At 37.0% G+C, this 144,179-nt stretch overlaps 3 protein-coding genes, 1 long non-coding RNA gene and 4 other non-coding genes across 10 annotated transcripts; 6 read left to right on the top strand and 2 right to left on the bottom strand.

Moving 5' to 3' along the window:
* The first annotated feature begins 17,620 nt into the window (after positions 1-17,620).
* On the top strand, positions 17,621-17,724 carry LOC148579899 (small nucleolar RNA R71). Its single transcript, XR_015899419.1, has one exon. It is a non-coding gene; the product is annotated as a small nucleolar RNA R71 (small nucleolar RNA).
* Positions 17,725-31,813: 14,089 nt separating this feature from the next.
* Positions 31,814-31,921, bottom strand: LOC148579898 (small nucleolar RNA R71). Its single transcript, XR_015895388.1, has one exon. It is a non-coding gene; the product is annotated as a small nucleolar RNA R71 (small nucleolar RNA).
* A 29,514-nt stretch (positions 31,922-61,435) lies between these two features.
* On the top strand, positions 61,436-63,603 carry LOC148579897 (uncharacterized). Its single transcript, XM_088508162.1, has 2 exons — positions 61,436-61,976; positions 63,076-63,603. Exons 1-2 carry the CDS (start codon positions 61,436-61,438, stop codon positions 63,396-63,398), a joined length of 864 nt encoding a protein of 287 aa, XP_088364288.1. The 3' UTR covers positions 63,399-63,603.
* A 1,084-nt stretch (positions 63,604-64,687) lies between these two features.
* Positions 64,688-67,285, top strand: LOC107623266 (uncharacterized). 3 transcript variants are annotated; one of them, XM_016325462.3, is made up of 5 exons: positions 64,688-64,956; positions 65,613-65,693; positions 65,790-65,949; positions 66,066-66,251; positions 66,527-67,285. In XM_016325462.3, the coding sequence occupies exons 3-5, from the start codon at positions 65,848-65,850 to the stop codon at positions 66,893-66,895; spliced, it is 657 nt and encodes a 218-aa protein (XP_016180948.1). In that variant the 5' UTR covers positions 64,688-64,956; positions 65,613-65,693; positions 65,790-65,847; the 3' UTR covers positions 66,896-67,285. The 3 variants fall into 3 exon arrangements, with proteins under 3 accessions (XP_016180948.1, XP_016180947.1, XP_020969952.1); XM_016325461.3 differs by having other exon boundaries at positions 64,701-64,956; positions 65,825-65,949; XM_021114293.2 differs by having other exon boundaries at positions 64,809-64,956; positions 65,807-65,949.
* A 653-nt stretch (positions 67,286-67,938) lies between these two features.
* On the top strand, positions 67,939-69,759 carry LOC148579896 (uncharacterized). The gene is made up of 2 exons (XR_015907214.1): positions 67,939-69,338; positions 69,473-69,759. It is a non-coding gene; the product is annotated as an uncharacterized LOC148579896 (long non-coding RNA).
* A 17,524-nt stretch (positions 69,760-87,283) lies between these two features.
* LOC148579895 (small nucleolar RNA R71) lies at positions 87,284-87,391 on the bottom strand. The gene has a single exon (XR_015896410.1). It is a non-coding gene; the product is annotated as a small nucleolar RNA R71 (small nucleolar RNA).
* A 5,949-nt stretch (positions 87,392-93,340) lies between these two features.
* Positions 93,341-93,444, top strand: LOC148579894 (small nucleolar RNA R71). The gene has a single exon (XR_015899214.1). It is a non-coding gene; the product is annotated as a small nucleolar RNA R71 (small nucleolar RNA).
* Positions 93,445-136,158: 42,714 nt separating this feature from the next.
* On the top strand, positions 136,159-138,122 carry LOC148579893 (protein FAR-RED IMPAIRED RESPONSE 1-like). Its single transcript, XM_088491341.1, has 2 exons — positions 136,159-136,536; positions 138,069-138,122. The coding sequence occupies exons 1-2, from the start codon at positions 136,159-136,161 to the stop codon at positions 138,120-138,122; spliced, it is 432 nt and encodes a 143-aa protein (XP_088347467.1).
* Positions 138,123-144,179: the final 6,057 nt, after the last annotated feature.

Here is a 144,179-nt window from a genome sequence, read left to right as displayed (position 1 = left end):
TCTTGATTCTCATCTCTGGAAAGTTCTGCTGACGTGCCACGCCCAGGTCTGGCATGTCACGCCCTTGATACAGCATGAGTAAGCCCTTCTGGTTTAGTAGACTGGCGTGCCATGCACAGTGTTCAAGTGGCACGCTCCTGGTGCGAGCAGGGCTGGCGTGCAACGCCCAGGTATCAAGTGGCACGCCCATTATCATTGTGCTTTGGCACGCCACGCCTAAAATCCAAAGTGGCACGCCCATTGATCTTCTTCTTTGGAAGCTTGTGCTGGCGTGCCACGCATTCAATCTCAAGTGGAACGCCCTTGTTGTGGCTGCATTCTTCCTCTCTGGACTAATAAACTGGCGTGCCACGCCTTCGATCTCAAGTGGCATGCCCCTTTATGGTGTTGTGCCTCTTCAAGCTTGGCGTGCCACGCCTAGAACTCAAGTGGCACGCCCAAAATATGAACAAGATTGGCGTGCCATGCCCCAAACATCAAGTGGCACGCCCATTGTGTTGAACCTTTCACTCCCACCTACCTACTTGAACGGGCGTGACACGCCTTCGATCTGGCGTGCCACGCCCCTTGTAGATGGTGGGGTTGGTGTGCCACGCCCAGCCTGGCGTGCCACGCCCCTTGTGGGTCTTCAAGAATGCTTCTCTTGAATTTATAGTTGGCATGCCACGCCTGGCCTTGGCATGCCACACCCATAGTAAAGCTCCAACAATGCTTCTCTGGAATTTATAGTTGGCATGCCACGCCCATACTAAAGCTCCATGGGTTCTCTTCTAGAATTGTTAACTGACGTGCCACGCCCAATTGCTTGCGTGCCGCGCCCATTCAGTTTGTTGGCATTTGCATCAAGTGGCACGCCCAACTCACACGCCCAGCTCTTCTTCCTTGTTTTCTTCTTCTTTTGTTGCTCTTTTCACCTGAAATTCAAACAAAACTCATTCAAAGCAATGTACCATAAAATTCATCATTTAGTTCATTAAATTGCATTAATTGAATAAGATTTTACTATTTTTATGGTCCTTTTAGATAAGAGAAAGAGGTAGATGACTGTGCATCATGTTATATTTTTCTATATTTTTTCATATCAAAATTTAATTCATTATGCTTAATTATTGAGTATTTTTGTGCTTAAGTTGTATATTGCTTTGATTTCTTTGATTTGATGAATTTTGTAGAAAATGGTGAAAAAAGAAGCATAAAGCACAAAACAAGCTCAAAAGAAGAAAAGATGAAGTTTTGGACGTGCCACTTGGTGCCTGGGCGTGGCACACCAGGCTTGAGTTCCAGAGAAGTAATTTTGATCCAGCACTATGGGCGTGGCACGCCAATCATTAGCGTGGCACGCCAGGCTAATGAAACAGAAAGGGTGCTCAATACTACACAATGGGCGTGGCACGCCAAGCATGGGCATTGCATGCCAGTTATATTTTTCAAAGAAGGGAGGAAGTTGCATCATTATGGGTGTGGCACGCCAAGCTTGTGAAGCCCACTCTCATCAATGGGCGTGCCACTTGGTGCTCTAGGCGTGGCACGCCAAACTTGTGAAGTCAAGATCTCAAAGTGGGTATGCCACTTGGTGTTTTGGGCGTGGTATGCCAAGCCAACATTCTAGCAAAGGAGATTGAAGAGTTCTACATGGGCGTGGAACGCCAGTTTTGGGCGTGGCACGCCAGTTTTGGGCGTGGCATGGCGGGGTACATGCTAGCCTGACCTCCTCTCATTCAAATGAACATATCTTGAGCTACACAACTCCAAATGAGGTGATTTTAGTTTCATTAGAAATTAGACATCCAGAGATTTCCAACCATATATAACACTTTATAATGGACACTGGAATTGAGGAAGATATTGACCCCGAAAGCACAAGGAGCACAACATGTCGCTGCAGAGTTACCAGCCTGACCTCTTCATCTTCAAAGGAACATAACTTGAGTTATTGATGAGTCCATATTTTACGATATCTTTTGATTTGATTTGAGTGGACTTTATCACATAAACCCACATTTATTCATCTAAATAGCATGCTTTTGAGATTTCTTCCTAAATTGTGCTTGAGAGTGAAAACATACTCTTTTGTGCTTAATTTAGTCAATTTTAATTCACTTTAATCCCATGTGGTGCCTTGATGTATTTTTTAAGTGATTTTTAGGTTTCCAAGGCAAGTATGGGTTGACGAAGTGAAGAAAGAGCATCCAAAAGGGGAGAAATCATGAAGAAAATGAGATTTGGAAAGCTGCCAGCCCTGACCTCTCTGTATTAAATTGGTCATAACTTGAGCTACAGAGGTCCAAATGAGGCAGTTCTAGCGGCATTAGAAAGCTAACGTCCGGGGCTTCAAAATGATGTACAATTTGCTATAGTGAACATAAGTCTACCTGTGCGTACGCATAGGTACCTGTGCGTCTGCACAGGTCAATTTCCAGCATGTGTGCAGACGCACGCGTCTGTGCGTCTGCACAAGTCCCTGCACGTGAGCTCATTAATGTAAATCACTGGGGCAAATTCTGGGCCTCCAAAACCCAATCCAACTCATTTTCTAAAGCTATTTAAGGCTAAAGTGAAGAGGAATGAAGGGGGGCAATTAGGTTTAGTTTTTATTATGTTTCCTCTTAGTTTCTAGAGAGAGAAGCTCCCCCCTTTCTCTAGAATTAGGGTTTCTTAGTTTATTTTCTTGTAATTTCTATGTTTAATTCTTGTTTCTATTTACTTTTCCTTGTTATTTATTGTTATTGCTTCTTTACTCTTCTTCATTTCTCTTGTTATTTCTTTTATTTTGTCATTTTCATGCTTATGGATACTCTTTGTTACTTTAATTTTAATTAATGCAAATTTATGTTTCCATGTCATTTATTGCTTTCTCTAGTTGTTATTGTCACTTTCTTGATTTGGGAGTTTTAGAATTTATTTTATTACAATTTAATATTATTTTATTCTCATGCACACCAAGTGTTTGATAAAATGCTTGGCTTAGTTTTTACATAGCTTTTCTTCACTCTTGGCTTGGAATTGTTGACTTTGGTGATCCTTAAGTCATTGATGTCCATTCTTGTTTGATATATTAGGGTAGTTAGTTGATTTGGTTTCCCTTGACTCTATGTGACCCCTAGTGTTGACATAGGACTTAGGGATTGAAATTAACTATGCCTATTTGACTTATCTTTGATATAAGGTTGACTAAGTAGGATTAACTCTTCATAATCATCATATGTTTGTGGTCATTGACTAGGATAGGTAGCCTTAGCCTTCAATTACTTGCCAAGAGATTTCTTGCATTTAAAGTTTCCTTTCCTTGTCTTTGATTGCGTTGACTTTTATTTGCTTTGATGTTTAATTTCTTGCATGTTTAATTTTCACACTCTTGGTTGAGAAATGGGATGTTTGGGTGGAATTGAGTTGTGGATGCCCATTTCGCATTGTGTGAGAATAGTTAATTGGTTTGGTCTCCATTGACGCTAGTCATTCACTAAGTTAATTAGTGAGTTGACTAGGACTTATGGATTGAGATCAATTATGGCTTGTTGACTAATTCTCAAGGAGAATTGACTAGTTTGTTTTGCTTCTACACAATTGCCATGTTTGTGGTCCACAACTAGGATAGGAAGCCTAGATTATCCAATTCTTGCCAAGAGTTGCCATTTACATTCCTTGCATGTTCATTTACTTTCTTGGTATTTAATTTCTTGCATGCTAAGTTACCTTCTTGCACTTAAATTTCTTGCTATTTACATTTCTTGCTCTCTCTTGCATTCACAATTCCCCATGTTCTCTCAGAGCCAATAACTATACATTTCATTGCAACTCCTAAGGAAGACGACTCGGGAGTTAAATACTCTCGGTTTATATTTTGTATTGTGACATTTATTATTTGATTGTGAGGATTCATTGTTGGTTTGGACTATGCTACCAACGAATTAATTCTTGTTTTGATTGATTCCGAACCATACAATAATTCTCATTTATCAAATTTGGCATCGTTGCCGGGGAGTTGCAATTGTGTAAAGTTAGTGGCTATTGTAAATATGTTAATATCTAAATAGCTTGCTTTTTGATTGTCTTTGTTTTTGTCACTGGTTAGGATTGGGATCCTAGAGGACATTGGACATTCAAACAATTGGTGGGAAAGTCAAGCACAAGCCACCATAGCAAGGGCTCTCCCAATTGTCTAACTTAAAGACATTAAATAAAAGTGTTTGGTAACATTGTTCTAACTCTTCTTTTTTTGTATATATTTTGGCTTAATTGCATGTTTGTTTGATTGGTTAGTTTAGAATTAGTTTAATTTTGAGATTTGTAAGTTAATTTTGGTTTGGATCATGAATTTATGGGTTCTTGCATGTTTTGGTGTTTGGTTTTGATTGAACTAAGGCTTGGTACCTTAGAATTTTGAAGAAAAATTTTTGGAAAACAGGGCATCTGTGCGGATGCACATACTTGTGCGTGCGCACAAAACGTTCATTTTCTGCTTCCTGTGCGTGCGCACCGACCCATGCGCACGCACACGCATGATTTTGCCCTCTGGTCACAGTGTCAGCACGCCTTGTGCGCACACGTTCCCCTGCTTTCTGCGACCTGTGCGTGCGCACCCACGCGTGCGTAAGCACACATACCCTTTTTCGCACCCTCTGTGCGGCCGCACAGACGTGTGTGTCCGCACACCAACTTGCAACCACTCTGGTGGGAGCGTTGGCACAGCCTGTGCGCGTGAACCCCTGCCCCTTACACTCTTGTGCGCGCGCACAGACCTGTGTGCGCGTGCACACATGATCCTTTCTTTAAAAAAAGGTCTTCTGTGCGTGCGCACTCACCTGTGTGCACGCACGCGTCTTAATTCCTCTTCTGTTCGCAGCGCCCGCACCCTTCTGTGTGCACGCATAACCCCCTTTTCAGCCTTGTGTGCGTACGCACACTACCCTATGCGTGCGCACACCCTTGTTTTCTCACACTTTACTTCTTTTCTTCCCTTCTCTTTACTTCTTCCCTTCTCTTCCCCTCCACCCCTCTTTTCCCTTGCTTTTACCTTGCTTTTCTACTTAGTTTTTATTGCATCTCATTTTCCTTTTGGTAATTATATTAATTTTAGTTTGCTTGTTTATTAATTAAATAAGTTGCAAGTGTTTGCTTAATGTTGATTGTTGGGTTGCTTCTTGCTTGAATTTGGTTTCGAGTTTAATGAATATGTGCACTATGTATCAAGTCTTTGTTTGATTGCCTAGATGAATTGCAAGTTTAATGCATGTGTTGTAGCTACCATATGTATTGAACTATATCTTTGTTTGGCATCTTAATCATGAATTGTGCACTTGTACTTTAGTGAATTGAGTTGAACTACTTAGTCATCATGGTTCTTAAGTGAATATAATCACATAACAAGATATTTGTTCCTTGTTAATGCTTTGCATTTTTTTTAGTTGACTTTACTTGATTCTTATTAAGACTTATCACTTTTTGTAACAAGCACCTTATACATGTGATTATTTCATTAATCCTAAGGGTGAATAAGTAGTCTCTTTTCATCATTGAATTGGTTATTGTTAATTGTGCCATGTTCTATTAATTTTGCGCTTTCACTTACACAATTTCAATATCCAATATCTCATATACTCAATTCACTTTAGTTGTGGTTACCTAGGGTTATTTGTGCATTCACTCTTGTTTATGCTTTACTTGAAACCTAGGCCACTTGATTGAGGAACATGCTATTTATTTTCCTTATGTGGTTGACCTTTTCACCAGATCAATGTGTGGATTCTAAACTGTGCGCATTTAGAATACACACACATTGTCTTTTATCATATCACCCCACATATCTTATTTTTCCTCAATTCTTGTTTTCTATAGCAACCCGGAGCCCCGATGCCCACCAGCTGAAGGTGGAGCCTTGTAGAGCGTATCTTCACCCCCGGATTGAGTGCATGCACGGAGGACCGTGCAACGTTTAAGTGTGGGAGAGGATCTGCAACTTTTGGGGCGTAAATTTCTCTTTCTCAACACTTTGCATTATTTTCTAGTTTTTATTAGTTATATTTTTGTGAATATTTGTTAGTATTTTATTGCATTATATTTTGCTTAGATTGCTTGTATATATCTTAGCTTGCTTATAGTTTTATTTGCATGTTGCATGATTAGATTGAATAAGTTTTGGTAAAACAACAAAGAATTTTTAAGAAACCCCTTTTTAGAGCATTCCATTGATTAGATTTGAAACTTGTTTTTGAACTTGCTTGAAGTATCTTTTTATGGGACATAGAAAAGAGCTTGAACAAATACCAAGTGAGATTTGAGCTTTAATTGTGTGGTTGCACATTTTCAACTACAATTTTTTGTTCTTGTGTGATAAACTCCTTTTATGATTGTGATCTTAGATTTGCTTTAGTCTATATGTCCTATATTTGTTATTTTGTATTGTATTTAGTATGATTAAGGCCATCTTTGTATAGCTCACTAACCCATATGGCCAACCCTTGCATCTATCTTTGTAAACCACTTTTTGAGCCTTTAATTCCCCTTTGTTCTCATTATAAGCACATCATTCACCCTAAGTGAAAAACCATTATGTCCATTGATTGTATCTTTGATTAGCTTGGGTTTGAGTGTGTGTGTTAATCAAGTGTGGGGGGAAATTTGTGGGAAACATTGGTAGTTAGTTAGTTTTGGGTGTTCATTGAAAATATGGCAAAATGGGTAACTACTCATGCATCTATTGGTTAAAACATATGCATCTCTTTTTGTTGATAATAAGAAAAAAAAGAAGAAAAAAAGAAAAAAGAAAAAGAGAAAAAGAAAAGAAAGAGAAAAGTTAATAAGAATGAAAATAAGAGATGCATATGTGGTTGAATTGAAAAGAAGCATGCATGAGTGAATGTGAGAAAGGGATAAATGGGTAGCTAGGATTGTTTTGTTATGTATATAGGATGATATATAGGATTAGGTGGGATGCTTGAGCTAATCAAAGATCCAATCTAATATCCCACTTAACCATATTAATCCTACCCTTACCTAAGCCCCATTACAACCCACAAAAGTCCTCATGATATTTGCATTCATTCATCAAATATTAGTTGATTGTTAGACAACTTGCAAATCTTTGAGGAACATGATTAAAGGAGGATTGAGTGATTAAACCCTACACACTGAGCGATTAGAGTGTAAACATATCCGGTGAGGGTTTCAATTGCTCAGTTCTATGTTTTCATTGCTTATTTTGTATCTTCTTGCAAGTTGTTGAACTTAATTTTGAAAATTTCAAATCAAATCTTTGGACACTGATTATATTACTATATTTTCTTGTCTTGGCCCTAACGTTCTACTATGTATTGATTAAGATTCTTTTGTTTGCTTTTACCAAACTCAATAAGAATCATAGTGTAGATATATAGATAGCATTTAGTATAGTTACATGCATGTAGGTAGTTGCATTAATAATTACCCCTTTATTCATCTCCTTTGGTTGGTTTAGCATGAGGACATGTGATAAACCACTATTTTATGGTTTACATTGTGTTTAATTGAATGGTTTCATCAAGTCTTCACCCACTTATTCATACTAATTGCATGATTTTATAATTCCTTCCTAGTATTATTCTATGGTTAAAAACTTGCTTCCTAGAGATCTTTAATTAGTATATTTTAATTCTCCTTTATACCATTCGATGCCGTGATCCGTGTGTTAAGTGTTTCAGGCTTCATAGGGCAGGAATGGCTTAGAGAATGGAGAGGAAGCTTGCAAAAATGAAAGGAACACAAGAAACTAAGGAGATGACCAGCGAACACTGACGCACACGCATGGCTCATGCGAGCGCACAAAATGGAGAAAATCGCAGCGACGCGAGCGCGTGCCTAACGCGTACGCGCGGATTGGAGTCTGCACGAATGACGCAAACACGTGACAAGAAAAATTGCTGAATGACGCGAACGTGTGGACAACGCGTACGCGTGACTTGCACGATCTGCAGAAATAATAGAAAACGCTGGGGGCGATTTCGGGCCGCGTTTTGACCCAGTTTTCGGCCCAGAAACACAAAATAATGCCAGGGAACATGCAGGGACTCAACACACACATCTTAGACATAATAAACATACATTTTTAGATACATTAGGATAGTTTTAGGTTTCTAGATCTGAATTTAGATAGGATTACTTTTCCTCTAGGTTCACTTTACATTCATTGTTTCATGCTGTTGGATATTGAAGAGTCATTACCTCCGTTGAAGACATTATTCTAGTTTGTTTACTTTGTCCCTTATTCTTCCATATCCTTATTTATTTTATTTAGAGTTCTAATTGGATTATTTTCATAGATTGTTGATAAAGAGAATTACTTTTACTTCAATTAATTTTTAGTCTCTATTTTATTTTATTTAATTCATTATGTCTTCTTCTTATATTTTTCTGAGTATTATATTTATGTCAATGGAGTAGATTTCCCAAACTTGACATGGGGGTTGATTAAGAGGAGACACTTGAGTTGGAAGGCTTAAGTGTTGGTTAAATTGGAAGTTGTTGGCTTGTTCTGTATTTACTAACGCTAGACCTTCCCAAGGGAGAGGACTAGGATTTGCGAATAAGGATTAGCTCAATTACTTGACTTTCCTTTATTTAGTAAGGTTAACTAAGTGAAAACAAAAACCTTTTTGATACTACACTCAAGAGATCCCAACAAGGATAGAACTTCCAATTAATCATTCCTCCAGTCAAAGCTTTTTATTAAAATATTAATAATCATTCTTAGTTTTATTGCTTTAATTTATAATTATTTAAATTGCTCGTTATCCAAACTTAAACTCTTTTGAAAATTCCTGATTAATAAGTTAGCACCCTTTCTTGCAACTCATTGGGAGATGACTTGGGACTCATACTCCCAGTATTCTTAATTCTAAATTTTGTGACAACTTTTCTAAATTGACAAGGCGGATCTTAGCTGGTTAAGAACTATACTCTCAACGCATTCTCTATATTGATTTTCCTAATTCCTCATCAAATGACGAGATGCTTCGTTCTCTTGCACAAGGACAACAAGACATGCAGACACAACTAAACTCTACTTTAAATGGTCTAAATGCCACTTTACAAGCTCTCGCCTCCAGGATAGATTCATTACCTAATTCCACTAACCAACCTTTAAGTTCCAGTGGAATTCCTTCTCAACCCTTACCTAACCCCAAGGGTTTCATCAATGCCATCACCTTGAGGTCCGGAACCATATTGCAAGAGAGGAACCAAGAGGAGCCAAGCCCACAAGTACACGTCCCAGCTGAGGATGTGATAGAAGTGGAAGATGCAAAAGAAGAAAAGGACGTAAAAGACATAGTTGAAGAAGAAGCAGTTCAACCAAGGAATGGAGAACCAAAGGAAGCTGAAGCTGTACAAGACGCCATCCCTATCCCATTTCCACACCTTGCAAAGAAATCCAGAAAGAAGATGGAACTTGATCCCAAAATGGTAGAAATATTCAAAAAGGTTGAGGTAACTGTTCCCCTTTTTTATGTCATTCAGCAGGTACCTAAATACGCAAAGTTTCTAAAGGATTTATGCATTCATAAAGATAAAATTAATGAGTTAGAAACTATTCCTTTAGGTAGTTCTATATCTGCTTTAATGGGAGGTATACCTGAAAAATGTAGTGATCCAGGTCCATGCATGGTTAACTGTACCATTGGAGGTGTAATATTTTCTGATTGCATGTGTGACTTAGGAGCGTGTGTTAGTATAATGCCATTGTCTATATATGATACTTTGAGGCTCCCTCCCTTAAAAAGGTCGGCAGCTCATTTTGTGTTAGCAGATAAAAGCATTATTACAGTAGTTGGAATGGCTGAATATGTATTGATGCGCATAAATGTGTTATGCTACGATTTAGGAAATTGCACGATCGGCAAAATTCCTTCCGGCAAGTGCACCGGTTATCGTCGTCAAGTAAAAACTCACAATAGAGTGAGGTCGAATCCCACAAGGATTGGTTGAGTGAGCAATTCGGATTAGAAGTGTGTTCTAGTTGAGCGGAATCAAGATTTGAGATGATAATTGCGGAATGTAAAATTGGCGGGAAAAGTAAATGACAAGAAAATTAAATGGCTGAATCTTAAATTGCATGAATTAAAGAGCAGAATGTAAATTGCTGAAATTAAAAGGGAATGGGGATGATTGCAAGAATTGAATTGCAGAATGTAAAGAGAAAGTGGAAATCAGAAATGGGGAATTCATTGGGTTTAGGAGATATTGAAATCTCCGAATCAAAACATGTAAATCTCTTCCTCAACCAATGCATTCATTGAATTTTGCTTGGCAATCTTATATGATTGGATCCCAATTCCTTGGCTCACCAATGCTCTCTAAAAACAAACAAATTCCCAATCCCTTGGTTTAAATGTTCATAAGAAGAGATGATGCTTGATCACTGATTATACCACACAATTTCATGAACCACAATTTGGTAGGATTACATGTCACAATATCCATCCAAACCCCAATCCAATCCACTGTGAGAAAGCTTCTCTAGCATGAATCCTCCATTCCTTTCCCAAGGCTCCGAAGGATTCCAAGTATGAGTAGTCTCTTTCCCAAGACAACTACTCAATGGAATTAGATCGAGAAGCTTTCTAACAAAATTCAAGAGAAAAGATTGAAGAAGAAGATAAACTATTATTGATTCATTGAATTACAATAGAGCTCCCTAACCCAATGAAAGGGGGTTTAATGAATCATAGCTCTGAATTCAATTACAAAGAAAAGGAAACTAGCTAAAAGTGAAAGTAAAAGTCCTCTCTAACTTAACTTCTATCCTATTTATACACTTTCTATATTGAGCTTCAGTTGTGCTTCTTGGGCTTTGAGGCCTCTCCTTGCTTTCCTTTTGCCTTGGGTTTATGATCCATAATCTTGATGAGGTTGTTGATCCAGATCCTGTAACATTTATTGAGCCAACTTAGTGATAATCAAATAATGACACATGACTCAATAAATTGAGATTTCAAACTCATCAATCCTTCAGGCCCAATCCCATAAACCATGATATTCAATTGGGTTTCATACCAAAGTAAGTTTAAGTTAATACTTGTGCTCAAAGACTAACTTAAATCACAATATTTTTGGCCCAGAAACCCTTTTCAAGAGTGGCGTTTAAGTTGTAGTTTAAGCTTAAACTGCAACTTAAACGCCAGACACTTCCAGTGAGGCCATTTGTAGAAGCACGTTTAAGCTTCAGTTAAGGTTAAACTGAAGCTTAAACGTGGAAATGGAAGAAGGTAGCCCTGGAGAGTAATGTAGTCGAACACGTTTAACCTCCAGTTTAAGGTTAAACTGGAGGTTAAACGTGGAAAAGGAATGAGACATCCTGGAGGTCGAACACGTTTAACCTCCAGTTTGAGGTCAAACTGGAGGTTAAACGTGGAAAGGGGTGTAGGCATACTGGAGGTCGAACACGTTTAACCTCCAGTTTGAGGTCAAACTAGAGGTTAAACGTGGAAGCTTGGAATGGTGGCCCTGGAGGTGTCGAACACGTTTAACCTCCAGTTTGGGGTCAAACTGGAGGTTAAACGTGGAGATGGAGAGAGCAACCCTGGAGTGAAAAAACTATCGAACACGTTTAAGCTCCAGTTTGAGTCAAACTGGAGCTTAAACGTGGAATGGCCCCTGGTACTCTTCCTGGTTCTGGCGTTTAACCTCCAGTTTGAGGTCAAACTGGAGGTTAAACGTGGAACTCCTCCCTGGTTGGCATACTCATTCTGGCGTTTAACCTCCAGTTTGAGGTCAAACTGGAGGTTAAACGTGGAATGCTCCTTAAGTGAGGCTTTTCATTCTGGCGTTTAACCTCCAGTTTGAGGTCAAACTGGAGGTTAAACTTCAATCCCAGCATTTCTTATCCTTCATGATTTTGGCGTTTAAGCTCCAGTTTAGGCTTAAACTGGAACTTAAACTCCACATGTGATATACAAGCTTCCTTTATTGATTTTGTTGCTTCCTTGCTTAGCCTCTTCTTCCCTGAAATCATCCAAACAATTGCATCAAAGTCTTGCAAAATTTCATGAGAAATCTTTCATTCATAGCATTTAAGTAATATAACTAAAACTCATGGAATTTGCATCAAAATCATATTGTTTGGATGGTTCATTACTTTGTTCTTCATTTAACCATTTTTGGTTACTTTAAGCTCAAGAAAATGCATAAAACAACTAAAACTAACAGAAAAATGCTAGTGAAACTAGCCTATGATGCCTTGGCATCACAACACCAAACTTAATACTTGCTTGTCCCTAAGCAAGTCCTGAGTTATTTGAGAAGAAAGTATGAACAGAAAGTAATTACATTGGCTATATTAGCAAGCAATTGAAGTTCATCAGAAGGGTTCTATGCAGAAAGTTGCAGCATCACTTTTTCATACTTATCAGGTAGGATTATCACTTTTTCATTGCATCCGTCAAAAATTGCTATGGCCTCCTGTTATTCTTATGTCTTTGGCACTTCTCTTTTGTTTTTCTTTTCTTTTTCTTAGAGCTTCTTTTGCTCCTTGCTTGCTTAGTGTCATGTGTTGCACAAGCCTTTGGCATTTTCTTTTTCTTATCAGTGCACTACACATATCCACTTTAGGCATTTTAGTTCACATTTCTTCTTGAGACATTGGTGCCCAGCACCTCTTTGTGTGACTAAATGTTTTGTATTGAGGTTGCTCTTGATAATGGACTTTTGGTTGATAATCCCGGGTTAGTTAACCCAAGTTACCAAGTGTTGAAACACTCCTCAGAACCTATTCATCCAAGCATATCCTTAATACATAAACACCACAGGCATTTGTCTCAGGAGTTCAAACCATTGGTGCCTAGCTTATTTTCTCAATTTTTTTGCTTTTTGGTTGCCTTTTTCCGTGGCTTTTTCTTTTCCTTTTTCTTTCTTTTTCATGGCCAAAGACATTTATTCATCAAGATCCATAGACAATTTTTACTTCTACATAAAAAATGATAATTCTACACTCAAATTTTAGTGATGTGACTAAACAATCAAGCATGCATACCACCACTTAATTCTACTTGATTTGTCACTAATTTAGCCGGTTACTTTTGTTCAAACTTTTCTTTTATTTTTGGAAACAGAACAAGCATGGCACGCACTTGTTTAAGAAGGTGAAGTTGTATCCAAACATCTAGGCACTCACTTTATTCAAAGCACTTAACAAACACACATACTAAAAAAAAAACGACTCATAAAAAAAAACTCCACCTAACACTTAAATGACTGATGATGAAAACACGTTCATAAAGACAATTCACCAATTATCATTTGATTATTAAGGAACGAGACCACCTCTTATTTATTGCTTGGTTCTTCTTAATTCTTGGGATCCTGCTTCTTCTTGCTTCCTGCCTCTTTTTGACCACTTGTGCTTCCTTTGTCTTTTCTTATGAGCTTTTTCCAGAATCCAGCCTTTTTCATCGTTTCTTCCACTCCTTTTTCAAGGATCATTGCCTTGTTTATTTCTCCTTCTTTCCTCCCTTTGAAATACTCATCATAAGCTGGGAATGCTGGGTCCATCTTGTGTAGATGTTCCCCTATGTAGTTAAGCTTGATTTGCGAACTGATGTTGTAGTCAGCTTGGACTGAGTATCTTGCATTCTGTAAAGTGGTGGCTTCCTTGATTGCCAAGACATTGGCATCTTGGTGTTGGCATATGTGGCTGAAGGATTCCTGTAAGTGTAGATTTTGTTCCCTTTGCAGATCAAAGAATCTTGATTCAAAGTTCCTTTGCATATCCATCATTTTTAGATGAAAGTCTTCTTGTCTTTCCTGAGACCTCATGTATTGTTGAGACATTCCTTCCATGATTTCCTGCATTCTGCTCATATCCATGGGGTCTCTGGGAATTTGTTGTCTTCTTTCAGGAGTTGCTTGCTCTTCTTGCTCTTCTTCTCTGTCTTCTCCTTCCTGTCTTTCTTGTTCTGCTTCTTGCTCGGCTTCCACTTGTTGCCCTTCTTCATTTCTTCTTCTTGTATGTCTTGGAGGAGTTGGGCCAAGAGTCATTCTGTGTGCAGTTATGGCCAGCCCAGGATATAACCAATTAGGTCTTTCATCCTCAAGTGGTACTTGGGCATCAATGCATAGTCTAATGATGGTGCTAGGGAAATGAAGCCAGGATTCAGGGTCACTTTTCTCACTAAACTCTTGTATCTGTTCAGCAATGAGTTTATGAACTTTGATCTCTCCTCCAACCATAATGCAATGTAGCAAGATGGCTCTTTTAGGGACTATATCTGAAGAGTTTGCAGTGGGTAGGATGGATCTCCTAACTATTGCATACCACCCTTTAGCTTCAGGTGTTAGGTCTCCTCTTCTCAAGACTCTTGGAGCCCCTCTTGTTTTTCTCACCCATTCAGCTCTAATGGCACAAAGGTCTTCAGCAATAGTTGTATAGTCAGGTTCTCCTCTCATCCTTTCGTCATAACTTGCTTGGCTGAAATGTATGTTTTTCAGGCCAAGAGTTTTCATGATTGCTTTGGGACTGAAGTCAACTTCCACCCCTCTCACATAGCTTTTGTATGTGGGGTTCTTGGTTTGATCCTCCCTTACTGCATTTGCATAAAACTCCTTCACCAAGTTGATGTTGATTCTAGTGATTGGCTTAGTTAGGAGCTCCCACTTCCTCTTTTTGATCTTTTCCCAAACACCTGGGAACTCATCCTTTTCAAGTTCAAAGGGGACCTCAGCTAGTACCGTTTTAGGTCTCATCCATTCGGCTTGAATCTCATGGAACACTGATCTGTATCTCCATGCATCGAATCCCCTGTTTTCCTCCATTGGCTGCTTGTCTTTTCTTCTTTTGTGGCTAGATGAAGCTGCCATTTTGGTAAGTGACAACTAAAGTTGACACGGTGAAGCAAGAAGTGTTGTTGGAGGTGTGGTGAGATTGTTTTCGGCAAGAGATGGTTATGCTATGATGAAGGAAAAAGTGTATGAAGGAGGATTGATGGTGTGGGACTCGTTCCCCAAGTGGTTCTTTATAGTGCCCATGAGTGAAAAATGAACGGCTAGGGTGGTTTGTGAAGGGTGGCTTGATGGTAAATATATGAATTGTAGATAAGGACGATTGGCTTTTCATTTTCTTGGAAGTATTCTGGATGCATTAGGTTGTACATGTAGCTTTCTTTTCTTGCAGAACTTCCTTTTCCCATGTGTTAGTTTCAAAGAATTATGAATTTTCTTTTTGACCAAGCACGTACCTCCCTTTGTCTTTTTCCTCCATTTTTGTCTTTTCTTTTGTACCTTGAATGAAAGATGGAATTCAATTTGAGTAAGATTTGGGAGTGCCATCAGGCACACCAAACTTAGAGACCAATTGTAATTTACATGCACGGTTTAGTGCACTTAATCAATAGTTGTCCTGAGGATTCAAGTTCATGCATAAGAAACCATACTTTATTAGATGTAAAGCAAAGCACTAAAGATTAAGGATACTAAAAACATGGGTTGCCTCCCATGAAGCGCTTCTTTAACGTCACTAGCTTGACGGTTGTCCCTTGTTAGGGTGGATTGTAGTGCTTGACGTCCTCTCCTCTCACTATGAAAACGTCCCCTCTTGATTCATTCATGACCTCTAAATGTTCCAAAGAAAGAAATTTCTTGATTGTGAACACTTGAGGGAGCTGAGAAGGAATGGTCTTGAGGCCAGGTGGGATTGGCAGATAATGACTTGAGATCACTTTATCTCCTGGAGAAAAACCTTCAGTGGGAATTTTCTTGTTTCTCCATCCTCTTGGCAATCTCCCTATCACTCTTCCCTTTCTCTTGAGGATTTCTTCATTGACCTTTATGTCAGGAGGATCCTTCTGATCTGTTTCCACTGATTCTTGTGGCTCTAACTCTTGCAACTCTTGTTTGCCTTCCAATGACTGTTTTAGAGTCTCAGCTGCTGGATTACTTTCCTCCAAACATGGATGGCTACTATCATCTTTGGGCTTTTCAGATTCTGGTTCAGGCTCAGATGCAGGTTTGAAGACTTTGAAAATGAGCTGTTCATCATGTATTCTCAGAATTAGTTCTCCTTGTTCTACATCTATGAGCGCTCTAGTAGTGGCTAGAAATGGTCTGCCCAGAATGATAGGGTGTAAATAGCTTTCCTCCATGTCCACAATGACAAAGTCTGTGGGGAAATAATAATCTCCTACTTTCACCAGCACATTTTCAACTACCCCTTCAGCTTGCTTCTGAGTTTTGTCAGCCAGTTGTATGATTACATCAGTGGATCTCACCTCGTTCAGTTGTAGCCTCTTCATAAGAGTTAGAGGCATCACATTTATGCTAGCTCCTAGATCACAGAATCCTCTGTCAATTTTTGTTTCCCCTACGATGCAAGGGATATGAAAACTTCCTGGGTCCATTTTCTTAGAGAGTGTGTCTTTCTTGATGAGAGCACTGCATTCTTTGTTCATTGTTACCGTTTGTCCTCCCTTCAAAACTCTTTTCTTGCTTAACAATTCCTTTAAATACTTGATGTGTGTGGGCATTTGATGAAGAATCTCAAGAAAGGGAATATTGACATGCAGAGAATTAAATGTCTCTAGAAACCTTGAATAGGTTTTCCTTTTTTCACCTCCTCCTAACCTTTCAGGAAATGGTGCTTTTGGTTGGTATACCTCCATCATGCCTTTTTGCAGATCCTTGGCTTGCTCAGTTCCACTTTCCTGCTTAACTTCTTCCACATCTTCTTTCAAGATTTCTGGTTCCTGCTGTGAGGACCTGATTCCTTCTTCTTCTGAGGCTTCCTTCAATATGGTGATGGCCTTGCACTCTTCCCATCTTACTCTCTTTTGTTCCCCCTTAGGATTTTTTTTCTGTGTCACTAGGGAACACTGCAGTTGATTTGGGTGCCTGTTGAGATAGCTCTCCTACTTGAGATTCCAACCTTTTGAGTTTTTCACCATGGTTTCTTAAGGTAGTTCTCACATCATCCCTGAAGCTCTTCAATTCAATTATGTCTTGGCTCATGGTTGCCATCATTCCTTCCATCCGGTTTAATTGATCTTGAAATTGTTGGTTCGGATTAGGTTGGATATGTTGATTATTTTGGCCATGATATGATGATTGGGGGTAAGTGTTTTGTGTGGCTTGGTATGATTTTTGGTTGGAGTTTTGGTATGTGGAGTTGTTTTGTTGGTTGTGGTTGTAAGGTTTGTGGTTTTGTGGTTGGGTTTGTTGGTTTCCCCACCCAAAGTTTGGGTGGTTTCTCCAGCCTGGGTTGTAAGTGTTGGAGTGTGGATCATATGATTGCCTTTGTTGGTTTCCCACATAGTTAACCTCATCCCAATCACCTCCTTCAATGCCTACTTCCTCTTGATCTTGTGTGTGTATTGCAGCCACTTGCTTTGTTTCTAATTGCCTGGTAAGCTCTGCTAGTTGCTTGGCAAACACCTTGTTTTGGGCTAGAATTGTATCAACATGGTTCAGCTCCATGACTCCCTTAGTGTTGTGCCTTTCTGATGCATAGTAGTACTCATTCTCAGCCACTGTCTCGATCACTTCAATGGCTTCTTCCACGGTCTTTTTCTTGTTCAATGAACCTCCTGATGAATGGTCTACAGCCTTCCTTGATTCATAAGAGAGCCCATCATAGAAGATGTGCAGTTGCACCCAATCATGGAACATGTTTGGTGGGCATTTCCTTGTCAAGTCCTTGAATCTCTCCCATGCCTCGTAGAGAGTTTCACCATCTTGTTGTCTAAAAGTCTGGACCTCAGATCGAAGCCTATTGACCTTTTGTGGAGGGTAGAAACGTGCCAGAAACTTGCCTTCCACCTCATCCCATGTGGTTAGACTCCCCCTTGGGAATGATTCCAGCCACTTAGCTGCCTTGTCCCTAAGTGAAAATGGGAACAAAAGCAGTTTATAGGCATCTTCCTGGACTCCATTGGACTTCACAGTGTCACAAATTCTCAGGAATTTTGTGAGATGTTGGTTTGGGTCTTCATTAGCACTTCCTCCAAAGGAACAATGATTTTCCACCAATGATATTAGCTGTGGCTTGAGCTCAAAATTGTTGGCCTGAATGGGTGGTTTCTGGATGCTACTACCACAATTCCCAGAGGTTGGGTTTATGTATGAACTAAGAACCCTCCTCTCAGGAATGGCATTGTTTCCATCAGCTCTCTCATGGTTGTGAACTTCTCTATCCATGTTGAGATCTAGAGCTTCCTCAAAATTGTCCTCAGATTCTCCTTCAGATTCCTCTTCTCCCACTACTCTCTTCCCTCTTGCTTCCCTTCTAAGTCTATGAAGGGTCCTTTCCGGTTCGGTATATGGAGGAGTTGATGTCTCTCCTCTCCTACCTGTCATACAAGAACACAGCTCAAACACAAACAAGTGAAATACTCTTGGTTAATGGAAGAGTATGGTTAGATCAATTGAGGAATTAAATCAAACAGTTAGTGAGTCAGTGAGTTAGTTGCATGGATTTAAAGGCATAAAGAAGGAAAGCATGTTACCAAGTGCAGAAATTAAAATTCAACAAGTATCTAGAACAGAATTAATCAAAGCAAGAGAAAATTGCTCAATCTAGTTAGCTTCCAATTTGAGAATTGTCAATCAAAAACCAATCCCCGGCAACGGCGCCATAAACTTGATGCGCATAAATGTGTTATGCTACGATTTAGGAAATTGCACGATCGGCAAAATTCCTTCCGGCAAGTGCACCGGTTATCGTCGTCAAGTAAAAACTCACAATAGAGTGAGGTCGAATCCCACAAGGATTGGTTGAGTGAGCAATTCGGATTAGAAGTGTGTTCTAGTTGAGCGGAATCAAGATTTGAGATGATAATTGCGGAATGTAAAATTGGCGGGAAAAGTAAATGACAAGAAAATTAAATGGCTGAATCTTAAATTGCATGAATTAAAGAGCAGAATGTAAATTGCTGAAATTAAAAGGGAATGGGGATGATTGCAAGAATTGAATTGCAGAATGTAAAGAGAAAGTGGAAATCAGAAATGGGGAATTCATTGGGTTTAGGAGATATTGAAATCTCCGAATCAAAACATGTAAATCTCTTCCTCAACCAATGCATTCATTGAATTTTGCTTGGCAATCTTATATGATTGGATCCCAATTCCTTGGCTCACCAATGCTCTCTAAAAACAAACAAATTCCCAATCCCTTGGTTTAAATGTTCATAAGAAGAGATGATGCTTGATCACTGATTATACCACACAATTTCATGAACCACAATTTGGTAGGATTACATGTCACAATATCCATCCAAACCCCAATCCAATCCACTGTGAGAAAGCTTCTCTAGCATGAATCCTCCATTCCTTTCCCAAGGCTCCGAAGGATTCCAAGTATGAGTAGTCTCTTTCCCAAGACAACTACTCAATGGAATTAGATCGAGAAGCTTTCTAACAAAATTCAAGAGAAAAGATTGAAGAAGAAGATAAACTATTATTGATTCATTGAATTACAATAGAGCTCCCTAACCCAATGAAAGGGGGTTTAGTGAATCATAGCTCTGAATTCAATTACAAAGAAAAGGAAACTAGCTAAAAGTGAAAGTAAAAGTCCACTCTAACTTAACTTCTATCCTATTTATACACTTTCTATATTGAGCTTCAGTTGTGCTTCTTGGGCTTTGAGGCCTCTCCTTGCTTTCCTTTTGCCTTGGGTTTATGATCCATAATCTTGATGAGGTTGTTGATCCAGATCCTGTAACATTTATTGAGCCAACTTAGTGATAATCAAATAATGACACATGACTCAATAAATTGAGATTTCAAACTCATCAATCCTTCAGGCCCAATCCCATAAACCATGATATTCAATTGGGTTTCATACCAAAGTAAGTTTAAGTTAATACTTGTGCTCAAAGACTAACTTAAATCACAATATTTTTGGCCCAGAAACCCTTTTCAAGAGTGGCGTTTAAGTTGTAGTTTAAGCTTAAACTGCAACTTAAACGCCAGACACTTCCAGTGAGGCCATTTGTAGAAGCACGTTTAAGCTTCAGTTAAGGTTAAACTGAAGCTTAAACGTGGAAATGGAAGAAGGTAGCCCTGGAGAGTAATGTAGTCGAACACGTTTAACCTCCAGTTTAAGGTTAAACTGGAGGTTAAACGTGGAAAAGGAATGAGGCATCCTGGAGGTCGAACACGTTTAACCTCCAGTTTGAGGTCAAACTGGAGGTTAAACGTGGAAAGGGGTGTAGGCATACTGGAGGTCGAACACGTTTAACCTCCAGTTTGAGGTCAAACTGGAGGTTAAACGTGGAAGCTTGGAATGGTGGCCCTGGAGGTGTCGAACACGTTTAACCTCCAGTTTGGGGTCAAACTGGAGGTTAAACGTGGAGATGGAGAGAGCAACCCTGGAGTGAAAAAACTATCGAACACGTTTAAGCTCCAGTTTGAGTCAAACTGGAGCTTAAACGTGGAATGGCCCCTGGTACTCTTCCTGGTTCTGGCGTTTAACCTCCAGTTTGAGGTCAAACTGGAGGTTAAACGTGGAACTCCTCCCTGGTTGGCATACTCATTCTGGCGTTTAACCTCCAGTTTGAGGTCAAACTGGACGTTAAACGTGGAATGCTCCTTAAGTGAGGCTTTTCATTCTGGCGTTTAACCTCCAGTTTGAGGTCAAACTGGAGGTTAAACTTCAATCCCAACATTTCTTATCCTTCATGATTTTGGCGTTTAAGCTCCAGTTTAGGCTTAAACTGGAACTTAAACTCCACATGTGATATACAAGCTTCCTTTATTGATTTTGTTGCTTCCTTGCTTAGCCTCTTCTTCCCTGAAATCATCCAAACAATTGCATCAAAGTCTTGCAAAATTTCATGAGAAATCTTTCATTCATAGCATTTAAGTAATATAACTAAAACTCATGGAATTTGCATCAAAATCATATTGTTTGGATGGTTCATTACTTTGTTCTTCATTTAACCATTTTTGGTTACTTTAAGCTCAAGAAAATGCATAAAACAACTAAAACTAACAGAAAAATGCTAGTGAAACTAGCCTATGATGCCTTGGCATCATGTATTAGTGAGCATTAAGGGGCTCACATTTCCTATTGACTTCTATATCCTGGAAATGCCACCTAATGATTCAGGAAGACCATCATCAATCCTGCTTGGAAGACCATCCTGAAGACTTCAAAGTTCAAGCTGGATGCATTCTCAAGAACTTACTCCTTTGAGATAGATGGCAGAACAAGGAGTTTTAGTTTAAATGAAACTATGAAGCACCCTCCAGAAGATCATTCTATCTTCCAGTGCGACATCATTGATGAAACTGTAGCTGAAGTTCACCAAGAAGAAATAGAAGAGAAGCACATGGAGCAAGGTCCAAGTGTGGGGACACCCTCTGAACACAATGCGGACACTTTGCCATTATCACTAGCCCTGAATGATCCAGAGCCTAGCCATGAGCAGAAATTGGAATTAAAGCCCCTTCCTCCACACCTCAAGTATGCTTACCTTGAGGATAATCAGAAGTTTCCAGTTATCATTGCAAGGGAACTCACTTCTCAACAAGAAGAGCAACTGCTCAGTGTGCTGAGAAAACATAAGAAAGCAATTGGATGGAGCTTGGCAGATATAGTAGGCATCAGTCCTCAAGTTTGTGAGCACAGAATATATTTAGAAGAGGAATCAAAACCTGTCTGTCAGCCTCAAAGAAGATTGAATCTCACCATCTTAGAAGTTGTCAAGAAAGAAGTAACCAGGCTACTTGAAGCAGATATCATTTACCCCATCTCAGACAATGAATGGGTTAGTCCAGTACAAGAGGTGTCCAAGAAGCCTGGAGCCACAACAGTAAAGAATGAGTATGGAGAGCTCCTGACAACTAGAGTGCATAATTCATGTTGCATTGACTATAGGCATCTCAACCAAGCCACTCGCAAGGATCATTACCCCTTGCCATTCATTGATCAGATGCTTGATCGCCTGTTAGGTAAATCCCATTACTGCTTTTTAGATGGTTATACAGGGTACTTTCAAATTCATATAGCTCCTGAAAATCAGGAGAAGACTACTTTTACATGTCCCTTTGGAACGTATGCATACAAAAGGATGCCCTTTGGCTTATGTAATGCACTGGCTACTTTCTAAAGATGCATGATGAGTATCTTTTCAGATCTTATTGAGAACTGTATAGAAGTTTTTATGGATGATTTTAGTGTATATGGTGATTCATTTAGCCTTTGCTTGGATAGTTTGTCTAGAGTATTAGACAGGTGTGTTAGTACAAACCTTGTATTGAATTTTGAAAAATGTCATTTTATGGTAAAACAAGGAATTGTACTAGGACATGTGTCTAATACTGGTATTTCTGTAGATCCAACAAAGGTAGATGTCATTTCTAGTTTACCTTACCCCTCCTCTGTGAGGAAAGTTCGTTTGTTCCTTGGCCATGCAGGTTTTTACAGGAGATTCATTAAGAACTTCAGTAAGGTAGCATTACCTTTATCCAGATTGCTGCAGAAAGATATTGAGTTCGAGTTCGGTGAGGATTGCATGCAAGTGTTTGATAAGCTGAAGATCGCCCTGACTCAAGCCCCGATTCTGAGAGGACCAGACTGGAGCCAGCAATTTGAAATTATGTGTGATGCCTCCAATCATGCAGTAGGAGCGGCGCTGGCTCAGCGCGAAGGTAAAGACCCTTTTGTAATTGCTTATGCATCTAAGACTTTAGATGCTGCTCAGTCTAATTACACTACTACTGAAAAAGAGCTTCTAGCTATTGGTTTTGCTCTGGATAAATTTTGAGCCTATTTACTTGGTACTAAGGTAGTAGTATACTCAGACCATGTAGCTTTAAAATATTTATTAGCTAAAAAAGAGTCCAAACCAAGGCTAATACGTTGGATACTGTTGCTGCAAGAATTTGATTTAGAAATTAAGGATAAGAGTGGTAACCAGAATTTAGTGGCAGACCACTTGAGTCACCTTGAGCACATTAAGCATGACTCCACCCCTATCAATGATACTTTCCCATTTGATAGTTTGCAAGCAGTATCTGAAGTAGTTCCTTGGTATGCACCTGTAGCTAATTATCTAGTTAGCCATACTTTTCTTCCCAATTTTACTAAGCATCAAAGGGACAAGCTGAAAAGTGAATCTAAATATTTTATATTGGATGACCCATATCTATGGAGGTGTGGTGCTGACCAGGTAATTAGAAGATGTGTACCACAAGTAGAATTCCAGTCCATTTTAGAGGCCTGCCACTCTTCTGAGAGTGGGGGACATTTTGGCCCTCAAAGAACAGCTAGAAAAATCTTGGACTATGGATTCTGGTGGCCTACTCTTTTTAAAGATGCTGCTGAATTTTGCAAATCTTGTTCCCCATGCCAAAGGTTTGGTAATATATCCAAGAGGGATGAGATGCCTCAACAGATTATGCTTTTCTGTTAAATGTTTTATGTTTGGGGCATTGACTTCATGGGTCCATTTCCAAACTCCAATGGTTACCCTTATATATTGTTAGCTGTAGATTACATTTCTAAATGGGTGGAAGCAATTTCTACCCGTACTGATGACGCTAACACTGTTGTTTCCTTTGTTAGAAACCATATTATTTGTCGCTTTGGATCACCACGAGCAATCGTGAGTGATCAAGTCACTCACTTTTGTAACAGGAGACTGACAGGATTACTAAAAAAGCATGGGATTGTTCATAAAGTAGCAACAGCTTATCATCCCCAAACCAATGGACAAGCAGAAGTATCTAACAGGGAGATTAAACGTATTCTAGAGAAGATAGTAAAACCTCATAGGAAAGACTGGAGTGCCAGGCTGCAAGATGCACTCTGGGCATATAGAACACCGTACAAGACACCCATTGGGATGAGCCCCTTCCGCTTGGTATACGAAAAGGCTTGCCACCTTCCAGTGGAGGTGGAACACAAGGCTTTCTGGGCTGTGAGGGAGTGCAATATGAATTTTGAAGAATCTGGTACTGAAAGAAAGCTGCAACTAGCAGAATTGGAGAATCTTCGCCTATAAGCATATGACAATTCCAGGCGATACAAAGAGAAGATGAAGGCTGTCCATGACAAGCACATAAAAAGGAGAGAATTCAGACCAGGGGAGTTAGTTCTTCTATATAACTCCAGGCTGAGGCTCATGCCAGGTAAATTGAGATCAAGATGGAAAGGTCCCTACAGGGTAGAAAAGGTAGAGCCATACGGAGTTTTCCACCTGCGTCACCCTTCTAGTTCCAAATTCATAAAGGTCAATGGACATCGCCTGAAGCTTTATCATGGAGAGAAGATGAAGGATCACAAAGAACTAGAGGTTTTCCTCTTGGAAGACCCACCAACAAAAGCAGAATGAGTCTAAAGAACGACCAACTTAAGGACGTAAAAGCAAAGTGCTAGGTGGGAGACAACCCACCATGGTATGATCGTTCAATTTTAGTCTTAGTTTTATTTTACTTTATTCTATTTTTATTTTTGTTAATGACTCTTCTCATAATCTCTGCATATAGCTGCATATATCCTGCATTTGCATTCGCATACTGAAAAAAAAAAAAAAAGAGGCACGCGATGCGTAAGCGTTGCTGATGCGTCTGCGTCATATGTGCCTTAGACACGAGAAGAAAGGAAGCAGAGAGTCACGCAAATGCGTGGCTAGAGGTGTGCCTTAGCCACAAGCATGCCACGTGACCACGTCACCCACGCAACCACGTCATTCTGAAAAAGAGCCTCCCACGCGACCGCGTCACCCACGCGAACGCGTGGCCCTGCAAAATCGACGTAAAGAGGTGTATGGCAGAGAGTTATGATGGAACTGGGCTGGAATGGTGCTAGAAGCACAAGCCCTATCACGCAAACGCGTACCCTACCCGTCCGCGTCGTTTTTCATAAAATGGCTATTCACGCAACCACGTCACCCACGTGCACGCGTCAACCAGATTTTTTGCAAAATGCATTTAAAACAGAGAGTTGTGCGTACGCGAGGCTGCACTCGCGCTAATAGCACAAATCAGGCCACGCGATCGCGTGACCCACGCGTCCGCGTCACCTGAAAATTATCACACACCACGCGATCGCGTGACCCACGCGTCCGCGTCACATGCGAAGCACAACTTATCTAGATCAGCGCCTGATATCTTATCTTTTCTTCCCCAAATCCAAATCTTTTCTTTCCCTTCTTATTTCTTTCTTCTTTCTTCTTCCCTCTTTATTCTTTCTCACTCTTCACTTTTTTTCTTTTCCCTATTTTTCACATCCATTATCAAGGTTCTTTTCTTTCTTTCCTTACTTTTTCCTTTTCCTTTATTATTTTTTTATGTTTCCTTCTTCTTTTTCTTTTCACTTTCATTATCTATATTTTGTTTTTCTTTCTTTTTCTTTTCTTTTTATTCCTTTAAATGGTGTTAAAAATTTAATTGGGTGATTGTTTTCTTTTATATTTTACTTGTGGATTATTGTGGAATTGTTTGACAATTAAACATTACTTTTTAAAGGGTTGCTTGCATGTTTAATTTAATACTTTCAATAACATATTCACCATGCATGCTAAGTGTTTGTGAAAAAGCCCGTATGGCATCATGCATTACTTTTATGTCACTCTACTACTCTAATGCATGCTTTTCACAAAACCCCTTTTATATTTTATTGATTAAATATAATTGTCAATACAAACAGGTTGTTATTTTGAAAGAGTTGATAATCTAACTTGGAAATTTAATGCTTGATCTATGCTACTCATGCCTTTGCCAGTATGCCAATAAACATCTTGCATTTAATTGTCATCACCTGCACTTGCTATATTTCCAGTGATGAACTTCTCACATGTAGTCATGACCATATGTTAACAACATCCCTCTTTACCGTGCATTGATTATCACTTATACCATCCCCTTCCTTGCTCTAACCCTTGAAGTTTTAAAAGTACTTACCTTTTCCCTTTCAGGATGGCCACTGGTGCACGAAATTGTGATTCACACTCTTCACAACTCCGCATAACTAACCAGCAAATGCATTGGGTCGTCCAAGTAATACCTTACGTGAGTAAGGGTCGATCCCACGGAGATTGTCGGCTTGAAGCAAGCTATGGTCATCCTTGTAAATCTCAGTCAGGTGGATTCAAATGGTTATGAGGTTTTGATAATTAAAATATAAATAAAATATAAAAAAAAAAAAGATAAAGTTACTTATGTAATTCATTGGTGGGAATTTCAGATAAGCGTCTGGAGATGCTTTGTTGCTTCTGAACTTCTACTTTCCTATTGCCTTCTTCCAAATATGCGTTACCTCCTTCCATGGCAAGCTGTATGATCCTCTCGGATGAAAACAAATCCATATGCGCTGTCACCGCATGGCTAATCATCTGTCGATTCCCGCTAGTGTTAGAATAAGACCATTGTCCTTTTGCATACTGTCACTGTGCCCAACATTCGCAAGTTTGAAACTCTTTACAGTCATCCCTTCCCGGATCCTACTTGGAATACCACAGACAAGGTTTAGACTTTCTGGATCCCAAGAATGCTGACAATGGTTCTAGCCTATACCACGAAGGTTCTAATTTCAGATTCAGATGCTCTGTTGTCAGGAGAGACAATGTGAATCGTTGATTGGGAACCCAAGAGAATATACTCCGACTGTCGTCCAATGACTACGTTGAACATCATGTAGACCGCTTTGTGGTTGTTAGGCACGCGATCTTGGCTAAGCGAGTAACGAAGATTGGGTGATTGTCACGGGTCGCCCCTTCATTCTGACTTAACTGAATTAAGTACGAGAGTATATCTTGGAGAAGAAGTAGGCGTGAATTGAATAGAAAACAGTAGTAATTTCATTAATTCATGAAGAACAGCAGAGCTCCACACCTTAATCTATGGGGTGTAGAAACTCCACCGTAGAAAATACATAAGTGAAAAGAGGTCTAGGCATGGCCGTGAGGCCAGCCTCCAAACGTAACATCAGATGGTCAAAAGACTGATCGAAGATATAAAATAAATCTCTAAAAGTAGTTTTTATACTAAACTAGTAACTAGGGTTTACAGAAAATGAGTAACTAAGTGCAGATAATGCATAAATCCACTTCCAGAGCCCACTTGGTGTGTGCTTGGGCTGAGCATTGAAGCTTTTTTGTGCTTAGGCTATTTCTGGAGTTAAACGCCAGCTTTGGTGCCAGTTTGGGCGTTTAACTCTAATTCTGGTGCCAGTTTGGGGCATCAAATCTCGGGCAAAGTATGGATTATTATATATTTCTGGAAAGCCCAGAATGTCTACTTTCCAACGCAATTGAGAGTGCACAAATTGAGCTTCTGTAGCTCCAGAAAATCCACTTCGAGTGCAGGGAGGTCAGAATCCAATAGCATCTGCAGTCCTTTTTCAGCCTCTGAATTAGATTTTTGCTCAGGTCCCTCAATTTTAGCCAGAAAATACCTAAAATCACAGAAAAAGACACAAACTCATAGTAAAGTCCAGAAATATGATTTTTGAATAAAAACTAATAAAAATATAATAAAAAGTAGCTAAAATATACTAAAAACTATGTAAAAACAATGCCAAAAAGGGTATAAATTATCCGCTCATCAGCCACCAAGAAAGGTAAAGAGAAAGCTACTCCCAAACCACCAACAAGGAAAGGCACGAAAAAAGAACTAATGGCAGAGCCATCTTCGATAGTGATGAGCAGATAATTTATACGCTTTTTGGCATTATTTTTAGTATGTTTTTAGTAGGATCTAGTTACTTTTAGGGATGTTTTCATTAGTTTTTATGTTAAATTCATATTTCTGGACTTTACTATGAGTTTGTGTGTTTTTCTGTGATTTCAGGTATTTTCTGGCTGAAATTGAGGGACTTGAGCAGAAATCAGATTCAGAGGTTGAAAAAGGACTGCTGATGCTGTTGGATTCTGACCTCCCTGCACTCAAAGTAGATTTTCTAGAGCTACAGAACTCGAAATGGCGCGCTTCCAATTTCGTTGGAAAGTAGACATCCAGGGCTTTCCAGCAATATATAATAGTCCATACTTTGGCCAAGAATTGACGATGTAAACTGGCGTTCAACGCCAGCCTTCTGCCCAAATCTGGCGTCCAGCGCCAGAAAAGGATCCAAAACTAGAGTTGAACGCCCAAACTGGCACAAATACTGGCGTTCAACTCCACAAATGGCCTCTGCACGTGCAACACTTAAGCTCAGCCCAAACACACACCAAGTGGGCCCCGGAAGTGGATTTATGCATCAATTACTTACTCATGTAAACCCTAGTGACTAGTTTATTATAAATAGGACCTTTTACTAGTCTTTTTGACCATCTTTGGTCTCAGTTTTAATCCATTGTTCATCTTAGGAGACTATTGATCTTGTTTAGGGGGCTGGCCATCTCGGCCATGCCTGGACCTTCACTTATGTATTTTCATACGGTAGAGTTTCTACACTCCATAGATTAAGGTGTAGAGCTCTGCTGTTCCTCAAAGATTAATGCAAAGTACTTCTGTTTTCTATTCAATTCTTCTTATTTCGCTTCTAAGATATCCATTCGCACCCAAGAACGTGATGAAGGTGATGATTATGTGTGACGCTCATCATCCTTCCCCCTTATGAACGCGTGCCTGACAAACATTTATGTTCTACATGAAATAAGCTAGAATGAATATCCCTTAGATCTCCTAACCAGAATCTTCGTGGCGTAAGCTAGAATGATGGCGGCATTCAAGAGAATCCGGAAAGTCTAAACCTTGTCTGTGGTATTCCGAGTAGGATTCAATGATTGAATGACTGTGACGAGCTCCGAACTCGCGATTGCAGGGCGTTAGTGACAGACGCAAAAGGATAGTAAATCCTATTCCAGCATGATCGAGAACCGACAGATGAATAGCCGTGCCGTGACAGGGTGCGTGAGCATATTATTCATTGAGAGGATAAGATGAAGCCATTGACAAAGGTGATGCCTCCAGACGATTAGCCGTGCCGTGACAGGGCATTGGATCATTTTCCCGAGAGATGACCGAAAGTAGCCATTGACAGTGGTGATGTATCACATAAAGCCAGCCATGGAAAGGAGTAAGACTGATTGGATGAAGATAGCAGGAAAGCAGAGGTTCAGAGGAACGAAAAGCATCTCCATTCGCTTATCTGAAATCCCTGCCAATGAATCTACATAAGTATCTCTATCCCTTTTATTGTTTATTTTAATCTAATAAAGTATCATGTTTAAATCCGCCTGACTGAGATTTGCAAGGTGACCATAGCTTGCTTCATACCAACAATCTCCGTGGGATTCGACCCTTACTCACGTAAGGTATTACTTGGACGATCCAGTGCACTTGCTGGTTAGTTGTATCGAAGTTGTGACAATTATGAATTAAGATCAAAGCACCAAGCTTTGGAGCCATTACCAGGGATTGTTCGAGCCTGGAGATCACAATTTCGTGCACCAAGTTTTTGGCGCCGTTGCCGGGGATTGTTTGAGTTTGGACAACTGACGGCTCATCTTGTTGCTCAGATTAGGTAATTTTCTTTTTTATTTTATTTTCAAAAATATTTTCAAAAATCTCTCATCTGTTTTCGAAAAAAAATGTTTTCAAAAATATATTTTTCTTCAGAATTTTTAAGAATGAATTCTAGTGTTTCATGATGATTTGTTGAATCCTGGCTGGCTGTAAGCCATGTCTAATTTTTGGATTGGGGTTTCAACTTACCATCACAAATGAAGAGATTCTCACACACTTAGTTATTCTATACATGAAAAGTATCCATATCTGCTGAAGCTTGGCTGGCCATTGGCCATGTCTAGTGTTTTGGACTGGAGCTTTCATTGAAAGCTTGGCTGGCTAGTGAGCCATGTCTAATTCCTGGACTGAAGCTTTAGACTAACATGGCAAGATTCCTGGAATTCATATTAAAAATTTTGGAATCCTTATTTTTTCTTTTTTATATTATTTTCGAAAAAAAATCCAAAAAAATTAGAAAATCATAAAAATCAAAAATATTTTTTGTGTTCTTGTTTGAGTCTTGAGTCATGTTATAAGTTTGGTGTCAATTGCATATGCATCTTGCATTTTTTCGAAAATTCATGCATTCATAGTGTTCTTCATGATCTTCAAGTTGTTCTTGGTAAGTCTTCTTGTTTGATCTTGATGAATTTTTTGTTTTGTGTCTTTTATTGTTTTTCATATGCATTTTTCGTTTCTTAGAGTCTAAACATGAAATATTTCTAAGTTTGGTGTCTTGCATGTTTTCTTTGCATTAAAAATTTTTCAAAAATATGTTCTTGATATTCATCATGACATTCATAGTGTTCTTGGTGTTCATCTTGACATTCATAGCATCCTTGCATGCATTCATTGTTTTGATCTAAAAATTTCATGCATTGCATATTTTTCATGTTTTTCATAAAAATTTCAAAAATCAAAAAAAAAATATCTTTCCCTTTTTCTCTCATCAAATTCGAAAATTTGGATTGACTTTTTCAAAAAATTTTAAAAAATCAAGTTGTTGCCAATGAGTCAAATCAAATTTTCAATTTGAAAATCTTATCTTTTTCAAAATCTTTTTCAAAAAATCAAATCTTTTTCAAAATTCTTAGTTATTTTCGAAAATTTCAAAAATATTTTTCAAAAATCTTTTTCTTATTTTTATACCAAATTTTCGAAAATAACTTAATCAATTAATGTTTTGATTCAAAAATTTGAAGTTTGTTACTTGCTTGTTAAGAAAGATTCAAACTTTAAGTTCTAGAATCATATCTTGTGATTTCTTATGAATCAAGTCATTAATTGAGATTTTAAAAATCAAATCTTTTTCAAAACTAATTTCTATCATATCTTTTCAAAATATCTTCTTATCTTATCTTTTTCAAAAATATCTTTTCAAAATATCTTTTCTAACTTCCTAACTTCCTATCTTTTCAAAGTTTGTTTCAACTAACTAACTAACTTTTTGTTTGTTTCTTAACTTTTTCAAAATCACCTAACTAATTCTCCCTTTCTAATTTTCGAAAATATCTCCCCCTTTTTCAAAAATTTTTTAATTAACTAATTATTTTTATTTTTATTTTTGATTTCAAAAATTTTCGAAAAAAAAATATACTAACAATTTTCAAAAACCATTTTCAAAAATCACTAACTCTTTTTCAAAATAATTTTCGAAAAAATTTCCCTCCCCCATCTTACTTTATTTATTCATTCATATCCTAACATCTCATCTCACATCTCTAGCCTCCTCACAGTTGTGTTTCTTCCATTATATTACATTCTTTGTCTCCCCCTCTTCTTCCACTCACACAGGGATCCCTATACTGTGGTATAAAGGATCTCTATTATTATTATTATTATTTTTCTGTGCCTTCTTCTTTGTTATATGAGCAGGAGCAAGGATAAGAGCATTCTTGTGGAAGCAGATCCAGAACCTGAAAGGACTCTGAAGAGAAAATTAAGAGAAGCTAAAATACAACAATCCAGAGATAACCTTTCAGAAATTTTCGAACAGGCAGAGGAGATGGCAGCCGAAAATAATAATAATGCAAGGAGGATGCTTGGTGACTTTACTGCACCTAATTCCAAGTTACATGGAAGAAGCATCTCCATTCCTGCCATTGGAGCAAACAACTTTGAGCTGAAACCTCAATTAGTTTCTCTGATGCAGCAGAACTGCAAGTTTCATGGACTTCCATCTGAAGATCCTTTTCAGTTCTTAACTGAGTTCTTGCAGATATGTGATACTGTTAAGACTAATGGAATAGATCCTGAAGTCTACAGGCTCATGCTTTTCCCTTTTACTGTAAGAGACAGAGCTAGATTATGGTTGGATTCTCAACCCAAAGACAGCCTGAACTCTTGGGATAAGCTGGTCACGGCTTTCTTAGCCAAGTACTTTCCTCCTCAAAAGCTGAGCAAGCTTAGAGCTGATGTTCAAACCTTCAAACAGAAAGAAGGTGAATCCCTCTATGAAGCTTGGGAAAGATACAAACAGTTGACCAAAAAGTGTCCTTCTGACATGCTTTCAGAATGGACCATCCTGGATATATTCTATGATGGTTTATCTGAGCTATCAAAGATGTCACTGGACACTTCTGCAGGTGGATCCATTCACCTAAAGAAAACGCCTGCAGAAGCTCAAGAACTCATTGACATGGTTGCTAATAACCAGTTCATGTACACCTCTGAAAGGAATCCTGTGAGTAATGGGACGCCTATGAAGAAGGGAGTTCTTGAGGTTGATACTCTGAATGCCATATTGGCTCAGAATAAAATATTAACTCAGCAAGTCAATATGATCTCTCAGAGTCTGCATGGAATGCAAGCTGCATCCAACAGTACTCAAGAGGCATCTTCTGAAGAAGAAGCCTATGATCCTGAGAACCCTGCAATAGCAGAGGTAAATTACTTAGGTGAACCTTATGGAAACACCTATAACTCAACATGGAGAAATCATCCAAATTTCTCATGGAAGGATCAAAAGCCCCAACAAGGCTTTAATAATGGTGGAAGAAACAGGTTTAGCAATAGCAAGCCTTTTCCATCATCAACTCAGCAACAGACAGAGAACTCTGAACAAAATGCTTCTAATTTAGCAAATCTAGTCTCTGATCTATCTAAGGCCACTGTAAGTTTCATGACTGAAACAAGGTCTTCCATTAGAAATCTAGAAGCACAAGTGGGCCAGCTGAGTAAAAGGATCACTGAAATCCCTCCTAGTACTCTCCCAAGCAATACAGAAGAGAACCCAAAAGGAGAGTGCAAGGCCATTGACATAAGCGCCATGGCCGAACCTGTGAGGAGAGGAGAGGACGTGAATCCCAAGGAGGAAGACCTCCTGGGACGTCCAGTGATCAATAAGAAGCTTCCCTCTGGGAAATCAAAGGACTCTGAGGTTCATCTAGAGACCATAGAGATCCCATTGAACCTCTTTATGCCCTTCATGAGCTCTGATGAGTATTCCTCTTCTGAAGAGAATGAGGATGTTACTGAAGAGCAAACTGCCAAGTTTCTTGGTGTAATCATGAAGCTGAATGCCAAATTGTTTGGCATTGATGCTTGGGAAGTTGAACCTCCCTTGTTCATCAATGAACTAAGTGATCTGGATCAACTGACATTGCCTCAGAAGAGACAGGATCCCAGAAAGTTCATAATACCCTGTACCATAGGCACCATGATCTTTAAGGCTCTGTGTGACCTTGGTTCAGGTATAAACCTCATGCCCCTCTCTGTAATAGAGAAACTGGGAATCTATGGGGTGCAAGCTGCTAAAATCTCACTAGAGATGGCAGACAGCTCAAGAAAACAGGCTTATGGACAAGTAGAAGATGTATTAGTAAAGGTTGAAGGCCTTTACATACCTACTGATTTCATAGTCCTGGATACTGGAAAGGAAGAGGATGAATCTATCATCCTAGGAAGACCTTTCCTGGCCACAGCAAGAGCTGTGATTGATGTTGACAGAGGTGAAATATTCCTTCAATGGAATGAGAACTCCCTTGTATTCAAAACTCAAGGATCTCCCTCTGCAACCATGGGGAGGAAGCAGGAAAAGCTTCTCTCCAAGCAGAGTCAACCAGAGCCCCCACAGTCAAACTCTAAGTTTGGTGTTGGGAGGCCACAACCAAACTCTAAGTTTGGTGTTGAACTCCCATACCCAAACTCTAAGTTTGGTGTTGGAGAGTCTCAACAAAGCTCTACACATCTGTGAGGCTCCATGAGAGCCCACTGTCAAGCTATTGACATTAAAGAAGCGCTTGTTGGGAGGCAACCCAATGTTTATCTAACTCTTATTGTTATTGTTTTTCATGTTTTCTTAGGTTAATGATCATGTGGAGTCACAAAATAAATATAAAAATTGGAAACGGAATCAAAAACAGCAGAAGAAAAATCACACCCTGGAGGAGCATCTGTCTGGCGTTCAGCGCCAGAACAGAGCATGGTTCTGGCGCTGAACGCCCAAAATGGGCAGTTTCTGGGCGCTGAACGCCAGAACAGGCATGGTTCTGGCGTTCAACGCCAGAAATGGCACACAAATGGGCGTTGAACACCCAAAATGGCCACCAACCTGGCGCTGAACGCCCAGAGTTGGGTACAAAGGCATTTTTACATGCCTAATGGTGCAGGGATGTAAATGCCTTGACACCTCAGGATCTGTGGACCCCACAGGATCTACTCAGGATCTATGGACCCCACAGGATCCCCACCTACCTCCACTCACTTCTTCTCACCACTCTCTTTCATACAACCCCATAAACACTCTTCCCTAAAAACCCCTCACCAATCACATCAATCTCTCTCCCCCACTAAACCTTCACCACTCACATCCACCCACTCTTCCCAATAAACCTACCTCATAAACTCCACCTACCTTCAAAATTCAAAACCAATTTCCCACCCAAACCCACCCATATGGCCGAAACCTCCCCCCCCCCCTTCCCTTCCCTATATAAAGCCCCCCATTCTTCATCAAATTCACACAACACAACCCCTCTATACCCTTCTTGGCCGAACCACATCACCCTCTCCCTCTCCTCCATTTCTTCTTCTTCTTCATCTATCCTTTTGTTTATTGCTCGAGGGCGAGCAATATTCTAAGTTTGGTGTGGTAAAAGCATAGCTTTTTTGTTTTTCCATTACCATTGATGGCATCTAAGACCGGAGAATCCTCTAGAAGAGGGAAAGGGAAGACAAAAGCTTCCACATCCGAGTCATGGGAGATGGAAAAGTTCATCTCCAAAGCCCATCAAGACCACTTCTATGATGTTGTGGCCAAGAAAAAGGTGATAATTGAGGTCCCTTTTAAACTCAAAAGAAATGAGTATCCGGAGATCCGACATGAAATTCAAAGAAGAGGTTGGGAAGTTCTAACAAAACCCATCCAACAAGTCGGCATCTTAATGGTTCAAGAGTTCTATGCCAATGCATGGATCACCAAGAACCATGATCAAAGTAAGAACCCGGATCCAAAGAACTATGTTACAATGGTTCGGGGGAAATACTTAGATTTTAGTCCGGAGAATGTGAGGTTGGCGTTCAACTTGCCATACATGGAAGAGAACGCACGCCCCTACACAAGGAGAGTCAACTTTGATCAAAGGTTGGACCAAGTCCTTATGGACATATGTGTAGAAGGAGCTCAATGGAAGATTGACTCCAAAGGCAAGCCGGTTCAACTAAGAAGATTGGACCTCAAGCCTATAGCTAGAGGATGGTTGGAGTTTATTCAATGCTCAATCATTCCCACTAGCAACCGGTCTGAAGTTACTATAGACCGGGCCATCATGATCCATAGCATCATGATTGGAGAAGAGGTGGAAGTTCATGAGATTATACCTCAAGAACTCTACAAGGTGGCTGACAAGTCCTCCACCATGGCAAGGTTAGCCTTTCCCCACCTCATTTGCCACCTATGCAATTCAGCTGGGATTGACATAGAGGGAGATATCCTCATCAAAGAGGACAAGCCCATCACTAAGAAAAAGATGGAGCAAGCAAGAGAGCCCAGTCATGGAGCTCAAGAGGCGCAAGAAGCTCATCACCATGAGATTCCGGAAATGCCTCAAATGCACTTTCCTCCACAAAACTATTGGGAGCACATCAACACCTCCCTAGAAGAATTGAGTTCCAATATGGGACAACTAAGGGTGGAACATCAAGAGCACTCCATCATGCTTCATGAAATAAGAGAAGATCAAAAAGCAATGAGGGAAGAGCAACAAAGACAAGGAAGAGACATAGAAGAGCTCAAGGACATCATTGGTTCCTCAAGAAGGAAACGCCACCATCACTAAGGTGGATTCATTCCTTGTTCTTCTTTCTTCTGTTTTTCGTTTTTTATGTTATGTGCCTATCTATGTTTGTGTCTTCACTACATGATCATTAGCAGTTAGTAACTTTGTCTTAAAGATATGAATGTCCTATGAATCCATCACCTCTCTTAAATGAAAAATGTTTTAATTCAAAAGAACAAGAAGTACATGAGTTTCGAATTTATCCTTGAACTTAGTTTAATTATATTGATGTGGTGATAATGCTTCTTGTTTTCTGAATGTATGCTTGAACAGTGCATATGTCTTTTGAAGTTGTTGTTTAAGAATGTTAAATATGTTGGCTCTTGAAAGAATGATGACTAGGAGACATGTTATTCGATAATCTGAAAAATCATAAAAATGATTCTTGAAGCAAGAAAAAGAAGCAAAGAAAAAAGCTTGCAGAAAAAAAAAAGTAGGCGAAAAAAGAATAGAAAAAAAAATATAGAAAGAAAAAGAAAAAGCAAGCAGAAAAAGCCAATAACCCTTAAAACCAAAAGGTAAGGGCAAATAAAAAGGATCCCAAGGCTTTGAGCATCAGTGGATAGGAGGACCTAAAGGAATAAAATCCTGGTCTAAGCGGCTAAACCAAGCTGTCCCTAACCATGTGCTTGTGGCGTGTAGGTGTCAAGTGAAAACTTGAGACTGAGCGGTTAAAGTCAAGGTCCAAAGCAAAAGAAGAGTGTGCTTAAGAACCCTGGACACCTCTAATTGGGGACTCTAGCAAAGCTGAGTCACAATCTGAAAAGGTTCACCCAATTATGTGTCTGTGGCATTTATGTATCCGGTGGTAATACCGGAAAACAAAGTGCTTAGGGCCACGGCCAAGACTCATAAAGAAGCTGTGTTCAAGAATCATCATACTGAACTAGGAGAGTCAATAACACTATTCGAAATCTGAAGTTCCTATAGATGCCAATCATTCTAAACTTCAATGGATAAAGTGAGATGCCAAAACTATTCAAGAGGCAAAAAGCTATAAGTCCCGCTCATATGATTGCAGCTATGTTTCATTGATAGTTTGGAATTTATAGTATATTCTCTTCTTTTTATCCTATTTGATTTTTAGTTGCTTGGGGACAAGCAACAATTTAAGTTTGGTGTTGTGATGAGCAGATAATTTATACGCTTTTTGGCATTGTTTTTAGTATGTTTTTAGTAGGATCTAGTTACTTTTAGGGATGTTTTCATTAGTTTTTATGTTAAATTCACATTTCTGGACTTTACTATGAGTTTGTGTGTTTTTCTGTGATTTCAGGTATTTTCTGGCTGAAATTGTGGGACTTGAGCAGAAATCAGATTCAGAGGTTGAAAAAGGACTGCTGATGCTGTTGGATTCTGACCTCCCTGCACTCAAAGTGGATTTTCTGGAGCTACAGAACTCGAAATGGCGCGCTTCCAATTTCGTTGGAAAGTAGACATCCAGGGCTTTCCAGAAATATATAATAGTCCATACTTTGGCCAAGAATTGACGACGTAAACTGGCGTTCAACGCCAGCCTTCTGCCCAAATCTGGCGTCCAGCGCCAGAAAAGGATCCAAAACCAGAGTTGAACGCCCAAACTGGCACAAATACTGGCATTCAACTCCACAAATGGCCTCTGCACGTGCAACACTTAAGCTCAGCCCAAACACACACCAAGTGGGCCCCGGAAGTGGATTTATGCATCAATTACTTACTCATGTAAACCCTAGTGACTAGTTTATTATAAATAGGACCTTTTACTAGTCTTTTTGACCATCTTTGGTCTCAGTTTTAATCCATTGTTCATCTTAGGAGACTATTGATCTCGTTTAGGGGGCTGGCCATCTCGGCCATGCCTGGACCTTCACTTATGTATTTTCATACGGTAGAGTTTCTACACTCCATAGATTAAGGTGTGGAGCTCTGCTGTTCCTCAAAGATTAATGCAAAGTACTTCTGTTTTCTATTCAATTCTTCTTATTTCGCTTCTAAGATATCCATTCGCACCCAAGAACGTGATGAAGGTGATGATTATGTGTGACGCTCATCATCCTTCCCCCTTATGAACGCGTGCCTGACAAACACTTCTGTTCTACATGAAATAAGCTAGAATGAATATCCCTTAGATCTCCTAACCAGAATCTTCGTGGCGTAAGCTAGAATGATGGCGGCATTCAAGAGAATCCGGAAAGTCTAAACCTTGTCTGTGGTATTCCGAGTAGGATTCAATGATTGAATGACTGTGACAAGCTCCGAACTCGCGATTGCAGGGCGTTAGTGACAGACGCAAAAGGATAGTAAATCCTATTCCAGCATGATCAAGAACCGACAGATGAATAGCCGTGCCGTGACAGGGTGCGTGAGCATATTATTCACTGAGAGGATAAGATGAAGCCATTGACAAAGGTGATGCCTCCAAACGATTAGCCGTGCCGTGACAGGGCATTGGATCATTTTCCCGAGAGATGACCGAAAGTAGCCATTGACAGTGGTGATGTATCACATAAAGCCAGCCATGGAAAGGAGTAAGACTGATTGGATGAAGATAGCAGGAAAGCAGAGGTTCAGAGGAACGAAAAGCATCTCCATTCGCTTATCTGAAATCCCTGCCAATGAATCTACATAAGTATCTCTATCCCTTTTATTGTTTATTTTAATCTAATAAAGTATCATGTTTAAATCCGCCTGACTGAGATTTGCAAGGTGACCATAGCTTGCTTCATACCAACAATCTCCGTGGGATTCGACCCTTACTCACGTAAGGTATTACTTGGACGACCCAGTGCACTTGCTGGTTAGTTGTATCGAAGTTGTGACAATTATGAATTAAGATCAAAGCACCAAGCTTTGGAGCCATTACCAGGGATTGTTCGAGCCTGGAGATCACAATTTCGTGCACCAGATAGCCGTAAAGCCCTCAACAAAACGAATCAAGAGGATCATCAAGGTCGATGAAAAAGAGAAAGCCTTTCTAGCAAAGGACACTGTGCGGTTCACTAACCGCTACTATGAGCAGATGTTCCCCATCCTGGCTGAGAGGAATTATAACAATGAGTATCTTCTTATCCTCCCAACCAACATTGTTGAATTTGTTGAGCCCCGCATTGAGCAAAGACATTGGGGATTCCTATGGAGACAGCCACGGTAGGTTAATCTATCATGGGTAGTAGAATTCTACTCCAATTTTCACATGCCAACCATACAGTCTGTCTATGTCCGTCAGAAGCAAATCCCTATAACTGAAGAGGCCATTTAACGAGCTCTAAATCTTCCCCCTGCTCCAGAAGGATTGGACGCACTCCAAGAAGCCTCACTCAAGCGCCAGACATACCAATTTGACTGGGACGCCGTTCTCAGAGTTATAGCACAACCTGGCAGCATATGGATCTACGGATACCATCAGTCCCGACCTAAGGGCATATTGGCTTCAGCACTCACCTTGGAAGCTCGAGTATGGGCACAGATGTCCCATTACGTCTTTCCGAGCACTCACGAGTCCTCCTTCACTGCAAACATGGCTGTTTTACTCTGGTGTATCCTTACAAACCAGCACCTCAATCTACCAAGACACATTCGACATGCTATAGGACACGTACAGATTGCGGGTAACATACCTTTTCCCGCCTTGGTTTCAGATCTAGTCTCAGCAGCCGGAGTCGCCTACAGAGCTGAAGACACCAAAGCCATGATTTCACGGGATGATCAGTACGTCCCTAATGGGAAATACATCAAACCTCCAGCAGCCACTATCAACTGGAGCACAAAACCAGCCGAAGATATTCCTTCTCCTTCCACATCACAAGCACCTTCAACAAATTAGCTACTCCTACAAATAATTCAAAAGTTAGACCGGCTTGAGCAGAAAGGAAAGCAAAGGGAGCGCCGTAACAAGCGCCGATTTACATACCTCAAGGAGCTGATTATTGGTAACCACCCACCTGAAGAAGAACTAGACACTCCGGACCCCACACTCACTACAAGAAAAAGCAATATTTGTAACAAATAAAATTGTTACAAAAAATCAAAATTTTGAAACAAAAGAATTTTGTAACAAAAAAAGAGGTCGTTGCAGTATGTCCCGTTACAAAAAATTTTTGTAACAAAAAACGGAACTGTTACAATTCAAAGTGATATTTTGTTACAAATTTTTCTGATACAAAAAATCAGAAGTCATTACAAAAGTGATAACAAATTTTGATCTTCAAGGTATTTTTTGTGACAATGCATTTTTTCCTATCATAAAATTTTGTTACAAAATGTAACTTGATTTTGTAACATTTTTTTTCTTTAGTTACAAAACACTATTTATTTTGTAATAATTTTTTTTAATACAAATTACACACATAATTTATCAAATTATATTATTTTTTTAATTAATTAATATATTAACTAATATTGTTTTATAAATCTTCAACATATAAACTTTAAAGTACAAACTAACAAGACACATTGAAGAATCCTAATGAACTAGATAGATACATAGAACAAGAAAAATAAGGAATTATAAATCTCCAAAATGTAAACTACAAATTACAAACTCCATCATGTTCATACAGCTCATTTCTCATTTCTCATGGAGAAGTTCTAATAAGTGCCACACACCTGAAAAGACCACCAAACAAAAAATACTAGCTTAAGAAACAAGATTTGTTTTTCCTTTAAAAATGCACAAAAAAAAAACAAAAAACTATACTCGTATTATTCAACAATGAATACAAACTCTAAAATTCTTACCATGAATAACCTTTGGAGAGAAGTACAATAAAATAGGACATGTTGATACAATAATCATGACTCAGATCTAAACATGCATTTTAGTTTAAGAAATTTATTAAATATCATAAAAGTATAAAACAATGGAACAATAATCAAGATGTTTAGGAACATCTTTGCTTTTTACCTGTATTTATTACCTTATAGAAGTTAGTAAAGCCAGGACTACCAGTAAAGTAATACATAGGAGTAGTATTCTAGCAGACAATCAAGTAGTTCAAGGAATAGCTGCAAGAGGAAAAAAAGAGGGTAACAGTGAAATACCTTCTATTATAAGATAATTGAATATGGTAATAAAAAGATAGTTAGTATAAAATTGTTGTTAATATGATATTTACACAACATTGAATGATATTCAAATGAGTGATGATCATGTAACATTTTCTTTTGCCTCGGAAAGCTGAGAAGCCATTGCCACAAGTGATATTCAGAAACAAAACATATAAATTTTATTCATAATGATATCAAAATCTAATACTTAAATACTCAAACCAGAAAACTAATTATTGAATAATTAATAGATCCTATGTCATAGATAATTAGAGAATTAAATAAAAGCTCATGAATAAGAACCATCTAATAAAAGTGTATATCAGTTGAATAATAGCTCTTAACAATATGATAACTTTCTCTTTGTGATAAAATCTCATGAATAAAAGCTCATCTTCCAAACCCATGCTTGACAATGTTCTGAAATGATAGCAAGTTAATCTCTTAGTAGTAAATTCAAGAGAAGGAAGCAACTAAGTGTGAAATCTCGTATTCCTAGGGAGGTTTTCGGTAAAGATCCAAAATCTATGTTGAAAGCTTGGTTTAGTGGAAGGCCGTGTGAAATGAAAATTGAAGCTGTAGAGCAACGATATCCAGAAATTCAAATGAAAATGTAATAACAAAGCCAAAGTCCAGGTTCAAAATCAGCAACAATATCAACCCAGCCAAAGCATTCCAAATTTTAAATAATCACAAACAAACCAACAAATCATGAAAACAAAAACTATAGATATTCAATTGGAGCAACCAAATCTGGAGGCAACAATCCTCAACAATTTGATCAAGACAGTCACAATCTAATCACAATTAAGCCACAAAAGCATAAAGAATAATAGGACAGCAGCACATTTACCATGAATAATCACAAACAGCATTAAGATTGAATGAATTATTGTCTACTGCATTACTGAAAAGATTTTTGTCAATCCAATGACTCAGATTATGAACTGATCCTCCATTACTAATAAGTACTAAGTCTCTGATGAATTAGTGATGCCCATTTACCTTATAATAAGAGAAACTATCTAGAAGTCTCTTAGATATGAAAGTCACAAATGTAGAAAAAATCTAAATAACTAAAATACATAGTAACTAGCCACCACATGTGAAGTATGTTAGTAGAAGTTAGAATTCTAGGAGTAGCTATAGCCAACTAGCTTTCATATTTGTTACATCTCTCACAACTGTAACCAAACTTCACATTACAACCTATATTTGTTACATTTCAAAATTGAATCCCAATAACAACTTTTATCATAGTTTACTCAACATTTACTCTCATATCATTTCGATCATTATTGAATAACTGATTCACTTCCAAAGTTGCCTTTTAATTTCAAAAATCAAATTTTCAGCAATTAGCTCAACATTTCAAGATTCAGTCTTCTAATTATTCCTTAAACCCAATTTCAATTAATCACTAACTAAGTCCGTTACAGTAAACCAGCTCAACAGCAACACTTTCAATTTGATCCATCAAAGTACAGAAATCACAATAATCTCTCATCAAGCAATTCATAATTTTAAAAAATTCAAAGTCTTATATTTAGTATGTTGAAACAAAATTTTTTATTAGTTACAAAAAATCTTTGAATTTTGTGACAAATAAATAACTTGTTACAAAAATATTGTATTTTGTGACAAATTAATTTTTGTTACAAAATATTTAGAACTTTTGAAACAAATAGATATTTTGTTACAAAATATTTTGAATTTTTGCAACAATATAATCTTTTGTTACAAAACATTATAACATTTTGTAACAAAACAACAATTCGATACGAAAGCCAACATAATTTGTAACAAAAGAAATCAAGTTGTTACAAAATATTGAAATGTTTTGTAACAAATTTTCTTATTGTTACAAAAAAACTATAATTTGTAACAATTTTAAATTTGATACAAATTTTTTGTTACAAATATTCTATTTTCTTGTAGTGACTTCATTTACCAGCACAGGGAGCCATGACGGTCTCGATGGTGGAGATGCTGCTACCAGCCCCCCTTTGTTCCTGACTGATGGCACCGAGGACGGTACAAAGCTTTAAGTGTGGGGAGGTCAGTCAGTACCTGACTTCCGGAGGTAATTTCTCTCTCTTAACACCAATAGACTAGGATATTTAGTTAATTTTTCTTTTATTAGGATAGGATAAATTGCATAGTAATAGGTTAATTGCATGCATGTTCTATTTGGTTAGAAAATAATAAGTTTCTTTTTAAGACCCTATTTTTGAAAAATTTTACTAATTTAAACCAAAATTTTTGTGTTAAACTTGTTTAGAAGTTGTATTTGGAACATAGTTTAAAAAGCTAAGAACACATAACCTGAGAGACTTGAGCCTAATTACATGGTTACATTATTTAACCATAAATATTATTCTTGTGTGTTTGCTTCTCTATGATTGTAATCTTTATTTTGTTCCATCCTATATGTCCAATATTTAATGTGTTATATGCATGCATATGATTGAGGCCATTAATCATTTTAGCTCACTTATCCCAAAATAGCTACCCTTCCAATTACCTTTGTTAGCCACTTTGAGCCTTTAAATCCCATTTGTTCTATAATTTACCACATTACTAGCCTTAAGCAGAAAAATAATTAAATATCCCAATTGAATCTTTGGTTAGATTAAGATAGAAATTGTGTGTCAATTGAGTTTGGGAAGATTGTGGTAACATGGGTTAATAAGGGAATGTGTCATGATAAAATAATGGGAATTTGGGTACCTACTCATGTGAAACTAGAAAAATTGAAAATCCATGTGCATTGATAATGTTATGTTTATTTTTATGCTAAAAAAAATCTAAAAATATTCAAGTAATTAAGTAATTAAATAAGGGGACAAAATTACCCCAATACTAAGTTAAGTTAATGAAAAGATCAATGCATGTGTAATAAAAATTAAAAAAAAAAAAGTTGATGCATGAGTATGTAATGCAAAAGTGAGAATTTTGGGTAGCTAGGCATGAATTTAAAGTATATAGAATGTGTATATAGGTAAGAGCTTAGGTTAATCAAGGATTCAATTTATAGCTCACTTAGCCATATATATACCCTCACCTTTACCTTAGCCCCATTACAACCTTGAAAAGACCTCATGATGTTTGCATTGGTACATTAAATATTTGTTGATTATTGGTTAGGTGAAGAACAAGGTTTAGAAAGCATGATTAGAGAAGAGTAGAGTGATTACCCTATACACTAGAGAGACTAGAGTGCATATACACCACCAGTGAGGGTTCAATGCTTAATTCTATGTTTCCTGCTTTCATGAGCTGTCTTCTTACAAGTTTACTTGTCTTTACTGTATAGTTTGAATTAGTGAAGTTTGAGTTATTTTTGTCTTGAAGACCTTATTTATTTTAACTAAGTAGACAGGGTCATATAGTTGCATTCATATATATAATTTGTATTGCATTGCATGAGTCTTACTTTTTCCTACTCATTTACTTTATCTCCTTAAGCTAAGCATGAGGACATGCTAATGTTTAAGTGTGGGGAGGTTGATAAACCACTATTTTATGGTTTACATTATGTTTAATTGAATGGTTTCATCAAGTCTTCACCCACTTATTCATACTAATTGCATGATTTTATAATTCCTTCCTAGTATTATTCTATGGTTAAAAACTTGCTTCCTAGAGATCTTTAATTAGTATATTTTTATTCTCCTTTATACCATTCGATGCCGTGAACCGTGTGTTAAGTGTTTCAGGCTTCATAGGGCAGGAATGAGGAAGCTTGCAAAAATAAAAGGAACACAAGAAACTAAGGAGATGACCAGCGAACACTGACATGCGCGCATGGCTCACGCGAGCGTGCAGAATGGAGAAAATCGCAGCGACGCAAGCGCGTGCCTGATGCATACGCGCGGATTGGAGTCTGCACGAATGACGCGAACGCGTGGACGAAGCGTACGCGTGACAAGGAAAATTGCTGAATGACGCGAACGCGTGGACGACGCGTACACGTGACTTGCGCGATCTGCAGAAATAACAGAAAATGCTGGGGATGATTTTGGGCCAAGTTTTGACCCAGTTTTCGGCCTAGAAACACAGAATAAAGCCAGGAAACATGTAGAGACTCAACACACATCTTAGACATAATAGACATATAATTTTAGATACATGAGGATAGTTTTAGGTTTCTAGATCTGAATTTAGAGAGGATTACTTTCCCTCTAGGTTCACTTTACATTCATTGTTTCATGCTGTTAGATATTGAAGAGTCATTACCTCCATTGAAGACATTATTCTAGTTTGTTTACTTTGTCCCTTATTCTTCCATATCCTTATTTATTTTATTTAGAGTTCTAATTGGATTATTTTCATGGATTGTTGATAAAGAGGATTACTTTTATTTTCAATTAATTTTTAGTCTCTATTTTATTTTATTTAATTCATTTTGTCTTCTTCTTATATTTTTCTGAGTATTATATTCATGTCAATGGAGTAGATTTTCCAAACTTGACATGGGGGTTGATTAAGAGGAGACACTTGAGTTGGAAGGCTTAAGTGTTGGTTAAATTGGAAGTTGTTAGCTAGTTCTGTATTTACTAACGCTAGACCTTCCCAAGGGAGAGGACTAGGATTTGCAAATAAGGATTAGCTCAATCACTTGACTTTCCTTTATTTAGTAAGGATTAACTAAGTGCAAACAACAACCTTTTTGATACTACACTCAAGAGATCCCAACAAGGATAGAACTTCCAATTAATCATTCCCCCAGTCAAGGCTTTTTATTAAAATATTAATAATCATTCTTAGTTTTATTGCTTTAATTTATAATTATTTAAATTGCTCGTTATCCAAACTTAAACTCTTTCGAAAATTCCTGATTAATAAGTTAGCACCCTTTCCTGCAACTCGTTGGGAGACGACCTGCGACTCATACTCCCAGTATTTTTAATTCTAAATTTCCTGACAACTTTTCTAAATTGACAAGGCAGATCTTAGCTGGTTAAGAACTATACTCTCAACGCATTCTCTATATTGATTTCTTACTTAGCTGACTTCTGCCTTCACGTCAACATGCTTGGTTTAAGTGTGGGAGAATTGATGAGTCCATATTTTACGATATCTTTTGGTTTGATTTGAGTGGATTTCATCATATAAACCCACATTTATTCATCTAAATAGCATGCTTTTGAGATTTCTTCCTAAATTGTGCTTGAGAGTGAAAACATGCTCTTTTGTGCTTAATTTAGCCAATTTTAATTCACTTTAATCCCATGTGGTGCCTTGATGTATTTGTAAAGTGATTTTTAGGTTTCCAAGGCAAGTATGGGTTGACGAAGTGAAGAAATAGCATCCAAAAGGGGAGAAATCATGAAGAAAATGAGATTTGGAAAGCTGCCAACCCTGATCTCTCTGTACTAAATTGGTCATAACTTGAGCTACAAAGGTCTAAATGAGGCGATTTCAGCGGCATTGGAAAGCTAACGTCTGGGGCTTCAAAATGATATGTAATTTTCTATAGTGGACATAAGTCTACCTGTGTGTATGCACAGATACTTGTGCGTCCGCACAGGTCAATTTTCAGCATGTGTGCGGAGGCACGCGTCTGTGCGTCCGCACAGGTCCCTGCACGTGAGCTCATTAATGCAAATCGCTGGGGTGAATTCTGGGCCTCCAAAACCCAATCCAACTCATTTTCTGAAACTATTTAAGGCTAAAGTGAAGAGGAATGAAGGGGGCAATTAGGTTTAGTTTTTATTATGTTTCCTCTTAGTTTCTAGAGAGAGAAGCTCCCCCCTCTCTCTAGAATTAGGGTTTCTTAGTTTATTTTCATGTAATTTCTATATTTAATTCTTGTTTCTATTTACTTTTCCTTGTCATTTATTGTTATTGCTTCTTTACTCTTCTTCATTTCTCTTGTTATTTCTTTTATTTTGTCATTTTTATGCTTATGGATACTCTTTGTTACTTTAATTTTAATTAATGTAAATTTATGTTTCCATGTCATTTATTGCTTTCTCTAGTTGTTATTGTCACTTTCTTGCTTTGATAGTTTTAGAATTTATTTTATTTCAATTTAATATTATTTTATTCTTATGCACACCAAGTGTTTGATAAAATGCTTGGCTTAGTTTTTACATAGCTTTTCTTCACTCTTGGCTTGGAATTGTTGACTTTGGTGTTCCTTGAGTCATTGATGTCCATTCTTGTTTGATATATTAGAGTAGTTAGTTGATTTGATTTCCCTTGACTCTATGTGACCCCTAGTGTTGACATAGGACTTAGGGATTGAAATTAACTATGCCTATTTGACTTATCTTCGATGTAAGGTTGACTAAGTAGGATTAACTCTTCATAATCATCATATGTTTGTGGTCATTGACTAGGATAGGTAGCCTTAGACTTCAATTACTTGCCAAGAGGTTTTTTGCATTTAAAGTTTCCTTTCCTTGTCTTTGATTGCGTTGACTTTTATTTGCTTTGATGTTTAATTTCTTGCATGTTTAATTTTCACACTCTTGGTTGAGAAATGCGATGTTTGGGTGGAATTGAATTTTGGATGTCCATTCTGTATTGTGTGAGAATAGTTAATTGGTTTGGTTTCCATTGACGCTAGTCGTTCACTAAGTTAATTAGTGAGTTGACTAGGACTTATGGATTGAGATCAATTATGGCTTGTTGACTAATTCTCAAGGAGGATTGACTAGTTTGTTTTGCTTCCACACAATTGCCATGTTTGTGGTCCACAACTAGGATAGGAAGCCTAGATTATCCAATTTTTGTCAAGAGTTGCCATTTATATTCCTTGCATGTTCATTTACTTTCTTGCTATTTACTTTCTTGCATGCTAAGTTACCTTCTTGCACTTAAATTTCTTGCTATTTACATTTCTTGCTCTCTCTTGCATTCACAATTCCCCATGTTCTCTCATAGCCAATAACTATACATTTCATTGCAACTCCTAGGGAAGACGACTCGGGAGTTAAATACTCTCAGTTTATATTTTGTATTGTGACATTTATTATTTGATTGTGAGGATTCATTGTTAGTTCGGACTGTGCTACCAACGAATTGATTCTTATTTTGATCAATTCCGAACCATACAATAATTCTCATTTATTAGTTGTAGAGGTCCAAATGATGTTATTTTGGTGGCATTGAAAAGCTGACATCGAGAGCTTTTCAATGATATATAACACTCTATAGTGGACGTTAAATATGCAGGTGAAAAAGACCATTATTTTAGCGTTGCAAACCTGGGTGTGGCACGCCAGCTCGAGGGCGTGGCACGCCAGTTCTAATGGCCAGAGAGGAAGATTTAGTGTATCATTGAAGGCGTGGCATGCCAAGAATGGGCGTGGCAGTGTGGCACGCCAGTTTCACAACACACGGGGCGTCGCACGCCGGGGTATTTGACAGATGGATCTCTTCACCTTCAAATGAGCATAACTTGAGCTACAGAGGTCCAAATGAGTTGATTTTAGTGGCTTTAGAAAGATGACATCCAGGGCTTTCTAACAATATATGATAATTCATAGTGGACATTCAATTTGAGGCTCAAACAACTCCATCTATTCAGCGTTACAAAGTGGGTCATACTCCAATGTGAAATTTCTATTGGGCGTGGCACTTGAAACCACACGCCAACTTCTCCTTGCAGCCCCCAACCTTCAACCAAGCCCACTCCAACTCTCATTCAAGCCACAATTGTCAACCAATCAAGGCTACAAGAAGCATCTAAAATAGTTCAATTTTCATTTCATTGTAATTTGCTTTTAATTTCATTTAAGTTTATAATTTAGGAGAGCCTGTATAAAGGCCTTAGTTTCATAGAATTTAGGGGATATCATTTTTCTGGACATAATTAGGGGAGTGGGTCTTCGGACCCCTCCCTTCCAATACTTCTCTTCTCCTCCATGTTCTTTCATATCACTTTGTAAATATTTTAGTTACTAACTCTTTCCATTGGGAAAGAGAGCTCTATTGCAATTTAATGAATTAATTTGTTTTTTCTTCTTATTCTTCTCTTCATCTCTCTTTGATTTGCTAGAAGGAATTTCGTTCTTCAAGTTTAGCATTCAATCATCTTGGAGAAGAGGTTGATGCAAATTGGGTTTCATGGGAACCTTGGAAGAGGAAACATGAAAACATGCTTGAAATCCCTTCTCACACTTGAGTAGATTTGGGTTTTGGGTTGGATATTGTGACATTTAATCTATCCATTATTTAGATCTATGAGAATATGTGGTATAATAAGGGACCAAGCTATATCTCTCTCCATGAACAACTAGACCAAGGAATTGGCTATTGATCAAGAATTGAGAGATTGAATCACCAAGGAATTGGGGTTCAATCACTCATGATTATCAAGAGGTCAATGAGTTGCATGATTGAAGATGATATGAGAATATGATGGTCCGGAGAATGCAATACCTCTTGATCCCAATGCCCCTTTTCCTTTTTAGCTCTAACTATTTACTTTCTTGCACTTTACTTTCTTGTGCTTTACATTCTTGCCATTTACTTTCTTGCACTTTATTGCTTTCCTTTACTTTCATGTCATTTACATTTTCTTATTGCTTATCATCCAATTTATGCTTGTCTAACTAGGATAATCAATTAACTATTGCTTGCTTAATCCGTTAATCTCTGTGGGATTCGACCTCACTCTTGTGAGTTATTACTTGACGATAATTTGGTATACTTGCCAAAGGAATTTTTGTAGTGATACATAAATTCCATGATCAAGTTTTGGTTTAGAGCTGCTAATTGCTGAGACTTGATTCTTCTCTATTTGCTTGGTTAGAGCTGCTAATTGGGCTGCAATCACCTTATTTTGAGCTAGCAGAGCATCCATGTGATTTAGCTCCATCACTCTCCTTCTTGAGTTTCTATCAGAAGCATAGAAATACTCATTGTTGGCCACAATTTCTATGATGTCTATGGCCTCTTCAATTATCTTCTTCTTGTTGAGAGAACTTCCTAAAGAGTTATCTAAGGACTTCTTTGATTCTTGTGACAAACCTTCATAGAATATGTTCAGCTGGACTCATTTATTGAACATGTCCAGAGGGCATTTTCTTGTCAACTCTTTGTATCTCTCCCAAGCTTTATAGAGAGTCTCCCCATCTTGTTGTCTAAAGGTTCGCATCTCAGCTCTCAACATGTTAACTCTTTGGGGAGGGTAGAATCTTGCCAAGAACTTATTTACTACTTCTTCCCAAGTTGTCAAACTCTCTTTTGGAAAGAATTCCAACCACTTAGCTGCTTTATCCCTGAGAAAAAAGGGGAATAGAAGCAGTTTATAGGTATCCGGATGAATACCATTAGCCTTCACTGTGTCACAGATTCTCAAGAATGTGGTTAGATGTTGATTTGGATCTTCTTGAGTATTTCTTCCAAATGAACAATTATTCTGAACAAGAGTGATTAGCTGTGGTTTGAGCTCAAAATTGTTAGCATATATGGTGGGTTTCAAGATGCTACTCCCACAATTCCCAAGATTGGGATTGATGTAAGAGCCTAGCACTCTCCTTTCTTGTAGGGGGCATGATTTCCCACTACTTCATCTAATGATTATGGCCTTCACCTTCCATATCTTGAGCTGGATTTTATTCTTCTTCCTCTTCACCAACTACTCTTTTGCCTCTAGCCACTACTTCTCTTCTCAATCTTAAGAATGTCCTTTCTAGTTCAGAATCATAAGAGGTTGCAACTCCTCTTCTCCCTATCATACACAGCACAAACACAATCTAAAACAAGAGTTATCACCCTCTTTGGAAGAAGGGTGGGTAAGTCAAATTTGATTTATGCAAAGTGTCAAACAGTTAGTGTGCTTCTTGTTATAATGGATATATGTACAATGAACAACTAGAAACTCAAGGGCTAAAAGAAAAGAAGAAAATGAGAGACTGAAATTAAAGGCATTAACAAAGTAATTAAAAATGCTTAATCTAAATACTCATCAACTTAATCATTGTCAATTCAAAATCAATCCCCGGCAATGGAGCCATAAAACTTGATGACCGGATATTGCTCACTATATCAATATATATAATGAATCCGTTCTTTGGCAAGCGCACCAAATTATCGTCAACTAATAACTCACTATGAGTGAGGTCGAATTCCAAAGAGATTGATTGATTGAGCAACTTTAGTTAATAAGAAATTTTAGTCAAGCTAATCAATAGAGATTGTTGAGTACAGAATTCTAAATAGCAGAAATGTAAATGACTTAAAGGTAAAGGAAAGCAATAAAGTGCAGAAAAGTAAATAACAAGAATGTAAAGTGCTGGAACATAAATAACTGAATTGTAAATGGAGAATGGGTAATGGTATGAATTAAAGAAAGCTATAAAGAATGGGGAAGATAAGAATAGGGGAAATTCATTGGGATTAGGAGATGTTGCTCTCTTTGGATTAAATCTAGATCATCTCATCTTCATGCAACTTATTGATCTCTTGGCAATCATGATTGATTGAACCCCAATTCCTTGGTGATTCAATCTATCAAATCTTGATAATCAGCCAGTTCCTTGGTCTAATTGCTCATAAAGAGAGATAAGCTTGATCCCTAATTATACCACGCATCCTCATAAATCTAAAAAGTGGGTGGATTTCATGTCACCATATCCAAATCCCGAAACCCAGATCTACTCAAGTGTGAAAAGGGATTTCAAGCATGGTTTCATGTTTCCCTTTCCAAGGTTCTCATGAAACCCATTTTGCATTCAACCTCTTTTCCAAGATGATTGAACACTAAACATGAACAACAAAATTTCTTTTAGCAAATCAAAGAGAGATGAAAAGAAGAAGAAATTCACTATCATTAATCCATCAAGTATAACAGAGCTCCCTCTTCCAATGAGAGGGAGTTTAGCTACTCATAGCTTAGAGAAAAGTACAAGGGATGGAAGAAGATGAAGTGAAGTGTAAAGGTAAAACTAACCAACCAATTCCCAACCCCTTTTCAGTACTTTTAGGGGGTATTTATACTACTCCTATCACTAGAAAATAAAAATTACAAAAAGGAAAAGAAAATTACATTTGAAAAGAAAAGGAAAACTCATTAAAATGAACCATGTGCCTGGCGTGTGAGTGGCGTGTGAGCGGCGTGTCACGCCCAGCTCCTCAGCTTGGCTTAGCGTGCCACGCCTGGCTTCCAAGTGGCACGCCCCCTTTGTTCAGCTAACCTGGCGTGCCACGCCTTCGAGCTCAAGTGGCACGCCATTGTGGCTTCTCTCTTCCTCCTCCCTGGAAAATACACCTGGCGTGCCACGCTCATGTCAAGTTCTTCATCTTCCTTCTCTGGTAAATTGAACTGGCGTGCCACGCCCTTAATAAACACTTCATCCTCTTCTTTGGAAATTTGTGCTGGCATGCCACGCCCAGGTCTGGCATGCCACGCCCTTGATAAAGCATGAGTAAGCCCTTCTGGTTTAGTAGACTGGCGTGCCATTCCCAGTGTTCAAGTGGCACGCCCATTATCATTGTGCTTTGGCGTGTTACACCTAAAATCCAAAGTGGCACGCCCATTGATCTTCTTCTTTGGAAGCTTGTGCTGGCGTGCCACGCCTTCGATCTCAAGTGGCACGTCCTTGTTGTGGCTGCATTCTTCCTCTCTGGACCAATGAACTGGCGTGCCATGCCTTCGATCTCAAGTGGCACGCCCCTTATGGTGTTGAGCCTCTTCAAGCTTGGCATGCCACGCCTAGAACTCAAGTGGCACGCCCAGAATATGAACAAGGTTGGCGTGCCACGTACCAAGCATCAAGTGGCATGCCCATTGTGTTGAACCTTTCACTCCCCTCTGCTTACTTGAACAGGCGTGCCATGCCTTCGATCTGCGTGCCACGCCCCTTGTAGATGGTGGGGTTGGCGTGCCACGCCCAGCCTGGCGTACCACGCTCCTTATGGGTCTTCAAGAATGCTTCTCTGGAATTTATAGTTGGCGTGCCACGCTTGGCCTTGGCGTGCCACACCCATAGTAAAGCTCCATGGGTTCTCTTCTGGAATTGTTAACTGGCGTGCCACGCCCAATTGCTGGCGTGCCACACCCATTCAGTTTGTTGGCATTTGCATCAAGTGGCACGCCCAGCTCACATGCGTAGCTCTTCTTCCTTGTTTTCTTCTTCTTTTGTTGCTCTTTTCACCTAAAATTTAAACACAACTCATTTCAAAGCAATGTACCATAAAATTCATCATTTGGTTCATTAAATTGCATTAATTGAATGAGATTTCACTATTTCTATGGTCCTTTTAGATAAGAGAAAGAGGTAGATGATGCAAGTCATCACAATGTAATTTTTGGATGGGAATATTGGTGTCACAATTATAGCAGTTGGAATGTCATTTTTTAGCCTCAATGAGATTATATCCACAGTGAATTTCTTGTATAGTTTAGGGATGCTGTTGGAATTTTGCATCATTTCTTTGGCTTAGGAGAAAATTTCTATCATTGAAGAGGCCTTTTGAAGTGCCATTGGGAATGAAGGGTTTGATCCTAATGCGTCTTATACCTTCTTTGCTTTTGGTGTATGTGATAAGTGTTGCCACCTAAAGTTTAGAAAAGTAATTACTATTTATAATGGAAGATTGGAAGGGATTTCATTATTTACAAATGTTACTTGTATTACTTAGAAAGAAAAAAAATAATTTTTAGATTAAAAAAATTAATTTAAAAAAAAGGTAAAAATTTGGGTTTTTGTATGTGAAAAAATTAACTTTTGTGTAAAGAATGGTTTTTAGGTGTAAAAATCAATTTTTTGGTATAAAAATTAGTTTTTTGGTGTAAAAATCGGTTTTTTGGTATAAAAACCAATTTTATAATGTAAAAACAATTTGGTTAATAACCAACACTATATTTTTGGTTAACAAAAAAATTGGTTTGGTTTTTGGATTAACCAAACCAGGAATGCCCCTAGCTCAAAGTTTAGGAGCAAGGATTGGTGTACCACTCAATTGATCCTCTAGGAAGGTGTTTGGATGCTTGTATTCAAATTGTTCAACCTTGTAACCCAAATGGAAGCATGAAGATCAAGAAGAAATGGTGTTAACAAACAAGGTTTGCGACCCCAGAATTCACTTCAACAATCAACAACTTTGGGGTCTTCTCACTTGTCTAATTTTTCTTGGAAGCTTTATGCACGTAGTTTGGGATCCTGGTGGACATTGGATATGCAAGCATTGGTGGAAATTCAAAAAAGAATTCAAGCACAAGCCCCCTTGACAAGAACCCCATCAATTGTCTAACTTAAGGATAATAAATAAAAGTGCTAGGTGGGAGACACCCCACCATAGTAAACTCTTTCCATTCTCTTGTACATAAATAATTGATGAATGAATTGAGTTGCCATTGTTAGGTAATTTCTTGCTTTGATAGTACTTTTGTACATATTGCCTTATGTGTTAGTTTGTTTTGTTAGATTTATGCTTTAACTTGTAGGTTAGTTATTTTGAATTGCATCTTATTTTGAATTGTATTTTTGGTTTGAATTGCTTAGTTGCATGTTTGCATAGTTTTTAGAAGTTAGGAATTTTGTTAATTTTGAATTTTGGTTGGTGTTAGACATGTATATAGTGGTTGGGATAGTTTTGCTCTGTTTTTATGTTAAAAAAAAAATAAAAGTCCCCTCACGCTTAAGCTTGACCCATGCGTACGCGTGACCCTAAAATATGACCGTGCTAGGATCGTGCGTGGATTGTGCCATCGCACGGTCAAAACAGAGAGTTGTGCGCGTGGTGTGTGGGAACTGTGCGTCTAACACAATTTCTTCCCACGCGTACGCGTCACCTTCTATTTCCCCATTCTCACGCCTACGCGTGCCAGACACGTACGCGTGACCCCCTGCCCTGTTTCACCAAATCTTCTTTTCTTCTCTTCTCTCCATTTCTTTTCTTCTTTTCTCTTCTCTTCTCCTCTTTCCTTCTTCCATCCCTCATCCACCACCATCATTCACCACCCACCATCACCTTCTTTAGTTAGTTAGTTTAATTTTCTGTTTTTGGTAATAAGTGTTGGATTATTAATTTGATTTGCTAATTGTGTTGAGATATTGCTATTGATTACTAACATGAGGCTATTTTAGTATCATTGTTGTTGATATTCATCGTTAGATTTCTTTGTTGAGGTTTAAATTTGTTGCTTGGTATTGAATTTTTCATGCTTAACATTTATGAATACCAAGTACTTATGACATTGCCTTCAAAGCTTTTTAAATCTTTTGAATTGCATGATTTAGCAACCATGTGATTTGAATTCTTTACTTTGACTAGGCAATTTTTTATGATTGGATGATGTGCATTTATCTTAATGCATTGTGTTACTTGATCATATGCATCCATATGTTATGCTTATGCCTTAATGACATGTTAATCCTTAATTGTCTAGCTATGTGCTCTACACATACTTGAAACTAGTCATTTTTGGCATAATGTTTCATTTGTGAAATTGGATTATAATCTCACCTAAGGACATCTTTTTGAATTTCTCAAGCTATATGGACCATGCTTACTATGTGATTAATTTTACCTTATATCTCTCTTTTTCTAAGTTACATAGCAAACATGTGTCCCACTTTATGTCAATTAGGTGATGCGAAATCAAATTCAAAATGTGTCATTGATTGATGTGTGAGTTCCATACTTTCTTTAGTCTGTTAGATTCTCTTGCACATCAACCAATGCCCATTCAATATCCATTTCACAATTTCTTGATTCTTGCTTGATGGCTTTCTTGCGTCTTTATTACTTGTTTGTTTGTCTTAACTAACAAGTTTCCTTAAAGCATTTCAAGCACACTAGAATGAGTGAAGTGCATACTTCTTTTGTGTAATTGTGACATAGCCTTTCATGCTAGTGTGTGTGTTCTAAACCGTCCGCAAACTTAGAATTCACACACTTATATCACTCATGTCACAAACCGATTCATTCACTTTATTTTAGTAATCATCACCTCATTCAAACAATCTATGCTTTCTTACTTTTGCATTTACTTGTCTTACTATCCTGTTTTGTATCTTTCAGGATGATTTACTATAAGAAAAAAGGGAAGCGGAAGAAAGAACATGCAGCAGCCAGTTGATCCACCAGCTGAAGCTGGCAATCTGTGAAGTCGCTGTACCCCCCTACTCATCTTTGGATGCACCGAGGACGGTGCAAATTTTTAAGTGTGGGGAGGTCGTCTGACCAATCGGCCGAATTTTGGGTGAAAATTTTCTAATCCCAACACTTTCACATTTCAATTTTTCTGTTATTTCTAGGTCTTTTAGGATTTTTAGTTGCATTTTCTTGGTTTTCATATATATAATAAGTTTAGTTAAAATAATGACATTTAGCAAGGAATTTATCTATAGGGCCCTCCAAAATTGATTTGAGTTAAAATATCTTTCATTGAAACTTGCTTAAACTATATTGTGGAACATGTTTTGAGCTAAGAACACATAAGCTTGTGAGTTTTTGAGCCTAATTATGTGGTTGCATCATATAACCACTATTTTCATTCTTGTGTGTATTATTCTCTTTCTATGATTGTAATCTTTAATTTGTTTGATTCTTTATGTCCATTATTTTGTGTATGAATGCGTTTATATGATTGAGTCCTTTATTTCATTTGAGCTCACTTACCCAAATGGCCTTACCCTTTTATCTACCATTGTTAACCAATTTTGAGCCTATTTTAACCTCTTTTGTTCTTAATTTTAGCATGTCACCACCTCTAAGTGAAAAATAATAAATGTCCTCAATTTGGATCTTTGATTAGCTTAGACCAGTGAGAGTGTATATCATTTTAAGTATGGAAAGTTTGGATTAATTAGAGTTTTTTTTATAAACTCAAAATATGAAATTCAGATTTTTGGGTAATTAACTAATGATTTTTTGAAAAAGTTTGGGTTTTTTGAGGACTAACCTTTGGTTTTCAAAAAAGATTCATAAGACAAATGATGATCACTACAATTGAAAAATAGTTTTCTTTTAAATACCCTCTTGTGAAAATTCTTAAAACCCTTATATTAAGAACTAGCGAAGACAATATTCTCACCTCCTACAGATTTTTCTTTTCAGGACGGACAAAGAGTTTAAGGAGTTTCTTTCGAGCATTTGATTGTATTCTATATATTGTATACACAGTTAGGTAGTGTTTGTTTTGAGGTACTGAGACAGAGACTAGAAGACTGAGACTCAGTATCATGTTTGTTGGTTCAGAGACTGGTATTAAAATTTCTATCTCTGTCCCCAAAATTTCAATATTTCAGTACCTCCAAAAAGTGGGGACACAGGGGACTAAAATTTTTAGAGATGGAGACTGAAACTTTAATGGATTTGGATCCTCTAAATTTTGAATTTCACTTTAGAGTCTAAAGTGTGATCTCTCACCATTTATTTCATAGGTGGGACCAAGAGTAAATATGAGAGAGAAACTATTCAAGGGTAGAAGATCACACTTTACCTTCTAAAGTACAAATTCAAAATTTAGAGGATCCAAATTCAACTTTAATAACATTTTATACCTAAAATACCTTCATTTTAATTAATTAATTCTAATTTTACCCTTTGTACAAATTAAATTAGAATTTCATTCTTGTTTCAATTTCTGTCTCCCACTTTGCACCAAACAGAATACTGAAATTTATTTCAATCTCTATTTCTTAGTCTCTGTCTCTCAGTCTCAATCTTTCCGTCTCTATCTCTCCACCAAATGCTACCTTATAGTTTTTTCTCGCCTTTATTATTATATTTATAAGAGGGATAGAAATTGTAATGATATGTATATATATATATATATATATATATATATATATATATATATATATATGATGATTTTGATTTTAATTGGGTTATATATGCATGTTTGATTGAAATAAAAAGTATTTCCGGTTTTCAAAGAAAACGATGATACGATTTCGAGTTCAAGGCTCATATCTTATTATTATATATATGAGAGTTGTCGTAATATTCTCGACATTAGAGTAGCGCAGTCGGAAGCATGACATTCTAATAGTGAGGGTGTTACATTATGATATCAGAGCAGTCTTTCCTGTAAAGCCTGAGGAATGGATTGACTATGCTTCAATTGCATACTCTGAGTGTCTGTCATATTGTAGGTCTTGTCTTGATGATGAGAGTTAGAGCTTATGCACATGATGGTCTATTGATTAATACCGTTAATCTATTATTGCATACTTCATGGTATTAAGTTTGGCCAGCTTAACACTAATGACTTATGTATATGAGAGCACTGACGGGTTATCATAGAAGAAATAGGAGTAATAGGTAACGCTTATCACGGGGTTTGGGAAACATTAGAGGTTGCTTCTCGAGGTTACTCAGTTACGTATCTTGTTCTTTTATGATTTACCTTGAAGCCCTTGTTTGAGATTTCTTTCTTGAAAAGTAAACTGATTATTCTCCAACCCTATTCTTTTGTTCATATGAATTCTCGTTGATTTTAACCGCATATGTCCGCTTAAATTTCTTGGATATCTGTCTTGTGTTGTTCAAACTCCTCCTTTCGACTCATGTATTCTCTTATGTAATTTTAGATTTATTTGATGTACGAAAGTGAATCGTTGAAATCTTTGTGAATCTTGTCCTTGTTGCTTGTCCTTTCTCTGAGATATGGTATCTTTTTGAGTGATTCGAGATTTGTTTTGGTGTCATGCACGACCTTTAAGCATAGCAAGCGATGTGTTAGTTCTTTAGTACACCTTTTGTGGATGCGGAATGTGAAACTTATAAGTGTGCGACGTCACAGGAGGTTATGGAGTTTGGATTCTCGCAATAGAGTTTGTGATATTGGACTTATAACCAATAGTAAGGTTTGCAAAGTGTTTAACGGGGTTGAGAACCGTCGGATAAGCTGTTTGATGAAGTACGGTTGAGAATAGTGGAGATAAGTTTATATTGAATTTTGAATAGTTGAATCTCTGAAGTTGGTGTGAGATCTGTGTGCGAACGTTAATCACGTTGGTTTAACGCCAATCTGTTTTGTAATCTTTTGCTTCAAGCCTATCTTGTAGCTTCTGTTTCACATCATACTTATACCTTTATATTTTTATGCCATATGAAAATTCTGGTATTTGAAAATGTATGTATATATGCTAAGATCATTTTGCTTTTCCTATAGGTGGGTTTTAACATGCACGAGTCCAAATGAGCCGCGTAGCACGCCTCGTACTTTATGTGATGTTGGTAGGCAGAGTGCGTGACAAATGTATCAATGTGTCAGGTTCACATGTTAATTGTGACCTTTGATTTGTTCGAACTAGTGAATATGTAATTTTAAATTTGCCACTGATTTTAAAAAACAATATCAATATGCACGGTATGTTGGGCAAATTTTTAAATTCTCGCTTCGTTTAAAATGGGTCGTCAATCTGGCCTTTGGAATTGTTCTTGCAAAAATTTTTGTTTTTGTTCAAAAGTTGAATGCTAAAAAATTTTTCTGTTCGCTAGCGATGTTGGATTTGCACAAAAAAAAAAAGGATACACAAATTTTATGGTAGTTTTCTAAAAAATTGATATTGTATATGATTTTCTAAGTGTAATTTAAGAAAATAAATATTTATTATATAGACAAACAAAAATGCATCGCTATTTAAAATTAACCAAAATAAATATAACTAAAATTAAATAATTTTTAAAAATCATATACAATTTTTCTTTTTCATAACAAGAATCTTTTTATTAAATATTAAAATATAAAAAAGGTATATAAAATATACAATTATACAACTAATGTTAACGTAAGAGATACTAATATTATTATAGACAATTGACAAGTCAATTAATTTTTTATCTTACATGTGGTTCAAAATGCATTAGTGAAATTAAGGACATGTTAATTAATATAGAAAATGTAACTAGTAATTATCCACTTTGTTAAATAGTTTTTAGAAAGATTATATTAACTTACATTTATCACATATGTTAAATTTAATTTAAAAATATTTATATTTATTTAAATAAAGACTATATTTAATTAAACAATATTTATATTTATGTAAAAAAAAATTTATGAAATAATATATTGACAATGTGAAAACATTTATCACATCTTAAAATTATAAAATGAAATTTTTTTATTAAATACATAAAAATTTTATGTTTTTAATATATATTTTATATTTATTAAATAAAAATATTTAAAATTTTTACTAATAATAAATTTACAAACATGTTAACTAAACCCATTTATAAATACCTAACATAAATAATAAATTTAATTTTAATATACTGTTAGTATAAAATAATTTTATGCGTATATCTAATTATATTAGTAAAAAAATAAATGTAATTATATAAATGTGTAAAATTAAACTCATAAATAATATATCAGTAATTAAATTAATAATTATAAAATGCACAACATAAATAAAATTTTAATTTTGATGTCATAAAAAATAATTATTTATGTAATTAATATAAAAAATAATTATTTTTTAAATGTAATATTACATAGTTAAATATATTTATAAAATTATTCTACAACATAAAAATTAAATTCTATAAATAATGCATATACATAGATAATTAATTTAGCGGACAATTTTGTGGGATATATAACATTTTTTTAATGTCACTGTTTTCGTGTTGATTACACAAAACAAAGGAAACAAAATTGAAAATTGGAAGACTGGAATTAGGGGTGGCAACATACATTCTATTAGGTATTTATGGGTCGGGTGAAATTGGGTTTGATATGATCCAGATCCGGTCCAAAATATATACCGAACTTATTTGTTAGATCTGAAAAAACCTACACACTTTCGAACCACGATTATATCGGGTAAAAATCGAGTAAAAACTGGACCGTTAACATTACCTGATATCTCATTGTAAGCTAGCATATGAAAATATTCAAATTTTCAAGATTCTAACCATTATTTAACATGGTAAAATTCACTTAGAAAAATATAACAAGAACCAACCCTTTCCTAAAATTAAAGCACAACCACAATCAATACTAATATTGTCTAATAACACCAAATATTTAAATCAATACAAATAACATAATATTATGCATTAGTCTAAAGTTTTATACACTTTAAACACAAAACATTAACTTATAGTCTTATAATGACTAATAACACAAAATATTAATTGTGTATAATGACTGGGCTACCGGGTCAAGTTCGGGTGACCTGAGCTATGGCTCGGGCCGGGCCGGGTCTTTGGACCGAGTCGGACCATGAACACCCCTACATTCTACCTGTGAGTACTCAATTCGATTCTACTCGGTTGGGTAGGGTTGTCAACTCATCTGTAGGATATGGTAGGGTGTGGGTAGGATTTTCGTGCGGATCGGGTAGGGTATAGATTGAGTCTCAATCCTATCTGATCAACCCGCACCCTATAAATGTATATGTTATATACTTATATAAAAATATATTTTAAGTGGATGTGAAACAAAAAATCTCGTACTAAATACAAAAGATCATTAACTATTAAAAAAAAGTCATTAATTAATAATTTAATATTTTTTTTACATAATCATCAGTTTTATTTTAAATTATCATCAAGTTATATAATAATATTGCATCTTTTTTGTAACCCGTAGATAAGGTTGGATACTCGTGAATTAAGAAAGATAAAGTTAGGGTTGAGATATTCTCAACCCTCAAATAGAATAAAATTGAATTTATATAAAAATCTCAATTCGCATCAACGAGTAGAGTTGACTCCAAACTCTACCCTATCCTACCCTACCCCGCTCTACTCTATTCATTACCATTATTGTTTGGTTGATACTTTTTTGTGACATGAGTCGCGTGGCATTAGCGATTTCCTTCGACGGCTACAAGAAAGGAGGGTGCACCGTCAATAAGAGGGTTCACTATAATAAAAGATTTTCTTCGAAAACCTATTCAACCGGTTTGCCTGAAACGACGCCTTTTGCCCAGCCCCTCCTCACCTCACATGTTCCTTTCCTTCAGAGACTTCTCTCTTCTTCAAGCTGTGTCGCCGCCGCCGTCCCAGCGCCGCCATCAAATCTGCTCCAGTCGCCGTCCCCACTTCCCCATCGCCGTTGCAACTCGTCTCTGCCATCGCAACTCGTCGAATCGTCTCATTGCCACTCCTCCGCAGCGCGTCTCCTACGATCTCTTCCGCGTCTCCGCGCCGCCTGTGGCTCCTCCTCCGCGCCGCCTCTCAGTCCCACATCCTCTTCGCTCCTTCCAGCCTCCAAGCCGCGCACTAGACGACCCACCCCCGTGCCTCCTCTGAATCGGAATCGAGCCTCGTCCGCGCCGCTCCTGGTCCCGAAACGCGCCACCTCCACCAGATTCTCCCTTCATAGCATCGGTACAGTTCTTGCCCCTATCCCAGCCTTTTTTTTTTTTTTTGAATGATTTGATATGTTTAATCTCTGGCTAATTTTGGATGTGTCATGAGAATAGACAAAGAAGAAGTTCTTTTGTTTTTCAGTTATATATTTTTGGTTTTGGATGTATTTGTGTTTTTAATTTTTTTTATATTTCTTTATTTGATTTGTGGTTTGAGAGATCAATATAGTTTGGATGTGTGATGAAAATAGACAAAGTGATTTTGTTTTACCTCGAAATAATTTTGGATGTGTCTTGACAATAGATGAAGAGGATTTTCTCGACTGTTTAGTTATTTCTTCTCAATTTGGATGTGTTTGTGGTGTTCAACTATGTTCATTTTCAGATGTGTTTAGAAAGTATTATGTTTGTTTGTTATTTTGGATGTGTAGCTATTATATTATCTTAAATGTGTTGTAAAGTTTTGAAGTTGTATATATTATTCAGCTTTTGAGTTTTGATTTTATCAGTTTGCAATGCAGAGGATGAATGCTTGTATGCAGGCAATGTATGTTGTGTTTAGAGCAGGGATTTTTATTTTTGGATGAGCTTGTACAAGTATTGGATGTATTTAGATAGTATTTTATTTGCTACAATGTTATTCTGGATGTGTTTTGAGATTATATATTATATTAAGCTTTTGATTTTATCAATTTTTATATATTAGTTTGTGTTCAACAATGAAACCACAACTTCTTGAGTTCTTTGATTCTTTGAGCATACACGTATCAAGTTATTGTTTTCAGCAATGGTGATTCTTAGATATTTCTCACTTTGTTGCTGTGTTTTAATTGTTCCTATTAGTGTCTTTGCTGCGTTTTAATTGTTCTTGTAGTTATTGTGATTTTTAGTTCATGTTCATGTTCTCGTGTTATTATAATTTGCTATAACTTTTTAATTGTTTCTATCTTATAATTTGGTATAATTTGTTAATCTGTTAACTGGTTGGGTTCCTTAGTTATAAATTCAATGATATAAATTAATGATAAAGGATAATCCAAGCCAAAAATTGAAAACAGAGGCAGGGATTCTGAACTTCGATAATCCACTCTCCCTGTATCCCATTTTTTCCTATCCAGCCACTAAGTGGAAGAATCTTCCTGACACACTCAAGTCTCACACGGCATCCATCATTCACAACGCCTCAAGCTCCTGCTCCGCCGTCCGCGATTTACTGCGCCTGGAGCTCTGCGGTCTGCGTTTCATCATGCCTCGAGCTTCGCCGTCCCCGATTCACCGTGCTTCAAGCTCTGCCGTCTCTTGGTCTCGTGAGTTCTGCCACCGTCGAGTCTCCGTCTCGAGCATTGCGGCCTTCGTCTGGCCAGCGTCGCGGCCGACCCGCCGTCCTCTTCTCCGACCTCTGTTGTTTTGCCGTCCTCTTCTCCAGCCCTCCCCTTCGTGATACCATTTTCTGCTTCTACATGCTTTGTTTTTTTTTTGTCCCAGCGAGCTCTGATAATAGTTCTTTGGACAGTGCTGAAATTTGTTCCCTCAGGCAATTATTGATTTTTTTTTGTTCCCTTGTTTAATTTAATTTCAGTGTTGACAGAAGTTAAAAGCATAAAATTTTGTTCCAATTTGAAAGTTCAACAATGTTATGAATGCTATGTTATGTTCTATGTCATTAGATTTATGTTTTCATTGAGACTTATGTTATTGTTGATGGATGGAATTGTTATGTATGCTAGATTGTTGATGGGATTGTTATAAATTTATGTTTTCCTTCTTGAGGTGCAGTATTGGAACATTTTGTTTGCATGTGCTTCTAAATTTATGTTTTCAATCTAATGGTTCTTACTTCAACAGATTCAGTAATATTATATTATATATTACATATTACATATTACATTCCTTTGCTGCGTTGTGATGTACTTACTGCCATTTAGACAGTGCTTATTCTTTGGTTTTTTTTTTTTTGGTTTCTTTTTCTTTCCTTTATTTTCAGACACCAAAAGAATATATTACATATTATATATTCAGATTGATTTAGTTTCTCATACTTTGGATATTGTAGTTAGATTTTTGGTAAGTTATCCTTGTTAAAGTTTCTGCCATAAGTTAGGTGTTTTCTTGCCATCATGGTCTCTGAAAGATAAACAAATAAGTAATGGAAAATAAAAGGAAAGTGCTGCATTGTTGTTTTGGACTATTGCAGTGAGCTTGTTCTATTTTATTCATGCTTCCTTGGCCCAAGTAAAAAAATAAATAAATATCAAGGGGCATGTGCTGTCTTGTTTTTAATTTAAGACACATATTTACTAATAACTTGGGGAGGGAGAGGGAGAGAGGAATGGCAGCTCCATGATTCATTCATGTAGAACTTTCGGTGACACACCAACCTCGGAAGACAGCAACCTCATGTTCAAAATCAGAGACAATCTTTTATGTATACCCAATATATGTTGTGACTGTCTGTATGATAATGAAGTAATTGTGTGTGATATTGGTGATGCTTGGGTAAATGAAAAATTTGTGATGCATAAAAAATAAGTTATAAGAAAGAAGGGATGAATTGGGTTCTTTTGCTCAAAAAGCTTTTTCCCTTCTAATGAATGAATTACTTCTTTTTATAGGTAAAGTTTTCATCAATGATGCATGTAACAGAGTAGATTTTCAGAATAGATTGGCCAAATATCATACACACTTGTTTGATATTTTAAATTTACGTTTATTACATTTTTGAACTAACAGGTACTTTAATTAGGTGTTGAAATTTCCATCTATGACCAGCACGTGGTAAGACTTTGGGGACTTCTAGCTTTCATCACATTTGATGACTTTTCAATGCCAATAGAGAAAAGCAAACAAAAACATCAGGAAGAAGGATATTGTGACACCTGGAGCTACATGTCTGGATTTTAAGATATTAAGTAAGGAGTGTGTTTTTCGTTGAAGTCTCGACACATCGGCAAAGCCTTAGCTTCCTCGATTTCAATTCGCAGCAGTGATGAGCTCCGCTGGTAAAACCCCCCCCCCCCTCTCTCTCTGAAACTGCGTGCGTATATGCTTTCTCTTCTGCTTTTCATAAAGGATAAATTTTGAAATATGGATTTAGAATCTATGCCTCAATCGGATTCTAACACATTATTTATCCATTTAGCTGATTTTGTTACACACTCAATATGTGATTATTGATTAGTTTTTTTTTATATATTTAAAAAGTTTTTTTTAGGGGGGGGGGGTGTTATGGTAGGGGTGAGACTCGGACTGTGTAAGACTGTAAGGTGCTAATGCAGATGTAAAACCCCTAATTTATAAACAAATTTTACCCTTTTTTTTTCTTTTTCATATGGCCACTGTAGTTTTGGTTTACTCTTGGTGGATGCTGCCACGGTCTGAATTCTAGCTGTAGGCTCGTTTTTATTTGCATTGATTGCTTACACTTTTGGGGAAAGGTGAAGATAAGTACTTTGTGATTGGATATACACGTTTTTATAAGTCCTTGTTCCAGGAAATTCGAATTATGTTAATTTAAGCAGCTCATAAAATTTTACAAGTGAAAATATGTGGTTTTGTGGCTCAAGGAGCATGCCTTGTAGTTTATCATAATCTGTCTGTATCTGTGGATATAAGATGGATTTGCCTTTGGATAACAACTTAATTTTTCGTGTTTCAGATACCATCAATGCAAATTCTGCTGAGTCTGTCAAAGAATCTGTTCCAGGGACAAGCCTGGAAACACAGCAGGATGATACAAGTATGGATTTCTGAATTTATGTTTTCATCTGCGTGTTTAAAACTTATGTTTTCCTCAGGATGGCTGTCTCGATGATTAGAGATTTGATGATTGTAGTGACAAATTCCCTAAAGTCGTCCTTGTCTTGATAGAAATAAAAGCTCAAGTTGATGCCATGTGGGGACAAATGAAGAAAGGAGTATCTAATGATATCCTCAGAAGTTTTGCAAGCAAGTCTAATTCCACTCCAAAAAGAACTGCAAAGAAGGGAGCTTTTGTAAGACCTTACTGTTGCTCTCTTTGTCTATGAACCATAGGATTTCTAGATAAAGCTCTTTTAGCTGTTGTTAGCATGAGTTTAATAACTTCCTAATTTAATAACTTCGAACACAGAATTGTTTGTCATATCTGGGGTTAGCACCAAAGGCAACTGAATCTGTTGGGCAAGCCGCTACCCGTAATGGGACTGTAATGGAGCAGAGCAATACAAATGATGAAGCCAAGAAGCTTGCTGCTGCTGCTCTTGCAGCAGTGAAAGATGATGCTGCTGCTTCTTCCTCTAGCAAGGGTAAACTTGTGGTAAGCACATTCTCATTTGACCCAAAAGTAGGGGGAAACACATAGAAGACTTAAGGGATTGTGCATTGATTTATTTCCTCATGTTCTAAATTTCCAAAGTTTAAGGATCTATATATTAACATCCTTGAATTATAGCATGAAGCCTTTGAAATAATTCTGGCTTTAATTGTATGTGTTATATGTAGTTCCAATATTATTTATTTTACCACTGCCAATTGCATGACTTGAACCGTTGAGTTCTCTGTCACTGTTTGTTCATCTGTTTCCTTTCACAGATTACTGAGGTTAGGGACTTTGCTGGTCAAGACATTGAAGTAAAGAAACTCTTAGATTCTGACTCAAAGGAGGCAATGGAAAGAGCCAAAATTGCTGCACCTTCTGCGGTGGATGCTGTTCTTGAACAAATCAAGAAGAAGCAGAAGCTCAGTGTACTTGATAAGACCAAAATGGACTGGGGAGAGTTTAAGGAAGAAAATAAACTGGAAGGGGAGCTTGATGCTTACAAGAGGAGTTCAGACCAGTATCTAGATAAGGTCTCCTTCTTGCAGCGAACAGATTACCGTGAGTTCGAGAGGGAGAGAGATGCAAGACTGGCTTTGCAAGCCAGGAAGCGGACGGATATGCGAGAGGAGCCATATGACTGATAGAAGTAGTGTAGAATTCCTATCGTTGAAGTATGGTTCAATTGGGAGTTGTTTTTCCAGGGGCTATTGTTCCTGGGAACTGGGAAGGTCTTGATCTCCTAAGAGTAGGATCTATGATCATTAATAGGGGCATGGCCATTTTATTTAACAAGGATCAGACTCTTCCACACAGTTGATAATGCTGTAAGAAGGTTGCTGATCTTAGACAACAATGGGGATGTGTCCAAAAACACAATAAATGTTTTATTTCGTGAGGTATTAATTTAGGATTATCTATCTATATCAGGAATCAAAGCTACTTATTATTTAGCCCCTTTATCCACGCCATATTACGAAATACATTCGTAAGGGGCATAACAAATATCAATGGTAACTGGTCTTTTAAAACAATTTATATATTTATACATTTATATTATATATTATATATGTGGTGTATAGGAAAAGTATATGTCGATTGCATGAATGGAAAATGGCTTTGATATAAAGTGGGTATTACTGTCTATAGCTGGTTAAAAAGAACTCTCTGATGGTCCTGCTTTGACTCCCCCATATAGGGATGTCAATGGGGCAGGGTGGGGGCGGGGGATGCTTCCCTTCTCCCCATCCCCGCCCTCAGATTTGCTCCCCATCCCCGCCCCATTTCCCGCCGTGGGGGAATATTGATCCCCATCCCCATTCCCCGTCCATTCCCCATGTACATAATAGTTCTAACTAATTATTAATTTCCATATGAATAGAGCTACAAGTATCTATCTTATACAAAAATTGCAAGATTTTATACAAAAAAGTCTAAATGACACAATGGTGACTTCTTTCGAAATAACGCAATGGGGACACAACGACGAGCCAAAGGACAAAGTAGTAGACTAGATGGGAGACGCGGAAACAGAGAGGAGAATGGACACGACGGCAGAGTTACGAAAAGGGACGCCGCAAAAAGAAATTACGACGCGGTAAGGGTGATGGCACGGTGAGGTGTGACGATGCGGTGAGAAGGGTGACGAGGGGGTGGCTGCAGAGAGGTTGGATGAAGTATGGACTGCCTTAGAAATATCTGAATTGAAGAAGGGTTATGCAAATAAAGATTAGGAGTTTTGGGTTTTTATATATATGTGTGTGAGAAATGTCTAAAAAACATATATGAGAAATAAACTATTAAGGATAATTCAAAGAATTTATACATTTCGGGAAATAGCGGGGACGGGGCGGGGATCCCACTCGGGTCCCCGCGCCTGCTTCGGAGGAATTTCGTCCCCCATCCCCATCCCCGCGAGAAAAATTCCCCACAATCGAATCCCCATTCGGGGCAGTCCCCGCAGGGATCCCGCGTCTCGGGAAATTTTGCCATCCCTACCCCCATATAACTTTTTCGTCGCTTTACACGGTACTTGCAGTAATCTCTCCTAACTATTCTAATATTTTTGGTTCATTCCATTGGGGTATCTCCATAGTTGGTCTGCGTCGCTTATACATATCAGGTAATCAATTAATAGTCAACTATGTTGAAGCAAAGCGATTCGTGTTATGTTTCTGGATTGCATGTAAGAGGGAAATTTTTTTTTAGTTATGGTTGCCAATTTTCCTTCCACTTTTACGCTCAACAGTGAATTGATATTCAGTGATCCAGTGATGAACACATCATTTGGGATGCATTCCAGCACTGCGAAATGTTCGTGCACCTTGGTATTTTGCCTCGACTCATCCCTGGTAAGACTGAGTCATTGATTTGTCGGTGATTTGATACCACCGTGCTCTAGATCTACTGTGTTGAGTTTGGTTTTTTTATGTTGGCAAAGGTCATTTTCGCTCTACCGCAAAATTTCTATGCTAAATACACGAACGATCTAGGCTCTGAGGTCAAGTTCGTTGATTTTGCTGGCCAATGCTTTCCTATGAAACTCTAAAAATTAGATACCACCGGTATTTTAGTGGAAGGCTTTCGTCTCATCAGGTGTGTGTATAACATCGTCGATGGTGCTTTGATTTTTTTCGCGTATGGTGGTAATGGAGTTTTCTATATTGTTATGTTGTTGATGAATAGGCCTGGTGTGCTTGGTGATGCAATGATTAAGATTGGAGGTTATTGTATTGGCTCTGATCGGGAAATTTTACATGGGCTTAATTATGCGGTTGTTGAGCACAAGGAAGAAGAGGATTTCTTCAAATCATTTTTTGTTGGGTGCATCCATACAAAGTTCAGATATGTTGCAGTGCTTACTCTATTCCTGCATTTTGGAATCTTATAGCAACTTCTTTTCCAAATCATAGTTGTTCCGTGAACACTTTGGTCAATTTTTATGAGATTAGTTATCTGCTATCCTACAATGATTTGCTGTATTGGAAATTTGCTGTATCCAACCACTTTAGCAAGTATTTGTTCATTCCCGATGCAATTGTGGTTGAGAAAAGGGTATTGAAATACCAATTCGACGAGAATATACTGGTAAGTTATTATCATTTTTTCTTAGGATGTCATCGTTGAACTAACACATTTTGTTTTCCCGATAGTTGTGCACTTTCTTTAGTGAGGCCATCCATTTCACATCTCTAATTAGTTTTAGCTTGGAATTGATTTAGACTTCCAATCAGTTTCATGGAGATGGCCGTTGTCGACCAAGTACTTCAAGAGAATGGTATTTTGGAAAGGGATGGCGTATATTTGCCAACGAGCATATGATTCGCAGTGGTAGTCTCATTCTTCTCATGGTTTTTTCTCTTCAGAAGACCATGGTTTATTGTACCATTATATCCCTTTTAAATTTCTATTTATAAAAGCATTTCAGGTATTGTATTTGTACCAGCCATGTAATTTGGTTATCCTTTCTCTTGATGTTTAGTAATATACTAATATCCCCATGTCTCAATTTTTGAATTTGTTAATAATGGATAATATATTATATATAATAATAATTATGTATGATTTAGTTTGCGTTATATATATATATATATGTTTATGTTTATCTAAAGAGAAAGTATGAGGAGCTAATAAATGTAGTGTATAATGTGTATAATAGGGATAAAATTGAAATTAACATCAAATAATAATTAAGTTAATTAATTATTAATAATTTTCAATTTGAAATTTAAAGCAAATAAGGATTTGCAGTTACGTACATAGCAAAAATGGCCTCCATTTTTCTCATGTGATGTGAATTCCTTCTCGTCCACTCTCTTCCCTTCTCATCGGTGAAAGCTCCGATAGCAACATCAGTCGCCGCTGCCAGAGCATCGGACCACGCCGTCCTGTGACCCGCCAATGTACGAGCAGCACCGTCGCGCACTTTGTGTCACTCACTAGAAGCATCTCAACGCGCCAACCGTGCGGCCCCTCCCGCAGCCGGCGTGTTTTACTGTCACTCCGTTTTCATCCGCCATAAACAAGGGATAGAAGCCGATGGTCGTACCATACGTGAATCACTCCTCACAGCCACGTTAATCGAGAATGATAATAATTAGGATTAGTAATTAAACATTTCACTTTCTTTGTATAAAAGCTTCTATGTTACAGAACAAAATTCAAAAAATCTGTTTGAGTGGTTACATTATTTATAAATCACTATTAGAATTTTCATAACTTTAAATCTTCTCCAGACTCTAGAGAAACTTAACATTTTTCATAACTTTAATTAAAATAACCATCTGGCTACTTAATGAAATGAACTTCCTACATTTGTTAATTATATATACTTAAACTAACCATCATCGTAAGAATTATAATAACTATCTGCCAACCTATTGAACTGAACATCTATCAATGGGCACGTGAGGGGAAAAGCATGGGTGGGGAAGGCATGGGTGCGGCTGTGGGGCTGCAGGGTGTCACATTGTTAAAATTTAAAATTTAAAATGGGGGGATTTGAAATTTAAAATTTGATGGTTATTTTGTCATATATTTTGGGGGGTTTCGTTGTGGGTAGGAAATGGTTAAAATTTGAAAGTGGGAGTAAAAGTTTTTTGTTATTAGAGTTTAGGAGGTGTTTTTTATTTTTTAATCCACCGTGGGCCAATAAATCAATCCATTGTACACATTGTCAAATTTTTTCATTGTCTCCCTAACAAAGTTCCTATCTAAATTATTATACAACGGTAATTTATGGTAATTTTTATTTATGCAAACTCGACGTATGATATTAACTTCATGTAATTCATGTAATATATAATTACGTCTAGACATTATAACATCCTACGACACAGAGTTTTACGCTTAGAATGTAAATCAAAGGTGGCGAAGCGTTACGACCTCTAAAAATAATGATGAGTTTGGAAAACTCTAAATTAAATTGATGATGATCAAATATTATTAACAGCAAAATTATTAATCTAATTTTGATTAATATATTAATTAAATTAATTTTGCTGTGCAGGTTTTTAATTGGGCCGAAAATAAAATATAAATGATTACAAACCCAAGTGTGAATTTTTGCTTAGCATTGGTTAAAATATTAATCAATGAAGTTTGGCTGAATTATTGTTCTTACGTTGGGCCAGACTTAATGCTTGTGGTTACAAGCCCAATTATAAATCTTTGCTAAGTGATCCAATACTTAGCCTAAATCAAAATATTATTGGGCCAAAATCAATATTTGTTTCTACCAAGCCCAATTTTAATTTTGATGAATGTTTTCATTGCTTGATCCGAAACAAAATTCATCAGGAAAGCAAATGTTACTAATTGGGCCAGAATAAAACTCAATGTTACAAAGCCCAATCTTATTGTTGATGAATGTTTCCAAACTTGGTCCGAAACCAAGATGAAGAGAAAGCAAAAATGCTTTCAACGGATCCAAGCACTTCACCATGTGATGGATTCCAAAATTCATTACATTGTCATTTAATGCATGGGAACTATGAGAGAGAAGGTTGCAGCTGAATTGATTGATGGCCATAGTGCTACACGCCACTCTAAGCTAGGGAAGTAAAAGCAATTTTTACCAACTAATTGGTTTATTACATTTGAATTGCTTTTCTTTCAAGTTGTTTATTCTCTCTCATCTCTTTCTTATTTTCGGTCAATATCCAGAAAATAAAGGAAGCCATGGAAGCTACATGGAGCTACCGAAATGAAGCTGCATGCATCAAGACCATCAAGCTAATGATGGCAAGAAAATATACTAAAATAAAAATGAGCTGTAGCTGAGATTTTCACCAAATATGGTTAGATTTGGTGAAGTAATCTTGAGTTCTTCATGCTCAAAAATGGACGATGAAGATTCGGCCAGCAAGGGAGATTCTTGAAGCATGGCTTGTCTTTGATTCTGCTCAACCACCACAGGAAGTAGCTAGAGTGGCGAAGTGATGGTTGAGGCAGAGATTGAAGTAGATGAAGTCATCATCATCATGAAGCATCAAGGGCCAGAAATCCATCTTGGAGAGCAAGCCAAGGATGGAGAGCTCGGATTGATGAAGGGTGATGATCAAGAAATGACTAGAGGTAATTGCATGTTGGGTTTTGCACGATTATCTCTTCTCTCTCTATGTGGCCGAGCCGGTTCTGTTTGTTGAAGGAGGAAGAAGTTGGTTTGGGTGTTGGCTTCAAGTGTGGAGGCTTCTCTCTTCTATAAAAAAGGGAGAACAACCATTGTTTGGAACAAGGAGAAAAATTTGAGAGTGCAAGGCACAGTGTTCTCAGAGCTACCTGAGCTAACAGTTTTCTCTTCTCCTTCAATGTATTCTGCTTTGTATTTTTCTGTTTAATTTTGTCATGTCTTGAGTCTCATGGAAAAAAGGCAAACAGTGAGGTTTGTATGAAAAAGCCATAGAGCGGAAAAAGGCAGAGAGTGCAAAATTAAAAGAAAAAGCCATAGATGTCTTAGAGTTCCTTTGTTCATCTATGTTGTGTTTCATGATTCTGTGGGAATTCCCTTGTAAGTTGGGTTAGCACTTTACAGTTTGTAATCAAGTTGATTATAGTGAAATTCCATCATTGTTGTGATGGAGACTGGATGTAGGCTGCACTGCACTTAGCAGCTGAACCAGGATATATCTGGGTGTAATCTTTCTTCTCTCCTACTCCATTTCTGTTTTCTACTGCACAGGAGCAAAAACTAAAAATGTCTCGTGCCAAGTGACGAGACAAAACGAAAAGTCTCGTGGCTAGGAACGAGACAAAAGAAAAAGTCTCGTGTCCAGAGACGAGCTAAAACAGAAAAGTCTCCTCTGAGTTCAGCAAGTGTTAGCAACCAAAAAGGGGACTAAGATTCAACCCCCCTTCTCTTAGCCACTGAAACCATCAATTGGTATCAGAGCTTGGTCTCAAAGAGATCAAGCTTTGCAGCTTGGAGTAAAGATCCTTATGGCAGAAAACAGTGGCACAAATGTGGTGTCCTATAATCTGACTGAAGGACAATCAAGCAATAGACCCCATCTTTTCAATGGGAAAAATTATACCTATTGGAAGGAGAGGATGAAGATATTTGTGCAAGCAGTGGATTACAGACTATGGAAAATCATCTTGGAAGGACCTCAATATCCTACTGTTACAAGTGCCGAAGGAGTTGTTTCTCTTGAACCTGAAGCAAGTTGGACGGATGAAGATAGAAAAAAGGTGGAGCTCAACGCCAAGGCCATCAATCTGCTCAACTGTGCTATCAGTTTTGAGGAGTACCGACGGGTATCAAGATGCACAACGGCAAAGGAAATCTGGGACAAATTACAAATAACTCATGAAGGAACCACCATTGTAAAGAAGACTCGGACAGACATGTTAAATAGAGAGTATGAAATGTTTGCAATGAAGGAAGGAGAGTCCATTGATGAACTATTCGAACGGTTCAACGCCATCATTGTTGGCTTAGATGCTTTGGGAATTACACACTCTGAATCTGTGCTAGTGAGAAGAGTGTTGAGATGTCTCACAAAAGAGTGGGAAACTAAAGCTTTAATTATTTCTGAGAGCAGTAGCTTAGATTCCATGACAGTTGATGATTTGAGAGGAAATCTTCTTGCTTTTGAAAACATCTATTTGAAAAAAGATTCAAAAAAGAAAGGAATTGCTTTTTCTTCTATGACTAACCCTCTGGATGAAGAATCCAGTGATAACTCCTCTGAACATGAATTTGTGTTGTTTGCAAAAAAAAATTCAGGAAAATGATAAAGCTTAAAGGCAAAGGCAGCAGCTCAAGGAGAGTGAAGAAAGACCTTAGCAAAGTAACTTGTTACAACTGCAAGGAAATGGGACATTTCAAATCTGATTGTCCCAAGTTAAAGAAGGAGAAAAAGCCAAAAAAAGGAAAGAAGAAAGGACTAATGGCCTCATGGGAAGACTTGGAGAATGACTCCGATGATGATGAAGAAACCGAGACCAAGTCACAAACATGTCTCATGGCAGACCACATAGATCAGGTAGTCTTTCATAACCCTAATACTGAAGATCTTCATCTTATGATAGACCACCTTTCTGAAAAAATAAGATGTTTTCTGCTGGAAAATCAAGAACTTGAACAACAAATTACCATTCTTAAGGCTAAAAACAGTTTTCTAAAAGAAAAAGTAAGAGAGGCCGAAACTGCTTGTGATCTTGTTGAAGAAAATAAGCAGTTAAGAGCCCAAGTTAGAAGCTGTGAAAGTAACCATTCTGTTCTTGCATATGTAGATTGTTTTAAGCAAAATGAAGAGTTGCTTAAAGAGGTTAAAAGACTTAAGGAAGACTTAGCCAAGTTCACCCAAAGTTCCGAAAATCTGAATCACATCTTGGCTAGTCAAAAACCTCTTTATGATAAGGCTGGGTTGGGGTTCTATAAATCTGAAAAATCACATTTTGAAAATATTGCTTCATCTTCTAATGATACAAGATTTCAAGATCCCACCTACTTTAACAAAACAGCAACTCCAAGATTTTGTAGACTATGCAATAGGAATGGACACTTTCCCATTCAATGCTTTTTTTGTGAAAGAATGGTCGGTGATAAGGTTTATAAAATTGTTTTTTATTACAATGGCTTAGGACATAGAAGATGGTTTAACGTAAAAGGATCCAAAAGGATTTGGATACCTAAGGTTACTTAAGCTTGTTTTTGTAGGTATGCCTAACATCCAAAAGAAAGGAAAATATGTGGTATATGGACAGCGAATGCTCTAGGCATATGACCGGAAAGAAAACCTTCTTCATAAAGCTTGATGAATATGATGGAGGGCTTGTCACTTTCGGTGATGATGCAAAAGGAAAAATTGTGGCTGTTGGAAAAGTGGGTAAAAATTTCTCATCTTGTATAAATGATGTTCTCCTTGTACATGGCTTGAAACATAATTTACTTAGTGTTAGTCAACTATGTGATTTGGGTTTTGAAGTTATTTTTAAGAAGTTTGTTTGTTTAGTTGTTTGTGAGAAAACTGGGAATGTTCTTCTTGAAGCTAAAAGATGCAACAATGTGTATGGATTAACTCTTGAGGATTTAAAGGAACAAAATGTAACATGCTTTACATCTTTTGAATCTGAAAAATGGCTTTGGCATAGAAAGTTGGGACATGCTAGCATGTATCAAATTTCTAAGCTAGTCAAAAGAAATTTGGTTAGAGGAATTCCAAACATCAAGTTTGACAAGGATCTTACTTGTGACGCTTGTCAATTGGGCAAACAAGTAAAATCCTCTTTTAAAACAAAAGATGGAATCTCAACCAAAAGGCCATTGGAAATGTTACATATTGATCTTTTTGGTCCTACTAGAACTCAAAGTTTAGGAGGTAAACACTATGGTCTTGTGGTGGTAGATGATTACTCTAGATTTGGATGGGTACTTTTCCTTGCTCATAAGAATGATGCCTTTCATGCTTTTTCCACCCTTTGTAAGAAAATCCAAAATGAAAAAGATTTGAAAATTGCCCATTTGAGAAGTGATCATGGAAGAGAATTTGAAAATCAAGACTTTGAAAAATTCTGTGATGACTTAGGGATTTCTCATAACTTTTCATGCCCTAGAACCCCCCAACAAAATGGGGTGGTTGAAAGAAGGAATAGAAGCCTTCAAGAGATGACTAGGGCTATGCTATATGAGAATGAAATTCCTAAATTTTTGTGGACTGAAGCTGTGAACACCGCATGTTATATTTTGAATAGAACAATCATTAGAAAAAGATTAAAGAAAACCCCTTATGAGTTATGGAAAGGAACCCCTCCAAATCTTAAGTATTTTCATGTTTTTGGATGCAAATGTTTTGTGCTTAATAATAAAGAAAACCTTGGAAAGTTTGATCCAAAATCCTATGAAGGAATGTTTGTTGGATATTCCACCACAAGCAAGGCCTATAGAGTTTATCTCAAGGAGCATAGAACAATAGAGGAATCCATACATGTTACTTTTTGTGATTCTAACTTAATTCCCAGTACTGTGATAGATAAGGATTCAGATGGTGAAGAAGCTGGAACAAGCAAAGAAAATCCCAAATCTGTTCAAAATGAAGAATCTGTCAGTCCAGTTTTGTCTCGTCATATTGGAGGAGAAATTTCCATTTTGTCTCCTGAGCAGACACGAGCAACTGAAACAGTGAGACCACCAGAAGCTCATCAAAGCTCTACACCTGTCAGAAAGCCTAGAGAATGGAAGTCTATGAGGGGCTATCCTCATGACTTCATCATTGGTGATCCCTCTCATGGTGTAACAACAAGATCCTCCACCAAAAGGCAAACCGAACCTAGCAATTTCGCTCTCTTATCACAAATGGAGCCCAACAATGTCAAACAAGCTCTTGATGATCCATCATGGGTCAAGGCCATGCAATAGGAGCTTGCTCAATTTGACAAGAATGAGGTTTGGACATTAGTACCTCATCCGGATGGTAAAAAGGTAACGGGTACTAAGTGGGTATTTAAAAACAAACTTGGTAAGGATGGACAAGTTGTTCGTAACAAGGCTAGATTAGTGGCCCAAGGTTATGATCAAGAAGAGGGTATATATTTTCATGAATCTTTTGCTCCGGTAGCTAGAATGGAAGCAATTCGGTTGCTTCTTGCCTATGCCGCCCATAAAGGTTTCAAAATATTTCAAATGGATGTTTGGTGCACGAAATTGTGATCTCAGGCAACGGCGCCAGAAACTCTGTACGCACGTCTTAATAAATCGTTTTTCATTCACAACTTCGATACAACTAACCAGCAAGTGCACTGGGTCGTCCAAGTAATAAACCTTACGTGAGTAAGGGTCGATCCCACGGAGATTGTTGGTATGAAGCAAGCTATGGTCACCTTGTAAATCTCAATCAGGCGGATATCAAAAGGTTATGGAGTTTTCGAAATTAAATAATAAATAGAAAATAAGGATAGAAATACTTATGTATATCATTGGTGAGAATTTCAGATAAGTGTATAGAGATGCTTTCGTTCCTCTGAACCTCTGCTTTCCTGCTGTCTTCATCCAATCAGTCTTACTCCTTTCCATGGCTGGCTTTATGTAAGGACATCACCGTTGTCAATGGCTACTTTTTATCCTCTCTGGAAAATGGTCCGATGTGCTGTCACTGCATGGCTAATCGTCTGGAGGCATCACCCTTGTCAATGGCTGCATCCCATCCTCTTGTGAAAATGGTCCAAATGCTCTGTCACAGCACGGCTAATCATCTGAGGTTCTCGATCATACTGGAATAGGATTCACCCTCCTTTTGCGTCTGTCACTACGCCCAGCACTCGCGAGTTTGAAGTTCGTCACAGTCATTCAATCCCAGAGTCCTACTCGGAATACCACAGACAAGGTTTAGACTTTCCGGACTCTCATGAATGCCGCCATCAATCTAGCTTATACCACGAAGATTTTGATTAAGAGATCCAAGAGATACTCATTCAATCTAAGGTAGAACGGAAGTGGTTGTCAGGCACGCGTTCATGGGGGAATGATGATGATTGTCACGTTCATCACATTCAGGTTGAAGTGCGAATGAATATCTTAGAAGCAGAATAAGTTGAATTGAATAGAAAAGCAGTAGTACTTTGCATTAATCTTTGAGGAACAGCAGAGCTCCACACCTTAATCTATGGAGTGCAGAAACTCTACCGTATGAAAATACATAAGTGATAATGGTTCAGGTATGGCTGAATGGCCAGCCCCCATGAAAGTCTAAGATAGCATAAAACTGATCAAAGATCTCTAATACAATAGTAAAAAGTCCTATTTATACTAAACTAGTTACTAGGGTTTACAGAAGTAAGTAATTGATGCATAAATCCACTTCCGGGGCCCACTTGGTGTGTGCTTGGGCTGAGCTTGAATGTTACACGTGTAGAGGTCAATCTTGGAGTTGAACGCCAGTTTGTAACGTATTTCTGGCGTTCAACTCTGGCTTGTGACGTGTTTCTGGCGTTTAACTCCAGACAGCAGCGTCGAACTGGCATTCAACGCCCTTTTACGTCATCTAAACTCGACCAAAGTATGGACTATTATATATTTCTGGAAAGCCCTGGATGTATACTTTCCAACGCAATTGGAAGCGTGCCATTCTGAGTTTTGTAGCTCCAGAAAATTCACTTTGAGTGCAGGGAGGTCAGAATCCAACAGCATCAGCAGTCCTTCTGCAACCTCTGAATCTGATTTTTGCTCAAGTCCCTCAATTTCAGCCAGAAAATACCTGAAATCACAGAAAAACACAAAAACTCATAGTAAAGTCCAGAAATGTGAATTTAACATAAAAACTAATGAAAACATCCCTAAAAGTAACCAGATTCTACTAAAAATATACTAAAAACAGTGCCAAAAAGCGTATAAATTATCCGCTCAACACAACACCAAACTTAAATTGTTGCTTGTCCCCAAGCAACTGAAAATCAAATAGGATAAAAAGAAGAGAATATACTATAAATTCCAAACTATCAATGAAACATAGCTCCAATTAAATGAGTGGGACTTGTAGCTTTTTGCCTCTTGAATAGTTTTGGCATCTCACTTTATCCATTGAAGTTCAGAATGATTGGCATCTATAGGAACTCAGAGTTCAGATAGTGTTATTGATTCTCCTAGTTCAGTATGATGATTCTTGAACACAGTTATTTTATGAGTCTTGGCTGTGGCCCTAAGCACTTTGTTTTCCAGTATTACCACCGGATACATAAATGCTACAGAGACATAATTGGGTGAACCTTTTCAGATTGTGACTCAGCTTTGCTAAAGTCCCCAATTAGAGGTGTCCAGGGTTCTTAAGCACACTCTTCTTTTGCTTTGGACCTTGTCTTTAACCGCTCAGTCTCAAGTTTTCACTTGACACCTTCACGCCACATGCACATGGTTAGGGACAGCTTGGTTTAGCCGCTTAGGCCAGGATTTTATTCCTTTAGGCCCTCCTATCCACTGATGCTCAAAGCCTTGGGATCCTTTTTATTTACCCTTGCCTTTTGGTTTTAAGGGTTATTGGCTTTTTGCTCTTGCCTCTTGGTTTTAAGAGCTTTTGGCTTTTTCTGCTTGCTTTTTCTCTTGTTTTTTTTTTCTTTCTATTTTTTCGCTATTTTTTTTCTGCAAGCTTTGTTCTTTGCTGCTTTTTCTTGCTTCAAGAATCATTTTTATGATTTTTCAGATTATCAAATAACATGTCTCCTTATCATCATTCTTTCAAGAGCCAACATATTTAACATTCTTAAACAACAACTTCAAAAGACATATGCACTGTTCAGGCATTCATTCAGAAAACAAGAAGCATTGTCACCACATCAATATAATTAAACTAAGTTCAAGGATAAATTCGAAACTCATGTACTTCTTGTTCTTTTGAATTAAAACAGTTTTCATTTAAGAGAGGTGATGGATTCATAGGACATTCATAACTTTAAGACAAAGTTACTAAATACTAATGATCATGTAATGAAGACACAAAAATGGATAAGCACTTAACATAGAGAAAACGAAAAACAGAGAATGTAAGAACAAGGAATGAGTCCACTTTAGTGATGGTGGCGTTCCTTCTTGAGGAACCAATGATATCCTTGAGCTCTTCTATGTCTCTTCTTTGTCTTTGTTGCTCCTCCCTAATTGCTTTTTGATCTTCTCTTATTTCATGAAGGATGATGGAGTGCTCTTGATGTTCCACCTTTAATTGTCCCATGTTGGAACTTAATTCTCCTAGGGAGGTGTTGATTTGCTCCCAATAGTTTTGTGGAGGAAAATGCATTTGAGGCATCTCCGGGATCTCATGGTGATGAGCTTCATGCGTCTCTTGAGATCCATGAATGGGCTCTCTTGCTTGCTCCATCCTTTTCTTAGTGATGGACTTCTCTTCCTCAATGAGAATGTCTCCTTCTATGAAAGCTCCAGCTGAGTAACATAGATGGCAAATAAGATGAGGAAAAGCTAGCCTTGCCCCAGGAGAGGGCTTTTCGGCTATTTTGTAGAGTTCAAGGGAGATGACTTCATGAACTTCTACTTCTTCTCCAATCATGATGCTATGGATCATGATGGCCCAATCCACAGTAACTTCAGATCGGTTGCTAGTGGGGATGATGGAGCGTTGGATGAACTCCAACCATCCTCTAGCCACAGGCTTGAGGTCCAGTCTTCTTAATTGAACCGGCTTGCCTTTGGAGTCAATCTTCCATTAAGCTCCTTCCACACATATGTCCATGAGGACTTGGTCCAACCTTTGATTAAAGTTGACCCTTCTAGTGTAGGGGCATGCATCTCCTTGCATCATAAGCAAGTTAAACGCCAACCTCACATTTTCCGGACTAAAATCTAAGTATTTCCCCCGAACCATTGTAATATAATTTTTTGGGTTTGGGTTCTTACTTTGATCATGGTTCCTAGTGATCCATGCATTGGCATAGAACTCTTGAACCATTAGGATGCCGACTTGTGGATGGGGTTTGTTAGAACTTCCCAACCTCTTCTTTGGATTTCATGTCGGATCTCCGGATACTCATTCTTCTTGAGCTTGAAAGGGACCTCGGGGATCACCTTCTTCTTGACCACAACATCATAGAAGTGGTCTTGATGAGCTTTGGAGATGAATCTTTCCATCTCCCATAACTCGGAGGTGGAAGCTTTTGTCTTCCCTTTCCCTTTTCTAGAGGATTCTCCGGTCTTGGGTTCCATCAATGGTAATGGAAAAACAAAAAGGTTATGTTTTTACCACACCAAACTTAGAATATTGCTCACCCTCGAGCAAGAGATGAAAGAATAGATGAAGAAGAAGAAGAAAATATGGAGGAGAGGGGGGGGGAGGGAGGGGTGATTCGGCCAAGAAGGGGAAGAGAGGGTTGTGTTGTGTGAAAATGAAGAAGAATAGAGGGCTTTATATAGGGAAGGGAGGGGGGTAAGGTTCGGCCATAAGGGTGGGTTTTGGGTGGGAAATTGATTTTGAATTTTGAAGGTAGGTAGGGTTTATGAGGTAGGTTTATGGGGAAGAGTGGATGGATGTGAGTGGTGAAGTGGTTATAGGGAAGAGAGATTGAGGTGATTGGTGAAGAGTTTTGGGGAAGAGTGTTTATGGGATTGTGTGAAAGAGGGGTGAGAAGAAGTGAGTGGAGGTAGGTGGGGATCCTGTGGGGTCCACAGATCCTGAGGTGATCAAGGATTTATAACCTTGCACCAAATTAGGCATGCAAAATGCCCTTGCACACAACTCTGGGCGTTCAGCGCCAGATTGGTGCTTGTTCTGGGCGTTGAATGCCCATTTGTTGCCCATTTCTGGCGTTGAACGCCAGAACCATGCTTGTTCTAGGCGTTCAGCGCCAGCTCTTCTCCAGGGTGCAATTCTGGCGTTCAAACGCCCAGATGCTGCCCATTTTGGGTGTTCAGCGCCAGAACCATGCTCTGTTCTGGCGTTGAACGCCAGCCAGATGCTTCTTACTGGCGTTTAAACGCCAGTAAGGTCTTCCTCCAGGGTGTGATTTTTCTTCTGCTGTTTTTGATTCCGTTTTCAATTTTTATATTTATTTTGTGACTCCACATAATCATGAACCTAATAAAACATGAAAGAACAAGAAAAATAAAATTAGATAAATAAAAATTGGGTTGCCTCCCAACAAGCGCTTCTTTAATGTCAATAGCTTGACAGTGGGCTCTCATGGAGCCTCACAGATATTCAGAGCATTGGTGAGACTTCCCAACACCAAACTTAGAGTTTGACTGTGGAGGCTCTGGTTGACTCTGTTTTGAGAGAAGCTTACTGTGCCTCTTTTCCATGTTTACAGAAGGGTAACCTTGAGTTGTAAACACAAGGGAGTCCTCATTCAATTGAAGGACTAATTCACCTCTGTCAACATCAATCACAGCTCTTGCTATGGCTAGGAAAGGTCTTCCAAGGATGATGGATTCATCCTCATCCTTCCCAGTATCAAGGATTATGAAATCAGCAGGGATGTAAAGGCCTTCAACCTTTACTAACACGACCTCTACTTGTCCATAAGCCTGTTTTCTTGAATTGTTTGCCATCTCTAATGAGATTTTAGTAGCTTGCACCCTAAAGATTTCCAGTTTCTCTATTACAGAGAGGGGCATAAGGTTTATCCCTGAACCAAGGTCACACAGAGCCTTTTCAAAGATCATGTTGCCTATGGTACAAGGTATTACGAACTTTCCAGGATTCTGTTTCTTCTGAGGCAATGTCAGTTGATCCAGATCACTTAGTTTATTGGTGAACAAGGGAGGTTCATCCTCCCAAGTCTCAATATCAAATAATTTGGCATTCAGCTTCATGATTGCACTAAGGTACTTGGCAACTTGCTCTTCAGTAACATCCTCATTTTCTTCAGAAGAGGAATACTCATCAGAGCTCATGAAGGGCATAAGGAAGTTTAATAGAATCTCTATGGTCTCTAGATGAGTCTCATATTCCTTTGGTTCCTCAAAGGAAAACTCCTTATTGATCACTGGACGTCCCAGGAGGTCTTCCTCACTGGGATTTATGTCCTCCCCTTCCTCTCCAGGTTCGGCCGTGTTGACTATGTCAATGGCCTTGCATTCTCTTTTTGGATTTTCTTCTGTATTGCTTGGGAGAGTACTAAGAGGGATTTCAGTGATCCTTTTACTCAGCTGGCCCACTTGTGCCTCCAAATTTCTAATGGAGGACCTTGTTTCATTCATGAAACTTACAGTGGCCTTAGATAGATCAGAGACTAAGTTTGCTAAATTAGAGGTATTTTGTTCAGAGTTCTCTGTCTGTTGCTGAGTGGATGATAGAAAAGGTTTACTATTGTTAAACCTATTTCTTCCACCATTATTAAAGCCTTGTTGAGGCTTTTGATCCTTGATGAGCGGATAATTTATACGCTTTTTGGCATTATTTTTAGTATGTTTTTAGTAGGATCTAGTTACTTTTAGGGATGTTTTCATTAGTTTTTATGTTAAATTCACATTTCTGGACTTTACTATGAGTTTGTGTGTTTTTTTGTGATTTCAGGTATTTTCTGGCTGAAATTGAGGGACTTGAGCAGAAATCAGATTCAGAGGTTGAAAAAGGACTACTGATGCTGTTGGATTCTGACCTCCCTGCACTCAAAGTGGATTTTCTGGAGCTACAGAACTCGAAATGGCGCGCTTCCAATTGCCTTGGAAAGTAGACATCCAGGGCTTTCCAGCAATATATAATAGTCCATACTTTGGCCAATAATTGACGACGTAAACTGGCGTTCAACGCCAGCCTTCTGCCCAAATCTGGAGTCCAGCGCCAGAAAAGGATCCAAAACCAGAGTTGAACGCCCAAACTGGCATAGAAACTGGCGTTCAACTCCACAAATGGCCTCTGCACGTGCTACACTTAAGCTCAGCCCAAACACACACCAAGTGGGCCCCGGAAGTGGATTTATGCATCAATTACTTACTCATGTAAACCCTAGTAGCTAGTTTATTATAAATAGGACCTCTTACTATTGTATTAGGCATCTTTGGTCTCAGTTTTAATCCATTGTTCATCTTAGGAGACTATTGATCACGTTTTAGGGGCTGGCCTTCTCGGCCATGCCTGGACCTTCACTTATGTATTTTCATACGGTAGAGTTTCTACACTCCATAGATTAAGGTGTGGAGCTCTGCTGTTCCTCAAAGATTAATGCAAAGTACTACTGTTTTCTATTCAATTCTTCTTATTTCGCTTCTAAGATATCCATTCGCACCCAAGAACGTGATGAAGGTGATGATTATGTGTGACGCTCATCATCCTTCTCCCTTATGAACGCGTGCCTGACAAACACTTCTGTTCTACATGAATTAAGCTAGAATGAATATCTCTTAGATCTCCTAACCAGAATCTTCGTGGCGTAAGCTAGAATGATGACGGCATTCAAGAGAATCTGGAAGGTCTAAACCTTGTCTGTGGTATTCTGAGTAGGATTCAATGATTGAATGACTGTGACGAGCTTCAAACTCGCGATTGTTGGGCGTTAGTGACAGACGCAAAAGGAGGGTGAATCCTATTCCAGCATGATCGAGAACCGACAGATGAATAGCCGTGCCGTGACAGGGTGCGTGAGCATATGATTCACTGAGAGGAGGGGATGTAGCCACTGACAACGGTGATGCCCTTGCATACAGCCAGCCATGGAAAGGAGTAAGACTGATTGGATGAAGATAGCAGGAAAGCAGAGGTTCAGAGGAACGAAAAGCATCTCCATTCTCTTATCTGAAATTCTCACCAATGAATTACATAAGTATCTCTATCCCTATTTTATTATATTAAATTCGAAAACACCATTATCACTTTATATCTGCCTGACTGAGATTTACAAGGTGACCATAGCTTGCTTCATACCAACAATTTCCGTGGGATTCGACCCTTACTCACGTAAGGTATTACTTGGACGACCCAGTGCACTTGCTGGTTAGTTGTATCGAAGTTGTGACAATTATGAATTAAGATCAAAGCACCAAGCTTTGGAGCCATTACCAGGGATTGTTCGAGCCTGGACATCACAATTTCGTGCACCAAGTTTTTGGCGCCGTTGCCGGGGATTGTTTGAGTCTTCGGCAAGCTTTTGGTCCGGTAACATCAGTGCCAGATTCCCTTTTGATCCGGCAACAGCACCAAGTTTTTGGCGCCGTTGCCGGGGATTGTTTGAGTTTGGACAACTGACGGCTCATCTTGTTGCTCAGATTAGGTAATTTTCTTTTTATTTTATTTTCAAAAATTTTTCAAAAATATTTTTAAAAATCTCTCATCTGTTTTCGAAAAAATATAAAAATATTTTCAAAAATTTATTCAAGATTTTTAAGAATGAATTCTAGTGTTTCATGATGATTTGTTGAATCCTGGCTGGCTGTAAGCCATGTCTAATTTTTGGACTAGGGTTTCAACTTACCATCACAAATGAAGAGATTCTCACACACTTAGTTATTCTATACATGAAAAGTATCCATATCTGCTGAAGCTTGGCTGGCCATTGGCCATGTCTAGTGTTTTGGACCGGAGCTTTCATTGAAAGCTTGGCTGGCTAGTGAGCCATGTCTAATTCCTGGACTGAAGCTATAGACTAACATGGCAAGATTCCTGGAATTCATATTAAAAATTTTGGAATCCTTATCTTTCTTTTAATTTTCGAAAAATATAAAATAAAAATCCAAAAAAATCAGAAAATCATAAAAATCAAAAATATTTTTCTGTTTCTTGTTTGAGTCTTGAGTCATGTTATAAGTTTGGTGTCAATTGCATATGCATCTTGCATTTTTTCGAAAATTCATGCATTCATAGTGTTCTTCATGATCTTCAAGTTGTTCTTGGTAAGTCTTCTTGTTTGATCTTGATGATTTTTTGTTTTGTGTCTTTTATTGTTTTTCATATGCATTTTTCGTTTCTTAGAGTCTAAACATGAAAAATTTCTAAGTTTGGTGTCTTGCATGTTTTCTTTGCATTAAAAAAAAAATTTTTCAAAAATATGTTCTTGATGTTCATCATGACATTCATAGTGTTCTTGGTGTTCATCTTGACATTCATAGCATTCTTGCATGCATTCATTGTTTTGATCTAAAAATTTCATGCATTGCATATTTTTCATGTTTTTCATAAAAATTTCAAAAATAAAAAAAATATCTTTCTCTCATCAAATTCGAAAATTTGGATTGACTTTTTCAAAAAATTTTTAAAATCAAATTGTTTCTCATGAGTCAAATCAAATTTTCAATTTGAAAATCCTATCTTTTTCAAAATCTTTTTCAAAAATCAAATCTTTTTCAAATTTCTTAGTTATTTTCGAAAATTCCAAAAATATTTTTCAAAAATCTTTTTCTTATTTTATATCATAATTTTTGAAAATAACAATAGCAATTAATGTTTTGATTCAAAAATTTCAAGTTTGTTACTTGCTTGTTAAGAAAGATTCAAACTTTAAGTTCTAGAATCATATCTTGTGATTTCTTGTGAATCAAGTCATTAATTGTGATTTTAAAAATCAAATCTTTTTCAAAACTAATTTCTATCATATCTTTTCAAAAATATCTTCTCATCTTATCTTTTTCAAAAATATCTTTTCAAAATATCTTTTCTAACCTCCTAACTTCTTATCTTTTCAAAATTTGTTTCAACTAACTAACTAACTTTTTATTTGTTTCTTAACTTTTTCAAAACCACCTAACTAATTCTCTCTTTCTAATTTTCGAAAATATCTCCCCCTTTTTCAAAAATTTCTTTTTAATTAACTAATTATTTTTATTTTTATTTTTATTTCAAAAAAATTTTCGAAAAATACTAACAAATTTTCAAAAACCAATTTTCAAAAATCACTAACTCCTTTTCAAAATAATTTTCGAAAATTATACCTCCCCCATCCTATTCTATTTATTCATTCATATCCTAACATCTCATCTCACATCTCTTCCATTCTCACAGTTGTGTTTCTTCCTTTATATTACATTCTTTGTCTCCCCCTTTTCTTTCACTCACAAAGGGATCCCTATACTGTGGTATAAAGGATCTCTATTATTATTATTATTTTTCTGTGCCTTCTTCTTTGTCATATGAGCAGGAGCAAGGATAAGAACATTCTTGTGGAAGCAGATCCAGAACCTGAAAGGACTCTGAAGAGAAAATTAAAGAGAAGCTAAAATACAACAATCCAGAGATAACCTTTCAGAAATTTTCGAACAGGCAGAGGAGATGGCAGCTGAAAATAATAATAATGCAAGGAGGATGCTTGGTGACTTTACTGCACCTAATTCCAATTTACATGGAAGAAGCATCTCCATTCCTGCCATTGGAGCAAACAACTTTGAGCTAAAACCTCAATTAGTTTCTCTGATGCAGCAGAACTGCAAGTTTCATGGACTTCCATCTGAAGATCCTTTTCAGTTCTTAACTGAATTCTTGCAGATATGTGATACTGTTAAGACTAATGGAGTAGATCCTGAAGTCTACAGGCTCATGCTTTTCCCTTTTGCTGTAAGAGACAGAGCTAGATTATGGTTGGATTCTCAACCTAAAGACAGCCTGAACTCTTGGGATAAGCTGGTCACGGCTTTCTTAGCCAAGTACTTTCCTCCTCAAAAGCTGAGCAAGCTTAGAGCTGATGTTCAAACCTTCAGACAAAAAGAAGGTGAATCCCTCTATGAAGCTTGGGAAAGATACAAACAGTTGACCAAAAAGTGTCCTTCTGACATGCTTTCAGAATGGACCATCCTGGATATATTCTATGATGGTTTATCTGAGCTATCAAAGATGTCACTGGACACTTCTGCAGGTGGATCCATTCACCTAAAGAAAACGCCTGCAGAAGCTCAAGAACTCATTGACATGGTTGCTAATAACCAGTTCATGTACACTTCTGAAAGGAATCCTGTGAGTAATGGGACGCCTATGAAGAAGGGAGTTCTTGAAGTTGATACTCTGAATGCCATATTGGCTCAGAACAAAATATTGACTCAGCAAGTCAATATGATTTCTCAGAGTCTGCATGGAATGCAAGCTGCATCCAACAGTACTCAAGAGGCATCTTCTGAAGAAGAAGCCTATGATCCTGAGAACCCTGCAATAGCAGAGGTGAATTACTTAGGTGAACCTTATGCAAACACCTATAACTCAACATGGAGAAATCATCCAAATTTCTCATGGAAGGATCAAAAGCCCCAACAAGGCTTTAATAATGGTGGAAGAAACAGGTTTAGCAATAGCAAGCCTTTTCCATCATCAACTCAGCAACAGACAGAGAACTCTGAACAAAATGCTTCTAATTTAGCAAATCTAGTCTCTGATCTATCTAAGGCCACTGTAAGTTTCATGAATGAAACAAGGTCTTCCATTAGAAATCTGGAAGCACAAGTGGGCCAGCTGAGTAAAAGGATCACTGAAATCCCTCCTAGTACTCTCCCAAGTAATACAAAAGAGAACCCAAAAGGAGAGTGCAAGGCCATTGACATAAGCGCCATGGCCGAACCTCTGAGGAGAGGAGAGGACATGAATCCCAAGGAGGAGGACCTCCTGGGACGTCCAGTGATCAATAAGGAGCTTCCCTCTGAGGAACCAAAGGACTCTGAGGCTCATCTAGAGACTATAGAGATCCCATTGAACCTCCTTATGCCCTTCATGAGCTCTGATGAGTATTCCTCTTCTGAAGAGAATGAGGATGTTACTGAAGAGCAAACTGCCAAGTTTCTTGGTGCAATCATGAAGCTGAATGCCAAATTGTTTAGCATTAATGCTTGGGAAGTTGAACCTCCCTTGTTCATCAATGAACTAAGTGATCTGGATCAACTGACATTGCCTCAGAAGAGACAGGATCCTGGAAAGTTCATAATACCCTGTACCATAGGCACCATGCTCTTTAAGGCTCTGTGTGACTTTGGTTCAGGAATAAACCTCATGCCCCTCTTTGTAATAGAGAAACTGGGAATCTATGGGGTGCAAGCTGCTAAAATCTCACTAGAGATGGCAGACAGCTCAAGAAAACAGGCTTATGGACAAGTAGAAGATGTATTAGTAAAGGTTGAGGGCCTTTACATACCTACTGATTTCATAGTCCTGGATACTGGAAAGGAAGAGGATGAATTCATCATCCTAGGAAGACCTTTCCTGGCCACAGCAAGAGCTGTGATTGATGTTGACAGAGGTGAAATAGTCCTTCAATGGAATGAGAACTCCCTTGTATTCAAAACTCAAGGATCTCCCTCTGCAACCATGGGGAGGAAGCAGGAAAAGCTTCTCTCCAAGCAGAGTCAACTAGAGCCCCCACAGTCAAACTCTAAGTTTGGTGTTGAACTCCCATATCCAAACTCTAAGTTTGGTGTTGGAGAGTTTCAACAAAGCTCTGCACATCTGTGAGGCTCCATGAGAGCCCACTGTCAAGCTATTGACATTAAAGAAGCGCTTGTTGGGAGGCAACCCAATGTTTATCTAATTCTTATTTTTCATGTTTTCTTAGGTTCATGATCATGTGGAGTCACAAAATAAACAAAAAAAATTAAAAACGGAATCAAAAACAGCAGAAGAAAAATCACACCCTGGAGGAGCATTTGTCTGGCGTTCAAACGCCAGAACAGAGCATAGTTCTGGCGCTGAACGCCCAGAATGGGAGCATCCTGGCGCTGAACGCCCAGAACAAGCATGGTTCTGGCGTTCAACGCCAGAAATGGCAGCAAATGGGCGTTGAACGCCCAAAATGGGCACCAACCTGGCGCTGAACGCCCAGAGTTGTGTGCAAGGGCATTTTGCATGCCTAAATTGGTGCAGGGATGTAAATGCCTTGACACCTCAGGATCTGTGGACCCCACAGGATTATCTCAGGATCTGTGGACCCCACAGGATCCCCACCTACCTCATCATCTCTCTTTCCATTCATGATCATCCCTTCTTTTTTTCCATTTACCACTCACATCCATACACCCACTACCTTCAAAAATTCAACATCTCTCTCCCACCCAATCCCACCCATATGGCCGAATACACACTCCCATCCATCTCCTCCATATCTTCTTCTTATTCTTCTATTCTTTCTTCTTTTGCTCGAGGGCGAGCAACATTCTAAGTTTGGTGTGGTAAAAGCATAGCTTTTTTGTTTTTTCCATAACCATTGATGGCACCTAAGGCCAAAGAAACCTCTAGAAAGAGGAAAGGGAAGACAAAAGCTTCCATCAAGGGTCTATAGCTCAGTGGTAGAACATTTGACTGCAAATCAAGAGATCCCTGAGATACCTCAGGGGATACATTTTCTTCCACACAATTATTGGAAGCAACTAAGGGTGGAACATCAAAAGCACTCCTTCATCCTTCATGAAATCAGAGAAGATCTAAAAGCAATGAAGGAGGAGCAGCAAAGACAAGGAAGAGACATAGAAGAGCTCAAGGACATCACTAAGGTGGATTCATTCCTTGTTCTTACTTTCTCTGTTTTTTTTTCGTTTTCTATGTTATGTGCTTATCTATGTTTGTGTCTTCACTACATGATCATTAGTAGTTAGTAACTTTGTCTTAAAGTTATAAATGTCCTATGAATCCATCACCTCTCTTAAATGAAAAATGTTTTAATTCAAAAGAACAAGAAGTACATGAGTTTCGAATTTATCCTTGAACTTAGTTTAATTATATTGATGTGGTGACAATGCTTCTTGTTTTCTGAATGTATGCTTGAACAGTGCATATGTCTTTTGAAGTTGTTGTTTAAGAATGTTAAATATGTTGGCTCTTGAAAGAATAATGACTAGGAGACATGTTATTTGATAATCTGAAAAATCATAAAAATGATTCTTGAAGCAAGAAAAAGCAGCAAAGAACAAAGCTTGCAGAAAAAAAAAATATAGGCGAAAAAAAAAAGAATAGAAAAAAATAGAAAGAAAAAGAAAAAGCAAGCAGAAAAAGCCAATAACCCTTAAAACCAAAAGCCAAGGGCAAATAAAAAGGATCCCAAGGCTTTGAGCATCAGTGGATAGGAGGGCCTAAAGGAATAAAATCCTGGTCTAAGCGGCTAAACCAAGCTGTCCCTAACCATGTGCTTGTGGCGTGTAGGTGTCAAGTGAAAACTTGAGACTGAGCGGTTAAAGTCAAGGTCCAAAGCAAAAACAAAGAGTGTGCTTAAGAACCCTGGACACCTCTAATTGGGGACTTTAGCAAAGCTGAGTCACAATCTGAAAAGGTTCACCCAATTATGTGTCTGTGGCATTTATGTATCCGGTAGTAATACTGGAAAACAAAGTGCTTAGGGCCACGGCCAAGACTCATAAAGATGCTGTGTTCAAGAATCATCATACTGAACTAGGAGAGTCAATAACACTATTCGAAATCTGAAGTTCCTATAGAAGCCAATCATTCTGAACTTCAATGGATAAAGTGAGATGCCAAAACTATTCAAGAGGCAAAAAGCTATAAGTCCCGCTCATTTGATTGAAGCTATGTTTCATTGATAGTTTGGAATTTATAGTATATTCTCTTCTTTTTATCCTATTTGATTTTCAGTTGCTTGGGGACAAGCAACAATTTAAGTTTGGTGTTGTGATGAGCGGATAATTTATACGCTTTTTGGCATTGTTTTTAGTATGTTTTTAGTAGGATCTAGTTACTTTTAGGGATGTTTTCATTAGTTTTTATGTTAAATTCACATTTCTGGACTTTACTATGAGTTTGTGTGTTTTTCTGTGATTTCAGGTATTTTCTGGCTGAAATTGAGGGACTTGAGCAGAAATCAGATTCAGAGGTTGAAAAAGGACTACTGATGCTGTTGGATTCTGACCTCCCTGCACTCAAAGTGGATTTTCTGGAGCTACAGAACTCGAAATGGCGCGCTTCCAATTGCGTTGGAAAGTAGACATCCAGGGCTTTCCAGCAATATATAATAGTCCATACTTTGGCCAAGAATTGATGACGTAAACTGGCGTTCAACGCCAGACTTCTGCCCAAATCTGGAGTCCAGCGCCAGAAAAGGATCCAAAACCAGAGTTGAACGCCCAAACTGGCATAGAAACTGGCGTTCAACTCCACAAATGGCCTCTGCACGTGCTACACTTAAGCTCAGCCCAAACACACACCAAGTGGGCCCCGGAATTGGATTTATGCATCAATTACTTACTCATGTAAACCCTAGTAGCTAGTTTATTATAAATAGGACCTCTTACTATTGTATTAGGCATCTTTGGTCTCAGTTTTAATCCATTGTTCATCTTAGGAGACTATTGATCACGTTTTAGGGGCTGGCCATCTCGACCATGCCTGGACCTTCACTTATGTATTTTCATACGGTAGAGTTTCTACACTCCATAGATTAAGGTGTGGAGCTCTGCTGTTCCTCAAAGATTAATGCAAAGTACTACTGTTTTCTATTCAATTCTTCTTATTTCGCTTCTAAGATATCCATTCGCACCCAAGAACGTGATGAAGGTGATGATTATGTGTGACGCTCATCATCCTTCTCCCTTATGAACGCGTGCCTGACAAACACTTCTGTTCTACATGAATTAAGCTAGAATGAATATCTCTTAGATCTCCTAACCAGAATCTTCGTGGCGTAAGCTAGAATGATGGCGGCATTCAAGAGAATCCGGAAGGTCTAAACCTTGTCTGTGGTATTCTGAGTAGGATTCAATGATTGAATGACTGTGACGAGCTTCAAACTCGCGATTGTTGGGCGTTAGTGACAGACGCAAAAGGAAGGTGAATCCTATTCCAGCATGATCGAGAACCGACAGATGAATAGCCGTGCCGTGACAGGGTGCGTGAGCATATGATTCACTGAGAGGAGGGGATGTAGCCACTGACAACGGTGATGCCCTTGCATACAGCCAGCCATGGAAAGGAGTAAGACTGATTGGATGAAGATAGCAGGAAAGCAGAGGTTCAGAGGAACGAAAAGCATCTCCATTCTCTTATCTGAAATTCTCACCAATGAATTACATAAGTATCTCTATCCCTATTTTATTATATTAAATTCGAAAACACCATTATCACTTTATATCTGCCTGACTGAGATTTACAAGGTGACCATAGCTTGCTTCATACCAACAATCTCCGTGGGATTCGACCCTTACTCACGTAAGGTATTACTTGGACGACCCAGTGCACTTGCTGGTTAGTTGTATCGAAGTTGTGACAATTATGAATTAAGATCAAAGCACCAAGCTTTGGAGCCATTACCAGGGATTGTTCGAGCCTGGACATCACAATTTCGTGCACCAATCCTTCTATGAGAGATTAGGATAATTTCTCCATGAGGGATTATAGGTGTTTCCATATGGTTCACCTAAGTAATTTACCTCTGCTATTGCAGGGTTCTCAGGATCATAGGCCTCTTCTTCAGAAGGCGCCTCTTTAGTACTGTTGGATGCAGCTTGCATTCCATTCAGACTCTGAGAAATCATATTGACTTGCTGAGTCAATATTTTGTTCTGAGCCAATATGGCATTCAGAGTATCAATTTCAAGAACTCCCTTCTTCTGAGGCGTCCCATTGCTCACAGGATTCCTCTCAGAAGTGTACATGAACTGGTTATTAGCAACCATGTCAATGAGTTCTTGAGCTTCTGCAGGCGTTTTCTTTAGGTGAATGGATCCACCTGCAGAAGTATCCAATGACATCTTAGCTAATTCAGACAGACCATCATAGAATATATCCAGGATGGTCCATTCTGAGAGCATGTCAGAAGGACACTTTTTGGTCAGTTCCTTGTATCTCTCCCAAGCTTCATAGAGGGATTCACCTTCTTTCTGTCTGAAAGTTTGAACATCCACTCTAAGCTTACTTAGATTTTGAGGAGGAAAGGACTTGGCTAAGAAAGCCTTGACCAGCTTATCCCAAGAGTTCAGGCTATCCTTAGGTTGAGAGTCCAACCATATTCTAGCTCTGTCTCTTACAGCAAAAGGGAAAAGCATGAGCCTGTAGACTTCAGGAGCTACTCCATTAGTCTTAACAGTATCACAGATCTGCAAAAATTTACTTAAGAACTGAAAAGGATCTTCAGATGGAAGTCCATGGAACTTGCAGTTTTGTTGCATCAGAGAAACTAATTGAGGTTTCAGCTCAAAATTGTTTGCTCCAATGGTAGGGATGGAGATGCTTCTTCCATGTAAATTGGAATTAGGTGCAGTGAAGTCACCAAGCATTCTCCTTGCATTATTATTATTTTCGGCTGCCATCTCCTCTTCCTGTTCGAAAATTTCTGACAGGTGCTTGCTGGATTGTTGTAATTTAGCTTCTCTTAGTTTCCTCTTCAGAGTCCTTTCAGGTTCTGGATTTGCTTCAACAAGAATATTCTTGTCCTTGCTCCTGCTCATATGAAAAAGGAGGAACAGAAAAATAATAATAATGGGGATCCTTTTTACCACAGTATAGAGGTCCCTGTGTGAGTAGAAGAAAAGAAGAAGAGAAAATCTGAACTCAGAGAGAGAGAGGGGGTTCGGATTTTTGGTGAGTGAGGAAGAGATGTTAGTAAATAAATAAATAAATAGAAGGAGATGAGAGAGAAGAATTTTCGAAAATTATTTTTGAAAAAGAGTTACTGATTTTCGAAAATGGTTTTTGAAAAAGGGTAGTAATTTTCGAAAATTAAAATCAAAAATTAAAATAATTAGTTAATTAAAAAGAAATTTTGAAAAAGAGGGAGATATTTTCGAAAATTAGAGAGAGAGAGTTAGTTAGGTAGTTTTGAAAAAGATAAGAAACAAACAAAAAGTTAGTTAGTTAGTTGAAACAAATTTGAAAATCAATTTTGAAAAGATAAGAGGATAGGAAGTTAGAAAAGATATTTTAAAATTAAATTTTTGAAAAAGATAAGATAAGAAGATATTTTTGAAAAGATATGATTGAAATTAGTTTTGAAAAAGAATTGATTTTTAAAATCACAATTAATGACTTGATTCACAAGAAATCACAAAATATGATTCTAGAACTTAAGGTTTGAATCTTTCTTAACAAGCAAGTAACAAACTTGAAATTTTTGAATCAAAATATTAATTGATGATGTTATTTTCGAAAATTATGTGATAAAGATAAGAAAAAAATTTTTGAAAAATATTTTTAAAATTTTCGAAAATAACTAAGAAAAATGAAAAAGATTTGATTTTTGAAAAAGATTTTGAAAAAGATAAGATTTTTAAATTGAAAATTTGAATTGACTCATAAGAAACAACTAAATTTTAAAAAGTTTTGAAAAAGTCAACTCAAATTTTTGAATTTATGAGAAGAAAAAGGAGAAGATATTTTTTTTTATTTTTGAATTTTTAATGATGAGAGAGAAAAACATGAAAATGATGCAATGCATGAAAGTTATGGATCAAAACAATGAATGCAAGAATGCTATGAATGTCAAGATGAACACCAAGAACACTTTGAAGATCATGATGAACATCAAGAACATATTTTTGAAAAATTTTTAATGCAAAGAAAACATGCATGACACCAAACATGGAAATCTTTAATGCTTAGGCACTAAGAATTCAAGAATGCATATGAAAAACACCATACAACACAAAACAAGAAAACATCAAGATCAAACAAGAAGACTTACCAAGAACAACTTGAAGATCATGAAGAACACTATGAATGCATGAATTTTTCGAAAATTTTATGCAAACTTTAAAACATGCAATTGACACCAAACTTAAAAATTGACTCAAGACTCAAACAAGAAACATGAAATAATTTTTTTGATTTTTATGATTTTATGACTTTTTTGGATTTTTGTATATTATTTTTCGAAAAACATATGGAAAAAGAAAAATAAGAAATCCAAAATCTTTAAGAAGAATTCCAAGAATCTTTCAATATTAGCCTAAAGCTCCAATCCAAGGGTTAGACATGGCTTAATAGCCAGCCAAGCTTTAGCAGTACAAGCAATTCTCTAACATGTGGAGGCCTCAGTCCAAATAACTTTAGACATGGCTTTACAGCCAGTCAGGCTTCAACATGCTTCATGAAACACTAGAATTCATTCTTAAAAAATTTTAGAATAATTTTCGAAAACAGATGAGAAATTTTTGAAAGATTTTTGAAAAATTTTTGAAAATAGAACAAAAAGAAAATTACCTAATCTGAACAACAAGATGAACCGTCAGTTGTCCAAACTCGAACAATCCCCGGCAACGGTGCCAAAAACTTGGTGCACGAAATTGTGATCTCAGGCAACGGCGCCAGAAACTCTGTACGCACGTCTTAATAAATCGTTTTTCATTCACAACTTCGATACAACTAACCAGCAAGTGCACTGGGTCGATCCCACGGAGATTGTTGGTATGAAGCAAGCTATGGTCACCTTGTAAATCTCAGTCAGGTGGATATCAAAAGGTTATAGAGTTTTCGAAATTAAATAATAAATAGAAAATAAGGATAGAAACACTTATGTATATCATTGGTGAGAATTTCAGATAAGTGTATAGAGATGCTTTCGTTCCTCTGAACCTCTGCTTTCCTGCTGTCTTCATCCAGTCAGTCTTACTCCTTTCCATGGCTGGCTTTATGTAAGGACATCACCGTTGTCAATGGCTACTTTTTATCCTCTCTGGAAAATGATCCGATGTGCTGTCACTGCATGGCTAATCGTCTGGAGGCATCACCCTTGTCAATGGCTGCATCCCATCCTCTTGTGAAAATGGTCCAAATGCTCTGTCACAGCACGGCTAATCATCTGAGGTTCTCGATCATACTGGAATAGGATTCACCCTCCTTTTGCGTCTGTCACTACGCCCAGCACTCGCGAGTTTGAAGTTCGTCACAGTCATTCAATCCCAGAGTCCTATTCGGAATACCACAGACAAGGTTTAGACTTTCCAGACTCTCATGAATGCCGCCATCAATCTAGCTTATACCACGAAGATTCTGATTAAGAGATCCAAGAGATACTCATTCAATCTAAGGTAGAACGGAAGTGGTTGTCAGGCACGCGTTCATGGGGGAATGATGATGATTGTCACGTTCATCACATTCAGGTTGAAGTGCGAATGAATATCTTAGAAGCGGAATAAGTTGAATTGAATAGAGAAATAGTAGTACTTTGCATTAATCTTTGAGGAATAGCAGAGCTCCACACCTTAATCTATGGAGTGCAGAAACTCTACCGTATGAAAATACATAAGTGATAATGGTTCAGGCATGGCCGAATGGCCAGCCCCCATGAAAGTCTAAGATAGCATAAAACTGATCAAAGATCTCTAATACAATAGTAAAAAGTCCTATTTATACTAAACTAGTTACTAGGGTTTACAAAAGTAAGTAATTGATGCATAAATCCACTTTCGGGGCCCACTTGGTGTGTGCTTGGGCTGAGCTTGAATGTTACACGTGTAGAGGTCAATCTTGGAGTTGAACTCTAGTTTGTAACGTATTTCTGGCGTTCAACTCTGGCTTGTGACGTGTTTCTGGCGTTTAACTCCAGACAGCAGCGTAGAACTGGCGTTCAACGCCCTTTTACGTCATCTAAACTCGGCCAAACTATGGACTATTATATATTGCTGGAAAGCCCTAGATGTCTACTTTCCAACGCAATTAGAAGCGTGCCATTCTGAGTTTTGTAGCTCCATAAAATCCACTTTGAGTGCAGGGAGGTCAGAATCCAACAGCATCAGCAGTCCTTCTTCAACCTCTGAATCTGATTTTTGCTCAAGTCCCTCAATTTCAGCCAGAAAATACCTGAAATCATAGAAAAAGACACAAACTCATAGTAAAGTCTAGAAATGTGAATTTAACATAAAAACTAATGAAAATATCCCTAAAAGTAACCAGATTCTACTAAAAACATACTAAAAACAGTGCCAAAAAGCGTATAAATTATCCGCTCATCAATGTTAAATGTGCTTTCCTTAATGGCTTTATTGATAGAGAAGTGTATGTGGCACAACCCCCCGGTTTTGAACATAAAGAGTTTCCAAATCATGTTTTCAAATTAACTAAGGTTCTTTATGGTCTTAGACAAGCTCGAAGAGCTTGGTATGAAAGGCTTAGTGCCTTCTTGTTGGAAAATCAATTTCAAATGGGTACCACCGACACTACTTTATTTATTAAAGCATCTAATGATGATATACTCCTTGTTCAAGTTTATGTTGATGACATTGTATTTGGATCGGCCAACATTTCCTTGTGTGAAGAGTTTGGAAAACTCATGACTAGTGAGTTTGAAATGAGTTTAATGGGAGAGCTTACTTTCTTTCTTGGCCTCCAAATTAAACAAACTCCTAGTGATACTTTTATTTACCAAGAAAAGTATGCAAAAGAACTTATTAAAAGGTTTGGCTTTGAAAATTCCAAATCTATGGGTACACCGATGCATCCCAACACAAAACTTGAAAAGGATGATGATGGTCAAGATGTGGATGAAACAAGGTATAGGGAAATGATAGGTTCACTCATGTACCTTACCTCCTCTAGACCGGACATTGTCCAAAGTGTGGGTGTATGTTCAAGGTTCCAATCTCACCCAAAAGAATCCCATCTCACGGCTGTTAAGCGCATCATTAGATATATTAAGGGAACTTGTGATTATGGATTATGGTATCCTAAATCTGATGACTTTTGTGCAGTAGTGTTTTGTGATGCAGATTATGCGGGAGATAGAGTGGATAGAAGAAGCACGTCCGGCATGTGTTGCTTCCTTGGAAGCTCACCCAACATGTGGTCAAGCAAGAAACAAGCCACAGTGGCTTTATCCACCGCTGAAGCAGAATACATTTCCGCATCTGCATGTTGCACTCAATTAATTTGGTTAAAAATACAATTAGAAGATTACAAATTAAAAATCAATAGTATACCCTTATTTTGTGATAATATGAGTGCTATAAACATTTCAAAAAATTCTGTTTTGCACTCAAGAACAAAGCACATTGAGATAAAATATCACTTTATTAGGGAACATGTACAAAAGGGAACTATTGATATTCAATTTGTAAAATCTGAAGACCAAATTGCTGATATTTTTACAAAACCCCTCTGTGAAGACAGATTCTGTAACTTAAGAAAAAGTTTGGGAATGTTTGATTTAAGTTTCATTGAAAATTTGTGAATTTTTTAACTCTGTCCAGTTTTGTCTCGTAGGTTTGGACGAGATAAAATACAAGGATGATGAAGGAGCTGTGGTCAAGGGGGAGGCAACGCAGAGTTCAAAATTTTATGGTCCCCACCAAAATTCCTTGACCCCACCTTAACAGTTATGGTAGTTATCTCTCTACAAATAAGAGTCTCCTTCTTGTGTCATCAAATCTTCTTAGAAGTAGTTATTGTCAAATCAAAATCCTTCTCTCCATCTAATCCCTTGATTTAAGGCAACAACTTTTCAGTTTTAGATTTCAAAAGTTAAAAAGAGAAATCATTTTTTTGGGTAATAACCACCTATAATGGTCATTAACCACCCACTAATGGTCATTACTCTCTTCATATTCTCTCTCCAAACCTTATTTAATTCGTCACTCACCTTGCTTCTCTCACCCACTCAATTCGGTTATCTCCCTAACCTTTCATATTTCATTCTTCCATCACCATGAAAAAGAAAACCGCGCCAAGAAAAAGTGAAAGGCTTCTATTCTCTCAAAAATAGTCTACTCCACAATCACACACACACATTCACATCCATTCTACATCATCTTCATCACCCTCACCCCCATCAAAACGCAAAGACACAATGAGAAGAAATGTCATTGCCACAAAAACTTCCTCAAGGAAGAAGAAAAGTGTTCCTGTGACAGAAGAAGAGGAGTCTCATACTTCTCCCATTCCTTCCCCTCCATAATCGCCACCAAAGAGATCAACTCCCCATGCATCCGGGAAGAGTGCTCAAAAGACTAAAGGTTTTTCTCTTCACGACACCACCGAACCTCCAAACTTGGAATCCCTGGAATTCAGAAACAAGTATGGCAAGACTCACTCCCACTTTGATCCTAGCAGATTCAACTCTTGTACTTCTTTTGAGTTTCACAATGAGGTTATGGAAAAACGTCATCTATGTACAACCTACCTTGTGAATCTCGACACTCTCACTAACAAGGGCATCAACATCTCCTCTCTGTTTGAACTCCTCAACTGGAAGCCCCTTCTTCTCATTCAGAAACCAGTCTATCCTGGCCTAGTCCGAGAGTTCTACGCCAATATGCGACTCATTGACGGCACCCTTCATTCCTATGTCAAAAGGGTTCAAATAGCCCTTGATTCTGAGACCATTGGAGCGGCCCTGGGCTTCAAGGATGAAGGACCACGAGCGCATATGGTAGACAAATGGGATACACAAGTCGGCGTTTCATACAAAGCAGTTCTTCAGCACATCTGTGAAAATCTTTCTGGCTTGTATTGAACGATTCCAACCCACAAAGCTCTAGGACCAGTCAATTCCCTGCTTCACTGAATCATCACCCATATTTTGACTCCCCAAAGTGGCTCATACAACCGAGTAACATTTTCTGACTGTCTCATATTATTTGCTTTGGTTACCTCTACTCCTATATCTTTTGGCTATATTATGATCAGGCATATGTGAGATTTGTTAGAAGCACCAAAAAGGCTAATCTGCCTTATGGTAAGTTTTTAACAAGAATTTTTGAATACTTTAAAGTTGATTTGTTGAATGAGGCAGTAGAGAACAAAGTATCCTCAATCCGAGGAGGAGGAGCGACTAAGGGAACCAAAGGGGGCAAATCTGTGGCATCAGACAGTGACCATGAGACTCGGCCAGAGTCTTCCAAAACAGTCAAATCCATCAAAGAAATTTTGGGTGAATTCTCAAACATGGCAGACATGATGATTCAATCTCACAAAGAGACTCGCAAGTAAGCCTCTGAGAGCGAGAAAGCTTGGAAAAATTGCAAAGAAAGGGTCAGCCTGATGTTAGCAACTCTTAAGGAGGATCTGGGTGATAATAGTGAAGAAGGCGCTGAGGACTCCGCCTTTCATCTATCAGATGATTGATAACTGTTGTTTTATGTTATTTGATGTTGGCATGATTAGGCTCAATCTCTATTTTGTTGTAGCATGACTTGATACTCATTGCTTCTTGGTACTTTGACACACTTGGCAACTTATGAATATTTTGTTATATTGCCACTGATCTCTTGCAGGTACATAATGCCCCTTTGATGACAAAAGGGGGAGAAAAGCTGAAAATTGAAATATGAAAAACAGGGGAGGAGAAAATAGAAAACAGGGGATGAAATTTTCTGTTGAAAATTCATGATCACCCTTGTTATATTTGGTGCTTGATGATAGCTTGATGATAATATTGAAACTGCATTGTGTTTGCTGATATTGTTTAATAATGAGTTGACAATGCATTTGTTTTATGAAGAATGGTTGATAATTAACTGTGATGAATGTATATGCACGATTAAAACTCTGTTTTCATCTTGGTTAATATGCTTAATTTTTTTGGCAGTTCCTTTAAACTATGGAAAGCATAAAAAAAATTGCCATGTTTTAACCATATGTGCTTCAAATACTTTTTTACCATAATAATGCTCTGATATCTTGTTTAGAAAAATATTTGAATAAAATTTCTTGTTGATTGGTGTGTGTAAAAAGTTTGAGCAGTAAATCAGTTTATGATATCAAATGAGTTTTGATTATCAATTTAAAACTGCTCATAAATCAAGCATTCAACATTTTAAAATAAACATGTTGAATAACATTGTTACTTGAAGCTTGATTAAATTGTTACAGGTTAGTGCTTCCCTTGATAAAAATGACATATATTAAAGGGGAGCCATGTGACAATTTGAAAGGGGGAGAAATTCAAATTCAAAGGGAGTATTCTTTACTCAATCTTTAAATTTCTTTCCATTTTAATTTTAATAATGTTTGTCATCAAGGGGGAGATTGATGAGTTTGGAAAACTCTAAATTAAATTGATGATGATCAAACATTATTAACAGCAAAATTATTAATCTAATTTTGATTGATATATTAATTAAATTAATTTTGCTGTGCAGGTTTTTAATTGGGCCGAAAATAAAATATAAATGATTACAAGCCCAAGTGTGAATTTTTGCTTAGCATTGGTTAAAATATTAATCAATGAAGTTTGGCTGAATTATTGTTCTTGTGTTGGGCCAGACTTAATGCTTGTGGTTACAAGTCCAATTATAAATCTTTGCTAAGTGATCCAATACTTAGCCTAAATCAAAATATTATTGGGCCAAAATCAATATTTGTTTCTACCAAGCCCAATTTTAATTTTGATGAATGTTTTCATTGCTTGATCCGAAACAAAATTCATCAGGAAAGCAAATGTTACTAATTGGGCCAGAATAAAACTCAATGTTACAAAGCCCAATCTTATTGTTGATGAATGTTTCCAAACTTGGTCCGAAACCAAGATGAAGAGAAAGCAAAAATGCTTTCAACGGATCCAAGCACTTCACCATGTGATGGATTCCAAAATTCATTACATTGTCATTTAATGCATGAGAACTATGAGAGAGAAGGTTGCAGGTGAATTGATTGATGGCCATAGTGCTACACGCCACTCTAAGCTAGGGAAGTAAAAGCAACTTTTACTAACTAATTGGTTTATTACATTTGAATTGCTTTTCTTTCAAGTTGTTTATTCTCTCTCATCTCTTTCTTCTTTTTGGTCAATATCCAGAAAATAAAGGAAGCCATGGAAACTACATGGAGCTACCGAAATGAAGCTGCATGCATCAATACCATCAAGCTAATGATGGCAAGAAAACATACTAAAATAAAAATGAGCTGTAGCTGAGATTTTCACCAAATATGATTAGATTTGGTGAAGTAATCTTGAGCTCTTCATGCTCAAAAATGGACGATGAAGATTCGGCCAGCAAGGGAGATTCTTGAAGCATGGCTTGTCTTTGATTTTGCTCAACCACCACAGGAAGTAGCTAGAGTGGCGAAGTGATGGTTGAGGCAGAGATTGAAGCAGATGAAGTCATCATCATCATGAAGCATCAAGGGCCAAAAATCCATCTTGGAGAGCAAGCCAAGGATGGAGAGCTCGGATTGATGAGGTGATGATCAAGAAAGGACTAGAGGTAATTGCATGTTGGGTTTTGCACGATTATCTCTTCTCTCTCTATGTGGCCGAACCGGTTCTATTTGTTGAAGGAGGAAGAAGTTGGTTTGGGTGTTGGCTTCAAGTGTGGAGGCTTCTCTCTTCTATAAAAAAGGGAGAACAGCCACTGTTTGGAGCAAGGAGAAAAATTTGAGAGTGCAAGACACAGTGTTCTCAGAGCTACCTGAGCTAATAGTTTTCTCTTCTCCTTCAATGTATTCTGCTTTGTATTTTTCTGTTTAATTTTGTCATGTCTTGAGTCTCATGGAAAAAAGGCAAACAGTGAGGTTTGTATGAAAAAGCCATAGAGCGGAAAAAGGCAGAGAGTGCAAAATTAAAAGAAAAAGCCATAGATGTCTTAGAGTTCCTTTGTTCATCTATGTTGTGTTTCATGATTCTGTGGGAATCCCCTTGTAAGTTGGGTTAGCACTTTACAGTTTGTAATCAAGTTGATTATAGTGAAATTCCATCATTGTTGTGATGGAGACTGGATGTAGGATGCACTGCACTTAGCAGCTGAACCAGGATATATCTGGGTGTAATCTTTCTTCTCTCCTACTCCATTTCTGTTTTCTACTGCACAGGAGCAAAAATCTAAAAATGTCTCGTGCCAAGTGACGAGACAAAACGAAAAGTCTCGTGGCTAGGAACGAGATAAAAGAAAAAGTCTCGTGTCCAGAGACGAGCTAAAACAGAAAAGTCTCCTCTGAGTTCAGCAAGTGTTAGCAACCAAAAAGGGGGCTAAGATTCAACCCCCCTTCTCTTAGCCACTGAAACCATCAAATAAAATACATACATATATAAAACATGTATGGAATAAGAACCGGAGATTCTTAGTATGGTAAAGGTGCCCACATAACTAATATGTAAGGTCCCGGAAAAGGCAGAGGCATTCCTAAAACTTCGACACTCAGATTTAAGCTTAAAACTTATTCTAAACTAGTAATATTGGTAATTATCTAAGGGAATTCTAATTCTAATCTAACTCTGCATCTTCTGTCTCACCAAACCTCGTATTCATCGGTAAAACTACCCTCAGCGTCATCTCCGCCATTATGAGGGATCTCTCAGTTGTAAAGACACATAAGACAGGCAAAGAAAACACAGATATGATGCAATTACAGCAAGTAAGACAAATAGCAGATAAGCATGCCTAATCAATTCGGCAAACCAAAGTAATTCACACTCAAGTAAAACATACAAATGCACATGATGCATGTTTGCTTTATGGCCGATGAGTCTCATTTGTCGGTTATCCAGCCAAACCCAACATGTCCGGTAGCTAAACATGGACAGTCCCTACGTGTGCGCATCCCCAAGCTAAAAAATTCATATACATTCAATATATATATATATATATATACACCCATGGGGAGAGCTCATCCGGAAAGGTATAAGTGTCCGTCCACACTTACGACGCAGGGTCAAAGGAATGAGATGCAAATAATTTATATTTCCATCCTCGAGCAAATGGGGCGAACCACAATCCTTGCTACTACCCAAGAAACTCAAATCATCATAATCCGGAGCAAGTGGGGTGAACCACACCCTTGCATCTACCTGGGGAGCCTCAATACTAACCAACTTGGAGCAAGTGGGTCGAAACCACAACCCTTGCGTCTACCCAGGAGGTACGTTCTCATATATCCAGGAGGAACAAAGGAGGGGATCCTAACCTCCCACCATCTCGCTGGAGGCAATTTTACAATACCAGGAGGAACAAAGAAGGGGATCCTCACCTTCCACCATCTCCTAAGGTCGCACTTTCAAGAAAGAGTGCTCAAATGAAACAATTATTCCTTTAAAAATCAGTTTTATAATATTAAAAATATATTTATGCAACCTTATCTTCTCTATAATCCGATATGTTCTTCTTAATCAACTCAAAACACTTCTCGAAATCACTTCTGTTAATCTACCCACAACACTCTGCAATCTAAGTCTCCGGCTCTAAACACAAACCAGAAACTACCTCTTTTATCTTATCAGTATACTTTCGCTCACCCCAAAAGCTTAAACACTAGCTAGGGAATCTCAATTGGTAGTTACAGAGGTTTGAAAAGCTTAAAGAATGGCTTAAAGCTCAAAAACACAATTTTCAGCTAAAACAGAGTTTAGTGTACACATACCTCCCGCGTACGCGGGACGTCTGGGTAGAGCACAGGGTCTGCGTTGCGTGGTACATGTTTGTGTACACACACCCCCAATTTGACAGGTCTATGTACACACGACTATGCTGTATATGCGAGATCACAAAACAATGGAGAAACCTCGCGTCGCGTGGCATATCGCGTACGCATGCACCCCTTTTTCCTCAAAAGGCTGCTAAGTCTCAGAAATCAGATTTTTGTACCGAACTTTGATCACGCATAACTTTAACAGACTCAATTTTCATTCTAAATAAGTTTTATAAAATTTGGAAGTCCAGAAGCCAAGTTATGGCTCGTCGAAGTTGGTCAAAAAGTCAATTTTTACCAAAAAGTTCAAAACCTCATTCTTTCCAAAATCCCAAAACAAAATCATTTGTTCCACAACCAAAATAGCACCAAATATATCCAAACCATATTTCTTACACTCTCCATTCATGCTACAACATATCAACATATAATTCCTTCAATTTATTCCATAATTTCTTTAATGATACCCCACCGAATCCAATATCATTCATCAACATTTCACACTATATACTTACACCATATATACTCTATTAAACCAACCAATTCATTTAAGAATTTCCAACAAAATCATTAATCCTCAATCATTTATATAATTCAACTTATCCTATGGTCAACTAGCCTAAGTTTTCACATGACATTATACATTAACTATGAGAAACCAAAATCATACATTGGTCGATTCCTTCCTAAGCTTAAAACACCATAATACAAGCTTCCAAGATTTCAAATCAACTCAAGCAAAATTCCGACCACCAAAGCTTTATCCCAAGAGCTCCCATTTGCTAATTCAACTCCAATTTAACATAAACTCAAGCTAGTTCATGCAATTCACTCAAATTAGTACTAGGACACACAAAATTGGACAAACAATAAGATTTTAGAGTTTTTTTACCTTATCCATTGATGATTGAGGTAAAAATCAACAATTATCCGATGCTAGATTGTACCTAAACCACCAAAATTACTAAAATCACTCACTATTCATACAAAAATACAAAAATAGAAAGGGGAAAGAAATTGGGCACAAATCACAAAGTTTCTGATTACTTTTCTCAAATAAAATTGAAAAGAACTCCAAGACGAACAAGTGGCCATAAACGGCTCGTCAATCAGAGTTCTGGATTGAAAGTTATGGAAGATTGAAATGGGAAGTGAATAGTGAATTGTTTAGATTTTGTTCCCCATCTCCATTTCAGCATGGAACCAAGAATGAGGGGTTTAAGTGGCTGAATTGGAGGGGAGGGATGATGGGTGGTTATATAGGTTGGGCCTTGAGCTCAATATAGGCCATGTCCAACCGGTTTAGCTCGTTGGCCTAATTTTGGGTCAAAACCTTTAAAATTTGCGTTTTAAATCCTGTTCTAAATATTTTTACATCTTTAAATTATAAAATTTAATTTTTTAATTTCTTTGGTTCATAATTAATTTATTAGTTAATTATTTATTAATTTACCGGGTTTTACATCCTACCCACCTAATTAAGAATTTTGTCCCCAAAATTCAGATTCAGTTATCCGAAAAATAGGTGAGGGCAGTCTTCTCTCATTTCTGACATAAGTTCTTAGGTGTGTTCCTCAATTCCAGCTCGACTCCAAGCAACCTTTATTAACAAAACTCCTTTTTTATGTAGCCGCTTAACACTGGTATTGTCAATTCTAACCGGAGTTACTTGAAGCGTTAGATTCTCTCTCAGTTGTACTGGTTCAGGTTCTAAAACACAATTGACATCAGATGTGTACTTCTAAAACTATGGAAAGTGGAATACATTGTACATGTTCAAAAAATACTACGGTAAAACTATTTGATATGCCACTGGCCACCAATACGTCTCAACACCTTGAACGACCTAATATACCTCGGGTTCAACTCCTTAGTTTTTGATTGCTCATCCAATTTCAGTTTGTTCGAGTAACCTTCAAGAATGCGTAATTTCCTTCTTCAAACCCTCTAAGTGTTCTCCTCTTTTATCCAAATAACCTTTCTATCAGTTTTGCTCAATTAAAATCTTAGCTCGAGTTTGCTTGATCTTCTCTCCGTCGTTTCGTTTATCCTTTTGGGACCTAAAATGCTTGATTTTTCCAGGTTCATATCAATATAGAGATGATTAGCACTTCTGTTTAACCTCACTAACTTCTTGATGCACAATATCTGATACCCTATCTTCACCTTCCAACATGTCAAACACTTAGACTCAAGCACCATCACGTCATTTTTTTTATTCTGGCCACCCAAAATATCTTCTTTGAATCATGATATCTCTTAGTAATTCCAAGATGAACCAAACATCCGCTCTTGAGAACTTCAAACAATAGTTTATGTAACGACCCAATTTTCAGTACGCCTAGGACATACCGGAAACTGAGTGCTACCAATTTGTCATCTTAATTATTATCTATTATTTATTATATGAGCCTGATTCGTTGTTAAAAGCGTAGTTAGTTTGCGAGGTACTTTTTTTTTTGAAAACGTTTGAATTAATAAACAGAATCATTCATAATCAATTCAGAACTGATAACAGATAAAACAGTTATAAACAACCACACATAAATATATCACAGGTAGTCAACAACATTCAGTGATTTAGGCTTTATTAGAGTATAGACTTTTAGTTAGAACACCCCTAGATATAGCTAGATAATAACTATATACATATATATACATACAACATCCTAGGCCCTGACCTGTTCAAGAAGTCCCTAAGCTGGCACCCAGGCTAGCCTAGACTCTATACTCACCTAGTCCCTCTAAACTACTAAACTGAGGGAAAGTACGTTCTAAGTCTTCACAACTCAAGTCAGGTGGAACGTCATCAAAAGATAGAACATCATCTGCTATTCCTCTGCACGATCAGACGTTGCCATATGACGTCTCTCTAGTACCTCATGAAGTAGCCACACAATAGGAATCTCGTACACAGGATTTAGGTTAAAGTGCGCATACAAACGGGGTGCAGATGTTGGCTGGTCTCACAGTATATACATATAAACAGAAATGGAGTTCATTCTAGACTCAGAAGACTACCTAGAGCGGAATCCTTTTTTTTTTTGCGTACGATCGTCAGCAAATTACGGAAGGGAACTCATGCTTCCATCTGAAGGGGGAAGGGAGAGAGAAGGGGTAAGAACTAGGGAGTTCTTAGTAGGATCGGGGTTATTAGTTAAGTTCATTAATTCCGTGTCGCTTAGCAGACATATAGCAGAATACAGAGAAACAGTAAACAGAAGATACAGATAAATAAAGAAACTAAGAAAGCAAAACACAAAAAAAAAGAATACAAGGAAACAAAACACAGACACAGAGAATAGAATGAAAACAAAGAAAGCATACATTCAAACAACAATCATAACAGAGGAAATGGGCAACCAAGTATGATGCATGTCTGTCCTATGCAGGCCATGAGCTCACGTGTCGGTTTACACCCTGCAGCCCGACATTACCTAGGAACTAGTCCTAGATATGGCTTATTTTCTGTAGGTGAACTTTGGCCTACAGAAATAGCACTCCCGTAAGTGAACTTCGGCTTACAGGAATAGTCTAAACACAACACAACAACTTTCTGTAGGTGAACTTCGGCCTACAGAAATAACACCTCTGTAAGTGAACTTCGGCTTACAGAAATGGTTTAATCACAACAACTTTCTGTAGGTGAACTTCGGCCTACAGAAATAGCACCTCTGTAAGTGAACTTCGGCTTACAGAAATAGCGCCGCCTATAAGTGAACTTCGGCTTACAGGTATCACAACTCTCTGTAGGTGAACTTCGGCCTACAAGAGCAACACCCTGAGATACACAATTGATATTCACTGCAGGTGAACTTCGGCCTACAGGAATAAAAACTTACTGTAGGTGAACTTGAGCCTACAGGACCTCTAGGGCCAATAGAAAAGCATCAGATGAACATGTAATAGAATATCATGCCACAAGGCTTAACTCTTTATTTTTATACTCTTCTCCTCTATTCTCTTTGTTATATTACTCTTTTCTCATTATCATCATTCAATATCATTCTCATTATTCATCATCACTTTCACATTCTTATGCAGTACTTCTTTCTTTATCTATTCAATCATACTATACAAACTTTACATCTTTCACTTTCACAATATCTTGGCTCAAACCATTTCTCTTTATCATATTACTCTTTTCACTTTGTCTTTTTACTCTGCTTTGATTACTCTTTTCTCTGTATCTCTTTACTTTTCTCTGGTTACTCTGTTCTCTGTGTTTCTTGACTCTGCTCTGATTTCTCTGCTTAACGTATGCATTTAAAGCTTATGTAAATTTCGGTATGAATAGTATGTCTGTCCTAAGTATAAGTTCATTAAGTCTATACTGAAACAGTTTAACTTTTCATATAATACCTAACCCTAGTCGCAACTCAAGGACTAACTATGTTGCCCTAGTTCGTTCACTAATTTCTGTCTGCTTTGCTGTCATTAAAACTTTACAGAATTTTCTTTGGTTTTTATCTTTTCTTTAACTTTTTATCTTTTCTTTATCTTTGCCTCACTATCATGTTATTACCACTCCCTAAGTGTTTTATGAAGGTAATTATGAGATTCTGCACTTAAAGTTGTCTTTCTAAAGCTTTTACAGAAAACTGCCTTTTTCGTATTATTTTATTATTTTTATTAAAATATTATTTTTAATTAAATATTATTATTTAATATTTTATTATTATTTAATATTTTATTACTAAATTTTCGAAAATTACCTTTCCTTTACCTTTTAACCTTTAAAATTAACTTTTTACCACCTGTAACTTTTAATATTTCTACTTTAACCACCCTAACTTTTAGAAATTACAAAATAACCCCCCAAACACCAAATTAATTACTTCCTTGCCCTTTTATGAATCAAAAAGGTGTTCTTCATTTTTCTTCACCACACTCAAAGTGTTCTTCATGTTCTTCATAAATTCTTCAGATTTTTTCTCTGTTTTTACCCGTTTTTCAGTCTTTTCAGTAACCGATTTTTACTATAATTCATAATAAATTAGCAGCCACTAAAACCCCATCTTTTCTACATAATTTCAACACAAATTGAACCTCAATTTAAGCTTAGGGTTTCATTTTTCCAGCTGCCCCAAGAACATGAACTTAAAGCTTGAATTTCATCAAATTTCATCAAAATTTCACCAAATTTTCACCAAGAATCAATCATATATGCAACCAATTTTTAGCGCAGCCAATTTATACAACATTCACACAACTCAAACACAAATAATCAAGATTAATTTCGTGACACCCTACCTGGTTTTGCTGCTCCTAATTCGGTTAAACTTTCAGGTGGTCCTTAAGCACTTTTTCCTCCTAAATCACATCAAGAACAACTTTAAATCCAAAAACTCTCAACTGACCAAATCTCACTCAGTATGTTAGGAAGAGATATCTCACCTTAGACTTGCTGGAAATTCACGTTTCTTGGCCCTCAAGTCAAGTTAAGCATGATTCCTAAGGAAAAACATCAAGAAAACACATGTTTTGCATGGTTTTCCTTGAAAACCGAATTGAAGAGGGAGGAAGACAGCCATCTCACCTTATTTCCAGCCTTGATAAGTCACATGGTTATGTAGAGGAAATCCGTACTTTCAGAAAAGATCTCATGTACTCGAAAATCAGGGTTGTTACAGTTTACGCTTCAACTTTCGATATTCGGCAAGAAATTCTCTCCTTATTCCTTCAAATTTCTTTCATGTTTCCCTTAATCTCTTCTTGATTTCCTTGCTCAACAAACTTCAATATCCTTGGTAATTTCTTATTGTCTTGCTACGCTTTCTGTATCTCAGCCTTCCCATATTTTAAAGCTACAATTGATTCAATCCGATACCTCCAACCATACTTTTAACATCCAACTTAAGACTTTAAACTCACTTAACAATTCTTTCTCCTGAATCAGCATCCAAGCAACACCCAGAGACTTTCTGCTCAGGGGGTCTACCACTTCATCACGAAGTTGCATCAACGCGCATTCTAAGTCCTTCGATAATATATTGTAATAATTTCGAGTAGTTCATTAGGTTTGGGTATCACGAATATTGGCATTGAGATTAATATTTCTCTCGAAGTTAGAAAGCTTTCTTCGTATTTAGGAATCCATACAAATGGTGCATCCTACCGCATCAACTTAATTACAGGCAGTACAGTCAGCAAGAATTAAGGCTCCAAAACTCCCCTTGATGTTGCATACTCACATGCTTCATCTCCCGCGTTCAGAAGTCTTGCTCTAAGGAACTAATGTCTTGATGGTTATATCTAAGAATTGTATGAGATGCTAACTAAGCTCGAGCTGATTTTCGAAAAGATATTAAGCTCAAAGGCGATCAAACAACTCAAACAGAGTTCGTTAGAAAGCAGAAGAATGTTTGGTATGGTAATCAAACCAAGTCTTAGAAAATAATGATATACACAAAGAGAAGAATTAAGGTGCATATCAATAAAGGAATTCAAATCAAAACCTTGTTAGAAGAGAACAAAACGTATTGAATCAAGTAAGTTTCAGTTGATGTCAAAAGAACGCAAGTTTGTAAAGGATAGCAACCCCACCTATAGCATGTTTCCGAAATTCAAGGAGAGCTTGATTATACCAAAACAAACTCAAGCTCACCTCGAAAAGGACAAGATTTATGTAAGTAAAGAATAAAATTGGAAAGATGGTCAAATCGTTTAAGAAGAACTTCGGGATAGAATTTCAATACAGGTTACAAAAGAAAGGCTAAATCGAGTCACGATAGTTCATTGACACACCCCCTCTCGCATAAAGCTTCCTGCTGTTGTCTCTCTTCTCTACTAACATAACCGGTACTCCCCATAGGAACACACTTGGTCGAACAGATTTCTCTTCCATTACTCCCTTTAACTAGATCCTAAGTTCTTCCGATTCTAACCGTGTTATTTATGTGGTACAATCGAACTGGTCCGGCTTTCGGCACTAAGTCTATCGCAAACTCAACTTCTCTTGCCACCTAACCAGTTAGCAACTAAAGGTTAAATCCATGTTATTCCTCTTCACTACAGTTTAACGTCACTAGATTTCGAATAATGACTCCTTGCAACAATCGACACTTTCGGTCTCTTAGATATAACTCAAATTGAATGCTCAAAATGGTTCAACCCGCTTTCGCTACGTCACTCTGATTATTATTCTCCAAAAACCTAGCCACTCCTCTATGTTAACCAATTATGGCTCTGTCTCAATAACTGGAAGTCATCGGTCGATCATTCATATGGAAATTACAATTCTCACTACTTAATCATGCGTTACGAATGAATGCTACATACCATTATTATGCAAGGCAGTTAAAAATTCAGCTACTAGTTCACAATTACCTTAGGTCTGAGAATCAAATTTAGCTGCATCCTGGCCTTTCCTGTATGGACAATTCTAAGATATATCTCCTAACTCACCGCACTTGTAACATACACCTAGTCTGGCCCTGCAGAGCTTGTCTTGATGAAACCTTTTGCATCTCGGAAACCTTAAATTATCAGGTTGGGTCCTCGCCTCCTCTTCCTTGTCAGGTCGTTCACGGTTGTCGTACCTTCGCTCATTGTTCTGGCCCTGAAGATGTGAGAAAACATAATCCTTCATTTTTCTTTTTTTGTAGGTTTTCCGACAATTACTCCTTGCCACCATAGTCCTTCTCGAGCATTCCCCCATTACTTGACCAGTGTTAACCAACTCCGGAAAGCTTGATATCTCTATTGGTACCACTACACTCAGAATATTCTCTCCGCCGCCATGTCTATTACTACCTTCATTGCCATCTTAAGCTTGTTTTCCCATCCTATCCATTATTTGATTGGTCGTAATAGCAGCAGCATTGATGGCAGTAGCCACGTTCGTCATCGCAGTTACGAATTCGGTCAGACTACCTACCAGTACGGTTACTATAATAACCCGAGTTTTTGAAAATTAAATAATGAGTTATTTATGCTTTATTATATTTGTTTATAACTTTATTTATAGAATATTATTTTTTAAAAAATAACTAAATTAAATTTTATGATACTTTAAGTTTAAAATTCATTAGAATTTATAAAATTTTCTAAATAATTGAATATTTTCATATTAGGGATTTAGAGTTTTAGTAATTGAAAATAATGAGAGTTTTATATAATTTAAATTGAATAAATGAAAGTTTTGATTAATATTATGAACTCAAAGAAAATTTACTTATTTATCTTTAATTTCAAATTAGAATACTTAATTAAAAATAATTTGTAATTTAAAAAATAAATAGTATTATTAAAGTTAATTATATTGGATTAAATTTGATTTTAAATTAATACTCTACCCAAACCCTAATTTTCTAAAAAAACAAAACCCTAACCCCCTCACCTTAACAGCCACCACCCTCCTCTTCATACTTACACACACGTACCCCCACACTCGTATACTCCTCAATGAGCCACGATCACCCTCTTCTCGTCACCTACTTACACATAAACACACACCACACACAAAGTATTGCACACTCAAAAAGAGAGAAGGGGGGATCGAGAGAGGAGAAGAGAACACAAGGGAGAAGGGAAGATGTCGTTGTTGCACATAGAGGAAGAAGAGGGGCACGCGCCGCCACTGTGCGTCGTTGCCGTCGTCGTTGAGAGCATTAGAGGAGAGAGAGAGTTTTCAAAGGAGAGCCAAAGAAGCGAGAACGAGCCAGAGAGGAGACGCGTCGTTGCTGTGCGAAGCCCACGATCGCTGTCGAGCTCGCCGAGCTTCCGATGCCACCTGTAACGACTCAACTTCCAGTACATCATGATCGTACCAAAAGTAAGGAGTTACTAACCTATTTCTTTTATTAACTATTTAATATTGAGCCTTTAGTTCGATATCGCGCTTCTATTTTATGGAAAATTCCAGAAAAAATTTTGTTTTTATTATTTAAAAACATATAGCAAGCATCACCAAGTAATAATAATCATATACTTATTAATAATAATAAAAATTATACAAGAGAATTTAAATGAAATTCATATACAACTCCTATCCCTCTTCATAAAATAAAAACTAACGCTACAAAGGCGAGGGAATTCTATGAAAGAAACTCAAGTCATAAACTTAACTCGTAAATAAGTTCTATAATCGCCCGCAGCTTCAAACGGAGTCTTCGAACCTGTGTCACTGAAAGGGTGGAAGATTTTGGGGTGAGAACAAACCACACGTTCTCAGTAGGGAATGGGAATGCCGTAAAAGTAATGAAATAGAATGCAAATAATTAACATACTCAAGGAAACTATATTTTTATCAAACTCTTATGAAAATACTATTCTTGGTTTTACTTTAACTAATTAATTACCTCTTCCAAAGAAAATCTCTAAGCTCAAAACAAATTCCAAAATATAAAACCGGTCACGTTAAGCATTTCTCAACCACACAATTAATTTTCAATCACAACATCAATTCTTATTCATCATCATACATTCACCATCTAATAGAACTAACAAAAGATTCAATTCAACACACAAACAAGTCACAGCAAGGCAAACAACATAATCACAGGGAAGTACAACGAGCAAACCCAATCAAATGCAGATGCGCAAACGAGGATGATGCATGTCTAGCCCTAGTGCAGGTAATGAGCTCATTTGTCGGTTACATACCCGCTCCCGACGTTACCCGGAGTCCTCTGACCAGGTAAGGCTTTCCTATTGGCTATACCCCTGTGTACAGGAAATAACCCCTCTGCCACCACAGGGTCCACTGCACACAGAAAATAACACATCTGCCACTGCAGGGATGTATGCCGACACACCTTCTGTATATAGGAAATAACTCCTCTGCCACTACATAAATGGAACAGGTGGTCACGGTACTTCTGTAGCAGGAAATAACCCATCTGCCTTACAGAAATAAAATATGGATCTGTACCGTAGGAAAGCGTTCTCAATGGTTGCATCACTATCTATCTGACTGCCTCAATGCAGCAGATGATCACACAAATATCTCAGGAGTTGCCATAACGCAACAAATGAATAAACACATCTCTTGGGTTGCCTCAAGCAACAAATAAATATCTCTTAGGTTGCCTCAAGCAACAAATCATCACATAATCATTCTCATTATCATCATTCATTATCATTCTCATTATTCATCATCACCTTGACATTCTTATGCAATACCTCTTTCTTTCTCTGTTCAATCATACTATACAAACTTTACATCTTTCACTTTTACAATATCTTGGCTCAAACCATTTCTCTTTACCATTCGGATTCAAATATTATAAAATTCACCAAACTCTTGAAAAGTAATCCTTTATTTCAAGCCCAAAACATAACTCTTTTCATATTAAAATGAATTCGAAACATAATTATTTCTATTCTTAATAAATCAACTCAAAATGGAATCCTTTTCGTATAAATCCAGCTTAAATATAATATTTTTTTCTCAATGAATAAAACTGAAAAACATAATTCATTTCTTTTCTTAGTAAATCAAAATCAAATAATATAATCTCCCAAATCTAAATCTTTTAAAATAACATTTCACACAAAGCCTCAGTTTTTATAAAATTTCGGCAGCACCTCCCCTAAAACTCGGATTTAGCCACCCTTACGGGTTCCCTCTTCCTCAATATTTTCTCTACCTTTTCTCAAAAAGTATTAAATAAAAGGTTCTCTATCAATCAGAAAATCCACAATTCGTAATTCCCACATAATCCATCAATCCAACTTCAACCTCATCAATTCATAAATTATGTTAACCAAAAGACTAATAGTTCCTCATTCCCAAATATTCAAACACATTATCACCCAACTTAACCAGAATTTTAGCAATATTGACACCAAAACACACAAATATATGTATTATTCACAAAATCTCGGTTCTCTTATAATCAACTATTATGTTCACCCAAGAATTCAGCTTCATATAGTTTCCAATCATTACAAATTATCTTTATACTTTTTTTCTAAAAATAACTGCATTAGCTACAATTCAGATTTTAAGGAATTAATTTAACAATTGATTTATGTTCTCTTTCCAATTCACAAGTTCAAACCTAGCTTATGAAAAATCAATTCAACATCCAATGTATTGCCTGCAAACAAAATCAGAATCTCCAGCAAACATTCACCAAGCAATCCTCAATTCACATATTATAATCAAGCACAAACATAACGTACTCATAGCTAGCCCAACTAATCAGGATCAAGTAAAATAATCAAACCACTGATCATTATCATAACAACCACAAAAGTAGTCATAGTTCACAGCCACAACCAGAATCAATAAATCATGACACAGAAAATTAGTCCAGCCTTTACAGAATCATTTATATACCCTTAAAGTTACTATATTATTTTAGAAAATCAGGTTCTCAAGACAGTTTAATCCTTTAAGTTCTAATCATTCAGTAACCATCAAAACGAATTTCAGCCAGTCACAAGTCAATTTCACAGCCATTCCGATACATCAGATAACTAAAATCAACAGCAAGCACCTATTCTCAATAATCAGAATATAGCCACAACCCAACCAATTTAGAATAATCACATAAAATCAGAATTTTCAACAATTACATCAAAATCAGAAAATTCAATATCAATCACAGCCACAAACCAAAATTAATCTTATCAATTAATCACTCACAACAACAAAACCCAGTAACATTCACAGCCATAACCTAAACTCAATAAACTGATTGAAATACTAAAACATCATCTTAATACCAAACTTAATTCAAATTTCACAACCTCAAACTGAGTTCATTTCAGTCAATTAATCACACAAAATATTTGTAAATTATTCACAATTATTCACTAAAATTCATTGGCATTCATAAATTAAAATGGTTAACTTTAAAATAAATCCCCTATCTCAACGTCGTCACTCACGAAAATCATCAAACAGGACAACTCCGTTAGTAGTTTCTAGCACCCATTCAGCTCTCTCGGCGGTAACCACGATGATTCTGGGAAGCTCTAGTGATGATGGAAGGCCTCAGCATCAACCAAACAGCGACGATAACAGTTCATAATGGATCCAGAGCAACAGCGACAGCAGCGGCAGTGGCATTTTTGTCAGGTTCCAGAAACTAGAAGCAGAAGCAGAGTAGAGCAAGAATAGCAGCAGCGATCTTGAACCCAACAAATAGCAGCGACAAGCCAACAGCAGCTCGGGTGGTGGTTCAATAGGTCAACAGCAGTGCAGCAGCTCAAGGGTGGTTGTGGCAGTGGCGGCAGCATCAACGGCGGGATGCAAAGCAGCAGTAATGACTGGGTGCACAACAGTGACGAGAACTCCTCTTCCTCGCGTTCTACTCGACGACGGCTCCAAGGCAGACCAGCGGCGACGGCGACAACAAGGATGAACGGCAACGAAGCCGGCTGGCGACGGTGACAAGTCATGATGAGAACGACGATGGTGACGGCACGGCTGCTTTCCTCGGTGGCGAGCTTGCAGCAAACGCGACGCCACTCTCCTCTGTTTCTCTCTTCCTTCTCGGCGTGGGTGGATGGCACGACGGCGAGCAAGACACGGCAGGGTGTGACGGAGTGCGATGACGGCGGCGGTTCCATGGAACGGTGGTGACGGCGCAGCAAGGCGCAACGGCGACTGCGACGGCGGCGAGCCCTAGCCGTAGCGCCGTCCCTTCCTCTCTGATTCCCTTTTCTCTTCTCTGATTCCCATCTTCCCCTGTTTCCATTCCCCCCCCCTTTTCTTACTGTGAGGCTTCCGTGGGTGAGGGATGGGGTCTCTAGGGTTAGGGTTTCCAATTTGGGAAATTAGGGTTTTTGAGTTTGATTTGGGAATTAGGGTTAGAAATTAGGATTTTATAAAAGAATATGGATAGATATGAATAGATATTTTGATAAAATTGGAGGGTAGAGTAATTTTAAAATCAAATATACTTTATTAAAAATATTTAGGATCATTATTTATCATCATATTGCTAAGTTCAATTAATTATTTCTAGTTTAAATTATAAAATAAGCATATTAATCATATAATTATAAGATATAGTTCAAACTCAATATTAATCATTCAAATTAAATGATATAACTATTCTTTGTTTTCTATCTCCGAAACTTTAATTTCAATTTATAAAATAACTAATTATAATAAATATTGTACACAAGTATTGATTGACTTAAACTTAAAGTATTTATAAATATCAATCTAATCATTTCTAATAAAATAATTTCTGAGAGTTCAAATTAATAACATAACTCATTCAAAATAGAATTTATTTAAATTAAATTATACAATTCTTCTTATTTTTCAATTATCAAAATTATAATTTCAATTATACCAAATATCTAATAAGGTTTATATAAAAATTCTAATTAATTTAAACTCCAATTATCATGAAACTCTATTTAACTATCTTTAGTAAAATAATTTTCTTAAAATAAATCACAAATAACTAATTATTTGATTTTCAAAAATTAGGGTTGTTACATTCTACCCACCTTAGAAAAATTTTTGCCCTCGAAAATTGCTAGAATAACATAAGTTCAAACTGAAATCAAAGAAAGCAGGATATATGGACAAAAGTATAGGCATTGTCAAGGATGAATATTCAAAGAGTTACGTAAGCAATCAGATTCATAGGCAAGCAAAGGTATACAAGAATGACAAAGTATGGTTGGAAAACAAGCAAATCACATTCTAAGACGGAAATTCAAACCAGAGAATTCCAATGAAACCAACGAAGAAAAAGATGGCACGAGTTCATGTGGCACGAATAAAGATTATACGTCGAATCGAAGCTAACTTCATAACCTCTAACGCTCCCAAACCCCGTGAGTCGCATCACCTATAACTTCTATTTCGTCTATGATAACCTATTGGTGTTCCCATATACATAAATCATTAGTATTAAGTTGGCCAGACCTAATACCATGAGGCATGCAATGGTAAACCAACAGTGTTAATCATCAGACAGTTATGCAAATAAAACACAAACTCTTGTTATCAGAACAAGTTACAAGGCATGAGAGACACTCAGAGTATGCAATGAAGCATAGTCAGTCCATTCCCAAGGCTCTAACAGGAACGAACTGCTCTGATACCATTTGTAACGACCCAACTTCCAGTACATCAAGATCGTACCAAAAGTAAGGAGTTACTAACCTATTTCTTTTATTAACTATTTAATATTGAGCCTTTAGTTCGATATCGCGCTTCTATTTTATGGAAAATTCCAAAAAAAATTTTGTTTTTATTATTTAAAATCATATAGCAAGCATCACCAAGTAATAATAATCATATACTTTTTAATAATAATAAACATTATACAAGAGAATTTAAATGAAATTCATATACAACTCCTATCCCTCTTCATAAAATAAAAACTAATGCTACAAAGGCGAGGGAATTCTATGAAAGAAACTCAAGTCATAAACTTAACTCGTAAATAAGTTCTATAATCGCCCGCAGCTTCAAATGGAGTCTTCGAACCTGTGTCACTGAAAGGGTGGAAGATTTTGGGGTGAGAACAAACCACACGTTCTCAGTAGGGAATGAGAATGCCGTAAAAGTAATGAAATAGAATGCAAATAATTAACATACTCAAGGAAACTATATTTTTATCAAACTCTTATGAAAATACTATTCTTGGTTTTACTTTAACTAATTAATTACCTCTTCCAAAGAAAATCTCTAAGCTCAAAACAAATTCTAAAATATAAAACTGGTCACATTAAGCATTTCTCAACCACACAATTAATTTTCAATCACAACGTCAATTCTTACTCATCATCATACATTCACCATCTAATAGCACTAACAAAAGATTTAATTCAACACACAAACAAGTCACAGCAAGGCAAACAACATAATCACAGGGAAGTACAACGAGCAAACCCAATCAAATGCAGATGCGCAAACGAGGATGATGCATGTCTAGCCCTAGTGCAGGTAATGAGCTCATTTGTCGGTTACATACCCGCTCCCGATGTTACCCGGAGTCCTCTGACCAGGTAAGGCTTTCCTATTGGCTATACCCCTGTGTACAGGAAATAACCCCTCTGCCACCACAGGGTCCACTGCACGCAGGAAATAACACATCTGCCACTGCAGGAATGTATGCCGACACACCTTCTGTATACAGGAAATAACCCCTCTTCCACTACATAAATGGAACAGGTGGTCACGGTACTTCTGTAGCAGGAAATAACCCATCTGCCTTACAGAAATAAAATATGGATCTGTACCGTAGGAAAGCGTTCTCAATGGTTGCATCACTATCTATCTGACTGCCTCAATGCAGCAGATGATCACACAAATATCTCAGGAGTTGCCATAACGCAACAAATGAATAAACACATCTCTTGGGTTGCCTCAAGCAACAAATAAATATCTCTTAGGTTGCCTCAAGCAACAAATCATCACATAATCATTCTCAGTATCATCATTCATTATCATTCTCATTATTCATCATCACCTTGACATTCTTATGCAATACCTCTTTCTTTCTCTGTTCAATCATACTATATAAACTTTACATCTTTCACTTTTACAATATCTTGGCTCAAACCATTTCTCTTTACCATTCGGATTCAAATATTATAAAATTCACCAAACTCTTGAAAAGTAATCCTTTATTTCAAGCCCAAAACATAACTCTTTTCATATTAAATTGAATTCGAAACATAATTATTTCTATTCTTAATAAATCAACTCAAAATGGAATCCTTTTCGTATAAATCCAGCTTAAATATAATATTTTTTTCTCAATGAATAAAACTGAAAAACATAATTCATTTCTTTTCTTAGTAAATCAAAATCAAATAATATAATCTCCCAAATCCAAATCTTTTAAAATAACATTTCACACAAAGCCTCAGTTTTTATAAAATTTCAGCAGCACCTCCCCTAAAACTCGGATTTAGCCACCCTTACGGGTTCCCTCTTCCTCAACATTTTCTCTACCTTTTCTAAAAAAGTATCAAATAAAAGGTTCTCTATCAATCAGAAAATCCACAATTCGCAATTCCCACATAATCCATCAATCCAACTTCAACCTCATCAATTCATAAATTATGTTAACCAAAAGACTAATAGTTCCTCATTCCCAAATATTCAAACACATTATCACCCAACTTAACCAGAATTTTAGCAACATTGACACCAAAACACACAAATATATGTATTATTCACAAAATCTCGGTTCTCCTATAATCAACTATTATGTTCACCCAAGAATTCAGCTTCATATAGTTTCCAATCATTACAAATTATCTTTATACTTTTTTTTTAAAATAACTGCATTAGCTACAATTCAGATTTTAAGGAATTAATTTAACAATTGATTTATGTTCTCTTTCCAATTCACAAGTTCAAACCTAGCTTATCAAAAATCAATTCAACATCCAATGTATTGCCTGCAAACAAAATCAGAATCTTCAGCAAACATTCACCAAGCAATCCTCAATTCACATATTATAATCAAGCACAAACATAACGTACTCATAGCTAGCCCAACTAATCAGGATCAAGTAAAATAATCAAACCACTGATCATTATCAGAACAACCACAAAAGAAGTCACAGTTCACAGCCACAACCAGAATCAATAAATCATGACACAGAAAATTAGTCCAGCCTTTACAGAATCATTTATATACCCTTAAAGTTACTATATTATTTCAGAAAATCAGGTTCTCAAGATAGTTTAATCCTTTAAGTTCTAATCATTCAGTAACCATCAAAATGAATTTCAGCCAGTCACAAGTCAATTTCACAGCCATTCCGATACATCAGATAACTAAAATCAACAGCAAACACTTATTCTCAATAATCAGAATATAGCCACAACTCAACCAATTTAGAATAATCACATAAAATCAGAATTTTCAACAATTACATCAAAATCAGAAAATTCAATATCAATCACAGCCGCAAACCAAAATTAATCTTATCAATTAATCACTCACAACAACAAAACCCAGTAACATTCACAGCCATAACCTAAACTCAATAAACTGATTGAAATACTAAAACATCATCTTAATACCAAACTTAATTCAAATTTCACAACCTCAAACTGAGTTCATTTCAGTCAATTAATCACACAAAATATTTGTAAATTATTCGCAATTATTCACTAAACTTCATTGGCATTCATAAATTAAAATGGTTAACTTTAAAATAAATCCCCTACCTCAATGTCGTCACTCACGAAAATCATCAAACAGGATAACTCCGTTAGCAGTTTCCAGCACCCATTCAGCTTTCTCGTCGGTAACCACGATGATTCTGGGAAGCTCTAGTGATGATGGAAGGCCTCAGCATCAGCCAAACAGCGACGATAACAGTTCAGAATGGATCCAGAGCAACAGCGACAGCAGCTCCAGCAGCAGCAGTGGCGTTCTTGTCAGGTTCCAGAAACTAGAAGCAGAAGCAGAGTAGAGCAAGAACAGCAGCAGTGATCTTGAACCCAACAAATAGCAGCGGCAAGCCAACAGCAGCTCGGGTGGTGGTTCAATAGGTCAACAGCAGTGCAGCAGCTCAAGGGTGGTTGTGGCAGTAGCGGCAGCATCAACGGCGAGATGGGAAGCAGCAGCAATGACTGGGTGCACAACAGTGACGAGAACTCCTTTTCCTTGCGTTCTACTCGACGACGGCTCCAAGGCAGACCAGCGGCGACAGCAACGACAAGGATGAACGGCAACGAAGGCGGCTGGCTCCAGCGACGATGACAAGTCATGATGAAGACGACGATGGTGATGGCACGGCTGCTTTCCTCGGCGGCGAGCTTGCAGCAAACGCGACGCCACTCTCCTCTGTTTCTCTCTTCCTTCTCGGCGTGGGTGGATGGCACGACGGCGAGCCAGACGCGGCAGGGTATGACGGAGTGCGATGGCGGCGGCGGTTCCATGGAACGGTGGTGACGGCGCAGCAAGGCGCAATGGCGACTGCGATGGCGGCGAGCCCTAGCCGTAGCGCCGTCCCTTCCTCTCTGATTCCCTTTTCTCTTCTCTAATTCCCATCTTCCCCTGTTTCCATTCCCCCCCCCCCCCTTTTCTTGCTGTGAGGCTTCCGTGGGTGAGGGATGGGGTCTCTAGGGTTATGGTTTCCAATTTGGGAAATTAGGGTTTCTGAGTTTGATTTTGGAATTAGGGTTAGAAATTAGGATTTTATAAAAGAATATGGATAGATATGAATAGATATTTTGATAAAATTGGAGGGTAGAGTAATTTTAAAATCAAATATACTCTATTAAAAATATTTAGGATCATTATTTATCATCATATTACTAAGTTTAATTAATTATTTCTAGTTTAAATTATAAAATAAGCATATTAATCATATAATTATAAAATATAGTTCAAACTCAATATTAATCATTCAAATTAAATGATATAACTATTCTTTATTTTCTATCTCCGAAACTTTAATTTCAATTTATAAAATAACTAATTATTATAAAAATTGTACACAAGTATTAATTGACTTAAACTTAAAGTATTTATAAATATCAATCTAATCTTTTCTAATAAAATAATTTCTGAGAGTTCAAATTAATAACATAACTCATTCAAAATAGAATTTATTTAAATTAAATTATACAATTCTTCTTATTTTTCAATTATCAAAATTATAATTTCAATTATACCAAATATCTAATAAAGTTTATATAAAAATTCTAATTAATTTAAACTCCAATTATCATGAAACTCTATTTAATTATCTTTAGTAAAATAATTTTCTTAAAATAAATCACAAATAACTAATTATTTGATTTTCAAAAATTAGGGTTGTTACACCACCGCCGAACCGTGGCCGTCACTGCTGCCACTCCACGCAAATGGAAGAGAAGTAGAACAAGACAGAGAGAGACGCGAAGGAGGATGACGAGGCCGCCACCGCTGCTACTTCCGCTACCGTGGAGGGGAACGAACATCACATATTTGCTTTCCAGAGGCGCCAATACCACCATATTCCTTCAAATTTCATTCCTGTTCCATTAGGGCTTGCCACTACAGTTTCTGTTCTGGGGTTTTCCGCCATTGAAGCTACCACTAACAACGCCCCACTCCATTTTGAATCTAATTCTGTAATTCAAAAACCTATAATACTCTACCCTTAATTCTGCTACATTTTTTTTTCTCTCTGCATTCTTATTTTAATTCCATTAGTAAGCATCTTTGTTTTAGTATCGCTGAGTTCTGATGGAATTGTTTAAATTGTCGCTACTGCGAGCATAATCAGAGTTGGTGCCACTGTCGCCATTCCGGATTGCATTGGAATTGCCGCTACTGCTATGAGTTCAGACTAAGTGGGATTGTCGCATTTAATCTCTAAGTTTAGTTAATCAAGGTAGGGGGATTCGTTTTAAAATTAAAAATTTTTAATTTAAGAATGCCAAAAATTTTATTGAGTAATTGCAAATAATTTATAGATATTTTGTATGACTAATTAATGAAGTTGGAAATTTGTTAGTGATAATGAGTATGTTTGAATATGATGAAATTGATTTTGGTTTGAGACTGCGATTCTTAGTGGTTTTCAGATTGTTTTGGAATTGCTGAAAATCCTTATTTTATTTGATTATGATGAATTGGTTGCTATTGATTGGTTTGATTGATGGCACTGTGAAGGTTGAATATGTGAGTGATTGTGATGAAAGTTGACTGTATGTGAGTTGGGAACAAGTATGCAATTGTATTTCTATGTGAATGTTCTGCTGGAATTTTGGTTATATTGGATGAAGTGTACTTGGGGTATTTGTAAATGAAAACTATTGTGGTATTTTCAAGTTAAAATGTGTAAATGAAGGTCTAGAGAAGTTGAGTGATTTAAAAGAATAATCAACTATTTCTTTTCAAACCTTTAAAGGACTTTATAGTTAAAATAAAATGTGAATTAAGGATTACAAATGAGTTTGATACTGAATAGCTAACTATGGTATTGAAATATGCTTGAGCGATGATTATGGAAATGTTTGGACTGCTAATTTGGTTTGTGATCAAAGTACATGAATGATTAACAAAGATGATATAGTGATTGGTTGTTAAATTGAACTATGATAAGTTGATTATTATTGAAAATCTTCTGTCTAATAATTTTTTGAGTAGAGGTTGATGAGTTATTGATATTGAGGGAACTCGTAAGGATGGTTTAAGTCCTATTATTAGGGGAGATTATCTCTGATTTTTTTTTTTAAAATATATGTACTTAGTTAAATTGAATTGTGTAAGTTATTCCTATGAATGTATAAAATTATATGGTGATGCAGAGGTATGATTGATTATACGGTGATGCGTAGGTATGACTGATTACTTGGTGATGCGGAGGTGTGCCAAAAGAAAAGGAATGAGAAACGATGATTGAAAAGATAACTGAGAATTGGTTGTTTGATGGGCCTTTGTGTCAATTGCTAATGCGGGAACGCCCGCCTGACTGATAACCTGTTTCTTACTGTGATGCACATTAGAGATGCTAGCAAAAATTATTATGATTATGATTCGGCCTAACTGACACGGATAAACCCGTGATGCCAAGGTATCCAGACTGACATGGGTTCGCCCATAATGATACCAATGTGACTGACTAACACAGTGGAGAAACTATATTCGGGGTTCGCCCTGGGTAACGTTGGGTTGCAGTTAGATAACCGACACATGAGCTCATGGCCTGCATAGGAAAGGCATTAATCATATGCATTTGTGTGAACTGCTTGAGTATTTCTGTGTGTTGTGCTACATTATTTGTGAATTCCTTATATTTGATTTATGTGTGAATTGTTTGTGTGCTTGTATTACGTGTCTGCTTGTGCTTGTTAGTTCCTATATATATATATCAAGGATTAAGATAACAGAGAACTGATCACTGTAACTCAAAACCGAGTGACGTGACTAGGAGTTGCTTAAAGTAATATAATTTGAAGAAAACTAACTAAAGTCCTTAAAAGGAGTTCTAAAGAATTCTAAAGGTAACTAATTTAAAGTTATAAAGTAATTATTTATATTCTATTTCTTTACTCTCATGGCATTCACTAACCCTACTGAGAACCTGCGCAGACGATGTTCTCACCCCTACAGATTTTCTTTTTTTCAGCGACAGGTTCAAGAATCCTTGGCGCGGAGTCGCGACCGAACTTCAAAACTTTATGTGTACAAGTATCTGTACTTTCTGTATTTGGTTTAGTCATTGATTTTTTTTCCCTCGTTATTTATTGTTTTGATTTTTAGAGGGGTAGGACTTGTATTTGAGAAATCTTTGAATAAGTCTATATATATAATGCTATATGAATACATACTTATGTGACTAAGTGGTTTAAAGTAAATACTTTACATTTTCTTAATTAAAATTTTGGTTTGTATTCATGAAGGCTCAATATTAAATAAATATAGCATGAAATCAAAGGAGAAGAGGTAGGTAATCCCTGGACTTTTAGTGCGATTATGAGGTGCTAAAAGTTAGGGTGTTATAGTTACCTCTCCGTCCTCGACCTCGACCACGTCCACAAGACGCCATTTAGTTCCTGTTCACACAAAACAATCAATATCAAGTTAATCAATCTCAATATCTCAAGTCTAGTGCTTCAAAGTTCCAAATGCATGTTCATGAACAAATATGCCACATATATTAGTTAGATATCCTAAATAGCATACACATACATCCAGAGTATGCCCAGAAGCATAGTTAGTTCGTCCCTCAGGCTCTATAGGAACAAACTGCTTTGATACCATAATATAACACCCTACCACACAAAGCTTTACGCCTATGAGGTAAATCAAAGGTGGCGAAGCGCTATAACCTCTAAAAATAAAATACATACATATATAACAAGGATAATATAGCTAGGAGCCTTGAAAGAAAAAGGTACGATTAAAACAAAACCGAAGATGCATCGCTCACGAAAAATGATAATGCAAAAAGCTTATACAGAAAACCAAAAGACATATATACACACACACACACACACACACACACACATACACAACCCAAAAGATAGATACAAGTCCTAATTCTCTAGGTCAACCTCTAGGAGGGACAAACACAAGTTTTATACAACAGTGGAAAATATATATATATATATATATATATATATATATATATATATATATATATATATATATATAAAAGCAAAGTACATAATATAAAAACCCCACAAAAGTAGATCTTTGCTTCTGAATGAGTCATCCAGCACGCATAGTGAGGTGCTTCACATCTTGCTTCTGAAAAATAACATGTATGGAATGAGAACCGGAGGTTCTCAGTATTGTAAAGATGGCCACATAGCTAATATATAAGGTTCCGAGAAAGCCAGAGACATTCCTAGAATTTTGACACTCAAATTTAAACTTAAAATTTATTATAAACTAGTAATATCGGTAATCTATCTAAGAGAATTCTAATCTAACTCTGCACTTTCTGCCTCATCAAACCTCTAATTCACTGGTAAAACTACCCTCAATGTCACCTCCGCCAGCATGGGGGATCTCTCAGTTGAAAAGACACACAAGACAGGCTAAGAAAACACAGATAGGATGCAATCACAACAAGTAGGACAAGAAGCAGATAAACATGGCGAATTAATTAGACAAACCAAAGTAATGAACACTCAAACAAAACATACAAATGCTCATGATACATGTTTGCCCTATGGCCGATGAGTCTCATCTGTCGATTATCCAGTCAAACCCGACATGTCCGGTAGCTAACCTTGTACAATCCCTGCATGCACGCATCCCCAAGCTCAAAAATTCATAATCATTCAATATATATATATCCATGGGTGAGAGCTCATCTGGAAATGTATAAGTATTCGACCACACTTACAACACAGGGTCAAAGGAATAAGATGCAAACCATTTATAATTTCCATCCTGGAGTAAGTGGGGTGAACCGCAACCCTTTCTACTACCCAGGAAGCTCAAATCATCATAACTCATAGCAAGTGGGGCAAACCACACCCTTGCATTTACTCGGGGAGCCTCAATACTAACCAACCTAGAGCATGTAGGGTGAAACCACAACCCTTGCGTCTACCTAAGAGATATGTTCTCATATGTCCAGGAGAAATAAAGAAGGGGATTCTAACCTCCCACCATCTCACTGGAGGCGAGTTTACAATACCAAGAGGAACAAAGAATGGGATCCTCACCTTCCACCATCTCTTGAAGTCACACTTTCAAGAAAGAGTGCTCAGATGAAACAATTATTCCTTTAAATATCAGTTTTATAATATTAAAAATATATTTATGCAACTCTATCTTCTCTATACTCCGATATGTTCTCCTTAAACAACTCAAAACACTTTGCGAAACCACTTCTGTTAATCTACCCATAGCACTATGCAACCCTAAGTCTCTGGCTCTAAACACAAATCAGAAACTACCTCTTTTATCTTATCAGTACACTCTCGCTCACCCCAAAAGCCTAAACACTAGCTAAGGAATCACAATTGGTAGTTACAAAGGTTTGGAAAGCTTAAGAAATGGTTTAAAGCTTGAAAACACCATTTTAAGCCAAAACAGGGTTCCGCATACACATATCTCCCGCTTACGCGGGATGTATGGGCAGAGCCCAGGGTCCATGTTGCGTGGTACATGTTTGCGTACGCACACCCCGAATTTGACAGGTCTGCATACGCACGACTATGCCGCGTATGCAAGATCACAAAACATCGGAAAATCCTCGCGTCGCGTGGCATGTCGCGTACGCATGCACCCCTTTTTCCTCAAAAAGCTACTAAGTCTCAGAAATCATATTTTTGTACCAAAATTCGATCACGCATAACTTTTTCGTTAAAAATTATTTTTAGTCCATTCTTCAAACGTCATAAACTTCACGGACCCAATTTTCATTCTAAATAAGTTTCACAAAATTCAAGGATTTGGAAACCAAGTTATGGCTTACTGAAGTTGGTAAAAAAGTCGATTTTTTCTAAAGAGTTCAAAACCTCATTCTTTTCAAAACCTCAAAACAAAATCATTTGTTCCACAACCAAAACTGCACCAAATATATCCAAACCATATTTTTTACACTCTCCATTTATGCTACAACATATTAACATACAATTCCTTCCATCTATTCCATAATTTCTTTCGTGATACCTCACCGAATCCAATATCATTCATCAACATTTCACACTATACATATACACCCAAGGTTCTGAAAACCAGTTCGAACCGGCAGCTCAAACCATAAACCGTTACCAAATACGGTTCGGATAGAAGGCAAAATCGACGTTAGACCGTCGAGTTGGCCAGAAACCGGTCGGTCGAACCGAACCGTGACTCGGCCGGTTTTTGAATTTTAACAAAAATGGCTACGTTTTGTGCAGGGATGGGCAACCCTAAGTTCCCTAACCCCTCTTCCCTCTACTCTCCAGCCTCTACAACGCGAAGTAGCAGTCCAAACTCCAGTCCCAATTCATCTCAACCTCATCGAAGCCGCCGACGCAAGTCCGTCCAGCCACCGCCACCGTCCCAACTTCGAGCTTCTAAGGCACCGGGGCAATGTCCATCTAGCCACCGCCGTTTGAGCTTCAAAAATTGAAACCACCGTTGTCGGTCTCGCCTCTTGCCTCCGTCGCGCAGCCACTTCCCACCAGCGCCGGCTCTATTCCACACCACCGCGTCGGCCACTGTCTTCCCAGCCATTGTCCCCAGCCACTCCCACACCACCGTCAGGTCTTCTTTGTTCCAGCCTTCCAGGATCTAGTTTTTAGTCGTAGGTATTAATTTTTTTTGTAATAATAATTGTTGAATAATTGATTAATTGATGTTACTTGTTAATTAATCTTGCTGTTGAAGCATTGACTAATTGTTGAAGACTTGAAGCATTGATTAATTGTTGAATAATTGATCAATTTTTTTACTTGTTAGTTTACCTTGCTGTTGAATAATTGATTAATTGTTGAATTCTTAGTGAATTCTTATTTGATTTCTGAAGATAAGTAGGAAAAAATGTATCATATTTATAAGACAATTGAATCATAAAAAATTATATTCTTGTGGCAGAGAACTGGAGAAAGGTGAATGCATATTGCTGGGCTTTGAATATTGTCAAATGGCTTCGAAAATTTTTGGTATATTGCTTTGCTTTCTATATTTTCAGATAGCTCCAAAGATTATTAGTAAGTTGTCCATTTATGTAAAGTAAGCTTTTATTTATATTTGATGATATTACTATTTTTCTTGAACAGATTGATTTTCATATTATAGCTAAGTTGTGGTATTCTTTTTCTTTACGTGTATTTCTCTTCAATTGAGTTGAATTTGTTTTATGATTAGGCAAAAAATGCAAGGTCACATGGCTCCACTAACATATATGTTTCTTTCTTGAATTTTTTTTCTCTGCAGAGACGATGATAATATGAGAGCTCAAAGAAGAGAAAGAAACAAGCTTATGTGGGAAAGGGAAACTTCTGAACCTCCTTTTAGTTCATTATTATTCTAATAGTGCTACACTACTGTACTTTATTTGGTCAGTTTATAGCACAGTTTTGTGAGAACATAAGACTACTTATTTGCTCATTTGATTGTTGTTCAATTTCCTATGAACCTACGCTTGTTATTAAACTTAGTACCTACATTGTTTTCAAGACTTTCACACTCTATATTATAGTAGTAGTAGACGGAATTTGATGGTAATCTTCTTATTACTGCCATATGAAAATATATTATATAGGATATGTCATTATGTAAATTCTTAGCTTGTTGAAAAGTAGTTGTGTTTACTGTTCAAACTGAAGAATAATTGTATACAATGGTAATGAGAACCTTAAATGCTGCTCATTTTGGTGCATTTAATTCTTGTTTTCAGAATGCTTCTTTTTGAATCACACTAATGCCATGATCCACTCAAGAAATGAGATATTAAATACAGGTATGACATATTGTCAATAATTTTTTTGTTATTTGACTTTTGAGTTTATATTTGAATGAGATTATAACATTGTAGTTTATGTAATACTTTTAATTTAAATGATATTTTAAAGTTTATATTAGACTATAATTATATTTTAGTATGATTATTTATATTTTATTTATTATTTAATTATAAAATGATTTTTTCGGTTAAATTACGGTCGAACCGGTTGAACCAATAAACCAATGAACCAATAGCTAGAGTGGTTCGATGACTGGTTCGGTTTTCAGAACCTTGCATACACCACATATACTCTATTAAACCAACCAATTTATTTAACAATTTCTAACAAAGTCACTAATCCTCAATCACTCATATAATTCAACTTATCCTATGGTCAACTAGCCTAAGTTCTCACATGACATTATACATTAACTATGGAAACCAAAACCATACATTGGCCGATTTCTTCCTAAACTCAAAATGCCACAATACAGGCTTCCAAGATTTCAAATCAACTCAAGCAAAATTCCAGCCACCAAAGCTTTGTCCTAAGAGCTCCAATGTACTAATTTAACTCCAATTCAACATAAACTCAAGGTAGTTCATACAATTCACTCAAATTAGTACTACAACACACAAAATTGGACAAACCACAAGGGTTTAGAGTTTCTTTATCTTATCCATTGATGATTGGGATAAAACCCAATAATTATCCAATGTTAAATTGTACCTAAACCACCAAAATCACTAAAATCACTCACTACTCATAGAAAAATGTAAAAACAGAAAAGGAAAGAAACTGGGCACAAATCACAAAATTTTTTACTACTTTATTCAAATAGAATTGAAAAGGATTCCAAGACGAACACGTAGCCGCAACCCTGAATGACTCGTCAGTCGGAGCTTCGAATTAAAAGTTATAGAATATTAAAATGGGAAGTGCATAGTGAATCGTTTAGGTTTTGTTTCCCATCTCCATTTCAGCGTGGAACCAAGAATGATGGGTTTAACTGGCTGAAGGGGGTGATGGGTGGTTATATAGGTTGGCCCTTGAGCCCAATATAAAATCAGTCCAATCGATTTAGTTCATTAGCCCAATTTTATATCAAAACTTTTAAAATTAGCGTTTTAAATCCTATTCTAAATATTTTTACATCTCTAAATTATAAAATTTAATTTTCTAATTTTTTAACTTATAATTAATTTATTAATTATTTATTTATTAATTTATCGAGTTTTACAGACATAATACATTTAGATTGTACTACTTATTTTTCTACCTCTCTAATGTGGTTATGCGGTGCACGGAAGTTTATTTTGCCACGTCACTTATTTTATTTGTTTTATTTATTTATTTCCATATAATGTACATAATGTATACTATATAATAATAGTTATAGATGATTTAATATGATATATAGTCATGCTTATCTGTATATTTATATAGTGGTATTTTACGGTAATTTTTATTTATGCAAACTCGACGTAAGATATTAACTGCATGTAATTCAGTTAATATATAATTACGTTTAGACATAATATCTTTTGATTGGACTATTTAATTTTCTACATCTCTAATGAGTTATGTCAAGAAATTTTATTTTTCCAATTCACTTATTTAATTCATTGAATTTATTTTGATATGACATTATAATACCTACAAAAATAACACTATAAGATTTTTATTTATTTGTGGCAGTTTTTTTCTATTTATGGAGGTTTCAAACCCCCACAAAAAAGATTGTGGCAGTTTCAAAAACTCCCGAAATTTGAGATGTCACGAGTTTCTTTGTGGCAGTTTTTCACAACCTCCACAACGTTATTTAGTGGCGGTTTTCTATCCCTTTTGTGGGGGTTCTGTGCTAGCATTTTGTGACAGTTCTTAGTTAATGTTTGTGGCGGTTCAAAACTCCCACAAAAGAAATTTTTCATTTTAAAAAGAACAGCTATTCTGTGGGGGGTTTCAAACCTCCACAAACCTGTCAATATTATTCTTAAAATATTAATCTGAATGTTAGAATTACATTATTATACTAATCATTTACTATTTAAAAGAAATACTTAAGCAAAACATTAAAAATGTAAAAGAAAATTAAAATATTACATATTTAAACAAAAGAAATACTTTTAAATAAAATTAATATAGTACATTACCATCATTTTCCAATTACATTAATTACAACAACAAAATATTAAAAATAACATGTATTAAACATATAATAATTAGAGAACAATATATACATAAATATATATCTCAAGTGAACTAGTGTCCAAACCAGCACTAACCATTTTTTCTATTCTTTTTTGAGTATGCATATTACATATTTTCTATTTTAACTTCTGAAAAGCAATAAAAAAACAAATACAAAAGACTAAGAATAATTAACATTAAAATTAAAAAGGGTACAAGTACAAAAATAATTTAAATCTGTCATGCGTACAACTTACTAATATTATGAATATTAATATTATTAATATATATTAATAATTGTATAAATATTAATATATATATATATTAGAGATATATACCGACAAGATTGAAATATGTCACATGTACAACTGACTCTTATTATAAATACAATAAATACTACTATTATTAATTATATTATATATATTATAAGAAATGTTTTACGTGAGGCACAGTACGGGTTTCGAATATTGGTGAGGCATGTACGATTAAGTTTCAAATTTTTTTCTATCGTTTAGGTTGGGTGTGAATGACCATTCTATCCTCATTTCATAATAGAAAAAGTCTATTATGCACAGCTCTTAAATGAGAGTAGGAATGGCAATTTTTTCCGGCGGGGCGGATATCTGAGGGGAATTACCCGCTGGGGGATAGATTTGGGGATCATTTTCTCCCCGTGGGGACGGGGGACGGGTATCCGCTTAATAAATGGGACGGGGGCGGGGAGAGAAATACCCGCCCCGTGATACCCGTATAATATCCATATAGATGAAATTATATAAATATCCTTATATATATATATATATATATATATATATATGATGGAAACCTAAAAACCTAATTCACGCCTCTCTGTCTTACTCCCTCACTCCCTCATCAGATCGCTCTCACTCTCTCAGGTCTCACCCTCTTCCTCTTCCCTTCTCCCTTGCCGGTGTCGCTCTGTGCTTGGTTCTCACAGCGTTGGCGCCGCCTGCACTCGTGTTGCCTCTACTCCGCAAAGACAAAACTGCTCCAGCCATGCCTCTGCCATCATCATCTTCTTCAGATCTGACATCACCAGCCATGCCTCTGCGTCTAGAGGAGAGGAGAGACGTCTTCATGCTGCGCGCCTGAGGAAAACCGTCGCAGTTTTCATCACCATCCAGAGGAGAGTTGTCTTCGTTGTTGCCGTCATAGAAGCGAGATCTGCCTTCGTCCCCGTCCAGAGAAGATCGTCCTTCATCGCCGTCAGAGGAGAGCCGCTGTTGCTCACCTTCCTCCTCTCACTGCGTCGCTCACTGCTTCCTGGTCGAAGCTTCACATCTGGTCCGCCTTTGCTTTGCCGTTTTAATGTATATTTTGATTTTTAGTTGATGAAATTCCTTTGGTTTGAATTCTATTACTGTGAAATTAGATTTAGGATTAGGGTTTGAATTTTGTTAATTGGTAAATTTGGATTTAGAGATTGATTTTGCTGCTGTGAAATTGAATTTAGGGTTTGGATTTTGAACTCTTACTGAAAAATTGGAAAATTGGATTACAGTACTGAGTTTGGGTTTAAACTATGTATCTTTTATTTTTCAATTTTGCTGTTTTTTATATGTTTTTTAATTTTTTAAAAAATTCGTGGATATCCGCGGAGGACCCGATCCCTAGCGGATACGGAGTCCCCGTTACCTATCGCGGGGACGGGGACGGATTATGGGTGGCGGGGGCGGGGGACGGGGGGCATGTCCCCGCCCCCATGGAGACCCGTTGCCATCCCTAAATGAGAGAGACAAGTTTTAAGCTTGAGTCTTTTGGTTTATGGTCTGGATAATGAGGAATAAGAATAAAGGGAGGCAGGTAATCATCAAATGCATAAACGTTGTGGTGAGATATGTGAGCTGAGCATGCATTGAGGAAGGGGTTTGGAACAGTCGATTCCGATTTTGGACGAATCTTTCCGTTGCCGAAATTGGATATGTAGGTGTGAATCGTCGGCGTCTCGTAGAGTGAATGGGCGGCCGACGTTGATGCGGTGCGATCTTTCTAGGTATACGCCGCAGATGTTATTGTAGCTCGACCACATGTGATAAGGTGAGTGTTGTTAATTCTTCATTTATTGTTTACGATGGAAATGCTAATGAATCTCATTCTTCTTTATTTGAATGGTTTGGATTATGTTTTGTGGTTTGAATGAAATCTTCCAAGTAAAGTTTGGTATAATAAATTCATGTGTTATGAAAAAAGGCCTCGAGAACAAGTTGTGCAGCTATTGGTATAGGGTGGGTTATTCCGATGATGATGTAGTGAGTGTAATGTATTCTTGGAAGCGTTGATATTGGGGCAGAAGCTCTGGGTTGCCTATATTAACATATTACAATAATTTGCTTTGTTAACAGGGTTGCATTAATTGGCCAGATTGTGACGACCAGACTGGATATTATTGTTGCCTATGCAATAGGATAAGTTCTTTGGAACCACAAGTGAGGGGATCCTTTAGACGAAGCAGCTACCGCCTATTATGAAACAGATGAACAACATTAATCATGAATCGATATCGACATCAACCAATCATGAATCAACGATTCCAGATCCAGAGGACGGGCTTTTAAATGAGGTATATGACAGTGGAGATCTTGTAGATTGTGATTATATTAGTTTTGTGTCATTGTGAAGATGAATAGTATAAGTTGATGAAATCTAAGGTGATTGTAGCATTTTTAATTGTTGTGCAGGAAACACTTTTTAACATGAGCATTTGAGGGGACAAAGTGGGGTTTTCGAAAATAATGCAGACAGACACAAAGCCTCAATCGGCTTAGGTACCAAGTCATGTTAGCATTGAAGATGTGTTGAAGATAGAGCTTTTTACCCCTGGGGAAGCAAGAGAATTCTACACGAGTTATAGTAGGCTAAAAGGTTTTGCAATAAGAAAGAGTAAGAGGGTAAAAAATGCCAAAAGAGAGATCGTTAGATACACTTTTGTTTGCAACAGACAAAGGTTTAGGCACAAGAAGTGGTTGGAAAAGAGAGCACAAGCCTATAACTCGATGCGGGTGTGTAGAAGAGATGAGGATAAAGAAGAATCATACTTATGGAAAATAGTTTGTTTCACAATTTGTGGATGATCATAACCACACCCTACTCTCAGAAAGGTTTATTGGATATTTGCTTTCACACAGGAATATATCTAATGTAGAAATTGCTCAAATGAATAGCTTGAAGCAAGTTGGGATAAGCATCCCAAAGATATACCAGTCATTTGCGATGCAAGTTGGGGGATTTAACTTAATAAGGTTTACTAAGCAAGATATGCACAATGAGGTTCGAAAGCAACGTGCTTTGTAGAATGGGGATATAAATGCCGTACTACGATTTTTTTGAACGTGCTGCCAAAAATGATGAAAAACTATTTTGGAGGTACGAGGTAGCAGATGAATCTCGTATGTGTGACCTTATATGGAGTGATGGCCAAAATCAGGAAGATTATGAGGCATTCGGTGATGTACTCGCCTTTGATGCGACCTATGAGATGAACAAGTATAACCTTCCTGTCATTGTTTTGTCTGGGATTAATCACCATAATCAAACATGCGTGTTTGCAACAGCAATGGTTTCATGTGAGTCACAGGATTCGTATAAATGGGTGCTGAGACGGTTTCTTGAATGCATGCGGAGAAAGGCCCCGAAGGCAGTTATAACTGATGGGAATCCTTCTATGAGGCTAGCTATTATGCATGTATTTCCAGATGCTCATCACAGGCTTTGTGTGTGGCATCTACTTAGGAATACCACTGCTCATGTCTCACAACCATGTTTTACCATTGGGTCATGTACATTAATGCTGATTGTTTTACCATGAATACCAAGAAATAGTGCTAACATAGTAAAAAGAAATATTCTGGACTGCAAAAATTTTTTGTCATGTTCTCTTTAGTACTAATGTGGGCACTATTTTCGGAGAACAAATATATGGAATAGATAATTAAATTCAAACAAATATAGACTTCAATTAAATTAATTCTAAATTGAGTATTTACAAATTCTAATTTGAAAATTCAAATTTTTTTATGCTTATAGCTTTAAATTGACCAAGTTAATTGGTCGACTAGCAGCTGTGGGTGTAACATTAATAATCACATAAATTTAAGAATGAAAATTGATATCTACTACAGGGTTGGACTTGTAAGAACCGGAGTTTTTTACGTAAAACCGTTTTAATAAAATAATTTTAAAGTGCGCAAAGTAGATTCAAAATTTAGAAGCTTTAATTTGAAATTATAAAGGTGAATTTTGAATTCAATAGATTTTTCTGAGTTGGAAAACGTATCTTTTTCGAAAAGTTTTGTAAAAACGCATATTGGCGCCTAAGCCGCCAGTACCAGCTCTAGTCTGTCCAGTACCACGTATTTTGGAAAATAAAATTTTGAAAATTGATTTATTGTTTTGAAAGGACAAAAATAATTTAGAATTGAAAACCGGGCACTAATCTTAAAGGTTTTGGCCCAAAGTGGACCAAATGGACCAAAAATACTTAGCGGGTTAGACCAGGCCCAAGTGGACCCAAGTCCAACATATATATACTCCACTTAAGTGGCAAAAAGAGCCACTTTCAGCACAAAGAGAGGGAGAGCTCGTAGAGTTGAGAGAAGGAAGAGGGTTTGGCTTGTCGCTATTTACTCTTCTTTTCCGGGAGCCATAACTTGAGCTACAGAGCTCCGATTGACAAGCCGTTCGTGGCCAGGCAAAACTTTCATCGAGCTCTTTGATTTTAGATAGGCATTGTTGGTAAGATATCTCAATTGGTCCTCCAGTTTCCAGCCCTATAATTTTAGCGTTTTTTGGGTTTGGTTTTGAGTAGATTTTATGATTTTGCTTGTTTAGATGATCTCTAGTAGCGGGTAATTGTTGGAATTTGCCCCAATCCCATTTGGACAAGGTAAAGTTCCTCATATACCTTTGTAGTGTTGTATGTTGTGGTTTTTTGGTTTTGATTTTGGTGATATATGTGTTGTTAGTTTGAGCTTTAGTGCTTTTTGGAGTTATCTTGGCTTTTTGGTGGTTTCGTGCGTGGAGGATAATCGGCCAAGGTATGGTTTTGGCTTCTTTTATGTAATATATAATGTTTCTGGAAACTTAGACTAGTGGACCATAAAATAGGATTGAATGATGTTGATGTATGCCTAATTGTTTATGAAATTATGTTATATGATGAAGAGGATTATAGGGAATATTGGAATGTATAATATGTGTTTATGATGCTTGTTGAAGGATATTGATGATTATGATGCGATGATATATTATGATGATGATTGTGGGTTTTGAATCTTGTGGTTGGTGATGGTATTAAATGGTGTTGATTTTGAGTTAATGTTGCTTGAGGATGCATTATTGATGTTGAGCTATGATTGATGGTGGATGACTATTATGATGATGATGGGTGGTAAGTGAAGTATTTATGTATGAGGAATTATTGATGTGTGGTGTTGTTGCATATGGTTTGAGAGATTAATAGACTGACCGATGATTAGGTGTGGAAATGGTAAAATTGTAATTTTAGGTGTGGAATGAATTTCAAGACATATGGATATAATTTAGACACATTAGGGTTGGTTTGGATGTAGAGCAATTGATTTTGGATTGAGAGGTTTGGTGAAATAGAGTTTTAATGTTTTTGGTAAAAATGGGTTTTAGGCCAACTTTGGCGGATCATATTTTGAGCTACGTTTTTTTAAATTGAATGATTTTTATATCAAATTAAAGATAATTTAAAGAGCTTTAAAATGGTATATATTTTGTAAAAATCTAAATTTTGTAAAGAAAGATATGATCATTGAAAGTTGGTGTCTGAAATCTGAATTCTGTGAATGCTGCAGAATTTGTGATTTCTGGTTTGTGTGCGCACGCACAGCCTTGTGCACACGCATGCTCTATGCGCACACACAACCAATAAAGTTTTGCAAGCTGTGCGTACGCACAGCCTTGTGTGTACGCACACATTGGAAGGTGTATTCTGTTGAGGGCGTTCGCACGCCTTGTGTGGACGAGCAGAATTGGAAAATTTTACTCCTATGCATATGCACACCTCTTTGCGTATGCACACATCTTGAAAATCCTCTTGGGTGTGCGTACGCATAGCTATATGCGTATGCACACTGCCCTATTTTTCAATAAAAACCTTATTTTTAACTGTTTCACCTTTCCAGCAAGCTTGTAAACTTCTGTAACACTTATTTAAAATCCTTTGCCAGTTTTAGGATCTTTAATCAAGGAAGAAAATAATAAAAGAAATGAAAGGGTATCTTAGTTATGAGTTAGAGCCGGTGACCTAGGTTTGGAAGGTTTGTGTAACTTCTAGTTTGAAGTGGGGCGTGTTGAGTTGTGAAGTATATAGCTGAAAAGGTTTTTGAGAAGTTAGAAACTGGTGATGGTTATGACGAGTTGAAGACTTGGAAATGAATGAGGAAATTATTAGATTATATGGGAGTGTGCGGAGCCTATATCTCCGACATGGCAGATTTCTCTGCTGCATGAGAAATTGTTGTTGAGAGTGTGCAGGGTTATATCCCTGACGTAGCAGATTTCTCTGCTGCATTAGTAGTTGTTTGTTGTTTCCTTCTCTGATGCATGAAGTGTGTGGGGCCTATATCCCTGGCGTAGTAGACTCCCTACTATATGAGTGTGCAGGGCACTATATCTCTGGCGTGGTTGAAAAGACTACATTTAGAAGGATGTTTCAGATTGGCATTTATGGACCGACAAGTGATATCACGAGCTAATAAGATATACATTCATCATATGCATCCCTTATGTGCTTGTTTACTTTGATTACTTGAGTTTGCCTAATTGTATAATATGCCTACTAGCTTCTTGAACTACTTGTTATATATGAATACTACATGTGCATTACTTGCTTGAATTATCTATGATTGTCTGGTTCTGAGGAGGTTAGTTAGGCAGTGGCAATGGAATCGCACGGAGGTTAGGTTGGTGAAGGCTGTGGGACAGGGGTGACTAGTTTTAATTAGACATTTCCTAAGTTCAGATAACCCTGCTTACGGTTTATGGTTTTATTTATTTATTTATGCTAAGCTTGAATATCTGTTTTTGATGTGAAGTTCTAGGATTGCCTTTGGCGTCCCAGAATCTTACATCTTATATATCGGGCACTGTTACCATATTGAGAACCTCCGGTTCTTATACCATATGCTGTTGTTATTTTTCAGATGCAGGTCGCAACCCACCTCGGTGAGTTGCTATGGTGGTGACAGGTCGGAGGATCTCTATCATGATTTGAAGTCTTTTTGATTATTTTGTTTAAGATCTCTCACTTTTGTATTTATTTTTCCTAGAGGCTTACTTTGAGAGAAAAACTTGGATAAGCTATTTTACTTTCAGAACTCTATATGTCTGTATACCTAGTCGGCTTAAACTCCGCGAGTTGAGGCTAGTTTACTTAAGATTATTATACTCTATTATATACTTATGTCTTGTTATCTTGTATCTTTACCTTGTACCTTAAGTTTGTAGCTTTGTGTGAACATTTGTGTTTTTGAAACTCTGTTTTTGAGCTTATTTCCTTTATTGGGCTTCTAGAATTATTATTCCTTTCTTTATATATTTATGTATAAGCCTTAGAAATGTCGTAATCTTTGATTAACCTTTGCTTTACGACACGAGGTAAGGTTCAGGGTAATTGGGGTGTTACATGACTTATAAAATATTTTGTTATTATTTAAAATGGGTGATTATTTGACATTTCTTAGAGAGACCTCTTGAAGACAGAGTTAGTGCACTTTAACCATTACTTTATGGGAAAGATCATAGAAGTTTTTCTTCTATTTGTGTTACAGAAAAAGAATTTGAGAAAATGAGAAATTGGTTTATTAATATTTTAAAAACTTATACAATGACCCATTATGAATAATAACTTTATTATAAATTAGTCCTATTATGGGTAAGTTACTTAAGTATAGTTAGAAATTAGACTAAAATATCTTCTAATTAGATATTGACACGTCATAAAAGATAAATTAAATGTTATTATACAGAAAATTTGATAGAATTTACCTTCAATATTATTATAAATTTTGCATTTATGAACATTCATACATGAAAAATTATATATTATTGTTTATATGTTTATATATAACAATACACATATATCTTAAAGGAAAAAGTTTGGTAACAAAAAATTTTTAGCCATAATTAGTCAAAATTTATTTCATTTATATAATTTAATAACGATTTGATTTTTTATCTTACTCTCCTATCAATCCACTTATCATATTCTTCTCCGTCCCACTTATTAATGATATTAATTATAATATCATATCTCTAACTATTAGACATTCTTGTAATCACTATTTAATATTCCTTTTTATAATTTGAATTTCATATTTAAGAATACAATAATAAAGACTAATAATAATAATATGCATTAAATTGTATTATACCAAAATATGAACGAGTCGAGTTTAGGCATCCGCATGTTGACTTAATTGAATTTCAAACATAAATATTGATATAATACCATTTTTCATTGTACTTCATTAAGAAGTAAAAAAACAAACATTATTTCACTTTTTACTGATTTATATATACAAATCAATTATGTCATTATTTAAACAATATTACTCATTTATATATAAAAAAATTACCAACTTAGTACATTAAATTTGTGCTTAGTATCCTGTACGATTATTTACTTTATTTAAATGATATCCGTATAGATGCTTTTATGTTGTTATAGAAATTGGCTCTTATATCGGACAACATCCTTTTTCTTAGCATGCTAATTATACAATTAACATAATTGAACAAATTCTTTTTTTTATAGAAAAACTTAATCTCAAATTCGAAACACTCTTCTTGCTAAGTAACAGCTTCAACTGAACATATTCCTACTTGTATCCACTATTCAAATTATGCATAACTAAATATAATTTTTAGTAATCATTAGAACTTTATAAATATTTTATATTTTTTAGGCTAAATGGATTTAAAAATATGTGTATTTACTAATAACTATTATGGTCATTTGTAAACCTCATATGTAAACGTAATATGTATTTTTACATATATCTATTCTCTTTTTTTGGATAAAATACATATATCTATCTATTTCTACATGTAGATGCAGCCCATGCAAAAGGGTGTTACATCTTGTTCCTAGACATTTCAGGGTATTACCATGAAATACTTTGAATGAAATATAAAAAAAATGTTAATTTTTGCCAAATCTCTATGTTTTCACATTTTATTTTTGATATTGGGTTAATAATTGTATTTTTTTTGAATTGTAAACTGTTATGATATTTTTTAGAAGTATGGGATGATTTAATTTATGAAGTAGAAATCGGACAGTGTGATTTCTCAGAGGTTCAGAAATCGAACGTCTAATTTCTGCCAATTGGACTATCCGATTTATGTTAAAAAAATTAGAAAAAATTATATTTTATAATATTTATACAATGTAATAAAACATAAATAAATAAAAAAAATTATACTTTATTTTATGCTAAGGGAATTTTATATCATTATAATTTTTTTCTTCGCATTTTTCATTTTTATCCAAACAAAAACTTTTTTTTTATTTTCTTTCTATCCATTCTCTCTTCATCCAAACAACACACAAATAACTCCACTTTTCTTTCTATTTTTTTCCTTTCATTTTCTTTCTTCTTATTTTAATTTCTTTCTTTTTATTTTCTTTCCAAAGGGTAATTTTTTTTAGCCTTGGGTCTCCACCGTCTTATTTTCTTAGTTGAGAATAGAAGGACATGCTTTGCTTCCAAATTGATAAACCTTCACATGACAAAGTCAAACCTAACCATCTCTGGGGAATGGTCACACTGACATAAAAGAAACTCAATCTTTTCTTCAATTCACACGTCTAATTGTGGCGCCAATCAATTTCTATTATAGGTTTCATTTACATTTATTTATTTCGAGATTTTTAAAGAACCAAAGATAGTGGAGTATCATTCCATCAGTTCAACGTCAATAGGCAGTCATAAGTCTTCAAACAATAACCTACATCCACTACAAGAAAATAAGCTTTCTGCCACGCTTTTTGAGCTATCGGCACGCTTTTGAAAGGGTCACATCCGCTAGCGTGCCAGTTGCTCTATCGCCACGCTTTTGTGGATCTATCGGTATGCTTTCTTTTTGGCCATGCTTTCAACTCTTGCCACGCTTAAAAGTGTGGCTATAGGTGTTAATCTATCGGTACGCTTTAAAAACGTATCGAAAAGTTCACATATCGCCATGCTTTTGAAGCGTGCCAAGAAAGTTGGTTTTGGCTACGCTTTGAAAGCGTGCCAATAGAGCACATATAACCACACTTTTAAAAGCGTGGCATATTCCTTTGTCAAATTAAAAAAAAAAGGAAAAAATTAGAATGCATAATAATAATTAAAAAATTACAATTCTATAATAATAATTAAAAAGAGAAAATTAAAAGGCATAAGAATTGATTTTTTATTGATTTACATGAATTATTTACATGATATAATAATAATTTAAATTAAAACTATAATGCTCCCAAAGATATGAAGGATGGAAAACCAAAAAGTGATATACAGTAGAACTATGATTAACAAAAAGTTGATGTGGGAAGAACTCCTACTACCATTTGTTTTAAAACTCCTCGTCTTCACTGGCCGCAGCTTCTTCCTTATCATATTTTTTCTAGAAGGGCAACTAAAAACTCCAGTACCTTGCTCCCAGAATCCAAATGACCATTCATCTTCACCATAAATCTCTGTCAGCAAAACACACAATCCTAATAAGTCATCATGTGACAAAATAAAACACAGGTTTCCATTACAATTTTCCAAGAAAATATGTATGTGCATCATTGAATTTTCTGACATTTTGCAAAAATGTAACCATTTTGTGACACTGTAACTCATGCATCAGTTATGGAAATTGATGTTCATAATCCATATCTCAATTTATTCTCTAGCTATGCTTTTACAGCCATGCACTCTACAGAGCTAAAGTCAACCCATAAACACTTCACTCCCAAAATAATCTAATATGAAACGTCTAGAATTAACACCTAGTATTTCTCCAACAACCAAATTAATCCATAGAATTAAGAGCTATATAGTTATATATACTACAAAAAAGCCAATCACAACTGTTTCTCAATCAGATAAGAATTACTAAGATTAAATTTAATCACAAAACAGTAGTGTGAGTCACATATTGAGACAATTACAATTCGGTATTAATAGTGTCTAATGAACAATTCAATTACTAGGTGGAGTAATAGTTAATAAAATGGTACCTTTCGCTACCTAACTTTTCATAATATACCATCAGAAATCAATACTGCCAGACCCCAAATCTCATCTGGTTCAAGCCACCGTTAGC

Source organism: Arachis ipaensis, chromosome B10 (genome assembly GCF_059453495.1).
Source record: "Arachis ipaensis isolate K30076 ecotype BB chromosome B10, ASM5945349v1, whole genome shotgun sequence".
Lineage (NCBI taxonomy): Eukaryota > Viridiplantae > Streptophyta > Magnoliopsida > Fabales > Fabaceae > Arachis > Arachis ipaensis.
The sequence above is the reverse complement of the archived record's forward strand: the minus strand, read 5'-3'. Positions and strand labels throughout refer to the sequence as shown.

Bases quoted from the DNA above. Each gene is read 5' to 3' on its own strand.
- LOC107623266 (XM_021114293.2), top strand. The intron at 65,694-65,806 runs GTATGGATTTCT...AATTCCCTAAAG, and splicing joins AACACAGCAGGATGATACAA to TCGTCCTTGTCTTGATAGAA. The intron at 65,950-66,065 runs GTAAGACCTTAC...CTTCGAACACAG, and splicing joins CTGCAAAGAAGGGAGCTTTT to AATTGTTTGTCATATCTGGG.
- LOC148579893 (XM_088491341.1), top strand. From the start codon at position 136,159: ATGCCGTACTACGATTTTTTTGAACGTGCTGCCAAAAATGATGAAAAA. The intron at 136,537-138,068 runs GTATTTCCAGAT...TGCTTGTTGAAG, and splicing joins TGAGGCTAGCTATTATGCAT to GATATTGATGATTATGATGC.
- LOC148579897 (XM_088508162.1), top strand. From the start codon at position 61,436: ATGAGTCGCGTGGCATTAGCGATTTCCTTCGACGGCTACAAGAAAGGA. The intron at 61,977-63,075 runs GTACAGTTCTTG...TTTCCTATCCAG, and splicing joins ATTCTCCCTTCATAGCATCG to CCACTAAGTGGAAGAATCTT.